Here is a 144179-nt window from a genome sequence, read left to right as displayed (position 1 = left end):
AGAGAGAGAGGGAGAGAGAGACAGACAGTAAGAGAGCGAGAGAGAGTAGCAAACAGCAGCATTGTGTGATTATGCCTAGTGCCCTCATCCGGGACAGTCAGATCCTCCTCGAGGGAGGACTCTGCCTGGGGTCTAACCTGGGCCCAGCGCAGGTTGAGCAGGGTCTAGCTTCACAGTGACGAGGGTCTGTGAGGAGAACGCTGGCCTTGACAAGCACTTACCCCGGACAGCCACAGTCTCTTCCACACCCCGGCCCAGTCCCAGCCTCACACTTTGCCCTCCCCTGCTCAGGATCAGGGAGATAAAAGTCATAAAAGATGGAGTTAACAAAAGGCCAAAGTGCAACGACTGCGGAGCAGATACGGCCGAAAGTTAAACTTTTACACGGCCTGAACATTTTAACATCCCCGGAGAGTGCGGAGTTTCCACTGAGGCACTGTGCACTGCAGAGAGATGGGCCATTCAGCCCCTCTACTCGGTGCTAGGGTTACTGTTCCACACCAAACTCCTGTGACCCCCCCCCCTCTTCATCTCACCCCCCATCTCATATCCATCTGAACCACTCTCCTTTGTGTGTTTATCAACCTTCCGCCTTGAGTGTGTTGACACTGTTCACCTCGACCTCTCCCTGTGGGAGCGAATCCCACATTCTCCCACTCCCCGTGGGAGCGAATCCCACATTCTCCCCACTCCCCTGTGGGAGCGAGTCCCACATTCTCCCCACTCCCTGTGGGAGCGAGTCCCACATTCTCCCCACTCCCCGTGGCAGCGAGTCCCACATTCTCCCCACTCCCCGTGGGAGCGAGTCCCACATTCTCCCCACTCCCCGTGGGAGCGAGACCCACATTCTCCCCACTCCCTGTGGAGCGAGACCCACATTCCTCCCCACTCCCCTGTGGGAGCGAGTCCCACATTCTCCCCACACCCCGTGGGAGCGAGTCCCACATTCTCCCCACTCCCCTGTGGGAGCGAGACCCACATTCTCCCCACTCCCCTGTGGGAGCGAGACCCACATTCTCCCCCACTCCCCTGTGGGAGCGAGTCCCACATTCTCCCCACTCCCTGTGGGACCGAGTCCCACATTCTCCCCACTCCCCGTGGGAGCGAGACCCACATTCTCCCCACTCCCCTGTGGGAGCGAGTCCCACATTCTCCCCACTCCCTGTGGGAGCGAGTCCCACATTCTCCCCACTCCCCGTGGCAGCGAGTCCCACATTCTCCCCACTCCCCGTGGGAGCGAGTCCCCACATTCTCCCCACTCCCCGTGGGAGCGAGACCCACATTCTCCCCACTCCCTGTGGGAGCGAGACCCACATTCTCCCCACTCCCCTGTGGGAGCGAGTCCCACATTCTCCCCACACCCCGTGGGAGCGAGTCCCACATTCTCCCCCACTCCCCTGTGGGAGCGAGACCCACATTCTCCCCACTCCCCTGTGGGAGCGAGACCACATTCTCCCCACTCCCCTGTGGGAGCGAGTCCCACATTCTCCCCACTCCCTGTGGGACCGAGTCCCACATTCTCCCCACTCCCTGTGGGAGCGAGTCCCACATTCTCCCCACTCCCCGTGGGAGCGAGACCCACATTCTCCCCCACTCCCTGTGGGAGCGAGACCCACATTCTCCCCACTCCCCGTGGGAGCGAGACCCACATTCTCCCCACTCCTGTGGGAGCGAGTCCCACATTTCTCCCCACTCCCTGTGGGAGCGAGTCCCACATTCTCCCCACTCCCTGTGGGAGCGAGTCCCACATTCTCCCCACTCTCCGTGGGAGCGAGTCCCACATTCTCCCCACTCCCTGTGGGAGCGAGTCCCACATTCTCCCCCACTCCCCTGTGGGAGTGAGTCCCACATTCTCCCCACTCTCCGTGGGAGCGAGTCCCACATTCTCCCCCACTCCCTGTGGGAGCGAGTCCCACATTCTCCCCACTCCCTGTGGGAGCGAGTCCCACATTGTCTCCACGCCCCGGGTGCAGGAGTCGGGAATCAGGGTCAATGGCGGTTGGTTGACCTTGACTCCATGACAAATGGAATTGAAAGCCTGACGATGACCACAAATCGATTGTTGTAAAAACCCATCTGGTTCACTAACGTCCCCTATAGGGAGGGAAATCTGCCGTCCTTACCCCGGTCTGGCCTACACATGCATCCAGACCCCACAGCAATGTGGTTGACACATATCTGCCCCTCTGGAATGATGGCCGAGCGAAACCACGCGGTTCAAGGACAATTAGGGGTTCAATGCTGTTCAAATTCCACAAATGAATGTTTTTTTGAAGTAGCTGTTGTGTAATGCCGCTTCAGACAACAGAGGCTGCTACTTGATGCAGTTTTAACTAAAGGATGCTCCAGACACTGAAATGAGTTCAACGTGTTTATTGAACTATTAACTCAGTTCTCAAATGAGTTCGACTCTCTGATAATCTAACTGTAGTAACCTCAGTCTAACTGTAGCAGCTTGCTCTAAGCCACGTGCTGGGGTGCGATGCTGCTGATCAACCCTGCCTGAGTCTCTAGATGTCTGTCTGTGGAAGGGGGCAGGGTGTGAGTGCATCATCCCTTTTATAGTGTTTGTCACGCCCCCTTGTGGTGATGCCACCTCTGAGTGTCCTGACTGCCCATTGGTTGTGTCCTATTCTGAGTGTTCATTAGTTGCATGTTTGCATATCATGACAGTGGTGAGTTCCTGGTATATTCGTGGATTGCGCGAGGTTGCTGCCCACGCCCCCCCACCCCCATCCCGCCCCCTCCCCCGCCCCGCCCCCCGCACCAGGCAGACGGAACTTGTAACGGTCCCAACGCAACTCACCCTAAAGCTTGTGCCTCTCCACGGCACATTCAACACTTTTAGTCGAGGCCACAGGGATGCTGACCGAAATGCAGGACGACCAGTGGCCGCACAGCAGGATCCCACGGACCGGCGGTGGAGGAAAGCAGATTGGGCAACAGAAACAGGAGACGCATTTCAGTGAGGTGGTGGTGGTGGGGGGGAGGGGGGGGGGGGGGCACGATTGTGTAGCGGGGGAACCGGATCCGGGGGGGGGGGGGTGCGGTGGTGGAATAAGGTCCATCACTGCAACCCCCCTCTCCGACACCAAAACCCAATCTCTGCCCTGAGAGGGGGCAGACACCAGCAGTGCACCCCTCCCCAACACGGGGTCAACCTTAACGCCTCATGGGAGCTTGGCAGAGCTAAGGGGGAGCTTGCTGCGAAGGGAATGCACGGGCTTTGAAAAGGGATTTGGACGCTCATTTCGTCCACAAAGGTTCAAAGGAATTTGTGGATGTCAGCAACGAATCAGAGGAGTGAAGTTAAAAAGGGTTTTAGTGGCTGTGAAATGGCTTCCCACCAGTAGGTGGCAGGATCACTCCACCTGTGGGAGCTTTACTCTGTATCTAACCCCGTGCTGTACCTGTCCTGGGAGTGTTTGATGGGGACAGTGTAGAGGGAGCTTTACTCTGTATCTAACCCCGTGCTGTACCTGTCCTGGGAGTGTTTGATGGGGACAGTGTAGAGGGAGCTTTACTGTGTATCTAACCCCGTGCTGTACCTGTCCTGGGAGTGTTTGATGGGGACAGTGTAGAGGGAGCTTTAATCTGTATCTAACCCCGTGCGGTACCTGTCCTGGGAGTGTTTGATGGGGACAGTGTAGAGGGAGCTTTACTCTGTATCTAACCCCGTGCTGTACCTGTCCTGGGAATGTTTGATAGGGACAGTGTAGAGGGAGCTTTACTCTGTATCTAACCCCATGCTGTACCTGTCCTGGGAATGTTTGATAGGGACAGTGTAGAGGGAGCTTTACTCTGTATCTAACCCCGTGCTGTACCTGTCCTGGGAGTGTTTGATAGGGACAGTGTAGAGGGAGCTTTACTCTGTATCTAACCCCGTGCTGTACCTGTCCTGGGAGTGTTTGATGGGGACAGTGTAGAGGGAGCTTTACTCTGTATCTAACCCCGTGCTGTACCTGTCCTGGGAGTGTTTGATGAGGACAGTGTAGAGGGAGCTTTACTGTGTATCTAACCCCGTGCTGTACCTGTCCTGGGAGTGTTTGATGGGGACAGTGTAGAGGGAGCTTTACTCTGTATCTAACCCTGTGCTGTACCTGTCCTGGGAGTGTTTGATGGGGACAGTGTAGAGGGAGCTTTACTCTGTATCTAACACGGTGCTGTACCTGTCGTGGGAGTGTTTGATGGGGACAGTGTAGAGGGAGCTTTACTCTGTATCTAACCCTGTGCTGTACCTGTCCTGGGAGTGTTTGATGGGGACAGTGTAGAGGGAGCTTTACTCTGTATCTAACCCCGTGCTGTACCTGTCCTGGGAGTGTTTGATGGGGAAAGTGTCGAGGGAGCTTTACTCTGTATCTAACCCCGTGCTGTACCTGTCCTGGGAGTGTTTGATGGGGACAGTGTAGAGGGAGCTTTACTCTGTATCTAACCCCGTGCTGTACCTGCCCTGGGAGTGTTTGATGGGGACAGTGTAGAGGGAGCTTTACTCTGTATCTAACCCCGTGCTGTACCTGTCCTGGGAGTGTTTGATGGGGACAGTGTAGAGGGAGCTTTACTCTGTATCTAACCCCGTGCTGTACCTGTCCTGGGAGTGTTTGATGGGGACAGTGTAGAGGGAGCTTTACTCTGTATCTAACCCCGTGCTGTACCTGTCCTGGGAGTGTTTGATGGGGACAGTGTAGAGGGAGCTTTACTCTGTATCTCACCCCGTGCTGTACCTGTCCTGGGAGTGTTTGATGGGGAAAGTGTAGAGGGAGCTTTACTCTGTATCTAACCCCGTGCTGTACCTGTCCTGGGAGTGTTTGATGGGGACAGTGTAGAGGGAGCTTTACTCTGTATCTAACCCCGTGCTGTACCTGTCCTGGGAGTGTTTGATGGGGACAGTGCAGAGGGAGCTTTACTCTGTATCTAACCCCGTGCTGTACCTGTCCTGGGAGTGTTTGATGGGGATAGTGTAGAGGGAGCTTTACTCTGTATCTAACCCCGTGCTGTACCTGTCCGGTGAGTGTTTGATGGGGACAGTGTAGAGGGAGCTTTACTCTGTATCTAACCCCGTGCTGTACCTATCCTGGGAGTGTTTGATGGGGAAAGTGTAGAGGAAGTTGTAGTCTGTTGTGAAATGTGGGTATGTGTGGAATGTGCTGGGCCATTAGGGACCACAGCAGTTTGCTGCAGTGAGCTGAATGGTGATTGAATGTCTTTGGTGAGGGGGGAGTGTCACACACATTGGTGCACCCCAGGGAAACTGTTAAATATTAAACAGGTTTGATAGAATTCGCTGCACAGAGAGAGGCCATTCGATCCATCATTTTGGTGCATGTATTTCGGCAGTAGAACATCCCCCCCCCCCCCCCCCCCACTTCATCTCACTCCATCCCCAGCTCCTCCTCTTCTCTCTGTGTCCCGTGTGTTTACCCAGCTTTCTGTCTTAGATTTATCGACACGATGCATCTCAACGGCTCCCTGTGGGAGCTAGTTCCACATTCTCTCTACTCTCCGGGTAAATATTTTTCTTCTGAAGTCCCCAGTGGGCTCATTTGCTCCCGTCTTATTTTCAGTATTTGTCTAACAAAACTGAAAGTGCTCTTTTTCTGCCTTCACCCTTTCGAATCTCCTTCATAATGATAGAAATCTGCATCAGGTCCCCCCAGTCCCCCAGTCCCTCATTGGGACAACCTTTCTGTAAATACTGGCCTCCTCAGGGACATCTCCCCCCCCCCCCCCCCCCCCACCCGACCACATATAGACAGCCATGCTCTCGGGGTCCTCCCTGTAAACCACTCTCGGGGACCCCTTCCATCAACACCGACGCACTCGCATGGATCACCAGCAAAACGGGCAGACTACTTGGACAGCCCACCCACACACCCACCAACGCTAATACTGACCGGCTGTCAGAGACCCCCCCCCCCCTTTAAAGATACCCGCCTTTAAGGATCAAGGAAGCCAGTGGTAAGGAGGAAGAGATTTATTTTACCTTTACCGATAATCTGACCACGCCAAAAATGGTCTATAATCACCGTCCCCGTTGGGACATTACACATGGGGGTCCCCTCTCGGCCTGCTTTTATGCTCGGTTCTAAAGAATCCCAGCTGGGTGGTCCTCCACCCCCTTTCTGGGAATCCCGTACTCTATGTGCTTCACGGGGAGGTCGCTAATATTTTTCCCTGTGGTCCTCGTGGGGGTTTCAACGCCCTCCCCCATATGACTTACGTCTGGGGTCCCTCTGGGCGCCCTCCATGGGCCTCCCCATAAACACTGCCCCATAAATACTGACCCGCCCCCAGAGATTCCTGAAAATACTGCCGCACTCTCTCAGGGACCCTCTGTGAATATTGACACTATCCCGGGGACCCCCCTGTGAATGTTTAAGGTCGTGAGTGGGGTGCCAATCGAGTGGGGCTGGATGGTGTCGAGCTTCTTGAGTGTTGTCGGAGCTGCGCTCATCCAGGCAAGTGGAGAATATTCCTTCACACTCCTGACTTGTGCCTTGTAGATGGTGGACAGGTTTTAGGGGGGGTCAGGAGGTGAGTTACTCTCCGCAGGATTCCCAGCCTCTGACCTGCTCTGGTAGCCACAGTATTAATGTGGCTGGGTCCAGTTCAGTTTCTGGTCAATGGTAACCCCCAGGATGTTGATAGTGGGCGATTCAGCGATGGTGATGCCATCGAATGTCAGGGGGCGATGGTTAGATCCTCTCTTGTAGGATTGGTCATTGCCTGGAACTTGTGTGGCGCGAATGTAACTTGCCACTTGTCAGCCCGAGCCTGGATATGGTCCAGGTCTTGCTGCATTTGGACATGGGCTGCCTCAGTGTCAGAGGAGTCGCGAATGGTGCTGAACATTGTGCCGTAATCAACGAACATCCGCACGTCTGACCTTATGATGGAAGAGAGGTGATTGATGAAGCGGTTAAAGATGGTTGAGTTACGATTAGGATAGGAAGCATGCGATGTCTAAATCGAGCCAAAGTACTCCAAACTGCCACCAATTTAAAAGATTATTTTTCCCACAAAAAGTGACAATTTTTTAACTTCTCTCTTGATACACTTCTTTGAACAAGTTCCAAATGCACACTGGGCTAAATCGCTGGCTTTGAAAGCAGACCAAGGCAGGCCAGCAGCACGGTTCGATTCCCGTACCAGCCTCCCCGAACAGGCGCCGGAACGTGGCGACTGGGGGCTTTTGTGACGATAAGCGATTTTCATTTCATTTTCATTTCATTTCAAATATTGGTCAATGCACAATTGTTCCTGGGAAGTACAACTGTCCACTTCTTCCCAAAGTATTTTCAGGCACACACACACAGACACACACAACGGCCCAACAGAGTCTCCCTGCAGAAACGGGCGTTGGAGAATGGGTGTTCTCAATCGAAGGATAAAGTTCGAAGGGTCTTGACACTGTCGACCTGGAGTTCGCTCATGTGAAGCCGGGTCGCTGGTCTCGGTGGATGCCTGGGAGTTTTCACCACCTGCTCTCAGCTTTGCAGGCCCAAATGCAGATCAGTGACACTCAGATGAGATTTTCTCTGGCTACAGGTTGATGGGCACACATAATTTCAGGCAGGAGAGAGAGAGAGAGAAAGAGTCAGTTAAGGAAGCCTTTCATCCTTAGTTTGTTCCCCAACAAAACTGTCTTCAAAACCGTCAGGTTCACAAGCCTGTTATCAACCGTCCTTTTCTTGTTAACCTCCCCCCTCCACACTACCACCAATTAAAGTGATTGCATTGTGGTCAGACCTTCCTCAAGCACCAAACAGGTCTGGGAACTTCTTGGAAGAGGTTTGTTGACTGTTCCAAGGTGAACTGAAACCTGCTTCAAATAAAATACCATGATCAGCATCCAAACGGATCATGCTGTGACATTCCATATTGCAAAATAAAGATTCAGTCTTGGGAGATACAGGGCGGGATTTCCCATCCCGCCGACATCAGGATTCTCCGCCCCACCAGCCGGAGTTTCCCACTGTGGGCAGCCCCCCCGCCGTCGGGAGATACGCGGGCGTGAGTGCCGGCGAAGCGGAGGTTCCCGCCGATGGAGCCCATGCTGTGGGATTCCATGTTGGCTGACGCTGAAATCGGGAAACGCAATTGGGCGGAGAATCAGTTCCGCCGCCGGCCGCCAATTTGACGGCAAATGGCAATTCTCCGTCGTCACGACAGTGGCGTCAATGCATTTCAGGATGCATGTACACAAAACGCGGCCGGCATATCATTGGCAGGCCTCAGCGAGTCCCCGCCTCCGATGGGCCGAGTTCACTTGTGCTTTTAGACATCGTGAAACCGGCGCGGCTGCTGAGGGAGAGAGAGGGGGGACGGAAAGTGTCCAACATCGCCATAGTGTACTGACAGTTGTCCAACGTCGCCATAGTGTACTGACAGTTGTCCAACGTCGCCATAGTGTACTGACAGTTGTCCAACGTCGCCATAGTGTACTGACAGTTGTCCAACGTCGCCATAGTGTACTGACAGTTGTCCAACGTCGCCATAGTGTACTGACAGTTGTCCGACGTCGCCATGGTGTACTGACAGTTGTCCGACGTCGCCATAGTGTACTGACAGTTGTCCAACGTCGCCATAGTGTACTGACAGTTGTCCAACATCGCCATAGTGTACTGACAGTTGTCCAACGTCGCCATGGTGTACTGACAGTTGTCCAACTTCGCCATAGTGTACTGACAGCTGTCCAACGTCGCCATAGTGTACTGACAGTTGTCCAACGTCGCCACAGTGTACTGACAGTTGTCCAACATCGCCATAGTGTACTGACAGTTGTCCAACGTCGCCACAGTGTACTGACAGTTGTCCAACGTCGCCATAGTGTACTGACAGTTGTCCAACGTCGCCATAGTGTACTGACAGTTGTCCAACGTCGCCATAGTGTACTGACAGTTGCCAACGTCCCCATAGTGTACTGACAGTTGTCCAACGTCGCCATGGTGTACTGACAGTTGTCCAACATCGCCATAGTGTACTGACAGTTGTCCAACGTCGCCATAGTGTACTGACAGTTGTCCAACGTCGCCATAGTGTACTGACAGTTGTCCAACGTCGCCATAGTGTACTGACAGTTGTCCAACGTCGCCATAGTGTACTGACAGTTGTCCAACGGCGCCATAGTGTACTGACAGTTGTGCCGCTGGTCGGGGGGCATCTGCCAAGGCCGGGGGGGGGGGGAGTAGCTGGGGGGTGGGTGGCCAGGAGGTGGGCCGTGGGGTCGGGGTGGACGGGCACGGAACACCATTGCCGCAGCCGGCAAGGCAGCCATGCAGCTGCACCGCTAACAGCCCACTGTGAACTTAGTGTCACAGGCCGTGTGGGTGTCCCCCCTCTCCCCCCCCCAGGCCACCCCCCTGGGTGCCCTCTGACCCCAGCCGACCCGTCAGCTGTACGGGCACGCTCCAGCACAACCAGCGCCATCTTGTTGTCTGGGATGGTGCGTGTGGGGAGTGTAATGTGTGTGTGCGGCTGGGATGAGTGTGTGTGGGGAGTGTAATGGTGTGTGTGCGGCTGGGATGAGTGTGTGTGGGGAGTGTAATGTGTGTGTGCGGCTGGAATGAGTGCGTGTGGGGAGTGTAATGTGTGTGTGCGGCTGGGATGAGTGTGTGTGGGGAGTGTAATGTGTGCGTGCGGCTGGGATGGTGTGTGTGGGGAGTGTAATGTGTGTGTGCGGCTGGGATGAGTGTGTGTGGGGAGTGTAATGTGTGTGTGCGGCTGGGATGAGTGTGTGTGGGGAGTGTAATGTGTGCGTGTGGCTGGGGTGGTGTGTGTGGGGAGTGTAATGTGTGTGTACGGCTGGGATGAGTGTGTGTGGGGAGTGTAATGTGTGTGCGCGGCTGGGATGAGTGTGTGTGGGGAGTGTAATGTGTGTGTGCGGCTGGGATGAGTGTGTGTGGGGAGTGTAATGTGTGCGTGCGGCTGGGATGGTGTGTGTGGGGAGTGTAATGTGTGTGTGCGGCTGGGATGAGTGTGTGTGGGGAGTGTAATGTGTGTGTGCGGCTGGGATGAGTGTGTGTGGGGAGTGTAATGTGTGCGTGTGGCTGGGATGGTGTGTGTGGGGAGTGTAATGTGTGTGTACGGCTGGGATGAGTGTGTGTGGGGAGTGTAATGTGTGTGCGCGGCTGGGATGAGTGTGTGTGGGGACTGTAATGTGTGTGTGCGGCTGGGATGGTGTGTGTGGGGAGTGTAATGTGTGTGTGTGGCTACGATGAGTGTGTGTGGGGACTGTAATGTGTGTGTGCGGCTGGGATGGTGTGTGTGGGGAGTGTAATGAGTGTGCGGCTGGGATGAGTGTGTGTGGGGAGTGTAATGTGTGTGTGCGGCTGGGATGAGTGTGTGTGGGGAGTGTAATGTGTGTGTGCGGCTGGGATGAGTGTGTGTGGGGAGTGTAATGTGTGCGTGCGGCTGGGATGGTGTGTGTGGGGAGTGTAATGTGTGTGTGCGGCTGGGATGAGTGTGTGTGGGGAGTGTAATGTGTGTGCGCGGCTGGGATGAGTGTGTGTGGGGAGTGTAATGTGTGTGTGCGGCTGGGATGAGTGTGTGTGGGGAGTGGAATGTGTGTGTGCGGCTGGGATGGGTGTGTGTGGGGACTGTAATGTGTGTGTGCGGCTGGGATGGTGTGTGTGGGGAGTGTAATGTGTGTGTGTGGCTGGGATGAGTGTGTGTGGGGTGTGTAATGTGTGTGTGTGGCTGGGATGAGTGTGTGTGGGGAGTGTAATGTGTGTGTGTGGCTGGGATGAGTGTGTGTGGGGAGTGTAATGTTTGTGTGTGGCTGGGATGGGTGTGTGTGGGGAGTGTAATGTGTGTGTGCGGCTGGGATGGTGTGTGTGGGGAGTGTAATGTGTGTGCGGATGGGATGAGTGTGTGTGGCGAGTGTAATGTGTGTGTGCGGCTGGGATGGTGTGTGTGGGGAGTATAATGTGTGTGTGCAGCTGGGATGAGTGTGTGTGGGGAGTGTAATGTGTGTGTGTGGCTGGGATGGTGTGTGTGGGGAGTGTAATGTGTGTGTGCGGCTGGGATGAGTGTGTGTGGGGAGTGTAATGTGTGTGTGTGGCTGGGATGGTGTGTGTGGGGAATGTAATGTGTGTGTGCGGCTGGGATGTGTGTGTGCGGCGTGTGTAATGTGTGTGTGGGCTGGGATGGTGTGTGTGGGGAGTGTAATGTGTGTGCGGCTGGGATGAGTGTGTGTGGGGAGTGTAATGTGTGTGCGGCTGGGATGGTGTGTGTGGGGAGTGTAATGTGTGTGCGGCTGGAATGAGTGTGTGTGGGGAGTGTAATGTGTGTGTGCGGCTGGGATGAGTGTGTGTGGGGAGTGTAATGTGTGTGTGCGGCTGGGATGGTGTGTGTGGGGAGTGTAATGTGTGTGCGGCTGGGATGAGTGTGTGTGGGGAGTGTAATGTGTGTGTGCGGCTGGGATGAGTGTGTGTGGGGAGTGTAATGTGTGTGCAGCTGGGATGAGTATGTGTGGGGAGTGTAATGTCTGTGTGTGGCTGGGATGAGTGTGTATGGGGAGTGTAATGTGTGTGTGTGGCTGGGATGGTGTGTGTGGGGAGTGTAATGTGTGTGTGCGGCTGGGATGAGTGTGTGTGGGGAGTGTAATGTGTGTGTGCGGCTGGGATGAGTGTGTGTGGGGAGTGTAATGTGTGTGTGCGGCTGGGATGAGTGTGTGTGGGGAGTGTAATGTGTGTGTGCGGCTGGGATGAGTGTGTGTGGGAAGTGTAATGTGTGTGTGCGGCTGGGATGAGTGTGTGTGGGGAGTGTAATGTGTGTGTGCGGCTGGGATGAGTGTGTGTGGGGAGTGTCGTGTGTGTGTGCGGCTGGGATGAGTGTGTGTGGGGAGTGTAATGTGTGTGTGCGGCTGGGATGAGTGTGTGTGGGGAGTGTAATGTGTGTGTGCGGCTGGGATGAGTGTGTGTGGGGAGTGTAATGTGTGTGCGGCTGGGATGAGTGTGTGTGTGGAGTGTAATGTGTGTGTGCGGCTGGGACGAGTGTGTGTGGGGAGTGTAATGTGTGTGTGCGGCTGGGATGAGTGTGTGTGGGGAGTGTAATGTGTGTGTGCGGCTGGGATGAGTGTGTGTGGGGAGTGTAATGTGTGTGTGCGGCTGGGATGAGTGTGTGTGGGGAGTGTAATGTGTGTGTGCGGCTGGGATGAGTGTGTGTGGGGAGTGTAATGTGTGTGTGCGACTGGGATGAGTGTGTGCGGGGAGTGTAATGTGTGTGTGGCTGGGATGAGTGTGTGTTGGGTGTGTAATGTGTGTGTGAGGCTGGGATGAGTGTGTGTGGGGAGTGTAATGTGTGTGTGCGGCTGGGATGAGTGTGTGTGGGGAGTGTAATGTGTGTGTGCGGCTGGGATGAGTGTGTGTGGGGAGTGTAATGTGTGTGTGCGGCTGGGATGAGTGTGTGTGGGGAGTGTAATGTGTGTGTGCGGCTGGGATGAGTGTGTGTGGGGAGTGTAATGTGTGTGTGCGGCTGGGATGAGTGTGTGTGGGGAGTGTAATGTGTGTGTGCGGCTGGGATGAGTGTGTGTGGGGAGTGTAATTTGTGTGTGTGGCTGGGGTGAGTGTGTGTGGGGAGTGTAATGTGTGTGCGGATGGGATGAGTGTGTGTGGCGAGTGTAATGTGTGTGTGCGGCTGGGATGGTGTGTGTGGGGAGTGTAATGTGTGTGTGCAGCTGGGATGAGTGTGTGTGGGGAGTGTAATGTGTGTGTGTGGCTGGGATGGTGTGTGTGGGGAGTGTAATGTGTGTGTGCGGCTGGGATGAGTGTGTGTGGGGAGTGTAATGTGTGTGTGTGGCTGGGATGGTGTGTGTGGGGAATGTAATGTGTGTGTGCGGCTGGGATGTGTGTGTGCGGCGTGTGTAATGTGTGTGTGGGCTGGGATGGTGTGTGTGGGGAGTGTAATGTGTGTGCGGCTGGGATGAGTGTGTGTGGGGAGTGTAATGTGTGTGCGGCTGGGATGGTGTGTGTGGGGAGTGTAATGTGTGTGCGGCTGGAATGAGTGTGTGTGGGGAGTGTAATGTGTGTGTGCGGCTGGGATGAGTGTGTGTGGGGAGTGTAATGTGTGTGTGCGGCTGGGATGGTGTGTGTGGGGAGTGTAATGTGTGTGCGGCTGGGATGAGTGTGTGTGGGGAGTGTAATGTGTGTGTGCGGCTGGGATGAGTGTGTGTGGGGAGTGTAATGTGTGTGCAGCTGGGATGAGTATGTGTGGGGAGTGTAATGTCTGTGTGTGGCTGGGATGAGTGTGTATGGGGAGTGTAATGTGTGTGTGTGGCTGGGATGGTGTGTGTGGGGAGTGTAATGTGTGTGTGCGGCTGGGATGAGTGTGTGTGGGGAGTGTAATGTGTGTGTGCGGCTGGGATGAGTGTGTGTGGGGAGTGTAATGTGTGTGTGCGGCTGGGATGAGTGTGTGTGGGGAGTGTAATGTGTGTGTGCGGCTGGGATGAGTGTGTGTGGGAAGTGTAATGTGTGTGTGCGGCTGGGATGAGTGTGTGTGGGGAGTGTAATGTGTGTGTGCGGCTGGGATGAGTGTGTGTGGGGAGTGTCGTGTGTGTGTGCGGCTGGGATGAGTGTGTGTGGGGAGTGTAATGTGTGTGTGCGGCTGGGATGAGTGTGTGTGGGGAGTGTAATGTGTGTGTGCGGCTGGGATGAGTGTGTGTGGGGAGTGTAATGTGTGTGCGGCTGGGATGAGTGTGTGTGTGGAGTGTAATGTGTGTGTGCGGCTGGGACGAGTGTGTGTGGGGAGTGTAATGCGTGTGTGCGGCTGGGATGAGTGTGTGTGGGGAGTGTAATGTGTGTGTGTGGCTGGGATGAGTGTGTGTGGGGAGTGTAGTGTGTGTGTGCGGCTGGGATGAGTGTGTGTGGGGACTGTAATGTGTGTGTGCGGCTGGGATGAGTGTGTGTGGGGAGTGTAATGTGTGTGTGCGGCTGGGATGAGTGTGTGTGGGGAGTGTAATGTGTGTGTGCGGCTGGGATGAGTGTGTGTGGGGAGTGTAATGTGTGTGTGCGGCTGGGATGAATGTGTGTGGGGAGTGTAGTGTGTGTGTGCGGCTGGGATGAGTGTGTGTGGGGAGTGTAATGTGTGTGTGCGGCTGGGCTGAGTGTGTGTGGGGAGTGTAATGTGTGTGTGCGGCTGGGATGAGTGTGTGTGGGGAGTGTAATGTGTGTGTGCGGCTGGGATGAGTGTGTGTGGGGAGTGTAATGTGTGTGTGCGGCTGGGATGAGTGTGTGTGGGGAGTGTAATGTGTGTGTGCGGCTGGGATGAGTGTGTGTGGGGAGTGTAATGTGTGTGTGCGGCTGGGATGAGTGTGTGTGGGGAGTGTAATGTGTGTGTGCGGCTGGGATGAGTGTGTGTGGGGAGTGTAATGTGTGTGTGCGGCTGGGATGAGTGTGTGTGGGAAGTGTAATGTGTGTGTGCGGCTGGGATGATTATGTGTGGGGAGTGTAATGTGTGTGTGCGGCTGGGATGAGTGTGTATGGGGAGTGTAATGTGTGTGTGCGGCTGGGATGGTGTGTGTGGGGAGTGTAATGTGTGTGTGCGGCTGGGATGGTGTGTGTGGGGAGTGAAATGTGTGTGTGCGGTTGGGATGAGTGTGTGTGGGGAGTGTAATGTGTGTGTGCGGCTGGGATGAGTGTGTGTGGGGAGTGTAATGTGTGTGTGCGGCTGGGATGAGTGTGTGTGGGGAGTGTAATGTGTGTGTGCGGCTGGGATGAGTGTGTGTGGGGAGTGTAATGTGTGTGTGCGGCTGGGATGAGTGTGTGTGGGGAGTGTAATGTGTGTGTGCGGCTGGGATGAGTGTGTGTGGGGAGTGTAATGTGTGTGTGCGGCTGGGATGAGTGTGTGTGGGGAGTGTAATGTGTGTGTGCGGCTGGGATGAGTGTGTGTGGGGAGTGTAATGTGTGTGTGCGGCTGGGATGAGTGTGTGTGGGGAGTGTAATGTGTGTGTGCGGCTGGGATGAGTGTGTGCGGGGAGTGTAATGTGTGTGTGCGGCTGGGATGAGTGTGTGTGGGGCGTGTAATGTGTGTGTGCGGCTGGGATGAGTGTGTGTGGGGAGTGTAATGTGTGTGTGCGGCTGGGATGAGTGTGTGTGGGGAGTGTAATGTGTGTGTGCGGCTGGGATGGTGTGTGTGGGGAGTGGATGTGCGGCTGGGATGAGTGTGTGTGGGGAATGTAATGTGTGTGTGCGGCTGGGATGGTGTGTGTGGGGAGTGGATGTGCGGCTGGGATGAGTGTGTGTGGGGAGTGTAATGTGTGTGCGACTGGGATGAGTGTGCGTGGGGAGTGTAATGTGTGTGTGTGTCTGGGATGAGTGTGTGTGGGGAGTGTAATGTGTGTGTGCGGCTGGGATGAGTGTGTGTGGGGTGTGTAATGTGTGTGTGCGGCTGGGATGAGTGTGTGTGGGGAGTGTAATGTGTGTGTGGGGCTGGGATGAGTGTGTGTGGGGAGTGTAATGTGTGTGTGCGGCTGGGATGAGTGTGTGTGGGGAGTGTAATGTTTGTGTGCGGCTGGGATGGTGTGTGTGGGGAGCGGATGTGCGACTGCAGCTTGTCAGCCTCCCGAGTGTCGATCACGGACCCGGCCAATCCCGCGCCGTTTCTCATTGGGATCGATTGTGTTCCCCGCGGCCCCGGTGCGAGCCCCTCACCGGGAGCGGAATCGATCTACCTGCAACGCCAGTTTTGCCATCATGAAAGTCCACCAATCCTCCCCTGGAGTCAACACTGAATGGAAAATCCAGAGCATTATTCACCCAGGACACAGTCCTGAGGAGCTCCAGCAGTGATGCCCGGGATATTAGGCCTCCAACAACCAATAATAATAATGATCTTTATTGCCACAAGTAGGGTTACTTTAACACTGCAATTGAATTACTGGGAAAAGCCACAACAATTTTTATATTTGTACCCCATATGACTCAAACCAGCCGAGGTTCCCCCCCCTCACCCCTCGCCCGATACCCATCGACTGCCTCGCTGTCGAGGGCAGTCACTCGCACCTCACCAGGCAAGCCACGCATCCCCCCCCGCCCCACCCTCACCTCACCCCCTCCAGCCTGTTCCTCCCTCAGCCCCCGCATCTGTTCACCCTCATGCATCCATCTCGACTGCTCCCTCTGACATTCCGAGTTCCACGTTCACCTCAGTCCCGGGGTAAATATTTTTCTCCTCAATTCCCTTTTGGGTTAATCAGCGTTTGTTTAATTTTCATTGGCCATTGTTTGGGCTCCACTGCGAGGGAAAATATTTTCTCCATGTCAACCCTTCCGTGATTGTGAAGGCCCCGACCAAGGCCTCCCCTCAGCTCCCTCTTTCCCCGAGCAAAGCCCATTCCTCGTAGGCCTCACCTCCCAGTTCAGAGGTCACGCTGGTGTTATGGCCAAGGTCAGAGGAACAAACAGTCAGCCTCCTGCCCCCATGACCCCATGGGCCGCGACAAGATCTCACGAAGGCCAGAACTCATCAAAAAACAGCAAAATTAAAACCAATTGAAAATGAACCCCGTCAGAATGAGTGTCAGGCGAACTCGAACCGGGAACTCTGTCTCTCCACAGACACTGCCGGATCTGTTTCTGTTTTTACTTCAGGTGTTCCGTATGAGGAGAATTTTCTTTTTATAACAAAATTATTCGCCGATAATGAACCTAGACTTGTCAAGTGGAATTGCAAAATTCGCGGCGGGATGCGATTTGACGCCAATTCAACGCCAATTCTCCGTCACCTCGAGAGCGGCGTCAATGCGTTCCAGAACACACGTACAGTAAACACCGTTTGCCTATCACTATCGGGCCCGAACCGGTCTTCTCCGGGGCCTCCGCGATTCTCCGTCTCCGATGGACCGAGTTCACTTGTGCTTTCAAGACTCGTGAAACCGGCATCAAGGCTGATGAGGGAGAGGAGGTAGGATGGAGAGAGGATCTTCAGCGGGCTGCTGGGATCGACACTGGGGGGTGGGGAATGGGAACAGGCCGAGTGGCTGGGGTGACCCCCCACGGGACTGGGATGGTGTCCAGGCACGGACCGCCATTACATCTCTGTAAATACTGACCTACTCCAGACACTCTCTGTAAATACTGACCTACTCCAGGCACTCTCTGTAAATACTGACCTACTCCAGACACTCTCTGTAAATACTGACCTACTCCAGACACTCTCTGTAAATACTGACCTACTCCAGACACTCTCTGTAAATACTGACCTACTCCAGACACTCTCTGTAAATACTGACCTACTCCAGACACTCTCTGTAAATACTGACCTACTCCAGACACTCTCTGTAAATACTGACCTACTCCAGACACTCTCTGTAAATACTGACCTACTGCAGACACTCTCTGTAAATACTGACCTACTCCAGACATTCTATGTAAATACTGACCTACTCCAGACACTCACTGTAAATACTGACCGACTCCAGGCACTCACTGTAAATACTGACCTACTCCAGACACTCTCTGTAAATACTGACCTACTCCAGACACTCTCTGTAAATACTGACCTACTCCAGACATTCTATGTAAATACTGACCTACTCCAGACACTCTCTGTAAATACTGACCTACTCCAGACATTCTATGTAAATACTGACCTACTCCAGGCACTCTCTGTAAATACTGACCTACTCCAGACACTCTCTGTAAATACTGACCTTCTCCAGACACTCTCTGTAAATACTGACCTACTCCAGACACTCTCTGTAAATACTGACCTACTCCAGACACTCTCTGTAAATACTGACCTACTCCAGACACTCTCTGTAAATACTGACCTACTCCAGGCACTCTCTGTAAATACTGACCTACTCCAGACACTCTCTGTAAATACTGACCTACTCCAGACACTCTCTGTAAATACTGACCTACTCCAGGCACTCTCTGTAAATACTGACCTACTCCAGACACTCTCTGTAAATACTGACCTACTCCAGACACTCTCTGTAAATACTGACCTACTCCAGACACTCTCTGTAAATACTGACCTACTCCAGACACTCTCTGTAAATACTGACCTACTCCAGACACTCTCTGTAAATACTGACCTACTCCAGACACTCTCTGTAAATACTGACCTACTCCAGACACTCTCTGTAAATACTGACCTACTCCAGACATTCTATGTAAATACTGACCTACTCCAGACACTCTCTGTAAATACTGACCTACTCCAGACACTCTCTGTAAATACTGACCTACTCCAGACATTCTATGTAAATACTGACCCACTCCAGACACTCTCTGTAAATACTGACCTACTCCAGACACTCTCTGTAAATACTGACCCACTCCAGACACTCTATGTAAATACTGACCTACTCCAGACACTCTCTGTAAATACTGACCCACTCCAGACACTCTATGTAAATACTGACCCACTCCAGACACTCTCTGTAAATACTGACCTACTCCAGACACTCTCTGTAAATACTGACCCACTCCAGACACTCTCTGTAAATACTGACCTACTCCAGACACTCTCTGTAAATACTGACCTACTCCAGACACTCTCTGTAAATACTGACCTACTCCAGACACTCTCTGTAAATACTGACCTACTCCAGACACTCTCTGTGAATACTGACCTACTCCAGACACTCTCTGTAAATACTGACCTACTCCAGACACTCTCTGTGAATACTGACCTACTCCAGACACTCTCTGTAAATACTGACCTACTCCAGACACTCTCTGTAAATACTGACCTACTCCAGACACTCTCTGTAAATACTGACCCACTCCAGACACTCTCTGTAAATACTGACCTACTCCAGGCACTCTCTGTAAATACTGACCCACTCCAGACACTCTCTGTAAATACTGACCCACTCCAGACACTCTCTGTAAATACTGACCCACTCCAGACACTCTCTGTGAATACTGACCTACTCCAGACACTCTCTGTGAATACTGACCTACTCCAGAGACTCTCTCTAAATACTGACCTACTCCAGACACTCTCTGTAAATACTGACCTACTCCAGACACTCTCTGTAAATACTGACCTACTCCAGACACTCTCTGTAAATACTGACAGTGAAAGTGCTGCCCTTTTGAGAGACACTGTCATCGCGGTACTCAAACCCATCTGCCTGCACTGTGCTAGGCCCAATCCGTGAGGCCAGGGTCACTCTCCCCTTCCTTTTCGTCGAAATAGGCCATGGCCTCACTCCCCTCAAAGGTGCCAGCACACCCTAACAAGGTTAGCATGCTGGCCCGGTCACTACTGAGGATGGTCAACAGGGATTTTAGTCTTCGATGCAACGGGGGAGGAATATTAAAGTAGTCAGAGACTTTTACAGCACAGAAAGAGTGGCCCATTGTGTCTCTGACATTCATCCAGCCCCTCTCTATTCCAATCCCATTTCCCAGCACTTGGTACATCGCCTTGTTTGCTGCGGAGTTTCAATCGCTCATCTGTAAATACTGACACACTCCCTGGGGACCCCCTGTAAATACTGACACACTCCCCCGGGATCCCCTGTAAATACTGACACACTCCCCGGGGACCCCCTGTAAATACTGACACACTCCCCGGGGACCCCCCTGTAAATACTGACACACTCCCCGGGGACCCCCTGTACATACTGACACACTCCCCCGGGATCCCCTGTAAATACTGACACACTCCCCGGGGACCCCCTGTAAATACTGACACACTCCCCGGGGACCCCCTGTAAATACTGACACACTCCCCGGGACCCCCTGTAAATACTGACACACTCCCCGGGGACCCCCTGTAAATACTGACACACTCCCCGGGACCCCCTGTAAATACTGACACACTCCCCGTGGACCCCCTGTAAATACTGACACACTCCCCGGGAACCCCCTGTAAATACTGACACACTCCCCGGGGACACCCTGTAAATACTGACACACACCCCGGGGACCCCCCTGTAAATACTGACACACTCCCCGGGACCCCTGTAAATACTGACACACTCCCTGGGGACCCCCTGTAAATACTGACACACTCCCCGGGGACCCCCTGTAAATACTGACACACTCCCCGGGAACCCCCTGTAAATACTGACACACTCCCCGGGGACTCCCTGTAAACACTGGCACACTCCCCGGGGACCCCCTGTAAATACTGACACACTCCCCGGGGAACCCCTGTAAATACTGACACACTCCCCGGGGACCCCCTGTAAATACTGAGACACTCCCCCGGGGACCCCCTGTAAATACTGACACACTCCCCAGGAACCCCCTGTTAATACTGACACACTCCCCGGGGACACCCTGTAAATACTGACATTCTCCCCGGGGACCCCCTGTAAATACTGACACACTCCCCGGGAACCCCCTGTAAATACTGACACACTCCCCGGGGACTCCCTGTAAATACTGACACACTCCCCGGGAACCCCCTGTAAATACTGACACACACCCCGGGAACCCCCTGTAAATACTGACACTCTCCCCGGGGACTCCCTGTAAATACTGACACACTCCCCGTGGACCCCCTGTAAATACTGACACACTCCCCGGGGACCCCCCTGTAAATACTGACACACTCCCCGGGGACCCCCTGTAAATACTGACACACTCCCCGGGGACCCCCTGTAAATACTGACACACTCCCCGGGGACCCCCCTGTAAATACTGACACACTCCCCGGGGGACCCACCTGTAAATACTGACACACTCCCCGGGAACCCCCTGTAAATACTGACACACACCCCGGGAACCCCCTGTAAATACTGACACTCTCCCCGGGGACTCCCTGTAAATACTGACACACTCCCCGTGGACCCCCTGTAAATACTGACACACTCCCCGGGGACCCCCTGTAAATACTGACACACTCCCCGGGAACCCCCTGTTAATACTGACACACTCCCCGGGGACACCCTGTAAATACTGACATTCTCCCCGGGGACCCCCTGTAAATACTGACACACTCCCCGGGGACCCCCCTGTAAATACTGACACACTCCCCGGGGACCCCCTGTAAATACTGACACACTCCCCGGGAACCCCCTGTAAATACTGACACACTCCCCGGGGACCCCCCTGTAAATACTGACACACTCCCCGGGGACCCCCTGTAAATACTGACACTCTCCCCGGGGACCCCCTGTAAATACTGACACACTCCCCGGGGCCCCCTGTAAATACTGACACACACCCCGGGGACCCCCTGTAAATACTGACACAGTCCCCGGAGACCCCCTGTAAATACTGACACACTCCCCGGGGACCCCCTGTAAATACTGACACACTCCCCGTGGACCCCCTGTAAATACTGACATTCTCCCGGGGACCCCCTGTAAATACTGACACACTCCCCGGGGCCCCCCTGTAAATACTGACACACTCCCCGGGGAGCCCCTGTAAATACTGACACACTCCCCGGGACCCCCTGTAAATACTGACACACTCCCTGGGGACCCCCCTGTAAATACTGACACACTCCCCGGGGACCCCCTGTAAATACTGACACACTCCCCGGGGACACCCTGTAAATACTGACACACTCCCTGGGGACCCCCCTGTAAATACTGACACACTCCCCGGGGACCCCCTGTAAATACAGACACACTCCCCGGGGACAGCCTGTAAATACTGACATTCTCCCCGGGGACCCCCTGTAAATACTGACACACTCCCCGGGGACCCCCTGTAAATACTGACACACTCCCTGGGGACCCCCCTGTAAATACTGACACACTCCCCGGGGCCCCCCTGTAAATACTGACACACTCCCCGGGGACCCCCTGTAAATACTGACAGACTCTCCCCGGGGACCCCCTGTAAATACTGACACACTCCCCGGGATCCCCTGTAAATACTGACACACTCCCCGGGGACCTCCTGTAAATACTGACACACTCCTCGGGGAGCCCCCTGTAGATACTGACACACTCCCCCGGGATCCCCTGTAAATACTGACACACTCCCCGTGGACCCCCTGTAAATACTGACACACTCCCCGTGGAGCTCCTGTAAATACTGACACACTCCCCCGGGACCCCCTGTAAATACTGACACACTCCCCCGGGATCCCCTGTAAATACTGACACACTCCCCGGGTACACCCTGTAAATACTGACACACTCCCCCGGGATCCCCTGTAAATACTGACACACTCCCCGGGGACCCCCCTGTAAATACTGACACACTCCCCGGGGACCCCCTGTAAATACTGACACACTCCCCGGGGACCCCCTGTAAATACTGACACACTCCCCGGGGACCCCCCTGTAAATACTGACACACTCCCCGGGGACCCCCTGTAAACACTGACACACTCCCCGGGGACCCCCCTGTAAATACTGACACACTCCCCGGGGACCCCCCTGTAAATACTGACACACTCCCCGGGGACCCCCTGTAAATACTGACACACTCCTCGGGACCCCCTGTAAATACTGACACACTCCCCCGGGGTCTCCCTGTAAATACTGACACACTCCCCGGGACCCCCTGTAAATACTGACACACTCCCCGGGGACCCCCTGTAAATACAGACACACTCCCCGGGGACAGCCTGTAAATACTGACATTCTCCCCGGGGACCCCCTGTAAATACTGACACACTCCCCGGGGACCCCCTGTAAATACTGACACACTCCCTGGGGACCCCCCTGTAAATACTGACACACTCCCCGGGGCCCCCCTGTAAATACTGACACACTCCCCGGGGACCCCCTGTAAATACTGACAGACTCTCCCCGGGGACCCCCTGTAAATACTGACACACTCCCCGGGATCCCCTGTAAATACTGACACACTCCCCGGGGACCTCCTGTAAATACTGACACACTCCCCGGGGAGCCCCCTGTAGATACTGACACACTCCCCCGGGATCCCCTGTAAATACTGACACACTCCCCGTGGACCCCCTGTAAATACTGACACACTCCCCGTGGAGCTCCTGTAAATACTGACACACTCCCCCGGGACCCCCTGTAAATACTGACACACTCCCCCGGGATCCCCTGTAAATACTGACACACTCCCCGGGTACACCCTGTAAATACTGACACACTCCCCCGGGATCCCCTGTAAATACTGACACACTCCCCGGGGACCCCCCTGTAAATACTGACACACTCCCCGGGGACCCCCTGTAAATACTGACACACTCCCCGGGGACCCCCTGTAAATACTGACACACTCCCCGGGGACCCCCCTGTAAATACTGACACACTCCCCGGGGACCCCCTGTAAATACTGACACACTCCCCGGGGACCCCCTGTAAACACTGACACACTCCCCGGGGACCCCCCTGTAAATACTGACACACTCCCCGGGGACCCCCCTGTAAATACTGACACACTCCCCGGGGACCCCCTGTAAATACTGACACACTCCTCGGGACCCCCTGTAAATACTGACACACTCCCCCGGGGTCTCCCTGTAAATACTGACACACTCCCCGGGACCCCCTGTAAATACTGACACACTCCCCGGGGACCCCCTGTAAATACTGACACACTCCCCGGGGACCCCCTGTAAATACTGACACACTCCCCGGGGACCCCCTGTAAATACTGACACACTCCCCGGGACCCCCTGTAAATACTCCTACACTCCTGGTGACTCCCTGCGTGAGTCGATATTCTCCACAGGGATAATCCGGAAGCTGAATCTCTCCCACACCCTGAACATCTGAATCTCCCTGTGTGCCCCCTTAAAGAGCTCTCCGGTCAGCAGCAGGCAGTCCTATCCGCTGTGACGCTGTGGCCCCTGGCACATTCCGCTAAATGCTTCGACTCTTGCCGGCTCCCCTTTTACTGACGTCTCTCCTTCCCTTGACGTTGCTGCTGCTCCTGTTGCTACGGCAACCATTTTTATTTCTCAGTCAAGCGGCTGGGTTGGTGGAACGTCTCGAGGCTAGACTCAAGGTTTCTGGCCTGCTCCCTCCTGCCGAGATGAATCATAACCTATTCATAGATTATCATAGCATTTACAGTGCAGAAGGAGGCCATTCGGCCCATCGAGTCTGCACCGGCTCTTGGAAAGAGCACCCTACCCAAGGTCAACACCTCCACCCTATCCCCATAACCCAGTAACCCCACCCAACACTAAGGGCAATTTTGGACACTAAGGGCAATTTATCACGGCCAATCCACCTAACCCGCACATCTTTGGACTGTGGGAGGAAACCGGAGCAACCGGAGGAAACCCACGCAGACGCGGGGAGGATGTGCAGACTCCGCCCAGACAGTGACCCAAGTCGGGAATCGAACCTGGACCCTGGAGCTGTGAAGCAATTGTGCTAACCACTGTGCTACCGTGGTGCCCTTTTGAGAGACACTGTCATCGCGGTACTCAAACCCATCTGCCTGCACTGTGCTAGGCCCAATCCGTGAGGCCAGGGTCACTCTCCCCTTCCTTTTCGTCGAAATAGGCCATGGCCTCACTCCCCTCAAAGGTGCCAGCACACCCTAACAAGGTTAGCATGCTGGCCCGGTCACTACTGAGGATGGTCAACAGGGATTTTAGTCTTCGATGCAACGGGGGAGGAATATTAAAGTAGTCAGAGGCTTTTACAGCACAGAAAGAGTGGCCCATTGTGTCTCTGACATTCATCCAGCCCCTCTCTATTCCAATCCCATTTCCCAGCACTTGGTACATCGCCTTGTTTGCTGCGGAGTTTCAATCGCTCATCTAAATGCTTCTTAAATGTTGGGAGGGTTCCCGCCTCTCCCACCCTTTCAGGCAGCGAGTTCCAGACTCCCAGCATCCTCTGGGGGAGAAGGTTTTTCCTCACATCCTCTCCCAACCTCCTGCCCCTGACCTTAAACCTCTGCCCCCTGGTTATTGACCCCTCTATTAAAGGAAAAAGTTCCTTCCTATCTACCTAGTATGTCCTTCATAATTTTGTACACGGCAGTCACATATAGGCCAGACCAGGTAAGGACAGCAGGTTTCCTCTTCCCTAAAGGACATTAATGGACCAGATGTGTTTTTACGTCGATCGACAAAGGGTTTCATGGTCATCTTCAAATTTTAATTCGAGATTTTTTATTGAAGTGGAGTTTCATTGAGTTTCGCCATTCCCCATGGCAGGATTCGAACCCGGGTCCTCAGAATATTACCGCGGGTGTCTAGATTACTAGCCCAGTGATAATATCACAGCGCCACCGCCTCCCCGCCAATGTCCTTCAGGGGAGGAGATCTACCATCCTCACCGGTCCTGGCCCGCAGACCCGCAGTAATGTGGTTGCCGTCTGGAGCTGAAGGGCAATTAGGGATGGGCAATAAATACAGGCCCAGCCACTGGTGCCAAGAAAGAAAAAGGAGATGGAGCAGAGTGGGCCTTTTTGCCGGAGAAAATAGGTGACCTCACTGAAGCCTGTCAAATTCTGAATGTGTTTGGCAGGGCGAATGCTGAGAGGGCGTCTCTTTCTCGCTCTCTCTCCTGGCTGGGGAGTCCAGAGCCTCTGCCATCTCAAGGCGCAGAGTCGGCTTGAGAGGAGGAGAATGTTCTTCCGTCTGGGGGTTCGGAATCTTTGGATTTGGGCCGTGAGACTGAGAGCGGGAAGAGATTCCAAAGGAATTGGGGGATGGGATCATTCTGACAGAAGACTGTTGACCGAGGTGCCCGCTCCAGTCAAATTGATCGATTCAGCGGCCCCGTCGCCCCCCAAGACTCAGATTTAACAAAACCTCGCGCGACGTCACAATCTGGAGAGAAAGATTTTGGAGGGGCGAGGTTTAGGAAGTGTTGAAAAATGAAAAATCGCTTATTGTCACGAGTAGGCTTCGCATGAAGTTACTGTGAAGAGCCCCTAGTATCCACATTCCGGCGCCTGTTCGGGGAGGCTGGTACGGGAATTGAACCGTGCTGCCGGCCAGCCTTGGTCTGCTTTCAAAGCCAGCGATTTAGCCCTGTGCTAAACCACCCCTAGCACCCCATGGTCAATCCCAACCCCACTTCACCTGGAGTCGCAACATGATTGAAATTAACAATTCATTATTAGAAAATACCCAAAATCTTTGGCCAATTTCCAAGGGCTGGTGCAGACTCGATGGGCCGAATGGCACTGCAAATTCTATATTCTATAAGGTTTGTGAATTTAAACACAATTAATTTTTTTAAATAGCAATAACTATAGTTAAATAGGCAGCAAATACAACTGGTTAACTATCATCTGATTCCTAACCTCTCGTCTCTTTAACTTGCACACACCCTTTACACACACAAGACAGACAAACACAGAAGGGAATGAGAGATGGAAGAAACATACAAAGGGGAGAAGGATAAAGGTCTCTGTTTCTGATGGACCTCGGCCAGTTTGATTATTTTGTGTCGAGGCCGTCAGTTGAGGGAGGTCTTTGCTTTCAATCTGTAATGGTTTTCACTGTAGATTCATTAGGATCTCAAGACTTCTCTGAAGATTCATAAACCCCAAGGCAGGCGACCTTTTTGGAAAGAGAGAGAAAGAGAAAGAACAGCTGACAGCTCCTTACCTCAGCGTCCAGACATGTTCTATTTCCTGGAACCTCTGAAAGCCAATCACTGTCTGTTGTCGGGCAGAATATGGTCTTTGGGCCAATCCGTTGGCCACCAGCCAACCAATCAAACCAAATCCCTCTGATCTCTCGGGTGCCAGAAAGTCTGAGTTCTTCTGTTCAAAATCTAAAGCTCCAATACCACAGCGCGCTAGTCTGTAACTTTTGAGTTCCTCACTTCCTCATGCTCGATTGACAGGTATAAGGGATGGCAGGGTGGCCCAGTGGTTAGCATCCTGCCTCACAGCACCAGGGTCCCGGGTTCGATTCCCGGCTTGGGTCACTGTCTGTGCGGAGTCTGCACGTCCTCCCCGTGTGTGCGCGGGTTTCCTCCAGGTGCTCCGGTTTCCTCCCACAGTCAAATGTGTGCAGGTTAGGTGGATTGGCCATGCTAAATTGCCCCTTAGTGTCCAGGGATTTGCAGGTTAGGTGGGGTTATGGGGATCGGCCCGGGGGGGGGGGGCGTGGTGCGGGTTGCGAGGGGATGAAGTCACAGAGCCCTTTGACCCTTTGAACATGGCAACAAGAAGTTGACACTCAAGGTCATCGATAGACCGAGAGCCAATGGTAGTCAGCGAGCAGAGCGCAACTGAGCGGGAACCTCTGGCAGTAGAGATCTGGGGCACACCAATTTCGAGAAGGCGGTAATTTATTCAGATGGCGAAGAGAGCAGGGCCCATGGATGGTGGGTGGGGGGGCAGTAGGGTAGTTTAGCCTGAGCCTCAAGCTTAAAGTGGGCCTCAAATGTAGACATGACAATTCTTTGGCATTTGATAAGTTTCACAACTTGCTTTTCCGAGCATCAGGAGATAATATCGGAAAAGAATGTGGGCGGGATTCTCCGTCCTTCCAGCCCCGTTTTCCGGAGCGGGATTTGGCAGCAACTCTTTATAATGGATCAGTTTTCCACATGTGAGCCCAAAAGGAATTGCTTGAAGAAATACTCGAACTTGGACTCTTGTGAATGAGGTGCCGGAGGACTGGGGGATAGTCAGTGTGGTTCCATTACTCAAGAAGGGAGGAAGGGCTAAACCAGGGAACTACAGGCCAGTCAGTCTAACCTCAGCGGCGGCGAAACTACCGGAAGCAATTCTGAGAGACAGAATTAATCTGCATTTGGAGAGGCAGGGGTTAATCACGAACAGTCAGCGTGGTTTTGTTAAGGGGAGGTCATGTCTGAGCAACTCGATTGAGTTTTTTGAAGAGGTGACCAGGAGTGTAGATGAGGGCAATGCATTTGACGTAGTCTACCTGGACTTCAGCAAGGCTTTGGATAAGGTGCCACATGGGAGACTGACGGCGAAGGTCAGAGCCCACAGGATCCAAGGAAATTTGGCAAATCCAGGGGTGTTTTTCTGACTGGAGCCCGTGTCCAGTGGGGTCTCGCAGGGATCAGTGTTGGGGCCTGTAATGATATGTATATAGTCAGGTTAGTGAAGGGTTAATTATTACATCTCTGTGTAATTCAAACACTAGAGGGCACCACCACTTCTCTTTATATAAATCAGACCTCAGGGAATGCTGGGTAGTTAGCAAAGGAATAAGCCTGAGAACAACACGAGGAGTAGATTAGATTGGAGAGAGTTAATACAAGGATATTATTAGTGACTACGTGATTATTGATTACTGCTAGACAGCTTCAATATTACTTTATTATTAACTATAGCTCTGTAGCATGTGCAAACTTCATTTAATTAATCATTATCCAATAAATTAGTTTTGTTTCAGTCTAATGATTGGTGGTTTCTTTGTCATCAACTCAACGGACCATTATGGATCAAAAGGCAAAGAACACGACATATTACCACCAAGAGTAATGTAACATGGTACCAGGAGTTGAAACATAACATGGTACCGCGTGAACAGCTTTAAATCTTAATGTACCATGTTCCAACTTGGTGCCAGGGTGTCTACTGAAGCTAGTTCGATAGTTTAGTCAGGAATTAGTCAGAAATACTAATACACAACTCTAATTTCGAAGCACCGCCCTGTTACTGCGGGACATCGAAGAATCCAGGATGGATCGAGCAAGCTCACGTTCCACGACGACTTCGGATCAATGGTAAACTTAATGTTAACTGGCGGGTGTTTAAACAAAAGTTTCAACTCTATCTCTCATCCTCTAACCTAGAAACTAACAGAGATGAGCAAAAAACTGCTCTATATTTACGAATGACTGGGCAACATAGAAATATATAACACATTCTATTTTGACAATGATGCTGAAAAAAATAACTTTGAACTGGTTGAACAATTTGACTATTATTTTGAAAATAATGGAAATCTCCGCAAAAGACTGCAAAAGAAACAAAAAGCGCTTTCTCAAGGTTCGATCTAAATGTGCAATGCGAGGCAACAATCTAAAAATAGATGTGCCGAACTGTTTCATCATCAAAGTGAATTTTTTTCCCCCTCCGTTGAAGCTGTGGCGCAGTTGAAAATTAATCGCGCTCGAAAAGACGAATGTGCGCAAGCGCACCTGAAAAAAACGTGCGATTCTGATTCTGAACGGCCTGCGCCTGTGCGGGACCAGTTTGCACAAGCGCGCTTACAAAGAAGACGCGAACTGGAATAATACCGTTCTGCGCATGCGCGAGAAGCTGCGCGTGCGCAGCTGGAAAAGGAGCGCACTCAGGAAGAAAATCGATTTGCGCATGCGCAAGAACGGCAGGATGTCAGAACATTTTGGACATGTCCACTTAAAAGGAAACTTACCGAAAATTGAAAACAAAACAATTTTAAAGGCACAAAATACAAGTTGTTTTTTTACCTCGCAGGGCAGGACATTGCCTGGATTTGGACAAAAAGCTGAAGAAGACTTTTGCGGCAGCATGGAACAAAATGTTTGCAGATCGTTGTTACGTCGGATGTCAAACGTACAAGAAGAAAAAGACTCCACACAGAGGGCACTGAAATACTCCACAGAGAGAGCACTGAAAGACTCCAGAGAGAGAGCAATGAAAGACTCCAGAGAGAGAGCACTGAAAGACTCCAGAGAGAGAGCAATGAAAGACTCCACACAGAGGGCACTGAAATACTCCACAGAGAGAGCACTGAAAGACTCCAGAGAGAGAGCAATGACAGAAGAAAACTACAAAGGTCTCTCCAGCTTATGTGGTCAACAAGAAGATGATGATGAATGTCTACCCACTGTCTTTACGAATAGTGACAAAGTGATCACAATTAGCATACAAGATGTGCAGGACAACAGTGAGACTGACAGATCTCAGCTCGACTGTACTAAAGAACATGACAATCCAAGTAAAACAAGAAATGAATCAATTCGGACCACATCTATTCTAAACAACCTACAAGAAAATTACATCTTGGAGAGGAGCACCAAGCGATCAAAGATGAATCAAATCGTCCAGAAAGGACTGACGTCACAGAGATCAAAGTTAAATCAGATCAAAAAGAAAGGACTGATGTAAAAAAGTTCAACGAAACATCAGATCATTCACGGGAACTTCAGATCATAAAGCTCAGCGAAACATCAAATAACACAAAGGACACTGGTACTAAAAAGTTTGAAAATGACTCCAACAATCCAGATAGATCAGTTATTGAACACAAAAAGAGAAACTACGGAACAACAGATTGTACACAATGGGACAACCGTGCAACTGAAGGACAAAACACTGCCAGGAAGAACAGGACATTGTTCAGACACAACAAATGTCATGCCAACGAATTTCATGTACTTGCTCAAAGACAAAAAGGCAAACCAGTTTATAAGGAAATGATGTACAAAATCGATACCACAAGCGCACAACAAAAGTGGTTCAACCAGTCGAACACCTGGGGCGAAATGCTCCGGAAACGGCGCGATGTCCGCCGACTGGCGCCCAAAACGGCGCAAATCAGACGGGCATCGCGCCGCCCCAAAGGTGCGGAATGCTCCGAATCTTTGGGGGCCGAGCCCCAACCTTAAGGGGCTAGGTCGGCGCCGGACGAATTTCCACCCCGAGAAATCAGAAAGCACTGAGGATCAGAGGGACCTGGGTGTGCATGTACACCCGTCCCGAAAGGTAGCAGGGTGGGTGGATACAGTGGTTAAGAAGGCGTGTGGTATACTTGCCTTTATTGGCTGAGGCACAGAGTTTAAGAGCAGGGCGGTTATGCTGGAATTGTAGCAAACGTTGGTTAGGCCACAGCGAGAGTATTGTGAGCAGTTCTGGAATCTACATTACAGGAGGGACGTGATCGCACTGGAAAGGGTGCAGAGGAGATTTACCAGGATGTTGCCTGGGCTGGAGAGTGTTAGCTACGAAGAGAGATTGGATAGACTGGGGTTGTTTTCCTTGGAGCAGAGGAGACTGAGGGGGGGCGGGATTGAGATGTATAAAATTATGAGGGGCACAGAGAGAGGAGACAGGAAGGAACCTTTCCCCTTGGTGAAGGGTGAAGGGGGCAGAGATTTAAGGTGAGGGGCAGGCGGGGATGTGAGGAAAAACCTTTACACCCAGACTGGGGGTGGGGGGGGGGGGGTCTGGAACTCGCTGCCTGAAGGGGGGGGGGTGGAGGCAGAGACCCTCAGGACATTGAAGAAGTATTTAGATGTGCGCTTGCGATGCCAGGGCAGACAAGGCTATGGGTCAAATACTGGAAAACGGGATTGGAATAGTGAGGTGGATGTTTCTGACTGGCGCAGACTCGATGGGCCGAAGGGCCTTTTCTGTGCAGCAGACCTCGGTGACTCTGACCCTCTGGGATGTTTCCTAATATCATTTAGATGGTGTATTTTTGGTCAGTTTACCTGCATCAGTGACTTCAGGGGAATGCTTTGAAGTAGGTGAAGAACTATCATTGTCCAACAAAGGGACAAGAGGCATTGAATGGTCTCGCCATGGTCAACAACAGCTGGGACATTACATGAAAGCTCGATCGTCCATTGCATACTGCAATGCCACACACTGTCCATGTATCCCAGCCTGGGGAGAAGGTGACACCATGCTGACATCGTAACTCAGAGGCCCAGGCTAATTGGTAATAGAAACTGACAGTGCAGAAGAAGGCCATTCGGCCCATCGAGTCTGCACCTACCCTCTGAAAGAGCACCCTGCCTTGTCCCGCTCCCCCCCCCGCCCCCCCAGCCCTATCCCTATGACCCCACTGATGCACGATCAATTAAACTCAAAGACGAGGTTGTAACATAACTGAAGGCTTTAGAGTAGATGTATGAGGCAAGTTTTTTACACAGAGGGTAGTGGGTGCCTGGAACTTGCTGCCGGAGGAGGTGGTGGAAGCAGGGACGATAGTGACATTTAAGGGACATCTTGACAAATACATGAATAGGATGGGAATAGAGGGATACGGACCCAGGAAGTGTAGAAGATTGTAGTTTAGTCGGGCAGCATCGTCGGTACGGGCTTGGAGGGCCGAAGGGCCTGTTCCTGTGCTGTACATTTCTTTGTTCTTTGTTTTTTGTTCTTTAATCGACTAAAACTGTTCCCCAGCAGCTTCGGAACAGAGTGGGGGCTGCTGGGACGGCACCGGTTCTTATACCCCGCCTGTCAGGGCGGAGCTACGTACCAACAGCCAATGGTAAACTCCTAGGTTGAACCAATGGCCTTCAGCCTCTTGTGTACTGTAATACCTGATAATACCACACCTACCTAACCTGCAAATCTGTGGACTGTGGGAGGAAACCGGAGCACCCGGAGGAAACCCACGCACACACGGGGAGGACATGCAAACTCCACACAGTGACCCGAGACGGGAATCGAACCTGGGACCCTGGAGCTGTGAGGCAGCCGCGCTGGCCTTCGGGCCACTGCTCCGTCCCGTGGGTTCAACGCCCATCACGGCAGCCGGTGGAATCTAAATTCAATTCATAACAATCCGTCCAAGCCAGGGGACCGCGACATGGTAAATCGAGTGTCATGAAGGCCCCAACTCCTGTTAGGGCCGGAAACCTGCCTGCCTCACCCCGGTCCGGCCGACATTTGACCCACAGTGAGGTGGTCGGGCCGTTAGCCAAAACGGCCACGCCGCTCAAGGGTAATTCAGGGTGCAGTGACAACCCCCTCACGCCACCCCCCCTCCCCCTCCCCGCTCCACCTCATGTCATGCCTCCAGGCGACCCCCAATGTGCGACTCGCTCGGGGACTGAGGTGCAGGACACGTGAGGGAGTGGCCGCTCTGGTTCTGCCACATTCCACACACACAGACACAGTCCCATTGAATACCAGCTGAATCAAGAAACAAAAAGCTTTTGTTTCCTGTGAAAAAGAAACCACAAAAGCCAGCCTGCGCGACAAACACCGGCTTCCCCATGGCAACCGGACTGGATTTCATTTCTGCAACGCTTCACAACTGTGCCAATGTGCTGGGGCCCCTACGTCACAGAGGAGGGGACCCCGCCCCGCCAACGTCGGTCGGGCATTCTTGTCCCCGCCCCGCCCTGCCCGCGGTGTCGGCTAATCAGCTCGGGACCCGGTTCCCGACGGCTGGCTCCAAGGTCGAGAGCGGGTGGTGGTGCACGCCGCGTCCGAGTGGCCCCGCATTCTGAGGCTGGCTTTGAAAGCAGACCGAGGCAGGCCAGCAGCACGGTTCGATTCCCGTACCGGCCTCCCCGAACAGGCGCCGGAATGTGGCGACGAGGGTTTTTTCACAGTAACTTCATTGAAGCCGACTCGTGACAATAAGCGATTTTCATTTCATTTCATTTTTCATTTCATTTCATTTTCATTTCTCCTACAAGAGAGGATCTAACCATCGCCTCTCGACATTCAATGGCATTACCATCGCTGAATCCCCCACTATCAACATCCTGGGGGTGACCATTGATCAGAAACTGAACTGGACCCAGACACATTAATACTGTGGCTCCCAGGGCAGGTCAGAGGCTGGGAATCCTGCGGAGAGTAACTCACCTCCTGACCCCCCACCCCGCCAAAGCCTGTCCACCATCTACAAGGCACAAGTCAGGAGTGTGAGGGAATACTCTCCACTTGCCTGGATGAGCGCAGCTCCAACAACACTCAAGAAGCTCGACACCATCCAGGACAAAGCAGCCCCGCTTGATTGCTCCCCCTTCCACAAACATTCACTCCCTCCCCCACCGCCGCACAGCGACAGCCGTGTGTACTGTCTACAAGATGCACTGCAGCAACTCACCAAGGCTCCTCAGGCAGCACCTTCCAAACACACCCCCTCTACCATCTAGAAGGACAAGAGCAGCAGATACCTGGGAACCCCACCACCTGGAGGGTCCCCTCCGAGTCACTCACCGTCCCGACTGGGAAATATATCGGCCGTTCCTTCACTGTCGCTGGGTCAAAATCCTGGAACTCCCTCCCTAACAGCACAGTGGGTAGACCTCCACCTCAGTATTGTGTTATTCACCCTGGGAGAACACGGGCTGCAACAGGAGCGCAAGGTTAAAGTCAGAAGCTGAGTCCGCAGCCTTGCAGAGTAGTTGCTTCACGATATGGACCCCCTTTCTCGACCTTCCCGTTAGATTGCGGGTAATGCGGGCTCGAGGTGATGTGCTTGAGCTGGTATAGCTTCGCGAAGTTGGACCACTCTTGGCTGTAGAAGCAGGACCGTTGGCGCTCATGACCGTGAGCGGAATGCCATGCCTGGCAAATGTCTCCTTGCAGGCCTTGATGACAGATCTCGATGTGAGGTCGGACAGTTTCACCACGTCGGGGTAACTCGAGAAGTAGTCAATTCTAAGCACGTAGTCACGCCCATTGGCGTGAACAAGGTTGATTCCCACCTTAGACCACGGAGAGGTCACGATCCTGTGTTGCTGGAGTGTTTCTTTGGGCTGAGCAGGCTGGAAACACTGGCAAGTTGCACAATTGAGGACCATGTTGGATATGTCCCCGTTGATGCCAGGACAATAGACAGCCTGCCGGGCCCTGCGCCTGCATTTCTCGATTCCGAGGTGTCCCTCGTGGATCTGTTTGAGCACTAAGCTCTGGAGGCTGCGAGGAATAACGATACGATCCCGCTTGAGGAGGATCCCCTCGACAACTGTTAGGTCATCCTTGACATTAAAGAACTGGGGGCACTGCCCTTTCTGCCAACCGCTGCAGAAGAGGGTCCTTGGTAGTCTCTTCTCGAACGTTGACGACTCGTTCGTCTGAGGCCGGGAGGGTGCTGGCACACAGTTGCACCTGTGCCTCAATTTGGCGGATGAAGTCGACCTGTTCACAGGGTGAGGTGATGGCGCGAGACAGGGCATCCGCAATGATTAACACCTTGCCCGGTGTGTAAACCAATCCAAAATCATACCTGCGGAGTCGAAGGAGAATGCGCTCGAGCCTGGGCGTCATGTCATTCAAGTCCTTGTGAATGATATGGACCAGGGGCCTGTGGTCAGTCTGAGAGCCGTGGTGTGTGATGAGAGGTTGGGAATGAACTTTCCCAAGAAGTTAACCATACCCAGGAAGCTTAGTACCGCCTTTTTGTCTTCCGGGGTCTTTGGCATTTGGCCTTGTTCAACTTGAGGCCGTTGGCATGTATGCGTCTAAAGTCTTGTTGGAGACGAGATATGTGTTCCTCTGGGGTCGTGGACCATATAATGACATCATCTACGTAGACCCGCACACCCTCAATGCCCTCCAGCATCTGTTCCATGATCCTGTGAAAGATTTCAGAGGCTGAAACAATACCGATCGGCATGCGGTTGTGACCGTACCTTCCGAAAGGCGTATTAAACATGCAGAGCTTCCTGCTGGACTCGTCCAGTTGTATCTGCCAGAAACCACGCGATGCATCGAGCTTCGTGAAGAATTTGGCATGTGCCATCTCACTGGTTAGCTCCTCCCGCTTCGGGTCGGGTAGTGTTCCCGCATTATGGTTAAGATCCTTGGGATCTATACATATGCGCGGTTCTCCAGAGGGTTTCTTCACACAGACCATCGAGCTGACCCAGTCAGTCGGTTCCGTCACTTTAGAGATTATACCCTGGTCTTGGAGCTCCCGCAGCTGCGCCTTTAAACGGCCCTTCAGAGGAGCCGACACCCGGCCTGGTGCTTGGATCACAGGCATCAGGCCTGAGTAAGATTTTGTAGCGGTACGGCAGCGTGCCCATCCCACTGAACACATCCGGGTGTTGTGACAGGATTTCGGCAATGTCAGCTTGGAGATTCACATTGGCAGAGGACATGGAATGGACGCGCTGGGCGAGATTGAGTAGCTTGCATGCATGGGCACCGAGCAGGAAAGCCTTGTCAGGCTTGACGATTTCGAATCGCAGTGTGGCTTTGATGGCCTTGTTGGTGACAAGACCCTAACGCAGTGATGGCATTGCCATTATAATCAAGCAGCTGACAGGCCGGCGGAAGAATTTTTGGCTGCCTTTGGATGCGAACAAGATCTGCTTGAGATATGAGTGTCCAGTTGAACCGGACGCTGCGTTGGTTAACGTGTACGTCAGCACGCCATTCGTCCGCAGAAGCCACGTTGAGGATGGGTAGGCGTGTTGCTGAATTCGACGAGGCCTTGTCATACGTGGTAATGATGCCCACACGATATGGGGACTCCAGGCAGTCGTCCTCTGGATCCGTGGTGTCACCAGGTTCCGAATCCAGCAGCCCGTGCTGCACACTTCGAACGCGTTTGCGTTGGAACTGGGATCGCTGGCCCCACGATCGGAGGTGCTGACCCGCACAAGGCTGCATAATGGCCAGGCTTCCCACAACTTAAACATCGCCCGCCTCTTGCAGGGCATTGCCGCTTTAAGTGGGCGGTGCCGCAGTTCGGGCGCGTCATGACGGTGACGCGGTAACGCTCCGTGCGTCGTCGCACATGCGCAGTGCGGTCAGCCGCCGCTTCGTTCTCCCGTCCGTGGTGCGCATGCGTGGGCCCCTGGGAAAAGCATGAAAAATGGCCGCCTTCATCGATGCTAAGGCGCCGTATCTGGGCGATGGCCTGTACACTCGCAGCCTCGTGGGAGGCAAGTTGGTCCTGTTCTGCCGGTTTAAGGCGGGAGTAGCGACTTTTCACCTGTTCATGCACTTTACACGTTTCGACATGTGTAAAGTGGTCATCCACGCATGTGCAGTGGAGGGAGTCTCTTCCGCCTCCGCCATGGTGGAGACCGTGGCGGAGGCGGATGGGAAAGAGTGCCCCCACGGCACAGGCCCGCCCGCGGATCGGTGGGCCCCGATCGCGGGCCAGGCCACCGTGGGGGCACCCCCCGGGGCCAGATCGCCCCGCGCCCCCCCCCCCCAGGACCCCGGAGCCCGCCCGCGCCGCCTTGTCCCGCCGGTAAGGTAGGTGGTTTAATTTACGCCGGCGGGACAGGCATTTTAGCGGCGGGACTTCGGCCCATCCGGGGCGGAGAATCGAGCGGGGGGGGGGGGGGCCGCCAACCGGCGCGGCGCAATTCCCGCCCCCGCCGAATATCCGGTGCCGGAGACTTCGGCAACCGGCGGGGGCGGGGTGCACGCCAGCCCCCGACGATTCTCCGACCCGGGGGGGGGGGGGGGTCGGAGAATTTCGCCCCTGATCCCTGATGAGGGAATCAGCGATGTCACCGTAGTTGCAGGATTGCGCTAATATACGGCGATGAGTGAGAAAGGATTGGAAAGGCTCATCCTTACCCTGAAGGCGTTGCTGGAAGACATAGCGCTCAAAGCTCTCGTTCGTTTCGACTTCACAGTGACTGTCGAATTTGGCTAACACGGTCTAGAACTTGGTCTTCTCCTCGCCGTCGGCAAAAGTGAGCGAATTGAAGATTTGGATGGCCTGGCTCCCCCGCAGTCGATAGGAGCAGCGCGATTTTTCTGGCATCGGACACATCCTCGAGGCCCGAGGCCTCAATGTAGAGACTGAACTTCTGCTTGAAGACCCGCCAGTTGGCGCCGAGATTTCCGGTGATCCGGAGCTGTGGAGGGGCCTGGATCGTCTCCAGGCCGCTGGAAGGCGGTTGCTGGTCGTCACAGAATTATTCAAGGTAAATTACTTCGATGAAGTAGACTCCTGGGGCGTCACTCTCCGACCCCCCAGCGGGTCGGAGAATGGCCGTTGGCCGCCGTGAATCCCGCCCCCCGCCGGTTGCCGAAGTCTCCGGTACCGGATATTCGGCGGTGGCGGGAATCGGGCCGCGCCGGTTGGCGGGGCCCCCCCCCCCCGCGCTCGATTCTCAGGCCCGGATGGGCCGAAGTCCCGCCGATAAATTGCCTGTCCCGCCGGCGTAAATTAAAGTACCTATTTACTGGCGGGACAAGGCGGCGTGGGCGGGCTCCGGGGTCCTGTGGGGGGGGGGGTGCGGGGCGATCTGGCCCCGGGGGGTGCCCCCACGGTGGCCTGGCCCGCGATCGGGGCCCACCGATCCGCGGGCGGGCCAGTGCCGTGGGAGCACTCTTTCCCTTCCGCCTCCGCCACGGCCTCCACCATGGCGGAGGCGGAAGAGACTCTCCCCACTGCGCATGCGCGGGAAACTGTCAGCGGCCGCTGACGCTCCCGCGCATGCGCCGCCCGGACATGTTATTTCCGCGCCAGCTGGCGGGGCAACAAAGGCCGTTTCCACCAGCCGGCGGGGCGGAAATTCCTCCGGCGCCGGCCTAGCCCCTCAATGTTGGGGCTCGGCCCCCAAAGATGCGGAGCATTCCGCACCTTTGGGGCGGCGCGATGCCCGTCTGATTGGCGCCGTTTTGGGCGCCAGTCGGCGGACATCGCGCCGTTTGGGGACAATTTCGCCCCTGGTATCATGTTGTGTTATTCACCCTGGGGTAACACGGACTGCAACAGGATGCAGATGAACGGTAAAGCAGACACCAAACGTAGGCGTTGGTTCAATACGATTTATTGAACTTCTGTAACAATGCACACACCTGGCTGTGGGTTGACACGACTACTCTCTGTGTACTACCTCTAACTTACTAGACCAGGCTAGCTCTGATCCACGTGTAGAAGGTGCTGACTGATATATACACCCTGACTGTCACTACAGTTATCACCAGTGGCAAGAGGCGGTGTGCTGATGCCTCGTGTGTTTTATAGTTGGAAGCCCCCTCTGGTGTTCTGTCTGGTGATTGGTTGTGTTCTTTCCTGTATGTTGATTGGCTACCCTGGGTGTCCGTCACTGCCTGTTTTTACCTCATGATGTGCATGGGTGCATATTATGACACTCAGGTCCTGCAGCGGCACAAGCTCACCCACCACCTTATGAAGGGCAAGTAGGGATGGGCAACAAATGCTGGTCTATACCAGCGACGCCCACATCCCGCGTATTAATTTTTAAAAACATGACTCGAAGGCAGCCCCCCCCCCCCCCCCCCCCCCCCCCCGCCTCCCCCCCCCCCCCCCACCCCCTTCCATGTGCCCCAACCACTTGGAGCCGGTGTAGCACAGTGGGTGGGGACCACTCGGCCATTGGACCCATTCGCGGCCCCTGTTGCATGCCACGTGACCGAGCGGGGGTTGCCGCCCTCTGGGGCAAAGGGGAAAATGGGGGTCCCATGAGCATCCCAACTCCCGCGTTCACCCCCATTTGGAAATTCTGCTCTCATTGAGAGCCAGCCTGTTGCAGTAATGTTGCAGACAGCGCAGGCGATTAATCCAGGCGAGCAAGGGTTAAAGTAGAATGAAATAAATGTTGTCGGTAATCCAAACCACAAACACTCCTCCCTATAAAAATGATTTAAGGTGCCTCCCATGGAGCACACTTGTTCGTGCACCTGAGCGAGTGAGAGTTGAATCATTAAACGCTGTTAACGGTGAGGACCCTGCAGACGAGGATTGGACACTGACAAGGTACCGAGGAGAGGAGGGCGCACAGTGCGATCCCATTAGTGCGAGGTGGCGGGGACGGGGCACAATAGCATCTTGTATCTATGCAGCAATGTGGTACAATGGCTCACGTTGATTCATGGGAGCGACACCAAGCGGAGCGTGACGCTGAGCCGTACGTAGTGCTCAGGATGGCTGGCCAGCCAATGCCCCGTCCCCCGTCCCCCCCCCCCCCCCCCCCCCCGTCCCCGCAGTGAGGTCGGTTACAGACAGCGTCTACCAGCGGACAAGGAAGGCGAGGCGGAGAGGTCCAGGGAAGGGATTCCAGAGCTTAGGGGAACCGGGCAGCTGAAGGGCACGGGCGTGACCTGCAGGAGACTGGCGTTCCAGGAGCTCAGAGATCTCTAGGGGGTCTTGGGGGGGGGGGGGGGGGGAGCAGGGGCATGCGGGGAGGGGGTTGCGGGCTTGTGGGAGGTTACAGAGATAGGGGAAGTGGCGGGGGGGGGGGGGGGCGCAAAGTCACAGGGGAACTTGAAAAGTTAGGATGAGGATTGTAAAATGGTTTAAACGTGAGCCAGTGTCGGGCAGTGAGCGACGGGCGGGGGAGGCTGGGTCAACGGCTGGCAGCGATGTAAGATAGTCCCCGAGAGAGAATTCCGTGGGAACCCCTTCAGCCAGAAGGGGTGGAGAGAATGCGCAACCCGCTCCCGCAGGGGGAGGCGGAGGCGGGCGGCGGACGGACTCATTTCAGAGAAAGCTGGATGAACAGGCGATGGAGAAAGGAATCGGAGGTTGCGTTGATGGCCGGGGTTGACGTGAGGTGTGGCAGGAAGCTTGCGTGGGACAGCAGCAGCAGCGCGGAAACGATGCGGCGAGTGGGGTTCCTGGACTGTAAATTCGCTGCCACCCTGCGGCGCGCTGGGGGGGGGTGGGGGGGGGGGGGGGGGGGGGAAGATAAGAAGGATTGCATTCATATAGCGCCTGTCACAACCACTGGATGCCCCCGAGATGCCTTTGTAACCTTTCTTCGAGCAGTCATTGGGGTAAGAAGGTTGTTGAGCCAGTGGCCAATGTTGGAAAGTGGTGATAACCCCACTTATTATCGACGCATCGCCATCGTATTGGCACTGCGAAGGTTAATCCTTCCACAGCCCGGCTGTTGTCAGGTGAACTTGGTCATGGGAGGATTAATGTTGTTTGCATTGTCTCCCTTGACATTTAGCTGTTCATTGGCAGTTCCTCGTTTTGGCCGCTGCGAAGAGGCAGGTTCCCGGTTCTAGGAATTCATACTCAGGTGCTGGGAGTTTTCCTGGAGTGTGGCAGTGTCAAATCAGAGCCTTCCCAGTGAGAATTCTGGACTGGTTTTAGCTCCTATTCCGACTAATCCCACTCCCCCCCTCACTTCCTCTATCCCACCCAGTCTAATCCCACTCTCCCCTCACTCCCCACACCGTTTAATATCCCACCCAGTCTAATCCCACTCTCTCCCTCACTCCCCGCACCCTTTAATATCCCACCCAGTCTAATCCCACTCTCTCCCTCACTCCCCGCACCCTTTAATATCCCACCCAGTCTAATCCCACTCTCCCCTCACTCCCCACACCCTTTAATATCCCACCCAGTCTAATCCCACTCTCCCCTCACTCCCCGCACCCTTTAATATCCCACCCAGTCTAATCCCACTCTCCCCCTCACTCCCCGCACCCTTTAATATCCCACCCAGTCTAATCCCACTCTCTCCCTCACTCCCCACACCGTTTAATATCCCACCCAGTCTAATCCCACTCTCCTCTTCACTCCCCACACCCTTTAATATCCCACCCAGTCTAATCCCACTCTCCCCTCACTCCCCACACCCTTTAATATCTCACCCAGTCTAATCCCACTCTCTCCCTCACTCCCCGCACCCTTTAATACCCCACCCAGTCTAATCCCACTCTCCCCCTCACTCCCCGCACCCTTTAATATCCCACCCAGTCTAATCCCACTCTCCCCTCACTCCCCGCACCCTTTAATATCCCACCCAGTCTAATCCCACTCTCCCCTTCACTCCACGCACCCTTTAATATCCCACCCAGTCTAATCCCACTCTCCCCCTCACTCCCCACACCCTTTAATATCCCACCCAGTCTAATCCCACCCCGCACCCTTAAATATCCCACCCAGTCTAATCCGACTCTCTCCCTCACTCCCCACACCCTTTAATATCCCACCCAGTCTAATCCCAATCTCTCCCTCACTCCCCGCACCCTTTAATATCCCACCCAGTCCAATCCCACTCTCTCCCTCACTCCCCGCACCCTTTAATATCCCACCCAGTCTAATCCCACTCCCCGCACCCTTAAATATCTCACCCAGTCTAATCCCACTCTCCCCTCACTCCCCGCACCCTTTAATATCCCACCCAGTCTAATCCCACTCTCCCCTCACTCCCCACACCCTTTAATATCCCACCCAGTCTAATCCCACTCTCCCCTCACTCCCCGCACCCTTTAATATCCCACCCAGTCTAATCCCACTCTGCCCTCACTCCCCACACCCTTTAATATCCCACCCAGTCTAATCCCACTCTCCCCACACTCCCCGCACCCTTTAATATCCCACCCAGTCTAATCCCACTCTCCCCTCACTCCCCACACCCTTTAATATCCCACCCAGTCTAATCCCACTCTCCCCCTCACTTCCCACACCCTTTAATATCCCACCCAGTCTAATCCCACTCTCCCCTTCACTCCACGCACCCTTTAATATCCTACCCTGTCTAATCCCACTCTCTCCCTCACTTCCCAACCCAACCCCACTCTCCCCATCACACCTTTAATATGCCACTGAGATAATCCCCCTCCCTCGTTTTGATCCCAGACCAGCCCCAACAGTGGCTAGGGGATCGGATCGTACCCGCCATATTTTATTTCGTTTTTAATACTTTGCGGAAGGAATGTTTCACTCCAGCAGTGAGTGCATGAAGAAATAGGGATTTGCGATTTCTAACCCAAAACCTTATTTTGAATACAATATTAAACTCTTTAACTTCACATCCAAAAAGAACACCTTACAATTACCCCTTAACAGCACAAATTAATTCCCCATTAAATAACAAGAAATAAAACATACAGCTCTCAATCTAACTTGAATGCAGCATGCCATAGAGTGCTTGCTTCACAGAACAGATTTGGTTTCTGTTAGAACCCCTTCAGACTCTGGCTGAGGGTCTTCAAAAACCTAATTCACCCCTGGCCTGTTTTGGCTTCTTACTTGTCCTCAGACAAGACTGCTCTGCTTTAAATATGATTACTCTTTTATAACTATCCTACTGTGTGAGAATTGTGGGCTCTGCGTCAGACAGATCAGACTTCAACTCCTCTCCACAGGTTTTCCAAAAAGTATTTGCATTCCTTAGCTCCACCCAGCGAAGATATCATCTCCGCTAGCAGCAAAACAAGTTAGCTCTCCAGGCTGAAAGCACATTACCTCCTCAGGGACTTTCCCTTGTCAAACCACAGTGCATTCATTCAGATGGAAAACCAAATTTCTCTGGTCAATTTCACCCTTTGGCTCCTAAAAGCTCCCTGCAAAACCAAATCCTTGTTAAAAACATGACCACTGCACTCAAACACACTGTCACCCCAAGCTTTTAATCCTTAAATTGCCCCAATCTTTGGAAGCTAATATTCCTACAATCCTCCATTCATCACACCCCAAACCCTTTAATATCCCTCTTTACTGTAACCACCCGACTCCATTTTAAGGAGACAAATTCATTTCTATAGCGCCTTTCACAATTGCAGGCTCAAAACGATCAGGAACCAATGATGTTACATTCTCGGAGTATAATCCCTGCTGCAAACACAGGATCCCACTGCGCACAGCAGGATCCCGACAACAGCAATGTGATAAAACTAGATAATTTGTTGAGACAATATTGGTTCAGGGACTGAACATTGCCCTCGGGACACTGGGAAGAGTTTCCCGCTTCTCCAAAGCGGTAGCCCCCGGGAGTGTTGACGTTTACGCGAGGGGCAGGGAGGCAGCCACTGTTTAATGGCTGAGGCAACTGAATTTGTACTTGTTGCAAGGGAAGTAAAGGAGGATCTGTTGGCCTTCATCGCGAGAGGATTCGAGTACAGGAGCGGGGATGTGTTGCTGCGATTATACAGGGTCTTGGTGAGGCCACACCTGGAATACTGTGTGCAGTTTTGGTCTCCTTCTCTGAGGAAGGATGTTCTTGCTCTCGAGGGAGTGCAGCGAACGTTTACCAGACTGATTCCTGGGATGGCGGAACGGACGTATGAGGAGAGATTGAGTCAATTAGGATTGTATTCGCTGGAACTTCGAAGGAGCGTTTCTTGGAGAAATGTATAAAATTCTAACAGGACTGGACAGGGTCGATGCAGGAAGGATGTTCCCGTTGGTGGGGGGGGTGTCCAGAACCAGGGGGCACAGTCTGAGGATACGGGGGAGACCATTGAGGACAGAGATGGGGAGACATTTCTTCACCCAGAGAGCGGTCGGCCTGTGGAATTCGCTACCACGGGAAGTAGTTGAGGCCAAAACATTGATTTCAAGAAGGAGCTCTTGGGGCGAAGGGTGGAAAGGATTTGGGGGAGTGATGGGGGTGGGGGGGGGTGGCGGGAACTGGTTACGGAGTTGGATGATCCGCCATGTTGAATGGTGGAGCAGGCTCAAAGGGCCGAATGTCCGTCTCCAGATCCTATTTTCTCTGTTTCGATACTGCCTCCACCAGGGATTCTCACAGTGACTGGGGTGGTTTCTGAAGATCTCATGTCTTGCTCGAGGCTGGTTGGAGTGGATTAACTTTCCCTGTTGTTTGCCAGCATATGAGCAATGATAGATAATTACCCACGATCACATCGGATTGTACAGCCCGGGATAGAATGACACGTAATTTCCAGGACAGACGCAAGCTGTCCGGTCTATCTGCCGCACCCTGATGTCCCTACCCCACACGAGTCTCCCTCCCACCCATCACCATATCCCTCCACCCTGTTCTCCCCCTTTTGTTCATCCAGCTTCACATGCGGGGGGGGGGGGGGTTTAGCTCGGTCGGCTGGACGGCCGGTTCGTGATGCGGAGGGACGCCAACAGCGCGGGCCCCGTCCCGGCTGAGGTTATCCATGAAGCCCCCCCCACCCCCACCCTCCCAAACTGCCTTCCCCACCTTGCCCCTCGCCTGCGATGTGGCGTGGTGCGACTGTGGTTAGCGCTGGTGCCACACGGTGCCAGGGAGCCGGGTTCGATTCCGGCCTTGGGTGGCTCTCTGCGTGGAGTTCGTCATGCTCTCCCCGTGCCTGTGTGGGCTTCCTCCGGGTGCTCCGGTTTCCTCCCACAGTCCGGGTTTGGTGGATTGGCCATGATAAATTGCCCAGCGGTGTGCAGGTCATGGGGCTATGGCGGAGTGGACTGGTGAGTGGACATGGGAAGACTGCCCTTCGTCAAGGGTCAGTGGTGACTCGATGGGCCGAATGGTCCCCTTCTGCACTGCAGGGGTTCTATGCCCCTTCGGCTCGAGGGGAAATAAGTCTTTCATGCCCACGCTGACTAGATCCCTCATAACTTTGTTAGGCCTCACGTCAGCCTCCTCTGTTCCGAAGGAAAACACCAGTCCATCCAATCTCTCCTCATAGCTGCAATGTCCTGGCAACAATCTCCTCTGCACTCTCTTCCTCTCGCTCCCCCCCTCTCCCAACAGCAGCCATGTCCTCCCTGTAATGTGGTGACCAGAACTGTGCACAAAACGGCCTAACCAGCATTTTACACCCTTCCTGTCATCACATCCCTGCTTTTGTATTCAAAATATCGCCCAGTAAAGGGAAACATTCCAGTTCTCCCTTTCCCACCTCACCCGCCTGCTCCCGTTTATTGAGCATTCCTTGGCATTATTTGCCATCCATTACCTCGCAATTCTGCGGACTGAATTCCGTGCGCCCTGATGTGTTAGGCAGGTCGGTTTGGTGTGGACTGCACTTGATGCAGCGATGCGAGTAACAGACCTCTAACACTGTAAAAGATCCAACACGGATTTATTGAACGATAGAACTAACATACATATTTATCTGTGGGTCGATACTATACTGAACTGACTGGAGACCTTGTAGTAGCCTGACCAGACTTATTAGCTACCGCATGGTGTTTGCACTTGCTAGCTCGTGGACTCTGACTGTCTTAGTGACTGGGTCCCGAGAGAGCGGGAAACCTAGTGCCCTCTGGCTTTATAGTGGTGGTGTCCTGTCTGGTGATTGGCTGCACTGTGCTGTGTGCTTACTGGTCATCCTGTGTGTCAATCACTGCCTGTCTGCATCTCATTATACACGAGTGGATATTATGACATCCCCCCCTTTTTAAAAATAAATAAATACTAAGGTCTGGATGCTTATATATATATATATATATATGCCTGACTATATACAGAAAGATGTCTAAATGAACATATATACATAGGAAGGTTGCGATAGTGCAGATACATGGCAAATGAAACAATATTTACAGAGGTCCAATTGGTGAAATCACAAAAATGTACAAAAGCTCAGTCTATAGATTTAGTCTTTGTGGTGGGTCCGAATTCTAGTTGATCACCGCAGAGGCGGATTAGGAGCCGCCTGCGCTTGGAGAGGCGGGATCACTGGCATCGCGGTGGGCACGTGGACCGGCAGGATTGCTGGTAGATGGGTGGAAGAATGGTTGGTTTGGCGCGGATGTGTCGAGGTCGGATTTCGAGGTGAGGTTTGCAGACGCGCCGGTGTCCGGTTTGAACCGGATGCGAGCCTTGTTCACTGTGAGGACAGCACACCACTCGTCGTCGGGATCCACGCTGAGGATCGAGAGGCGTTTCGCCGTTGTGGTGGAAGGCAGCGCAGGTGTAGTTATGATGCCCACCCGGTGTGGGGACTTGAGGCACTCAGCATCAGGGTCTGTTGGGCTGTCGGGATCGGAGTCCGGCATGCCTTGTTGTATTGAGCGGACACTTCTGCGCCGCGGCTGGGATCGCTGGCTGCTGAGCGGTGGAGCAGATCTGCAAAGGGCTGCGTAGTGGCCAAGCTTGCCACACTTGGGAAGACGGAAGGACTGAAAAGATTCATCCTCACCCTGAAGCCTCTGCTGGAAACCGTACCGTTCAAAGCTCTCATTCACCTCAATGCCGCAGTGGCTGTCAAACTTCAGCAGGACTGTTTTGAATTTTGTTTTGTCTTCGCCGTCAGCGAACGTGAGGGAGTTGTAGACGAGGATGGCGTGGCCCCCCGCGGTGGAGAGAAATAGCGCGCTCTTCCTGGTATCCGCTGCTGCTTCGAGGTCGGAGGTCTCGATGTACCAGAGGAACTTTTGCTGGAAGAGCTTCCAATTTGCGCCAAGGTTGCCGGAGGTGCGGAGCTGCGGAGGAGGCTGGATGTTTTCTATGTCACCAGATGGCTGCTTGCTGGTCAATGCTGATTCACTTGAGGTAGGTCCGTCAAGATCCGTATCACTCTGGTACCATGATGTGTTAGGCAGGTCGGTTCGCTGTGGACTGCACTTGACGCAGCGATGCGAGTAACAGACGTCTAACACTGTAGAAGATCCAACACGGTTTTATTGAACGAAAGAACTAACATACATATTTAACTGTGCGTCGACACATGGTGTTTGCGCTTGCTAGATCATGAGCTCTGACTGTCTCAGTGGCTGGGTCCCGAGAGAGCGGGAAACCTAGTGCCCTCTGGCTTTATAGTGGTGGTGTCCTGTCTGGTGATTGGCTGCACTGTGCTGTGTGCTTACTGCTCATCCTGTGTGTCAATCACTGCCTGCCTGCACTTCATTATATACATGCGTGGATATTATGACACGTCCCTTCCCTGCCCACGCGACCAAACTATGTTAACATCCTGGAGAGGGGAGCTATCCTCTTCGCTATTAACCACACGGCTAATTTTGTGTGTCATCTGCACATTTCCCAATCACGCCTCCCACATTTAGGCAAGGCCGGCGTTCGCTGCCCGTCCCGAACTGCCCCGGAGGTGGCAAGACGCCATCTTGAGCTCCCGCCGTCCACGTGGTGCGTGTCCATTCACGGGTTCCTCCGGGAGTTATCCCATTCCAGGATTTTGACCCAGCGGCAGTGAAGGAATGGCCAGTGAATTTTACACTCCGTTCCGCTTCCCCCCCCCCCCTACAGACCCCGGCCCCCCCACCCTCACAGGTGGGTTGTAGGCTGTCGGAAGGTGGCGGGGGGGATAGTGAGTATGAAATATCGTGGATGGGATTCCCGCTGCGTTTATGCTGGGTTCCCGTAACCTCTCAGTGATTTGACTCCCCCCCCCCCCCACCCCCCCGCCCGACCCTTGCCCCGATTGAGGCCCCTAAATGGCCAATTATTGACCACATAGAAGCCTTTTCTTGTCCAGCCTCAATTTTGAGTCTGACGGGAGAAATGTCCATCCGAAGCCCTGTTCTCATTTCGGACGCCCCCTCCTCCTCCCCCTCCAAGGTCCAGTAACCGCTGGGCCTCACTCCCTCCCCACCTGGCCCTGGCCCCCGACACCCTCATCCCCCACTGTCCACCCCCTGCCAGCCCGCCCAACCCTCCCGTCCCCGAGACCCCCAAAAGTCTCCTGGAATCCCGGGACTTTGGGTCGGGGGCTGCCTGCAGTTCCAGTCCTGTCCACTGGAGCCTCTGGCGCCGCAGGGACCAGGGAGCTGTTTGATTGGCCGGCAACTGTCTCTGGCGGGACTTTCTCCCAGACGTCCCGGCTGCGACCGATTCAATCATCGAAAGCCCCACCATCCTAAAAATTCTGGCCATAGTTCCCGGTGAGTGACTCGGAGGGGGACCTCCAGGTGGTGGGGTTCCCAGGTATCTGCTGCTCTTGTCCTTCTAGATGGTAGAGGCTGTGGGTTTGGAAGGTGCTGCCTGAGGAGCCTCGGTGAGTTGCTGCAGTGCATCTTGTAGACGGTACACACGGCTGCCGCTGTGCGTCGGTGGTGGGGGGAGTGTGAGTTTAAGTTGGCGAATGAAATGAAATGAAAATCACTTATTGTCACGAGTAGGCTTCAAATGAAGTTACTGTGAAAAGCCCCTAGTCGCCACATTCCGGCGCCTGTTCGGGGAGGCTGGTCCGGGAATTGAATCGCCCTGCTGGCCTGAATGGGGTGCCAAACAATCAGGGGGTGCTTTGTCCTAGATGGTGTCGAGGCTCTGGGCAACCGCCACCCCTCCACCACTCGACCTGTTACCCAAACCGTTGATGTTGAAGGTGGGAGTCTTTGCTGAGCGCCTGCCAAGGGGAGGTGGTTAGATTCTCTGCTGTTGGCGATGAACATTGCAAAACACCTGCGTGAAGTCCATGCTCCTAAAAATGTTATCTAGTTCTGGTGTCAGGCAGGTCTGAATTGCTTCAGTATCGGCGAGGGTGTGAATTGGCATTGAACACTGTTTAACGTCAAAGTGAAGAACAGGTTTTCCAAATGCCCCGAATGCCATTGCTTTGACGTCAATGTTGTCCGCAATCACCCCGCTCAACTGGTTTCCAGATTTAATTGTGTCGATGGATTTCAATGAGTCAAAATATTCAATCAGGACAAAACCCGCCCTCTTCCCCCTGGAAGAGGAAGACGAGGGTAATCTAAAAACCCAGCTTTAATGTCGTAAAGAGCGTAAAAGGGGAGAGACAACTATGATCATAGAATCCCTGCAGTGCAGAAGGAGGCCATTCGAGCCACTGACCCTTTGAATGTGTACCTCGCCTTATCCCGCACCCCCCTGCACATTTTTGGGCAATTTATCACGGCCAATCCACCTAATTCTATGAACTATCTTTGGACTGTGGGAGGAAACGGGAGCACCCGGAGGAAACCCACGCAGACACGGGGGAGTACATGCAAACCCCACACAGACGGTCACTACTTGCCTTCAAACAACCGCGCAACCTCAAACAAACCATTGTTTGCCGCAAACTTCAGAACAGCGACCACGACACCACACAACCCTGCCATGGCAATCTCTGCAAGACATGCCAGATCATTGACATGGGCACCACCATTACACGTGAGAACACCACCCACCAGGTACGCGGTACACACTTGTGCGACTCCGCCAACGTTGTCTACCTCATACGCTGCAGGAAAGGATGTCCCGAAGCGTGGTACATTGGCGAGACCATGCAGACGCTGCGACAACGAATGAACGGACATCGCGCAACAATCGCCAGGCAGGAATGTTCCCTTCCAGTCGGGGAACACTTCAGCAGTCAAGGGCATTCAGCCTCTGATCTCCGGGTAAGCGTTCTCCAAGGCGGCCTTCAGGATGCGCGACAACGCAGAATCGCCGAGCAGAAACTTATAGCCAAGTTCCGCACACATGAGTGCGGCCTCAACCGGGACCTGGGATTCATGTCGCATTACATTCATCCCCCACCATCTGGCCTGCGAAATCCTACCAACTGTCCTGGCTTGGTACAATTCACGCCTCTTTAACCTGGGGTTACCCCATCTCTGGATCTGTAAAGATTTAATCACCTGCTAATGCTCGCGTTCCAAGCATTGTCTGGCATCTTTGAATCTGTCTATATATGTGTTTCTGGAACAGACCTCTTCGTTCACCTGAGGAAGGAGCAGCGCTCCGAAAGCTAGTGATTTGAAACAAACCTGTTGGACTTGAACCTGGTGTTGTCAGACTTCTTACTGAGGCTAGTTAGGTGTACAGTGTGAGCACAGCCCTGACTTACCAACTCTCTCTCTCTCTCTCTCTGTCTCTCTCCCAGGATCAGTCATGGCTGCCCCTGTTGTCGTGATGGCCCAGCCAACACAGACTACCACCACCACCATTATCAGCACACAGCCCAAAGGCTGGAACAGCGGGATCTTCGAATGCTGCGAAGACTGCGGGATCTGTATGTATCAACTCTCTCCGCCACCCCCACTCCCCGCCTGCTCTCCCCTCTGCTGTCTCCCAGCTCCCTCAATCCCCCCTCCCCCGTCCCCGCCTCCTCTCCCCCCTGCTGTCTCCCAGCTCCCTCAAACCCCCTCCCCCCTCCCCGCCTCCTCTCCCCTCTCTGTATCCCAGCTCCCTCAATCCACCCTCCCCCCTCCCCGCCACCTCCCCCCTCTCTGTCTCCCAGCTCCCTCAATCCCCTTCCCCCCTCCCCGCCCTCCTCTCCCCCCTGCTGTCTCCCAGCTCCCTCAATCCCCCTCCCCCTCCCCGCCTCCTCTCCCCTCTGCTGTATCCCAGCTCCCTCAATCCCCCCTCCCCCCTCCCCGCCTCCTCTCCCCTCTCTGTCTCCCAGCTCCCTCAATCCCCCCTCCCCCGTCCCCGCCTCCTCTCCCCTCTGCTGTCTCCCAGCTCCCTCAATCCCCCCTCCCCCCTCCCCGCCTCCTCTCCCCTCTCTGTCTCCCAGCTCCCTCAATCCCCCCTCCCCGTCCCCGCCTCCTCTCCCCTCTCTGTCTTCCAGCTCCCTCAATCCCCCCTCCACCCTCCCCGCATCCTCTCCCCTGTCTGTCTCCCAGCTCCCTCAATCCCCCCTCCCCCCTCCCCGCCTCCTCTCCCCTCTCTGTCTCCCAGCTCCCTCAATCCCCCCTCCCCCCTCCCCGCCTCCTCTCCCCTCTCTGTCTCCCAGCTCCCTCAATCCCCCCCCCCCCGCTGCACAGCTCTGACCCTCAGCGCAGCCCAGCACAAAGTGGCAGCCCGGACGCAGTGAGGATCAGGGGGTATCGGCCTGCGGAGGAATTGCAGCCGGGTCTCTGACTGTCCTTAACACATGCACACACACAAATGCCCATTCACACTCGTACACACACACTCACTCACATATACATCACATTCACATATACACTCACATTCACATGTACACTCACATATGGGCAGCACGGTTGCATTGTGGTTAGCACAATTGCTTCACAGCTCCAGGGTGCCAGGTTCGATTCCCGGCTTGGGTCACTGTCTGTGCGGAGTCTGCACGTCCTCCCCGTGTGTGCGTGGGTTTCCTCCGGGTGCTCCGGTTTCCTCCCACAGTCCAAAGACGTGCAGGTTAGGGTGAATTGGACATTCTGAATTCTCCCTCAGTGTAACCGAACAGGTGCCGGAGTGTGGCGACTAGGGGCTTTTCACAGTAACTTCATTGCAGTGTTAATGTAAGCCTACTTGTGACAATAAAGATTATTATTATTCACATATACATTCACATTCACGCACACACACATTCACACACACATTCACACACACATTCACACACACATTCACACACCCATTCACACACACATTCACACACACATTCACACACACATTCACACACACATTCACACACACATTCACACACATATATACTCACACACACTCGCATTCACACTGATATATACATTCACATTCACACACACACACATTCACACACACATTCACACACACATTCACACACCCATTCACACACACATTCACACACCCATTCACACACCCATTCACACACACATTCACACTCACATATTTATTCACACACACTCGCATTCACACTGATATATACACTCACATTCACACACTCACATTCACACACTCATTCACACACTCACATTCACACTTACATATACACTCACATTCACACTCACATATACACTCACATTCACACACACTCACATTCACACACACTCACATTCACACTCACATATACACTCACATTCACACAAACTCACATTCACACTCACATATACACTCACATTCACACACACTCACATTCACACATACTCACATTCACACTCACATATACACTCACATTCACACACACTCACACTCACAGAGACACACATTCGCACACTCACATTCACACTCACATTCACACTCACATTCTCACACTCACATTCTCACACTCACATTCACACACTCACATTCACACACACTCACATTCACACTCACATTCACACATACTCACATTCACACTCACATATACACTCACATTCACACACACTCACAGAGACACACATTCGCACACTCACATTCACACTCACATTCACACTCACATTCTCACACTCACTCACATTCTCACACTCACATTCTCACACTCACACTCACATATACACTCACATTCACACAAACTCACATTCACACTCACATATACACTCACATTCACACACACTCACATTCACACATACTCACATTCACACTCACATATACACTCACATTCACACACACTCACACTCACAGAGACACACATTCGCACACTCACATTCACACTCACATTCACACTCACATTCTCACACTCACATTCTCACACTCACATTCACACACTCACATTCACACTCACATTCTCACACTCACATTCACACCCACTCACATTTACACATACACTTAAATACATGCTTGTGTGCACATGAAACAAAACTGTCACACACACGCACAATAACACTCACATACACACTTGCACACTCACATACATAAACACCTCTGCACATTCACACACACACACATGTGCATAATCTCACACCCAAAGACACAGCCACATTCACACTTACTCATACAATCACATTATATACATAGATAAACACACACACAAACAGTAATGCTCACAGACACTAACACACACTAACACACTCTCTCACATGCACTCACACACTAACACAATCTCACACACGCTAACACACTCTCTCACATGCACTCACACACTAACACAATCTCACACACACTAACACACTCTCTCACATGCACTCACACACTAACACAATCTCACACACACTAACACAATCTCACACACACTAACACACTCTCTCACATGCACTCACACACTAACACAATCTCACACACACTAACACACTCTCTCACATGCACTCACACACTAACACAATCTCACACACACTAACACAATCTCACACACGCTAACACACTCTCTCACATGCACTCACACACTAACACAATCTCACACACACTAACACACTCTCTCACATGCACTCACACACTAACACAATCTCACACACACTAACACAATCTCACACACACTAACACACTCTCTCACATGCACTCACACACTAACACAATCTCACACACACTAACACACTCTCTCACATGCACTCACACACTAACACAATCTCACACACACTAACACAATCTCACACACACTAACACACTCTCTCACATGCACTCACACACTCTCACACATATATTTACACGCTCTCACACGCACTCACACACTAACGCTCTCACAGACACTCTCACACACGTACTACAATGCTCTCTCACACACTGACAGATTCTCTCACACATACTAACATACTCTCACATGCACTCACACTCTAGCACCCTCTCTCACACTCTAAAACACCCTCTCACACACACTTATACACTAAAACACTCTCTCACTCACTAACACACTCTCACACGTGCACTAACACACTCTCGGACACTCTAACATACTTTCTCACACACATATGCACACTCCCACACGCACTCACACACTAACACTTTCTCACACACTTTCACACATATACATACTACCACACACTCACACACATTACCACACACTCACACACACACTAACACACACACATGCATACTAATACACTCTCTCATACACGGGGCGGGATTCTTCGGGAATCGGCGGGTGGGCCACTCTGGGGTCGGGCCGCCCCAAGGTGCTGAATCCTCCGCACCTTCAGGGGCTAGGCCGGGCCGGAGTGGTTTGCGCCGCGCCAGCTGGTGTGGAAGGGGCTTGGCGCCACGGCAACCGGCGCCGAAGGGGCTCCTCCGAGTTGGCGCATGCGCGGGTGCACCAGTGTGTGTTGGCGTCATCCCAGCGCATATGCAGGGGGGGGGTTCAACTCCACGTCGGCCATGGCGGAGGAACCGAGTGTCCCCATGGCACAGGCCCGCCCACGGATCAGTGGGCCCCGGCCGCGGGCCAGGTCACTGTGGGAGCACCTGCCGGGGCCAGATTCAGGCCCCCCCCCCCCCCGGCGGGCCAGAGAATCGCCGCAACCGCGCCACAACGCCCCGACGCGCGCTTCCCCGAGGTGCGGACAATCGGCCCGGCGCGTTTGGCGGGCACCGTCCGCGGGCCGCTGGAGTCGGCGGGGCCGCCGATTCTCCGGCCTGGATGGGCCGAGCGGCCGCGCGGATCCGACAGAGTCCCGGCGGCGCCGTTCACCCCTGGTTGCTGCCGGCGGGAACTCTGTGGGAACGCTCGGGGGCGCCGATCGGCGGGCCGACCTCTCCCCCCCCCCCCCCCCCCCGGGCCTACTTCCCTCTGCGGACGGCCCCTGAACATCGACGCCATGTTGAGTCGGGGCCGGCGCGCTAAAGACGTCCCCCACGCATGCGCAGGCTGGCACGGCGAGCATTTGGCGCCGGGAAGGGAAGCTGGAGCGGCGTGAACCACTCCCCCACCGTGCTGGACCCTGTGGGGAACTGAATAGGTCGTACCCAGGCCCGGTTCGCGCTGGCGTGAAACACGACGGCGTGAACACTTGGGCACAATTTGGGAGAATCGCCCACATTAACACTCTCACACACACACTAACACACTCCCACTCACACTAACACACACACACTAACACACTCCCACTCACACTAACACACACACACTAACACACTCCCACTCACACTAACACACACACACTAACACACTCCCACTCACACTAACACACACACACTAACACACTCCCACTCACACTAACACACACACACTAACACACTCCCACTCACACTAACACACACACACTAACACACTCCCACTCACACTAACACACACACACAAACACACTCCCACTCACACTAACACACACACACTAACACACTCCCACTCACACTAACACACACACACTAACACACTCCCACTCACACTAACACACACACACTAACACACTCCCACTCACACTAACACACACACACTAACACACTCCCACTCACACTAACACACACACACTAACACACTCCCACTCACACTAACACACACACACAAACACACTAACACACACACTAACACACACACACTAACACACTCCCACTCACACTAACACACTCCCACTCACACTAACACACACACACTAACACACTCCCACTCACACTAACACACACACACTAACACACTCCCACTCACACTAACACACACACACTAACACACTCCCACTCACACTAACACACACACACTAACACACTCCCACTCACACTAACACACACACACTAACACACTCCCACTCACACTAACACACACACACTAACACACTCCCACACACACTAACACGCTCCCACACACACTAACACACTCCCACACACACTAACACACACACACACACTAACACACTCTCTCTCACTCACACACTAACACACTCTCTCTCACACACACACTAACACACACACACACACTAACACACTCTCTCTCACACACACACTAACACACTCTCTCTCACACACACACTAACACACTCTCTCTCACACACACACAAACACACTCTCTCACACACACTAACACACTCTCTCACACACACACTAACACACTCTCTCTCACACACACACGAGCACACTCTCTCACACACACTAACACTCTCTCTCACACACACTAACACACTGTCTGACACACACACACTAACACACTCTCTCACACACACACTAACACACTCTCTCTCACACACACTAACACACTGTCAGACACACACACACTAACACACTCTCTCTCACACACCCACTAACACACTCTCTCTCACACACACACGAACACACTCTCTCACACACACACAAACACACTCTCTCTCACACACACTAATACACTCTCTCTCACACATACACTAACACACTCTCTCTCACACACCCACTAACACACTCTCTCTCACACACACTAACACACTCTCTCTCACACACACACTAACACACTCTCTCTCTCATACACACACTATCACACTGTCTGACACACACACACTAACACACTGTCTGACACACACACACTAACACACTCTCTCTCACACACACACTAACACATACACTAAAAAACTCCTTCATACACACATACATTAACACACACTCTCTCACACAACACATTCTCTCACACACTCAAACACTGATACATAAACACACTAACACACACACTAATATACACACACTGACACTCAAACACATTAACACACACACACTAACACACACAGACTAACACACACACTAACACACACACACTAACACACACACACACTGGCACTCAAACACAATTAACACACACACACTGACACTCAAACACACTAACACACACACATTAACACACACTAACACACACACATTAACACACACTAACACACACATTAACATACACACACTAACACACACACATTAACACACACTAACACACACACATTAACACACACTAACACACACATTAACACACACTAATTAACACACACTAACACACACATTAACATACACACACTAACACACAAAAACACATTAACACACACACACTGACACATGAACACACCAACACACACTCACACACACTAACACTCACTTGGCATTACCAGTTCAGGAAATAGCTGACATGGGTGTGCCCGATCCTTGGCATTGAATGTACAGTTTCAGTCAGAATGAATGAGAAAATAGATATGCTTTAACTTCCTGCATATCTTTATCATTTCATGGAAATTTTTTAATATTATTCTCGGGGCAAGATGAGGCACCAAGGCTGTGACTTAATGGAAGATAATGTTTCCGGACTTCATTTGGGAATATTTGTGGAGATAGACCATGTTGTGTTGGATACTGGATGGATCAATTCCAACTCTGAAGGAGAGTCACACGGTATCTCTCCACAGATAGTGACACACGTGCCAGCTTTTTCCAACTTCCTGTTATTTTTATCAGATTTTCTACAGTCACATTATTTACTCCCTCATTGCACCCGCTCATTATCTCATTAGCCAGGGCAGGTACAGCACGGGGTTAGATACAGAGTAAAGCTCCCTCTACACTGTCCCCACCAAACACTCCCAGGACAGGTACAGCACGGGGTTAGATACAGAGTAAAGCTCCCTCTAAACTGTCCCCATCAAACACTCCCAGGACAGGTACAGCACGGGGTTAGGGACAGAGTAAAGCTCCCTCTACACTGTCCCCATCAAACACTCCCAGGACAGGTACAGCACGGGGTTAGATACAGAGTAAAGCTCCCTCTACACTGTCCCCATCAAACACTCCCAGGACAGGTACAGCACGGGGTTAGATACAGAGTAAAGCTCGCTCTACACTGTCCCCGTCAAACACTCCCAGGACAGGTACAGCACGGGGTTAGATACAGAGTAAAGCTCCCTCTACACTGTCCCCGTCAAACACTCCCAGGACAGGTACAGCATGGGGTTAGATACAGAGTAAAGCTCCCTCTAAACTGTCCCCATCAAACACTCCCAGGACAGGTACAGCACGGGGTTAGGGACAGAGTAAAGCTCCCTCTACACTGTCCCCATCAAACACTCCCAGGACAGGTACAGCACGGGGTTAGATACAGAGTAAAGCTCCCTCTACACTGTCCCCATCAAACACTCCCAGGACAGGTACAGCACGGGGTTAGATACAGAGTAAAGCTCGCTCTACACTGTCCCCGTCAAACACTCCCAGGACAGGTACAGCACGGGGTTAGATACAGAGTAAAGCTCCCTCTACACTGTCCCCATCAAACACTCCCAGGACAGGTACAGCACGGGGTTAGATACAGAGTAAAGCTCCCTCTACACTGTCCCCATCAAACACTCCCAGGACAGGTACAGCACGGGGTTAGATACAGAGTAAAGCTCCCTCTACACTGTCCCCATCAAACACTCCCAGGACAGGTACAGCACGGGGTTAGATACAGAGTAAAGCTCCCTCTACACTGTCCCCATCAAACACTCCCAGGACAGGTACAGCACGGGGTTAGATACAGAGTAAAGCTCCCTCTACACTGTCCCCATCAAACACTCCCAGGACAGGTACAGCACGGGGTTACATACAGAGTAAAGCTCCCTCTACACTGTCCCCATCAAACACTCCCAGGACAGGTACAGCACGGGGTTACATACAGAGTAAAGCTCCCACTACACTGTCCCCATCAAACACTCCCAGGACAGGTACAGCACGGGGTTAGATACAGAGTAAAGCTCCCTCTACACTGTCCCCATCAAACACTCCCAGGACAGGTACAGCACGGGGTTAGATACAGAGTAAAGCTCCCTCTACACTGTCCCCATCAAACACTCCCAGGACAGGTACTGCACGGGGTTAGATACAGAGTAAAGCTCCCTCTACACTGTCCACATCAAACACTCCCAGGACAGGTACAGCACGGGGTTACATACAGAGTAAAGCTCCCTCTACACTGTCCCCATCAAACACTCCCAGGACAGGTACAGCACGGGGTTACATACAGAGTAAAGCTCCCACTACACTGTCCCCATCAAACACTCCCAGGACAGGTACAGCACGGGGTTAGATACAGAGTAAAGCTCCCTCTACACTGTCCCCATCAAACACTCCCAGGACAGGTACAGCACGGGGTTAGATACAGAGTAAAGCTCCCTCTACACTGTCCCCATCAAACACTCCCAGGACAGGTACTGCACGGGGTTAGATACAGAGTAAAGCTCCCTCTACACTGTCCACATCAAACACTCCCAGGACAGGTACAGCACGGGGTTAGATACAGAGTAAAGCTCCCTCTACACTGTCCCCATCAAACACTCCCAGGACAGGTACAGCACGGGGTTAGATACAGAGTAAAGCTCCCTCTACACTGACCCATCAAACACTCCCAGGACAGGTACAGCACGGGGTTAGATACAGAGTAAAGCTCCCTCTACACTGTCCCCATCAAACACTCCCAGGACAGGTACAGCACTGGCTTAGATACAGAGTAAAGCTCCCTCTACACTGTCCCCATCAAACACTCCCAGGACAGGTACAGCACTGGCTTAGATACAGAGTAAAGCTCCATCTGCACTGTCCCCATTAAATGCTTCAGACTGGGCGATTCAATCACCGTGTTCAAATTAATGAAGTGTTTTTGTGAAAGTAAATGGAGAAAAATTGTTTTCAGTGACGGGTGTGTCAATAACAAGCGGAGGTCGACTCAGGATAATTATCAAAACAGGTGCAAAAAGCATAATGTTATGTCGATGCAGAAAGTTGTTATGATGGGTTGTGCCAAGGCTCGAAGTGCTTCCTAAGGAAGTTCACCATTGAAAGAGTATTGGACAAATCCCCGGGTGTGTACCGACCTGCAGCAGGGTGGAATGGGATAAATGGGATTCTTTCAAAGGGCCAGCATCGGTACGATGGTCCAAATGACCTCTGCCCGTGTTTTGAGTGGCTCGGATGAGGCTGTCAAAAGCTACACCATTCTTCACACCCGCCCCAGGGACCTAAGTGGGAAGGTAATTCCTGCTGCCTTCCAGCCCTGGAGCTGCCTTGCGTGTTTTTGTTTTTCAACCTGAGGCACAGGCAGGCTGAGGGGGCCCTTTGCACGCAGGCCTGAAATGCCAAAGGGACCAGGCCCCACAGCCTCCACTCTGAGGCTGCGACGGCCAAACGGGTTCCCAGCCCCTCCGCCCCCGCCGGCCGTGGAATGGATCGAAAACATGGGAAAGGGGGGTGGAGGCAGGCAGGGAAGCTGGGCCCAGGGCCTTTTACTCAAGGCCCTGAAGTCGGGATATCACCTCGCAGCCCACCCTAGGCCTCTTTGTCACCTGTGTTCGGGTCACGGCGAGCCTTTAGGGGGAGGTTACAGCAACCGGGAGAAGGAAAGGAAGGCTTGGGTTTCTGTAACCATGTTCCTACAAGTCGACAGCGAGTGAGGTACGAAGGTTTGCAGAGTGCAACAAGTGGGCCTCACAAGGATCAGTGTCAAGGCCTCAGCTTTTCGCAACCTGTGTTAATAATGGATGAAGGGGCTGACTGCACTCTGACCAAATAGAACCACTGAATTCCTACAGCGCAGCAGGAGGCCATTCGGCCCATCGAGCCTGCACCAAAACCTCTGAAAGAGCACCCTACCACGGCCCACTCGCCCGCCCTATCCCCGATGACCCCACTCAACATACTCACCTTTGACACACTAAGGGACAATTTAGCACGGCCAGTCCACCTAACCTGCGCATCTTTGGACCGTGGGAGGAAACCGGAGCACCCGGAGGAAACCCACGCAGACGCGGGGGAGAGCCGTGCAGACTCCGCACAGACAGTGACCCGAGCCGGGAATCGAACCGGGGGACTCTGTGCTAACCACTGTGCCACCCCAAATCTGCCGCCGCTATGGGAATAGGTTAGAAAGCAAGTTGCGGGAGGATACAAAGAGTTGGCAAAGGGTCAAAGGTGAGTGGGCAGAACTCTGTCCGGTAGCAGGGATATGTGAGGCTGTCCTCTCTATGGCAGGGTCCCAGGTTCGATTCCCCGCTGGGTGACTGTCTGTGCGGAGTCTGCACGTCCTCCCCGTGTGTGCGTGGGTTTCCTCCGGGTGCTCCGGTTTCCTCCCACGGTCCAAAGATCTGCAGGTTAGGGTGGATTGGCTAAATTGCCCCTGAAGTGTCCAAAAGGTTAGGTTGGGTGACGGGGATAGGGCATAGGTCGGGTGTTCTTTCAGAGGGTCGGTGCATGCTCCATGGGCCGAATGGCCTCCTTGTGGGGATTGTGGGAAATGTTGGCCTTTCTTGCAAGGTGAATGGAGCAGGAAAGCAGGGAAGTCCAGTTACAACTGTACCGCACATCGGTCAGATCACGGAGCACCCACCCTGTGCTGATTTGGCCCCCGTACATCAGGAGGCTGTTTAGCACACTGGGCTAAATCGCTGGCTTTGAAAGCAGACCAAGGCAGGCCAGCAGCACGGTTCGATTCCCGTACCAGCCACCCCGAACAGGCGCCGGAATGTGGCGACTAGGGGCCTTTCACAGTAACTTCATTTGAAGCCTACTTGTGACAATAAGCGATTTTCATTTCATTTCATTTTCAGGAGGGATATTCTGGAGGCAGTTCAGGGAGGGGCTGATTCCTGGGTTGAAGGGGGTTTTGCCTTCCGAGGAAAGGTTGGCCAGGTTGGGTTCGTGCTCATTGGACGTTGGAAGGATGGGAGGTGACCTCATTGAAACATCTATGATTCTGAGTGGGGGCCGTTTGACAGAGTGGGAGCTGAGGATAATTCTCCCGCGTTGGGGGGGGGGGGGGGTTTCTCGCAGTCCTCTCTGGTGTTTCTCCATTTCAAGAACGTTCCTCCTTTTTCTGATGTGGGGGGATCGAGAACCAGGGGATCTTAAAGGTTTCGATCGAGTTGCTTCTCACTCTTCTAAACTCCAGCGGATATAAGCCCCGCCCTATCCAGTCTTCCCTCGTCAGACATTCCCGATGTTAGTCGTCTGGTAGGCTGGGAATGTCAGCTGGATGTGAAGCTCTGGAATGGGTCTCGGTGCCGCAGCCCTGCGACCCAGGGCCCGAAGCCAACAGCTCCGCACGGATTTCAAACGGCGGGGGGGTTACAAATTCCGGAAGGTTCTGAAGCCGCGTGGCACCCGGTCACCCCCATTCTCCCGAAGGGCGGGCGAGGTTTAAAAACTCCGGCCGAGGGACATTCTGCCTCCTCAGGAAGTCAGCACTCACCGTCGAAATTAGAATCGCGAGGCAGGCATTAGCATACCCAACGGAGACTTCCGGAAGAATGTGCAGCAGGAATTTGCCTCGGGGGGGCACCTGGCTGGAACAATAAACTCTCAGAGACGTGTGGCATTCGAAAACAGAGTTTAAAAATATCTCGCTCCGAGATCACAAACAGCCCCCCCCCCCCCCGTGTACAGGTGTGTGGGCGATTCGTAAGGTGTGGGGGGGGGGGGTTAAGCTCAACGTTGAGTGATTCAGCAGGACCAGTCAGCCCTTCATTCCTCTACTAGCTCTCTGAAAAGGCTTTCCGATGCGTCACCCGACAACAACCCCCCCCCCCCTCCCCCCCCCCCCGCTTCCCCAGAAGCCCTGGCACTTGTTTTGGCTTCCTGGCATCTCTCCACATCCCAACAGCTCGGCACAAACATATCTCTCCTCATCGGCCTGTTTTTCCAGCGATGTGAAATTTGTGTTTTTCTGCCTAACCACACCGTTTGTTTAGCCTGTCGAAAGAAATGTCCCCCCTCCTCACATTTCCTGAGCGATGATGCCGGAGCCGGACAAATAGAGGGGCGGGATTCCCCCGCATCGCCCCCCCCCCCCCCCCCCCGCCGGTGGGGGTCTCATTCACATTCGGGGCCACGGTTTCGGTCTTCGGGGTCGCCCTTCGAGGGCGGAGAACATCTTCTCTACGAGGGGCTTTGGTATTCTCCGCCCCCCCCCCCACCCCTGCTCACGCACCCCCCTCCCCCCCTCCCCACCCCTGCTCACGCACCCCCCCCCTCCCCCCTCCCCCCAGGAGGGCCATTGAATATATCAAAGGCCAAGTTGGACAAATGTTTGACCTACAGTGGAGTGGAGAGGTTTGCGGGGGTGAGGAGGGGGATATTCGAGGGGGGTGGGGGGGGGGGGGGGGAGGTGTTGGGGACAGACAGGAAAACGGAGCTGAGGCTACAGTCAGGGTCAGCCGTGATCGTACTGTACGGCGGAGCGGGCTCGAAGGGCCGAATGGCCTGTCAATACTCCTAATTCCTATGTTCTGATTCTTGCGAACACCACGCCCATGTCTGAGGGCCCAGGGAGAAATGAAACTTACCATTACTTATTGGCCCAACGCCCAATTGGACCTTTGCCCAACAAGCCTTAAGTGAGATCCGAGGCATGTTCTCACTTTAAGTTTGAGTAAACTTAGATTATTTGAAGATACGAACGACGTTAAATTGGTTGCACTCCACCTTTCTCAAGCCAACAGCTGTTATAGAATGAAGGATTCATAGAATCCTCCAGTGCAGAAGGAGGCCATTCGGCCCATCGAGTCTGCATCAACCCTCTTAAAGAGCACCGTACCTAGACCCACTCCCTCGCTCTATCCCCGTAACCCTGTAACCCCACCTCACCTTTGGACACTAAGGGACAATTTAGCACGGCCAATCCACCTAACCTGCACATCTTTGGACACTAAGGGACAAATTAGCACGGCCAATCCACCTAACCTGCACATCTTTGGACACTAAGGGGCAATTTAGCACGGCCAATCCACCTAACCTGCACATCTTTGGACACTATGGGACAATTTAGCACGGCCAATCCACCTAACCTGCACATCTTTGGACACTAAGGGGCAATTTAGCACGGCCAATCCACCTAACCTGCACATCTTTGGACACTATGGGGCAATTTAGCACGGCCAATCCACCTAACCTGCACGTCTTTGGACACTAAGGGACAATTTAGCATGACAAATCCACCAAACCTGCACATCTTTGGACACTAAGGGGCAATTTAGCATGGCCAATCCACCTAACCTGCACGTCTTTGGACACTAAGGGACAATTTAGCATGACAAATCCACCAAACCTGCACATCTTTGGACACTATGGGGCAATTTAGCACGGCCAATCCACCTAACCTGCACGTCTTTGGGCACTAAGGGACAATTTAGCATGACAAATCCACCAAACCTGCACATCTTTGGACACTATGGGGCAATTTAGCACGGCCAATCCACCTAACCTGCACGTCTTTGGACACTAAGGGACAATTTAGCATGACAAATCCACCAAACCTGCACATCTTTGGACACTAAGGGACAATTTAGCACGGCCAATCCACCTAACCTGCACATCTTTGGACACTAAGGGGCAATTTAGCACGGCCAATCCACCTAACCTGCACATCTTTGGACACTATGGGGCAATTTAGCACGGCCAATCCACCTAACCTGCACGTCTTTGGACACTAAGGGACAATTTAGCATGACAAATCCACCAAACCTGCACATCTTTGGACACTAAGGGGCAATTTAGCATGGCCAATCCACCTAACCTGCACATCTTTGGACACTAAGGGGCAATTTAGCACGGCCAATCCATCTAACCTGCACATCTTTGGACACTAAGGGGCAATTTAGTATGACCAATCCACCTAACCTGCACATCTTTGGACACTAAGGGGCAATTAAGCATGGCGAATCCACCTAACCTGCACATCTGTGGACACTAAGGGTTAATTTATCTCGGACAATCCACCTAACCTGCACATCTTTGGACTGAGGGAGAATTTCCTGTTCCCAATTTCATTCCAGGGAGTATTGGCTCTAAGGTTCAGATGCTGTCCCCCTAGTTCTAGACACCCCCCAACTAGCAGATATGTGATCATCTCTATTGTCACGGCCCCCTGGGCCAGCGTGCGGTCAACTCCAGCCGCACTTGCACGTTCTCCCCGTGTGTGCGTGGGTTTCCTCCGGGTGCTCCGGTTTCCTCCCACAGTCAAAAGATGTGCAGGTTAGAGTGGATTGACCACCATAACCTAACTGGACATCCCCGGACACTAGGGGACAATATTTAGCACAGCCAATCCACCTAACCTGCACATCTTTGGACTGTGGGAGGAAACCGGAGCACCCGGAGGAAACCCACGCACACATGGGGAGAACGTGCAGACTCCACACAGCCAGTCGCCCGAGGCCGGAATCGAACCCGGATCCCTGGCGCCATGAGGCAGCAGTGCTAACCACTGTGCCACCGCGACTCTATTGACCTAACCTTTAACCAGGTGTGTCAGTTCATTTTAACTAGGGCAGCACGGTAGCATGGTGGTTAGTACAATTGCTTCACAGCTCCAGGGTCCCAGGTTCGATTCCCGGCTTGGGTCACTGTCTGTGCGGAGTCTGCATGCTCTCCCTGTGTCTGCGAGGGTTTCCTCTGGGTGCTCCGGTTTACTCCCACAGTCCAAAGATGCGCAGGTTAGGTGGATTGGCCATGTTAAATTGCCCTTAGTTTTCAAAATTGCCCTTAGTGTTGGGTGGGGTTACTGGGTTATGGGGATAGGGTGGAGATGTGGGCTTGGGTAGGGTGCTCTTTCCAAGAGCCGGTGCAGACTCGATGGGCCGAATGGCCTCTTTCTGCACTGTAAATTCTGTAAACCAGCTGTGTTCGTGCCCTCATAATTGCCCTTATTTAAGTTTAAAATACTAATCTCGAGCCACTCTTCTCACCCTCAATGTTAAATTCAATTATATTATGATCGCGACTACCGAGGGGTTCCCTCACTATGAGGTTTCCAATTATCTCTTCCTTTATACTCTGTCCCACCAATGTGGGTCCAGTCAGAGGGGTCTGTACCCCACTCCCATAAGTGAATTCTTCCTTTTATCATTTCACATCTCTCTTCAAACCACTTCTCCACCCTGGTTTCCTGAACTTAAGTCATTCCTTCCTAATGTGCTAGCACCGCTATTAAGTAACAGAGCCACCCCTCCACCATTTCCTCGCTTCCTGTCCTTCCTCAATGTCCTGGACCCTTCGATATTCATGTCCCAATCCATGTCCTCCTGCAGCCGTGTCTCTGTAACACCGATCAGATTATACTTATTTAATTCTACTTGGGTTATTGATTTCCTTATGAACGCTACATACATTTAGATACACAACCTCTCGTTTTATACTTTTATTGTTTCTGTAACATCCAGCCTTACCTGCTGATTAACTTCCAGATTTGCCCTTTCACTAACACAGGAAATGATACATAGACCATGCCGTAAACCATGGGTCCCAATGGTACAACCCCCACTTTTCCCAATGCCCCATGTTCTGGCCCCCACTTTTCCCACACCAGTCTCTCAGTCACACATTCATCTCTCTAATCTTATTGGCCCGAATCCAATTCACAGGTGGCTCTTGGTAATAATCCAGAGGTTCCGATGAGGGAAGAAAATGGAATGTCTCCAGATTTGCAGAGGACACAAAGTTGGTTGGGAGGGTGAGCTGTGAGGAGGATGCAGAGATCCTTCAGCAGGATTTGGGAAAGTTGAGTGAGTGGGCGAATGCATGGCAATATGGTATAATTTGGATCAATGTGAAGTTATCCAATTTGGTAGCAAAAATGGGAAGGAAGATTATTATCTCAATCGTCATAAACTAGGAGAGGTGAATGTGCAACGAGACCTGGTTGTCCTCGTACACCAGTCGCTGAAGGCAAGCAGGCAGGTGGAGCAGGCGGTAAAGAAGGCAAATGGTTTGTTAGCGTTCCTAGCGAGAGGATTCGAGTGCAGGAGCAGGGATGTGTTGCTGCAATTGTACAGGGTCTTGGTGAGGCCACACCTGGAATATTGTGTGCATTTTTGGTCTCCTTCTCTGAGGAAGGATGTTCTTGTTCTCGAGGGAGCGCAGCAAAGGTTTACCAGACTGATTCTTGGGATGGCGGGACTGACGTATGAGGAGAGATTGAGTCGGTCAGGATTATATTCGTTGGAGTTCAGAGGAATAAGGGGGGGATCTCATAGAGAAACCTCTAAAATTCCAACCGGACTGGACAGGGTCGATGCAGGAAGGATGTTCCCGATGGTGGGGGGGGGACTGGACAGGGTAGATGCAGGAAGGATGTTCCCAATGGTGGGAGGGGGACTGGACAGGGTAGATGCAGGAAGGATGTTCCCGATGGTGGGGGGGACTGGACAGGAGAGATGCAGGAAGGATGTTCCCGATGGTGGGGGGGGGACTGGACAGGGTCGATGCAGGAAGGATGTTCCCGATGGTGGGGGGGGACTGGACAGGGTCGATGCAGGAAGGATGTTCCCGATGGTGGGGGGGACTGGACAGGAGAGATGCAGGAAGGATGTTCCCGATGGTGGGGGGGGGACTGGACAGGGTCGATGCAGGAAGGATGTTCCCGATGGTGGGGGGGGGACTGGACAGGGTCGATGCAGGAAGGATGTTCCCAATGGTGGGGGGGACTGGACAGGGTCGATGCAGGAAGGATGTTCCCGATGGTGGGGGGGGACTGGACAGGAGAGATGCAGGAAGGATGTTCCCGATGGTGGGGGGGACTGGACAGGAGAGATGCAGGAAGGATGTTCCCGATAGTGGTGGGTGTCCAGAACCAGGGGCGAAATTCTCCCCCAACGGCGCGATGTCCGCCGACTGGCGCCAAAAACGGCGCCAATCAGACGGGCATCGCGCCGGCCCAAAGGTGCGGAATGCTCTGCATCTTTGGCGGCCTAGCCCCAACATTGAGGGGCTAGGCTGACGCCGGAGGGATTTCCGCCCTGCCAGCTGGCGGAAATGGCGTTTGTTGCCCCGCCAGCTGGCGCGGAAATGCGGCGCATGCGCGGGAGCGTCAGCGGCCGCTGTCAGTTTCCCGCGCATGCTCAGTGGGGAGAGTCTCTTCCGCCTCCGCCATGGTGGAGGCCGTGGCAAAGGCGGAAGGGAAAGAGTGCCCCCACGGCACAGGCCCGCCCGCGGATCGGTGGGCCCCGATCGCGGGCCAGGCCACCGTGGGGGCACCCCCCGGGGTCAGATCGCCCGCGCCCCCCCCCCAGGACCCCGGAGCCCGCCCACGCCGCCTGGTCCCGCCGGTAAATACCAGGTTTGATTTACGCTGGCGGGACAGGCAATTTCTGGGCGGGACTTTGGCCCATCCGGGCCGGAGAATCCAGCGGGGGGTCCCGCCAACCGGCGCGGCCGGATTCCTGCCCCCGCCCAATCGCCGGGAGCGGAAACTTCGGCGGGGGCGGGATTCACGGCGGCCTACGGCCATTCTCCGACCCGGCGGGGGGGGGGCGGAGAATGACGCCCCAGGGGTCACAGTCTGAGGATACGGGGAGACCATTGAGGACAGAGAAGGGGAGACATTTCTTCACCCAGAGAGCGGTCGGCCTGTGGAATTCACTACCACGGGAAGTAGTTGAGGTCAAAACATTTGTTTTTGAGGAGCATTTAGATAGAGCACTTGGGGGAGAAAGGATCAAAGGATATGGGGGAAGGTGAGACCAGGCTATTGAGTTGGATGATCGGCCATGATAGTACTGAATGACAGGGCAGGCTCGAAGGGCCGAATGGCTTCCTCCTCCTGTTTTCTATGTTTCTATTTGTCACCGTTGAGGTTCTCGTTCCTAGTTTGTTGCCTAGCTCTTCATACTGAACCCTCCTCTTCCACTCTGCTGTATGATTGCAGATTGCAGATTGGAAGAGCACCCATGTCATCTAATATTGACCTTGTTGACTTTGTTCTTGAACTCCGCAGGTTGCTGTGCCTTCTGGTGTATGCCGTGCTTCATGTGCAAGACGGTGGACCAGTTTGGTGAATGCCTCTGCCTTCCGCTGCTGGATACGACCTGTAATGGCTGCGGTTACGTTGGCTCAGGAGCCATCCCACCGGTCTCCCTCGCGATGCGCGTCGCCATACGCGAGCGGAACGGAATTCCGGTACGTGCAAAGTGGGGTGACCTGGATCGAGCCTCGTTCCGGCGGCCCACCCAGCCCATCGGCCCCGTGCTCGCCCTCCGCCCCCTTCCCGCACCCCACCTCCTGCTCCGGCTTCTCCCTATCCCGTTGAGCCGCTCCTTAGGCAGCCGCTGAAGTATGAACCAAGGCGCTAATGGCTTCCTTGGTGCTAGGTTTATTCGCCGAATGCACCTCACCGACAAGCCTAGTGTCCCAGCAGTCTCCCTTTCTACACTTTTGAGCAAAAGCTGATCAAACGAAATGAAGCAAACTAAGGAACGAATTCAAAGAGCAGCGTATTAAAGGGAGAACGTGTCAAATAAAAAACAAATCACAAGGAAAACTGAAAACGTTGAACCAAAACTTGATGAAAGAGATCAATAAAGCACCCCAGGGGACAGCACGGTGGTGCAGTGGGTTAGCACTGCTGCCTCACGGCGCCGAGGTCCCAGGTTCGATCCCGGCCCCGTGTGGAGTTTGCACATTCTCCCCGTATTTGCGAGGGTTTCGCCCCCCCACAACTCAAAGATGTGCAGGCTAGGTGGATCGGCCATGCTAAATTGCCCCTTGATTGGAAAAAAATAATTGGGTACTCTAAATTTATTTTAAAAATGAATAGAGCATCCCAACCCCAGAGGTGCCCACTGGACATGGCAGGTCTTGAACGGGCCGGCAGACATCACGTGGTCCCTCCCCAGGTCCATCCAGCCCAGCTGGGAATATATCTGCGGTTGGGGGGCAGTCTCTCTTTATAAGTGCTCTAAGAGTGTAATTTTTAAAAAAAATTCTCTTCGCACGTGTATCTTTAATTATCACAATATTCTTTTGTATAATTAACATAGCATTAAAATCTCTGACCCTTTCTCCTTCAGCACAACCCTCTTGTGTCAGTCTCCTGAATGTGTTCTGTTCTCAAAGGAAGCAGACCAATCGGCCCATCAAATCCATGCTGGTGTTAATGCTCCACTCGAGCATCGTCCTGCCTTTCCTCATCTAAATATACCATCGTAACCTTCGACTCCCTCCTCCCTTCTCCAGCTTCTCTCCTATTCGCTACTCTTCCCGTTGGTAGTCCCAGCAGTCTCGGTACTTCCCGATTGGCATTCCTGGTGACTATCCTGCCGCGGCCTCTCGTCCTGCTGCTCCCGCGTGAGAGGGAGAAAGCGGGCCCGAGATGTTGGCCGGCATGAGTCATGTCGGAACTTTCCTGGCTCACCCCGGTAACAAGTGCCCCAAATCGGGAGATTTCCTTTTACTCCAGCGGTGTGGTTGGTATCTCTGTCCATCTGGGCCCGGGAGTCTGGGTCCTGAGGGATTGCAAATAAGTAACACCCCTGACCTCGCCAGGGAAAGATTTCCATCCTCTGATCTCCCATGGCACTGGCTATATACCGGTGCCACAGAACATAGAACATACAGTGCAGAAGGAGGCCATTCGGCCCATCGAGTCTGCACCGACCCACTTGAGCCCTCACTTTCACCCTATCCCCGTAACCGAATAACCCCATCTAACCTTTTTGGTCACTAAGGGCAATTTATCATGACCAGTCCACCTCACCTGCACGTCTTTGGACTGTGGGAGGGAACCCACGCAGACACGGGGAGAATACAGTGACCCAGCGGGGAATCGAACCTGGGACCCTGCCGCTGTGAAGCCACAGTGCTAGCCACGGGAACGTCCCCTTGAGCGAAAGAAATTTGCCGTCCTTACCCGGTCGGGGCCTACTTTTGACTCCAGGCCCCACGGCAATGTGGTCGACCCCCTAAATGTCCTCAGGGATGGGCAATTAATGCTGACAGCCAGTGGCGCCCTCATCCCATGAACGAATAAAGAAAAATACCATTGCCGATTGTCGTAAAAATCTACCTGGTTCACTAATGTCCCCTTTAAGAAGGAAATCTGTCGATCGAGCGAATGGGTTCAAGCGGGTATATGAACAGCGATGGAGTCCCCGTGGTAACAATTTTACAATTCCTTTGTGTCTGACCTTGTCTTTTGTCTTCAACACCCAGGGCTCCATCTTTAACGATTGCTGCATCATGTATTGGTGCAACTGCTGTGGATGGTGCCAGATGGCGCGCGAGATGAAGGCGCGCAAGACGACCGTGACGGTGGTGAACGCCAGCACAACGGTGCTGCCGCACCCAACCTACATCCCCCAAGCCACCTACGCCCCCCAGCCCGGCTACGGCCCCCAGCCCGGCTACGCCCCCCCGCAGCAGTACGCACCTCCTGCTAACCAAATTGCCCCCTATCCCCCAAAATGATGACCCGCTGTGGCAGGCTGGGCGTAGGAGCAACGTTGCGAAGCTGAGATGAAATATTAATAATAACTCAGAACAAAGATTTATTCCTCAACACCGATCAAATAGAGATTACATTCGCGTGCAATAATAATAAAGGTTACAACTAGAGCCCTCTGACTATATTTAACACGGATCTACCTGCAGTATATTAGCAGTTCCAAAAGGGCCTCCTCTGCTTTATTTAATTACCCCTATAACCACCCCAAAACTCATTGCTCCACCTTACGTGGACTTCTCCTCGTGCTGCCTGGTGTGTGTCAGGGGGATATCTGTACACTGACTGGTGGCTCCCAGTCCCTCTCTCTCTCAGGGAGATATCTGTACACTGACTGGTGTCTCAGTCCCTCTCTCTCTCAGGGAGATATCTGTACACTGACTGGTGTCTCAGTCCCTCTCTCTCTCAGGGAGATATCTGTACACTGACTGGTGTATCTCAGTCCCCCATCTCTCTCAGGGAGATATCTGTACACTGACTGGTGTCTCAGTCCCTCTCTCTCTCAGGGAGATATCTGTACACTGACTGGTGTCTCAGTCCCCCCTCTCTCAGGGAGATATCTGTACACTGACTGGTGTCTCTCAGTCCCCCCTCTCTCAGGGAGATATCTGTACACTGACTGGTGTCTCTCAGTCCCCTCTCTCTCAGGGAGATATCTGTACACTGACTGGTGTCTCAGTCCCCCCTCTCTCAGGGAGATATCTGTACACTGACTGGTGTATCTCAGTCCCCTCTCGCTCTCAGGGAGATATCTGTACACTGACTGGTGTCTCCCAGTCCCTCTCTCTCTCAGGGAGATATCTGTACACTGACTGGTGTCTCAGTCCCTCTCTCTCTCAGGGAGATATCTGTACACTGACTGGTGTCTCTCAGTCCCCTCTCGCTCTCAGGGAGATATCTGTACACTGACTGGTGTCTCTGAGTCCCCTCTCTCTCAGGGAGATATCTGTACACTGACTGGTGTATCTCAGTCCCCTCTCGCTCTCAGGGAGATATCTGTATACTGACTGGTGTCTCCCAGTCCCTCTCTCTCTAAGGGAGATATCTGTACACTGACTGGTGTATCTCAGTCCCCTCTCGCTCTCAGGGAGATATCTGTATACTGACTGGTGTCTCTCAGTCCCCTCTCTCTCAGGGAGATATCTGTACACTGACTGGTGTCTCTCAGTCCCCTCTCTCAGGGAGATATCTGTACACTGACTGGTGTCTCAGTCCCCCCTCTCTCAGGGAGATATCTGTACACTGACTGGTGTCTCTCAGTCCCTCTCTCTCTCAGGGAGATATCTGTACACTGACTGGTGTCTCTGAGTCCCCTCTCTCTCAGGGAGATATCTGTACACTGACTGGTGTCTCAGTCCCCCCTCTCTCAGGGGGATATCTGTACACCGACTGGTGTCTCTCAGTCCCCCCTCTCTCAGGGAGATATCTGTACACTGACTGGTGTCTCAGTCCCCCCCTCTCTCAGGGAGATATCTGTCCACTGACTGGTGTCTCTCAGTCCCCTCTCTCTCAGGGAGATATCTGTACACTGACTGGTGTCTCTCCGTCCCCTCTCTCTCAGGGAGATATCTGTACACTGACTGGTGTCTCTCAGTCCCCTCTCTCTCAGGGAGATATCTGTACACTGACTGGTGTCTCAGTCCCCTCTCTCTCTCAGGGAGATATCTATACACTGACTGGTGTCTCTCAGTCCCCTCTCTCTCTCAGGGAGATATCTGTACACTGACTGGTGTCTCTCAGTCCCCTCTCTCTCAGGGAGATAATCATACACTAGGGTCTATCGGGTCTTTATCTATTTGTTGAATGTGTAATCCAAGGTTGTAATCGCTGTATTCAGGAACAAGCTGAGCCTCATATTTGTGTCTTTTGTGTTTCTTTCATCGCTGTCCGACTGAAAAAATCACCTGGTGAGTTGAAACCAGGTATAAGTTTCACAACTGCTTTATTATGCTTCCGTAGTATGTTGGTATATGATCAGATCACTTTGTTTATTCAGTGTAACCTCATGCAATAAATCAATATAATGGACACGATCCCCTTCCTCAGGTTGTCTTATTGAATTTAAACATTTGAATGTCTCTCCGAATCTCTTGCTGTCCCGTTCCTTCATTGATGGTGTCTTCGATTCACCTCTCGCCGCTCAGAGACTTCCTCCGCATAACGAGTGCGAGATGCTCGACAACTGATAAAGTGTGTTGCTCATTATTGGGAGTTTCTGGTGGAACAGCATCAAATCTGGCCTCAAAGCACCTTTTTTTTTTGCAATCGTGCAATAAAAAATTGTCTTCACTTTGTTGCTCATCTCGAATTGCCCCAGGACTGAGCGGGCTCCCCCGGCCGTTTCAGAGGCACAGTTAAGAGTCAAACCCCTTGCTGTGCAGCATGGAGTCACATGTCGATCAGACCGGGTAAGGACGGCAGATTTCTCTCCCTCAAGGACATTAGTGAGCCAGATGGGTTTTTATGGCAGTCATTTTATAGTCATCGCCAGGGCTGGGCGTTCACTAATGGAGATCATGAAAGTACCATCATAAAATCCCTCCAGTGCAGAGGGAGGCCATTCGGCCCATCAAGTCTGAAAGAGCCCCCTACCCAGGCCCACTCCCCCCGCCCTAACCTGCACATCTTTGGACACTAAGGGGCAATTTATCACGGCCAACCCACCTAACCCGCACAGCTTTGGACTGTGGGAGGAAACCGGAGCACCCGGAGGAAACCCACGCACACACGGGGAGGACGTGCAGACTCCGCACAGACAGTGACCCAAGCCGGGAATCGAACCTGGGACCCTGGAGCTGTGAAGCAACCGTGCTAACCACTGTGCTGCCGTGCTGCCCACTTGTGCTTTAAGAGAGTCCAATGACAATACCACAATGCAATTGCTTCCCCTTTCTCGATTGCTGTAGAAACCCATCTGGTCCCCTAATGTCCCCTTTAGGGAGGGAAATCTGCCGACCTCACCCCGGTCTGGCTTACACGTGACTCCAGACCCCACACAGCCAATGCGGTTGACTCTTTAACTGCCCCTCTGAAGTGGCCGAGCGACCCAATCTATTGAAGGGCAATTAGCGATGGGCAGCAAATGTGGGGCTTTGTCCGGCGACACCCACACCCCCGTGAAAGAATAAAGACAAATAAGTAGCCATGGGTGAAGTTGCTGTGGTGGAATAGTGATGAATGAACACTTCGGTGGTCGGTGAGCTAAGCCAGAGTCGGTGGCCAGGAAGTCAGGTTCTTGGTGGGGACCAAAAATAATTGGGGTACCCCGGCCACTTCTGCCAGTGGGGTGTCCCAATCCCGCAGGTGGTGAACCCCCGGCGCTGATTCAATGGGCAACCCACTGACAACAGCGAGACCAGAAGATCCCCTCACCGGCCAAGGGGGGGTGCTGTTTCCCGCCACCCATCAACTAGGCCTTGGGGCCGGGTGATGAATCCCCCCCCTACCCCCCATAGGGCTTTGGTTTTCAGCATGTGGTGGTATGTATTAGGGGTATTACGGTACCCTGTGATGCCGAGAGGCTATTGGTGGATAGACGCTGGGTCCCGATTGGATCAGCCGCCTACTGGCTCCACCCAGTAAGGCGGAGTATAAGAGCCCGGGTTCTCCCAGCAGCCGCATTCTGTCACCGAGCTGCTGGGGAACAAGTCTGCGTAATAAAGCCATCGTTCGACTCCTTCTCATCTCGCCTCATGAGTGATTGATTGTGCCACACAGCACACCAAGCCGGACGGGCTCTCTGCTCATCCAACACTGGAGGTCGGAGGAGGCGAGGGGCAAATCCTACCCAGCGGAGGGGGCCGAGGGCAGCGGCGACCAGGTCGAGCTGGGTTGCCGTCCGGGCGCACCTTCAGGCTGACGTGTTCTGGGTTGGCGTCTCCAAGGGCCAACGCGGGGGCGGGAAATGGGAGCGAAGAACAGTCAATCCGCGGGCGGTCACCAGAGGTAATGGAGCAGGCACCGGAAGAAAAGCTACGGCAAGAGATTCTCCGGCTACAAAGGGAGGTTTACTCTCTCCGAGTCTCTGGAACCCCTTTCCACAGAGAGAGCTGTGGGAGGAGGTGCAGAGCACTTCTGTATGTTTAAGGCTGAGATAGATTCTTGATCAGTGAGGCAATCAAGACGACAGGGAAATGGCAGGAAAGTGGACACAGAGTGGACGGTGGCACAGTGGGTTAGCACTGCTGCCTCACAGCGCCAGGGACCCGGGTTTGATTCCGGCTTGGGTCACTGTCTGTGCGGAGTCTGCACATTGTCCCCCGTGTCTGCGTGGGTTTCCCCCGGGTGCTCCGGTTTCCTCCCACTAGTCCAAAGATGTGCAAGTTGGGTGGGGTTACGGAGATGGGCGGGGGACCGGGTCTAGGTAGGACGCTCTTTCAGAGGGTCGGTGCTAACTCGATGGGCCGAATGGCCTCCTTCTGCTCTGTTGGGTTTCTGTGGTTCTATGGCCGGTGGAACAGCCATGATCCAATTGAATGGCGGAGCAGGCTCGAGGGGCCGAATGGCCTCCTCCTGTTCCTGATTCTTTTGGTCTTATCGGAGAGACGTGAATGGGAGCCGGCGGGAGCAGACCCACCCCTAGCTGGACGCCAGTGGAGGGGGTGTTGGAGGAGGATGGTGCGGCCGACCGCGACAGAGTCTGCAGACAGGTGGAGAAGGAGGCGGAGGAGGGGAAAGTTTCCCTCCGTCACCAACACACAGGATGTTCACCTGCGACTTCGATAAGACAGCGGCAGGGGCCAAAACCTGATTGGAGGGATTGAAGATGGGCAATGCTCTGGGTACCCAGGTTTAAACCCCACCACATCAGATGGCGAAACCTGAATTCAAGATGTAAAGAAATCTGGAATTAAAAGTCCAACGATGACCACAAAACCACTGTCGATTATTGTAAAAACCCGCCTGGTTCACTGATGTCCACTTTTGGGAAGGAAATCTGCCGTCCTTACCCGGTCTGGCCTACATGTGACCCCAAAGGTTAGGTGCGGTTATAGGGGTGGGGCGAGTCGGTGCGCCGAGGTAGGATGCTCTTTCGGAAGATCATTGCCGACTCAATGGGCTGAATGGCCTCCTTCTGCACTGTAGCGATTTTTTGATTCTGTGACTCTTAGTTGCCCCTCTGGAATGCCCGAGCGAGGCACTCATTTGAAGGCCAATTCGGGAGGGGCAACAAATGCTGGCCTTACCCGACGATGTCCGCACCCTGGGAAAGAATAAAAATCAATGCGGGAAGTGCTCAGTAACTTTGGAGACGGGGCGAAAAAATTGGAACAGCAGAGGGGCCAAGGGTCGACGCTACGAGGAGTGGGTGATAAAGGAGGATTCGAAGAGGATAGGTACGGTACCGAGGTGAGGGAACCCACTTATAATATCAGACAGAATATGGCGGGCAGGATGAAGTTCACTGGGAAAAGGACGGAGGGAGGAGGGTTAAGTCTCACGGACAAGATACGCTCGGAGAGGGCGCGAGGGAGTGTTGGCAGTGGGGTGCTTTGGGAGGAAGAAAAAGGGGATGGTGCGGGTTCTCGGGTAAGGCAGAGATCACGAGAGTTCACTTGGCCCGGTGGGGAAGGGAGGACATGGCAGAAGGGGCTGATTGGATGATCTTGACCCGAGCGAGAAAAAGGCGGGGATTGCATGGGCAGGTGGCGGGGGGGGGGGGGTGGGGCGAATCAGTGTGAGGGAGAGCACAGTGGCTTTAATGGGGGATCCAAGTCTAAGTCATGAAGATACACAGGTTAGAGCATAGAACATAGAATTTACAGAGCAGAAGGAGGCCATTCGGCCCATCGAGTGCACCGGCCCTTGTAAAGAGCACCCCACTTAAGCCCCACACCTCCACCCTATCCCCGTAACTCAGTAACCCTACCTAACCTTATTTTGGACACTAAGGGCAATTTAGCGCAGCCAATCCACCTGACCTGCACATCTTTGGACTGTGGGAGGAAACCGGAGCACCCGGAGGAAACCCACGCACACACGGGGGAGACTCCGCACAGACAGTGACCCAAGCCGGGAATGGAGAGGGATAGGTGCGTGCAACAGGGCAAGGTTTACAATTGGGGGAAGGGTAAATACGATGTTGTCAGACAAGAACTGAAGTGCATAAGTTGGGAACATAGGCTGTCAGGGAAGGACACAAGTGAAATGTGGAACTTGTTCAAGGAACAGGTGCTACGTGTCCTTGATATGTATGTCCCTGTCAGGCAGGGAAGAGATGGTCGAACGAGGGACCCATGGTTGACAAGAGAGGTTGAATGTCTTGTTAAGAGGAAAACGGAGACTTATGTAAGGCTGAGGAAACAAGGTTCAGACAGGGCATTGGAGGGATACAAGATAGCCAGGAGGGAACTGAAGAAAGGGATTAGGAGAGCTAAGAGAGGGCATGAACAATCTTTGGCGGGTAGGATCAAGGAAAACCCCAAGGCCTTTTACACATATGTGAGAAATATGAGAATGACTAGAGCGAGGGTAGGTCCGATCAAGGACAGAGTTTGTGTATTGAGTCTGAAGAGATAGGAGACGTCTTGAACGAGTACTTTTCTTCAGTATTTACGAATGAGAGGGGCCATATTGTTGGAGAGGACAGTGTGAAACAGACTGGTAAGCTCGAGGAGATACTTGTTAGGAAGGAAGATGTGTTGGGCATTTTGAAAAACTTGAGGATAGACAAGTCCCCCGGGCCTGACGGGATATATCCAAGGATTCTGTGGGAAGCAAGAGATGAAATTGCAGAGCCGTTGGCAATGATCTTTTCGTCCTCAGGGGTGGTACCAGGGGATTGGAGAGCGGCGAATGTTGTGCCCCTGTTCAAAAAAGGGACTAGGGATAACCCTGGGAATTACAGGACAGTTAGTCTTACTTCGGTGGTTCAACGGGGGTGGGGGGGGGGGGGGGGGGGGGGGGCGGAATTCAGGACAGTTTCCTCAGCGCAAAGTGAGACAATTGACGGAAGCAGTGGCCAGGCGAGGACAATGGATCTGGTCAGCGGTCCCAGGGGCCCCAGGTGGAAATGACTCATGTTCCTCACGCCTGGGCATTCTGCTGTGGGGCAGAGGGAAGGGTTGGGAGGGGGGGGGGAAGGGGGCGATTTCACCATCTCCGAAGTTAAGGGGGTGGTGGGCTGGAGCCTCCTCGTTGCAGACGTACTGTACAAGAATTCCCCCACTCCGGTTAGTTCACGTACGGGCCCCGTCTCAAAACAGCGAGCCGCTGGCCGCTGGCCACTTCCCGGACTGTCAACCTGGGCGGTGAATTCAACTGCATCATCGATGCAACTGGACCATCCGGCAGTCCCAACAACAAATCGCCTCATCCAGACTCGTGTTGGAAACAGGAAAAGGCGTCAAGCGTAGATACACGTGCTCGCGGCGGACGGGTCCGCACGCTCCAGGATAGGCTTCCTGTCTGTGTCCCGAGCCTTCACGATCAGGTTCACCGAGGTGACACCGGCGTTCTTCGCTGACCACTGCCTCCTGCTGGCTGACTGTCACCGACAGGAGGACCAGAGGTCTGACCGGGGGGGGGGGGGGACATGGAATGTGAAACTGTTGACCGCAGAGGACGCTGGAGTACTCAAGATGGACGACACAGGTCGGAGATCCACGAAACACACTGTGACACAACGCAGGAGAACATCAAAGAGGTTTTTCATCCTCAAAGGTATTCAGAAGGCGAGAGAGAGAGAGGGGGAGGGGAGAGTGAGGGGGGGGGGAGGGTTTGGGGGAGGGGGGCATGTCAGAAAGGCAAGGTCACAGTGATCATGGGGGACTTCAATATGCAGGTGGACTGGGTAAATAATGCTGCCAGTGGGCCCAAGGAAAGGGAATTCATTGAATGTTTACAGGAGGGCTTTTTGGAACAGCTTGTGATGGAGCCCACGAGGGAACAGGCCATTCTGGGCTTAGTGTTATGTAATGAGCCAGACTTGATAAAAGATCTTAAAGTAAGGGAGCACTTAGGAGGCAGTGATCATAATATGGTAGAATTCAGTCTGCAATTTGAAAGAAAGAAGGTAGAATCAGATGTAAAGGTGTTACAGTTAAATAAAGGTAACTACAGGGGCATGAGGGAGGAACTGACGAAAATCGACTGGGAGCAGAGCCTAGTGGGAAAGACAGTAGAACAGCAATGGCAGGAGTTTCTGGGAGTAATTGAGGACACAGTACAGAGGTTCATCCCAAAGAAAAGAAAGGTTATCAGAGGGGGGATTAGGCAGCCATGGCTGACAAAGGAAGTCAGGGAATGCATCAAAAGAGAAAGTCTATAATGTGGCAAAGAGTAGTGGGAAGTCAGAAGATTGGGAAGGCTACAAAAACAAACAGAGGATAACAAAGAGAGAAATAAGGAAGGAGAGGATCAAATATGAAGGTAGGCTAGCCAGTAACATTAGGAATGATAGTAAAAGTTTCTTTAAATACATTAAAAACAAACGGGAGGCAAAAGTAGACATTGGGCCGCTCCAAAATGACGCTGGTAATCTAGTGATGGGAGACAAGGAAATAGCTGAGGAATTAAATAAGTACTTTGCGTCAGTCTTCACAGTAGAAGACATGAGTAATATCCCACCAATTCCGGAGAGTCAGGGGGCAGAGTTGAATATGGTAGCCATCACAAAGGAGGAAGTGCTAGAGAAACGAAGAGGTCTAAAAATTGATAAATCTCCGGGCCCAGATGGACTACATCCTAGAGTTCTAAAGGAGATAGCTGAAGAAATAGTGGAGGCGTTAGTTATGATCTTTCAAAAGTCACTGGAGTCAGGGAAAGTCCCAGAGGATTGGAAAATCGCTGTTGTAACCCCCCTGTTCAAGAAGGGAACAAGAAAAAAGATGGAAAATTAAAGGCCAATTAGCCTAACCTCGGTTGTTAGCAAGATTCTAGAACCATCGTTAAGATTTCTAAATTCTTGGAAGTGCAGGGTCGGATTAGGACAAGTCAGCATGGATTTAGTAAGGGGAGGTCGTGCCTGACAAACCTGTTAGAGTTCTTTGAAGAGATAACAAATAGGTTAGACCAAGGAGAGCCAATGGATATTATCTATCTTGACTTCCAAAAGGCCTTTGATAAGGTGCCTCACGGGAGACTGCTGAGTAAAATAAGGGCCCATGGTATTCGAGGCAAGGTACTAACATGGATTGACGATTGGCTGTCAGGCAGAAGGCAGAGAGTTGGGATAAAAGGTTCTTTTTCGGATGGCAACCGGTGACGAGTGGTGTCCCGCAGGGTTCAGTGTTGGGCCACAGCTGTTCTCTTTATATATTAACGATCTAGATGACGGGACTGGGGGCATTCTGGCTAAGTTTGCCGATGATACAAAGATAGGTGGAGGGGCAGGTAGTATGGAGGAGGTGGGGAGGCTGCAGAAAGATTTAGACAGTTTAGGAGAGTGGTCAAGAATTGGCTGATGAAATTCAACGTGGGCAAGTGTGAGGTCTTGCACTTTGGAAAAAAGAATAGAGGCATGGACTATTTTCTAAACGGTGACAAAATTCATAATGCTGAAGTGCAAAGGGACTTGGGAGTCCTAGTCCAGGATTCTCTAAAGGTAAACTTACAGGTTGAGTCCGTAATTAAGAAAGCAAATGCAATGTTGTCATTTATCTCAAGAGGCTTGGAATATAAAAGCAGGGATGTACTTCTGAAGCTTTATAAAGCACTAGTTAGGACCCATTTAGAATACTGTGAGCAATTTTTGGGCCCCACACCTCAGGAAGGACATACTGGCACTGGAGCGGGTCCAGCGGAGATTCACACGGATGATCCCAGGAATGGTAGGCCTAACATACGATGAACGTCTGAGGATCCTGGGATTATATTCATTGGAGTTTAGGAGGTGAGGGGAGATCTAATAGAAACTTACACGATAATGAATGGCTTCGATAGGGTGGACGTAGGGAAGTTGTTTCCATTAGCAGGGGAGACTAGGACCCGGGGGCACAGCCTTAGAATAAAAGGGAGTCACTTTAGAACAGAGATGAGGAGAAATTTCTTCAGCCAGAGAGCGGTGGGTCTGTGGAATTCATTGCCACAGAGGGCGGTGGAGGCCGGGACGTTGAGTGTCTTTAAGACAGAAGTTGATGAATTCTTGATTTCTCGAGGAATTAAGGGCCATGGAGAGAGAGCGGGTAAATGGAGTTGAAATCAGACATGATTGAATGGTGGAGTGGACTCGATGGGTCGAATGGCCTTCCGTCCGCTCCTATGTCTTACGGCCTTATCAGCTGCGTCTACAATCGCTAGGGGGGGGGAAAGGGAAGAAATTAGAAATGGGCGACCCATTTTTTTTGTTGAACGTGATTATAAAATTCTGTCCAAGGTCAGCGTCGGTCAGGTCCAGTCCGCCCTGGAGTCAGTGATCCACCCTGACCAGACCTGTTCTGTAACCGGCAGGAAGATCTCTGATTGCCTCGTGCTACCCAGGGATAAGATCGCCTGTGTGCGGGACAGGAGGGTGGACACCTGCCTCATCAGCCTGGACCAGGAGAAGACCTTTGACAGAATATTGCACACTTACATGACATGGATGTGCTGTCCAAAATGGGGACGGAACCCGTAATGGGACCCAACTCCTCCACATGGACGTAAGTAGCGCAGTTTTAATCAATAGGTGGGGATCGGAAAGCTTTCCAATTCAGTCTGGAGTTAGGCAGGGTTGCCCTCTCTCTCTCTCCGATCTTGTTCGTGTGTTGCACAGAACCATTTTCTGCGTCCATCAGGAAGGATTCAGGCGCAAGAGGAGTGACGATCCCAGGAAGTGGAGACACTCAAGTCAAAGCTTCTCTGTACCTGGATGAGGTCACCGTCTTCGTCTTCTGCTCAGACCCACTGTCGATGCACAGTCGGATCAACATCTGCGATCAGTTTCAACTGGCTTTGGTTGCCAAGGTAAATCGAGGGCAAGTGTGAGGCCGTGTTCTTTGGTGAGGTGGGAGTGACTGTCCCTGACATCAAGGCATCCTTTGACCGAGTGTGGCATCAAGGAGCCCGAGCTAAACGGGAGCCAATGGGAATCAGGGGGAAAACTCCCCGCTGGTTGGAGTCATACCCGGCACAAAGGGAGATGGTTGTGGTGGTCGGAGGCCCATCATCTCAGCTCCAGGACATCACTGCAGGAGTTCCTCAGGGTCGTGTCCTCGGCCCAACCATCTACAGCTACTTCATCAATGTCCTCCCTTCCATCAGAAGGTCAGAAGTGGGGATGTTTGCGGATGACTGCACAATGTTCAGCACCATTCGCGGCTCCTCAGATACTGAAGCAGTCCCTGTCCAAATGCAACAAGACCCGGACAATATCCAGGCTCGTGCTGACAAGTGGCAACTAAAATTTGCGGCACACAATGACCATCTCTTACAAGAGAGGATCTAACCACCGCCCCTTGACATTCGATGGCATCACCATCGCTGAATCGCCCACTATCAACACCCTGGGGGTTACCATTGATCAGAAACTGAACTGGACCCAGCCACATTAATACTGTGGCTACCAGAGCAGGTCAGAGGCTGGGAATCCTGCGGAGAGTAACTCCCCTCCTGACCCCCCCCCCCCCCCCCCCCCCCCCCCCCCCCAAGCTGTCCACCATCTACAAGGCACAAGTCAGGAGTGTGATGGAATATTCTCCACTTGCCTGGATGAGCGCAGCTCCAACAACACTCAAGAAGCTCAACACCATCCAGGACAAAGCAGCCCCACTTGATTGCTCCCCCTTCCACAAACATTCACTCCCTCCCCCACCGCCGCACAGTGGCAGCCGTGTGTACCGTCTACAAGATGCACTGCAGCAACTAACCAAGGTTCCTCAGGCAGCACCTTCCAAACCCACCACCTCTACCATCTAGAAGGACGAGAGCAGCAGATACCTGGGAACCCCACCACCTGGAGGTCCCCCTCCGAGTCACTCCCCGCCCCCGACTGGGAAATATATCGGCCGTTCCTTCACTGTCGCTGGGCCAAAATCCTGGAACACCCTCCCTAACAGCACGGTGGGTGTACCTACACCGCGGGGAACGGTTCAAGAAGGCGGCTCACCCACCACCTTCTGAAGGGCAACTTGGGATGGGCAATAAATGCTGGGCCTAGCCAGCGACGCCCACATCCCGGGAATGAATTTGAACAAAGAACAGTAATGAGCCATTTCTTGTCCCGTTCACCATCAGGTCAGATGTCCCGGAGGAGCTGGGAATCTGGTTTGGAGGGGGCAGGACCTGCGTTAAAAACTGGAAGAAGGAAGTAGGTATAATGAACCAAAAACTGGGTACATAGGAGCGACTCTCCCTCTGCATTATGGGTAAGAACCTGGTCATCAGGTACGAGGCCCTCTCGATGATGCTGTACGTGGCGCAGGCCAGGCCCCTTCCTCACTCCCGCGCGATTACCCAAACCATTTTCTGCTCCACCTGGGGTCAAATCTGGACCGGGTTTGAAGGGACATGATGTACAAACCTCTAGATCAGGGGGGAGCAATGTGCCCAACATCGCCCTAATCCTGGTGTCCATCTTTGTGTGTGGCTGCATCAAACTGGGCGTAGACCCTCGGTACGCAAACACCTTGGCGCCGACTTCTCCGCACCTCGGAAAACCGACCCTTCTTTACCTCCTCGTGGAATGTGCCTTCGCAAAGAAGGTCTGGAGAGGGATGCGATGGTGTTGGCCCGGGCTCATCCCGAGCAGCTCCGTCACGGGCTGAACTCTGAGGGCTCGGGGCTCGACGGCTGAAATGGAGGATGGCCAGCTTGATGACAGACGCTCTTTGGTCTGCCCGAAACGCGTTGGGTCTTCCAGCGCAAAGAGTCGTCCCTGAAGGAGTGTTGCAGATGGGCACATTCCAAAGCCCACGGCTCGGTGCTGAGGGAGGCACTAAAGCTGGGGGCAGCTGCCACAGGGGCGCAATGGGGGAAATGTCTGTAATGTTTCGTTGACTGTACTGAAGCATCTCAGGAGGCATCATAAAGATTATTATTATCATGATGTACGTCGAGAACCTGAATATTATTGCACTTTGTACGATGGCCACTTTGAAATGTTTGTAATGTTCTCTCAGATGTTTTATGAATAAAGTACATTTTTGCAAAAAAATAAAGTTCAAATGGAACATAATGTGTGAAGGAACTTCGGCAAGGGTAGCATTTTTCATTTCATTTCATTGCCGAGAGTAGCTTTCAATTCCAGATTTATTAAATTAATATAAATTCCTTTGTGGGGTTTGAACCGCGGTCTCCAGGTGTGGGCCTCGAGATTGCTTGTCTAGTGACATTTAAAAAAATATATTCATTCAGAGGATGCGGGCTATTGCCCCTTGAGAAGGGGGTGGGTGAGCCACCATCTTGAACCCGCTGCAGTCCCCGTGTGGTGTAGGTACACCCACTGTGCTCTCAGGGAGGGAGTTCCGGGATTTTACCCCAGCGACAGTGAAGGAACGGCCGATAAATTTCCCAGTCAGGATGGTGAGTGACTCGGAGGAGAACCTCCAAGTGGTGGGGTTCCCAGGTATCTGCTGCCCCCTGCCCTTCCAGATAGTAATTACAAGCAAACCACCGTCTCCCCTTTATTAGTTTGTAGATCCTTTTAGATATTGTCAACCATCCCTCTTATGTTATCTGCAAAAGTGGCTCAAACCCCGAAGGGATCACTTGAAACACTGGCTGTTATTGGTGTATATTTTGTTCGAATAATGTAAGGAACACTGTACAACCCAGTGAGGAACCAGTTCAGTTGCCTGTGTAAACAATTAATCAAGAATATTTATTAAAATAAAGGAAAAAAAAACACAACAAATAATAATATACACGAGGAGACTTAAGTAGATGAATAACTAAACGCACCGATTTATCTGAATTAACCTCTTGCTCCCAAAATATACCCACATTCTCTCAATTCATTGAGACACTGCTTTCCTCGAGTAACATTCAAAATCAGTAATTCTCTGGGTCAAATCCAGTTAATAGTTACCACACAATGCCTCTTAGGTGACTGAGTCTGGGATAAGGTCCCCTCCTGGTTCAGTGAAGGCACAAAACTACAGTTGGAATTCTCTTGCCATTGGGATTCACTTTTCCCGCCGGCAGTGCACCCGCGCTTATGGATTTCCCGGCGGCGTGGGGGGATTCAATGGGAAAATGGCGGGAGTATAGAATCCCGCCACCAGCAAACGGCATATCGCTGAGGACACACACGACTGGGGGACCGGAGATCCCACCTTACATTTTTGGGGAGAATATCTGCCATGGCTCTAAATGTTAGCCGGAACAGGGGCAAAAATTCTCCGGTATCGGCGCGATGTCCGCCGACTGGCGCCCAAAACGGCGCAAATCAGTCGGGCATCGCACCGCCCATAGGTGCGGAATGCTCCGCATCTTTGGGGGCCGAGCCCCAACCTTGAGGGGGCTAGGCCCACGCCGGACGGATTTCCGCCCGCCAGCTGGCGGAAAAGGCCTTTGTTGCCCCGCCAGCTGGCGAGGAAATGACACCTCCGGGCAGCGCATGCGCGGGAGCGTCAGCGGCCCGCTGACAGTTTCCCACGCATGCGCAGTGGAGGAGTCTCTTCCGCCTCCCGCCATGGTGGAGGCCCGTGGCGAAGGCGGAAGGAAAGAGTGCCCCCACGGCACAGGCCCGCCCCGCGGATCGGTGGGCCCCGATCGCGGGCCAGGCCACCGTGGGGGCACCCCCCGGGGCCAGATCGCCCGCGCCCCCCCCCAGGACCCCGGAGCCCGCCCGCGCCGCCTGGTCCCGCCAGTAAGGTAGGTGGTTTAATCTACGCTTGCGGGACAGGCATTTTAGCGGCGGGACTTCGGCCCATGGATTACGGTAAAATGATATAGTGTAGATTTATTTGTTCTTAAGGGCAGCACGGTAGCATTGTGGATAGCACAATTGCTTCACAGCTCCAGGGTCCCAGGTTCGATTCCGGCTTGGATCACTGTCTGTGCGGACTCTGCACATCCTCCCCGTGTCTGCGTGGGTTTCCTCCGGGTGCTCCGGTTTCCTCCCACAGTCCAAAGATGTGCAGGTCAGGTGGATTGGCCATGATAAATTGCCCTTAGTGTCCAAAATTGCCCTTGGTGTTGGGTGGAGGTGTTGAGTTTGGGTAGGGTGCTCTTTCCAAGAGCCGGTGCAGACTCAAAGGGCCGAATGGCCTCCTTCTGCACTGTAAATTCAATGATAATCTATGATTAATCTAGGACAAAGGTTCGGCACAACATCGTGGGCCGAAGGGCCTGTTCTGTGCTGTATTGTCTATGTTATATGTTCTAGTCTTGTTACTGGGTAAATCGTATCTCATTATTCCTCTAAATGCCTGCTAGTCTTGTTACTGGGTAAATCGTATCTCATTATTCCTCTAAATGCCTGCTAGTCTTGTTACTGGGTAAATCGTATCTCATTCTTCCTCTAAATGCCTGCTAGTCTTGTTACTGGGTAAATCGTATCTCATTCTTCCTCTAAATGCCTGCTAGTCTTGTTACAAATCGTATCTCATTATTCCTCTAAATGCCTGCTAGTCTTGTTACTGGGTAAATCGTATCTCATTCTTCCTCTAGATGCCTGCTAGTCTTGTTATTGGGCAAATAGTATCTCATTCTTCCTCTAAATGCCTGCTAGTCTTGTTACTGGGCAAATCGTATCTCATTATTCCTCTAAATGACTGCTAGTCTTGTTACTGGGTAAATCGTATCTCATTCTTCCTCTTGATGCCTGCTAGTCTTGTTACTGGGCAAATCGTATCTCATTATTCCTCTAAATGTCTGCTAGTCTTGTTACTGGGTAAACTGTATCTCATTCTTCCTCCAAATGCCTGCTAGTCTTGTTACTGGGTAAATTGTATCTCATTCTTCCTCTAAATGCCTGCTAGTCTTGTTACAAATCGTATCTCATTATTCCTCTAAATGCCTGCTAGTCTTGTTACTGGGTAAATCGTATCCCATTCTTCCTCTAGATGCCTGCTAGTCTTGTTATTGGGCAAATAGTATCTATTTCTTCCTCTAGATGCCTGCCAGTCTTGTTATTGGGCAAATAGTATCTCTTTCTTCCTCTAGATGCCTGCTAATCTTGTTACTGGGTAAATCGTATCTCATTCTTCCTCAAGATGCCTGTTAGCCTTGTTAATGGGCAAATCGTATCTCATTCTTCCTCTAAATGCCTTCTAATCTTGTCACTGGGTAAATCGTATCTCATTCCTCCTCTAGATGCCTGCTAGTCTTGCTACTGGGTAAATCGTATCTCATTCTTCCTCTAAATGCCTGCTAGTCTTGTTACTGGGTAAATCGTAACTCATTATTCCTATAAATGCCTGCTAGTCTTGTTACTGGGTAAATCGTATCTCATTCTTCCTCTAAATGCCTGCTAGTCTTGTTACTGGGTAAATCGTATCTAATTCTTCCTCTAAATGCCTGCTAGTCTTGTTACTGGGCAAATCGTAACTCATTATTCCTATAAATGCCTGCTAGTCTTGTTACTGGGTAAATCGTATCTCATTCTTCCTCTAAATGCCTGCTAGTCTTGTTACTGGGTAAATCGTATCTCATTCTTCCTCTAAATGCCTGCTAGTCTTGTTACTGGGCAAATCGTAACTCATTATTCCTATAAATGCCTGCTAGTCTTGTTACTGGGTAAATCGTATCTCATTCTTCCTCTAAATGCCTGCTAGTCTTGTTACTGGGTAAATCGTATCTCATTCTTCCTCTAAATGCCTGCTAGTCTTGTTACTGGGTAAATCGTAACTCATTATTCCTATAAATGCCTGCTAGTCTTGTTACTGGGTAAATCGTATCTCATTCTTCCTCTAAATGCCTGCTAGTCTTGTTACTGGGTAAATCGTATCTCATTCTTCCTCTAAATGCCTGCTAGTCTTGTTACTGGGCGAATCATATCTCATTATTCCTCTAAATGCCTGCTAGTCTTGTTACTGGGTAAATCGAATCTCATTCTTCCTCTAGATGCCTGCTAGTCTTGTTATTGGGCAAATCATATCTCATTATTCCTCTAAATGCCTGCTAATCTTGTTACTGGGTAAATCGTATCTCATTCCTCCTCTAGATGCCTGCTAGTCTTGTTACTGGGCAAATCATATCTCATTCTTCCTCTAGATGCCGGCTAATCTTGTTACTTGCCTGTTATTCCATTTTCATTTCAAGCTCACTGTTAATCTCGTTAAGTTCTCACTTTCCAATCAATACCCAGTTTTGAGTTAACCGCACTGCTGTGGGGTCTGGAGTCACATGTAGGCCAGACCAGGGTAGCAGTGAACCAAAATTGTTTTTTTCTTGGAAAACCTACAATGATAGTTTTCTGGTCACCATTACCGAGACGAGATTCAACTCCAGATTTTAGTAATTGAATTTAAATTCCTCCGGGGTTGGGGTTATAACTGGCAGTGCCCCCACCCCCGAGAGTGAGCCGAGGCCACTGAGAGGCCTGTTCCGTTACAATCCCACCCCGCCACCATCTCTGCCTTAAATGGGCATTGGATGAAAAGCTTTGGCAACAAGTGTCCCTTCTCGCAATATATGTTTGAGAATTTATAACACCAGCAAGTTATTTCGCCTTAGCCACCTGAAGCTATCTGATTGGCTCAGCAATGAAGCAAGCGAGGCAGGACAAGCCAGGCCAACGTGTGAGAGGGTCGCCATCTGCTGGCTAGCTATCAAAATGGCAGCCGGTTCCCACTGCAGATCACGCGTGCCGGCCACGGTTTGCGTTGGAGCAGTGGCTCACGCCGGCCAGGCGGGGGCCTCCGCCCGGCCGATTGAAAGGCAGCCGCTCAGTCGTTCCGGCTCCGGGGACCCGTTCTTGAACGAGGGTGGCGGGGTAGGCCGTAGGTAGGGCGGGTGGGGAGGTGGCAGGGTGCTGTGGGTGAGGGACAGAGGGAAAAGGCAGCATCCAGTCCTTATGCGAAGCTACCGCCAGTTTAGCCTTGTATTTTCTGGTCGGGCGGTGGTGGGTGGGGGGGGGGGGGGGGGGGGGGGGTTGCAGCGGTCAAACGGTCAAGATGCAGAATTCTGTGTACGTGGGTGAGGAAATATCTAGGCTTCTTCCATCTCCATTCGTGTAGGCCTCGACGGCACCATGGAGTCACCTGGGAGGAGGAAGGCTAGTCAGCTTCAGGACGAAACTTCACGGCCGCGTACAGAACACTGTTGTCAGCTGGCTCGGCCTTGTACTTCGCCGTTGGACCTCCGTTGACCTTTAAGGTCGCGTAGACAATTTCTTCCGATCCATTGCCCTGCCAGGGAAATTCGGAACGGGGTCAGGCAGGTTAAGGGACGATCTGACCGAGGTGTGCGAGACGACAGAAAGTTTGGTAAAGTCTGCCAAATTAGGAGCAGGCCATCGGCCCCCACCCCACAAACCGACCCCCCCCCCGTACCCCTCCCCTCACCCCCTCCCACCACGGGTCACCACTACCCCCGGGCCTGCTTTACAATTCAATAATGTCACGGCCGACCTGGAAGTGACATCAAATCTACATCCTGCCTCTGCCCCGCCCCCCCCCGATTACCTTTCACCCCCAGATAAAACCTTTCACCCCTGATAAGCTTTCACCCCCAGATAAAACCTTTCACCCTGATGACCTTTCAACCCCTCGTTAATCGAGAATCTATCCAGCTCGGCCTTAAAAATATTCCGAGATTCTACTTCCGCCGCCATTTTGAGGAAGAAAGTTCCGGAGACTCTGCCCTCTGAGAAAATATTTCTCCTCATCTCCGTCTTAAAGGGGCCACCCCCTTATTTTTAAACAGTGACCCCCGCACCGCCTCCCCCCCCCCCCGGTTCTAGACTCTCCCACAAGAGGAAACATCCTCTCCACATCCCCCCCCCTGTCGACACCCCCTCAGAATCTTAAAAGTTCAATCCACCCTAACCTGCACGTCTTTGGACTGTGGGAGGAAACCGGAGCACCCGGAGGAAACCCACGCGCACACGGGGAGGATGTGCAGACTCCGCACGGACAGTGACCCAAACCGGGAATCGTACCCGGGACCCTGGAGCTGTGATGCGACAGCGCTAACCACTGTGCTACCGTGCTGCCCACAGCATCATGGGATGTGCGGAGAGCGCGGGATTATGGCATTGAGGTAGAGGATCGGCCTTGGTCACATTGAATGGGTGCAGCAGACTCGAAGGGCCGAATGGCCCACTCCTGCTCTTCTTTAGATGTCTTCAAGACTGAGATGGATAGACATCAGGGAACTGAGGGTTAGCGGTAAGCGACAAGGCCACCAAGCATGTCTGCACCAAACGTATCATGATGCTCCGTCGTATCACCTCCCGAGGGAAAGGTTTGGCCGACAACTCCACAAAATTCCCCACAGACAAATTAAACTAAACTGCCCCCGCCCCATCCCCAGTATTTCCCAATGCCCATCTCCCCATTTACTCGTCTCCAGAGCCACTCTGGCCTTACCTCTCCAGCAGCCTGGGGTAGATCGGGAGAGCCTGAAATAGAAGCAGACAGCACTTTAAACAGCGTCTCAATTCAAAACTCCCCGCCCGAGCTCGCAAATCCCTCCATGATCCCGTCCGCTCCCAATTTCTGCAATCTCCCACTGCCCCTCGATTCCTCCCACTATCCCTCAAACCCTCCCAATGCCCCTCGAACCTCCCACTGCCCCTCGAATCCTCCCACTGCCCCTCGATTCCTCCCACTATCCCTCGAACCCTCCCAATGCCCCTCGAACCTCCCACTGCCCCTCGAATCCTCCCACTGCCCCTCGAACCCCCCACTGCCCCTCGAATCCTCCCACTGCCCCTCGAATCCTCCCACTGCCCCTCGAATCTTCCCACTGCCCCTCAAACCCTCCCATTGCCCCTCAAACCCTCCCAATGCCCCTCAAACCCTCCCACTGCCCCTCAAATCCTCCCAATGCCCCTCAAATCCTCCCACTGCCCCTCAAATCCTCCCACTGCCCCTCAAATCCTCCCACTGCCCCTCAAATCCTCCCACTGCCCCTCGAACACCCACTGCCCCTCAAATCCTCCCACTGCCCCTCAAACCTCCCACTGCCCCACAAATCCTCCCACTGCCCCTCAAATCCTTCCACTGCCCCTCGAATCCTCCCACTGCCCCTCGAACCTCCCACTGCCCCTCGAACCTCCCACTGCCCCTCGAACCCTCCCAATGCCCCTCGAACCCTCCCCATGCCCCTCGAAACCTCCCAATGTGCCTCAAAGCCTCCCAATGCCCCTCGAACCTCCCACTGCCCCTCGAACCCTCCCAATGCCCCTCAAACCCTCCCAATGCCCCTCAAACACTCCCAATGCCCCTCGAAACGTCCCAATGCCCCTCAAATCCTCCCACTGCCCCTCAAATCCTCGCACTGCCCCTCGGACACTTCCACTGCCCCTCGAATCCTCCCACTGCCCCTCGGACCCTCCCACTGCCCCTCGGACCCTCCCACTGCCCCTCGAATTTCCCACTTCCCACAAATTCCCTGAGGACTCTGTGCTTCTCCAAGTGCGACCTGTTGAACATTCCCGATATTAAACTTTCTGTTACTTGGCGGCCGCACCGACAGCCGTCCGGGGCCCTGAGCTCTGGAATCCTCTCCCTGAACCTTGGCTCTTGTCCTGATTGGCCCCCAATAGGACGCCCCTCCAAACCTTGGTCAGCTGACCCAATATCTCCCTGTGTAGCTCGATGTTATACAATCACGCCTTGGGGTAGTTCATTGTGTTAAAGATGTTGGGTGGGATTTTCCATGCCCACTGTCCCCCGCCCCCCCCTTGTTTCGTACAGCTGGAACGGATGCCCCTGCAGTGCATTGTTCAAAAGGTTCAAAAGGCCATTCAGCCCCTGACTGATGAGTGGCCATTGCCATCGAGGAGAGCAGAAATAATCCGCAGTCTCGCCAGCGAGATCGCCACCTCCGAACACCCCCCTCCAACCTAAACGCCCATCCTCGACTGACGTTCCTCCACCATGCTGGGACATCATCCACTTCGGATGCCATGGCCTCAGGGTGAACGAGTAGGTGGGCCACCCATTCTCCAGGGCAATTGCCCCTCAAGAAAGGGCGGGTGAGCCGCCTTCTTCAACCTGCAGGTTTCCAACGGATTGTGCGCACCTGGTTATTCCGGTGCCATTGTCAGCTGGTGCCCACACCCCTTGGAGACCTCCGGGGAGACGCACACAATGCCATTGTAAACACCCGGGGCAGCTAGCTACGCCCCGAGAAACATTTTGTCCGGACACTATGTACCTGTCTGCCGCGGATCCCTGTTCTGGGGCGGATTGTCACTCAAGCCTGGAACGCTGTGGGAGAGAGGCAGCTTAGACAGTACAGGCATAGACACAAAGGCACAGTCACACATCGCGTGAGTTCAGTCATAAAGACAGAAATCTGATAGCAGCAAATTACAACGGGATGTTGTATGATACACACAGTGTAATTCGCAGTTGTACCCAGTGAGATTTTGTATAATACACAGCATCATTCCAGTTACACCCAGTGTGTTATTGTACAATATACGCAGTGTAATTCCCAGTTATTTCCAGTGTGTTATTATATAATATCCGCAGTGTTATTTCCAGTGCCTCCGGATGAGGATGTGTTTTATTTAATGGTAGAGCCAGCGACATACTCTCACTTTATTGATTGGTACTTACCCCGTTTGGCCGTCTTGCTTGATTTTCCCTGTGGAGGCAGGACACAGACTGGGTAAGTACGGAGACACTCGTAGGACTGCCGATTGCTCCCCGGGTCTAAGGCTATCCTGGCCAAGCTGTGGCTGTAATCCATTCAGCGCGGGGTTGAAGGAGATCATGCTAGTACCTTGGCCTGGGGCAGACTTTCTGCCAGCCAGGCTAATTGAACCCACCAGTGGTTGCCGTCTGACAGCCTCGGTGTCGCACCGTCAATATGACGCGAGGCAGGTTGAGGTAATGCCAATTGAAGGCTTTATTAAGCCGAACTTTATCCCCAGCAGCGTGGTTACAGAAAGCAGCTGCTGAGGGAAATGGAGGGAAAAACTGGGTTCTTATACCGGCATTTCTGGGTGGAGCCCAGTAGGTGGCAGATCCTATCAGGACCTGGCATCCCTCCACCAATAGCCTGTCGACACATGGTGTACCGTATTACCCCGAATACATACCACCACACTTGGTATGGCAGCAATTCTTGCCTTTGAACCTAGATCGGAACATTGTGACTCCTGGAGGAGAGTGATCATTCACTGAGTCACACTAAATTGGGCAGTTGGCCAAAATGTGCCCTCGTCCGTTCCTCTCCATGAATGTTTCAATTCTTATCTCTCAGTTCCTTTTCTTCACTGATATTGTGGGTGAGACTCCCGCCTTGCATTTCCACTGGCACAGGGATTGGGTCTGTCCCTCTTGTCTGTGTGCGTGTCTCTCTCTCTCTCCCCCACCTCTCTCTCACTCTCTCCCTCTCTCTCTTGTCTGTCTGTCTCTTTGTCTCACTCTCTCTCGTCTATCTGTCGCTGTGTCTCATTCTCTCTCTCTCACTCTCTCTCTGTCGGTGTCTGTGTCTCACCCCCTCTCTCTCATTCTCTCTCTCTCTGTCTCTGTGTCTCACTCTCTCTGTCATCTGTCTGAATCCAATGTCTCGCTCCCTCTTTCTCTCTCTCACGTCTGTCTGTCTCTGTCTCGCTCCCTTTTTCCCTCTCTCTCTATGTCTCGCTCCCTTTCTCTCTCTCACATCTGTTTCTCTCTATGTCTCGCTCCCTCTTTCTGTCTCTCACATCTGTCTGTCTCTGTGTCTCGCTCCCTCTTTCTCTCTCTCACATCTGTCTGTCTCTGTGTCTCGCTCCCTCTTTCTCTCTCTGTCATCTGCCTGTCTCTGTGTCTCGCTCCCTCTTTCTCTCTCTGTCATCTGTCTGTCTCTGTGTCTCGCTCCCTCTTTCTCTCTCACATCTGCCCGTCTCTGTGTCTCGCTCCCTCTTTCTCTCTCTCACATCTGCCTGTCTCTGTGTCTCGCTCCCTCTTTCTCTCTCTCACATCTGCCTGTCTCTGTGTCTCGCTCCCTCTTTCTCTCTCTCACATCTGCCTGTCTCTGTGTCTCGCTCCCTCTTTCTCTCTCTGTCATCTGCCTGTCTCTGTGTCTCGCTCCCTCTTTCTCTCTCTGTCATCTGTCTGTCTCTGTGTCTCGCTCCCTCTTTCTCTCTCTCACATCTGCCTGTCTCTGTGTCTCGCTCCCTCTTTCTCTCTCTCACATCTGTCTGTCTCTGTGTCTCGCTCCCTCTTTCTCTCTCTCACATCTGCCTGTCTCTGTGTCTCGCTCCCTCTTTCTCTCTCTGTCATCTGCCTGTCTCTGTGTCTCGCTCCCTCTTTCTCTCATTCTCTCTTTCTCATGAAAGAGCTCCATGCAAGATGATATTTGGCACTGTACATTGTCTAAGCTGGCCAATAAAAGTGTTTATAGATAAACACCAAAGCCTCAAGATCTCATCAATGGGTCATTACCATCGCAACAATAAAAAAACAACACATGAAATGCAAAGATGTGGGACATGATTCAGCGACGCATCGCTCCCGACTTGGGGTCGGGACGAGACCGTGAATGCTGCAAGACAACTGACGGCCGATTGGCGATGCTCAAAATGTCTCGTGAGATTCGACGGAATCTCGCAAGATGTCGCGATCTGGATCCCGCCCTCGTTGGGTGAGATCCAGAAATGCGTATTTAAATGTATTCGCCGGATTCCTACGGTATCTGGCATTCACCAGCCTCGCCAGGGTGCCGTTTAGTACCTGGCCCAGTCGTAATGGCACCTGGTCGCCCAGGCCACTGGGGAGCCCCGGGCGGTCGGTGGGCAGGGTGGCTCCCTCTGGCACCTGGGCACTGCCACCTGGTTGCCCTGACCACACCACCCAGGGCATCCCAGGGCTGTCAATGGCACTGCCCCGATGTGGGGTTGGCATTGCCAAGCTGCCCAAGTGGTAGGTTGCCACTGCCAAGGGGCGGGGCCTGAGGTGCGCATTACCCATGAACAGGGCTCGAGGGCCGGTACGAAGGGGGGGGGGGTGAAAGGAGGGTATGAAGGGGCATCACGAAGGGTGAGGGGGTGAAGGGCACATCTTCAAAAGGGGGGGACGTAAAGGGAAATGGGGGGGGGGGGGTTGAAAAGGGGGGGGCCCTCAGCTACCCCACAGTTGGGTTTCTTCACGAAGATGGGGGAGGTGGCACAGCCCGTGGGTAGGGGGCTGGTGGTGCGAGGGGGCCCTCAAGCGCACTCAAAGCTGGGGCACCCTTTCAAAATGGCGGCCCGATCCGTGAGGAGCCTGTCTCGCTGGCAAGTTCAGCTCCCCAGTGCTGAATAAAATTTCCAAGTGCGGCTAGACTGGGTGAGGGGACCCCCCCCCCCCCAAGGCCCCCAAAAAGTGACCCAAATGTGAACAAATACCTGCGAAACCCCCCAAAACCTTTTGCTTGAATACCTGTCGCAATCTCCAAAGGAATGATTCACCACCATTTGCATCCAGTCACCCCCCCCCCCCCGCTGCCTCTCACAGTCTTTGTCACCTCTTCCGCATTAGAGTCATTGCCCAAGATACCAGCTATGACACAACCGCATCATACGCTGTTGCTCAATATTAGACTCAGCAAAGCCACTGCCCTGCGTTTGACCTGCCGAGGACCAGGTTATAGCAACGGCAAGAGGCCCCTCGTGCGTGCTTTACCAGGCTTTGATGCACAGCAGCCTCGGATCCCATCTCCCTTTCCGATTAAATGTACCAATCTCCGCCGTGAAAGTTTCAATTCCCGCCCCTGTCTCCGGTCCCCCTCACGTCTTGGGGAATTTCTAAAAATACGATTCAAAGTTCGTCACGGTGCCCGGGAAACGGTCATCAACGTGTCGCAAGAAACCGGCCGGGTTCACTACCGTCCCCTTCAGGGAGGGGGCTCTGCCCTCCTTACCCCCGCCCGGCCTACACGTGACTCCCGACCCCACACAGCTGATGTGGTTGACTCTTAACTGGCCCCCTCCGAAATGGCCGAGCGAGGCCCACTCCGTTCCGGGGCATTGAGGGGGGCGGGCAGTCAAGGCTGGCTGCGAAAAGGTGAGGACGGGAAAACCAATGGCCAGAATGTGGGGGAGCGCCACTTGAGGGAGGAGCTTGGCTGGCGTTAGCAGGAATAAGGCCGGGACTTGGCAGCTCCGTCTGGATCTCTGGGGGGCGGGGGGGGGGTTTCAGGTGGAGTTGGCAGCGACTTGCGTTTGTTCTGAGGGTGAGGAGGGTCTGGGAATGGGAGTGGGGGCACGGTTCTAAATGGGCTCCACGCCCTCACGCTAACTCTTATTTTGTGCCTTTGATCGAGCTGTCCACCCCTCCCCCAACCCTGAGGTGACATGTTGGCCACATGGTTTACTCCACATGGACAGGCTGGTCGGCAGCTGGGCTAAGAGACGGCAGGGTGATGCCCTCAAAGGCCTCAACATAAAAAAGAAATCTGGAATTACAAGTCTTAACGATAACCACAAAACCATTGTGAATCGGTATAAAAAAAAACATCTGGTTTATTTAAGGAGGGAAATCTGCTGTCCTTATCCGGTCTGGCCTACAAGTGACTGCAGACCAAAATGGCTGACTCTTAACGAGCCCCTCTGAAATGGCCAAGCGAGACCATTCGGTTCGAGTGCAATTAGGGATGGGCAACAAACGCTGTCCTCGCCCAACGACGGCCACTCCGTGGAATTATCCAATTGGCCAAAGCCGAGGTTAATGCTCCGGGGACAGTGGTTCAAATCCCATCATGGGAGTTGGGAAGGGGGCGGGGGGTGGGGAATCTAAACTTGATGAATGAATCTGGCACATGAGACCAGTCGAAACAATGGTGACCATTTTTAAGATTCATTTTCGGGGCGGGGGCACCGCTGGCTCAGGCCCAGCATTTGTTGACCATCCCTAACGGGGCAGCGCGGTAGCACAGCGGTTAGCACAATTGCTTCACAGCTCCAGGGTCCCAGGTTCGATTCCGGCTTGGGTCACCGTCTGTGCGGAGTTTGCACGCTCTCCCCCGGGTCTGCGTGGGTCTCCTCCGGGTGCTCCGGTTTCCTCCCCCAGTCCAAAGACGCGCAGGTTAGGGTGGATTGGCCGTGATAAATTGCCCTTAGTGTCCAAAAAGGCTAAGTGGGGGTTGCTGGGTTGCGGGGAGAGGGTAGATACGTGGGCGTGAGTGGGTTGCTCTTTCCAAGGGCCGGTGCAGTCTCGAAGGGCCGAATGGCCTCCTTCTGCACTGTAAATTCTATGATCCAAACTGCCCCCCCCCCCCCCCCCCCCCCGGGAAGGGTGGTGGGTGAATCGCCTTCTTGAACCCGCTGCCGCCCGAGTGGTGGTCTCCCACCGTGGGATACAGGCCCAGCGACAGTGAAGGAAGCGGGGGTAGTGGGGGGGGAGGAGGCCGGGGAGGAGGGGTGGCGAGGGGGAGGAGAAACCCACCTCTCTGCTGCTCTTCTTTCTTCCTTTTCTTACACCAGAAGCATATAGCCAGTCCCACGGAACTGAGCAACAGCCCCACTACGATGCATCCAATCCAAAGTCCTGGCTTGCTGAGGCTTCCATTTCGATTTTTTCCGGCTGTGTCTCTGGCGCTGGACCCGGTGGTTGGGGTTGGGGTTGTGGTTGTCGTTGCGGAAGGCGGACGCCGGGCTAAAACAGGGAAACAAAAGGCAGTTTCAGAGCGGAGGCCGGCAGGGATAACCCCCTCAGAGGGGCAACCAGGGGTCGGCCGTGTGGGAAGCGGACTGGAGCCACCGACAGGGCCCAAGCCAGGCAAGGCCAGAGGCCTGGCGGGATTTGGAAGGCGGTCGGGCTTCCTTTCCCCATCCCTGGTGCGTGCTCCCGGGGATTTGACAGCCGGAATCACAATTTTAAACATCTTGCGGTGGGGTGCGGCCTCATTGTTGGCCCGGTAACCAATCGTGCAAGCAGGTTAGCCTATCCTGAGCTCCCTCGAATGTCGGAGATTGAGGAGTGACCAGCATGAGGTGTGCAAGAGGATTGAACAATTTGACAGGGTATTTCTTTTTCTGCTGGGGGGAGAGGGTGGGAGGGGTCCAGGCCAAGGGGGGCAGAACTTACAAAAATGAGCCAGGGGCTGTTCAACGGCGATGTCAGTAAGCACTTCCTCTTACAAAGGGAAGTGGAAATCTACAACTCTCGGCCCAGCAAACCACTGTCCAGGCCAGGGAGTCAACTGAATGTTTTGAGGCTGGGGTTAGAACATCGAACATACAGTGCAGAAGGAGGCCATTCGGCCCACCTTCCTTCCACCCTGTCCCCTTTACCCAATAACCCCTCCCAACCCTATTGGACACTAAGGGCAATTTAGCACGGCTCATCCACCTAACCTGCACGACTTTGGACTGTGGGAGGAAACCGGAGCACCCGGAGGAAACCCACGCAGACACGGGGGGGAGAACGTGCAGACTCCGCACAGACAGCGACCCAGCGGGGAATCGAACCTGGGACCCTGGAGCTGTGAAGCCACAGTGCTATCCACTTGTGCTACCGCGCTGCCCTGCAGGTTTTGGTTAGGCAAGGGGGTTAAGGGCTACGGAACCAAGGCGGGCAGATGGGGTTAAGATTCACGGTGGCACAGTGGGTTAGCACTGCTGCCTCAGAGCGCTGGGGGCCCAGGTTCGATTCCGGCCTCAGGTGACTGTCTGTGTGGAGTTTGCAAGTTCTCCCCGTGTCTGCGTAGGTTTCCTCCCATAGTGCAAAGACCTACAGGTTTGGTGGATTGGTCATGTTAAAATTGCCTCTTAGTTTCCAGGGATGTGCAGGTTAGGTGGATTATGGGGATAGAGCCTAAGTGGGGGACTCTTTCGGAGGATTGCCCAATAATTTTATGGAATTTCATTCATGAATTGATAATAAAGGAATGTCCTGGGGTCAGGGTCAAAGATTATGCTTTGGACAGAGGTTTGTTTTGTGATGCACTTGTCGTGGTATAAGCTACTTCCTTGATGTGCACTCTGACAAAGGAAGGTTCAGACTTGGAGATAGCTTTAACACGTTTATTAAACTATTAACAATTCTCCTACTTGAATTCGACGCTACTGTTAATCCTGCTTTAGCCACTCAGACTGACTAACCAGTCTGCTACAATCCACGTGGTGGGTGTGATGTTCAATCAACCCTGTGTCTGTACTCACTGAGTGTCTCCACTGGAAAGAGACTGAGCATGTGTGCTGTGTCCTTTTATATGGGTTGGTGTAATGCCCCCCTGTGGTAGTGTCACCTCTGTGTGTATCGTGACTGCCCATTGGTCGTGCCCTATCTTACTGACCTATTGGTTGACTGTCTGTGTGTCATGTCTCTGGCGTTCCCTCGAGTATCTAGCCAGGTGTAGCGTGTGTACATTAACCCTTTGTGTACTTACAGTGATGTATATCACCACAAAGTTCACTGCCCCCCCTTGCAACAATGTTCTGCATTCCGGTCCTATGTGCTCTCTCTTTCATCTGCCATTCCAGAACATTTTAGGACATTTCCCTTATTTCATATGTGGCGGCCATTTTGGATCTTGGCCCCAAATCTCTTCTCAACGTTGTCACCCTGTTTGAAGGTTCATTTTGTGCAGCTGTCGGCAAATCGCAGGCCAGAACATTATGGCCGCATATTCTCTGGCTGCACCGGAGAGTCCGGGATTCACCCAAGTTCCGCGAGGCCTCGGAATCGGAACTTCGCCCAAAAGGGGCGGGACCAAATGACGCTTGCGGAAGTAGGCCTTGAACTTACTGAAGACCCGATTCTCTGACCTCCCCAAGGAGGCAGTCAGTCGCTGATTAGTGCTGTTTGTAAGGAATGCGGACCAGGTGGAACAGCACCCGGGGCGGGGGGGGGGGGGGGGGGGGGGGGGGGGCTCCCAGGCCTTTGAAGACCGCCGGGTGGTCAGGGTCCATGTAGGGTGCCTCCTGGCCCTCCCCCTGGAATGTGGGCACCTTGGCACTCCTCAGCCAAGGTGACCCTGCCAAGTAGGCTGGAGCACTGTCTGGGTGCCAGTGCAAGGGTTCCCAGAGTAAGGGTTCCCAGGTTAGAGGGTGGCACTGCCAATGGTCAGGGCCCGAGGGGGGACATGCCCATGAAGGGAGCATGGAGGGGGGGAGTTTGAATGGTGGGGGTGCGCAGGGCAGGTACGGGGGAGCCTCCAGGAGGTTAGGGAGTTGGCGGGTGGGGATCCCGGAAGGGAGGGTGTGCTGTAAGGGAGCTTGGGGGGGGGGGCCTGAAGAGGGGGGGACCCCCAGGGACCCCATAGCGGGGTGTCCTCACTTGAGGGGTGTGCAGTAGTGCTCATGCGTGTGTGGGGGGGGGCGTGACATTGCCCATGGGTGGAGGGGACAAACAAGCTCACCGAGAGATCAGGGCAACCTTTCAAAATGGCGGCCCGATCTCTGAGTTCAGCTCCCCAGTGCTAAAGATTCTCCAGCCGCGTGTGCCCGGCGATCGGAGAATCCCTCCCGAGGTCAATGGACTTTCCATTGTCCGCGTCTCGCCCGTGGCAATCATGCGGCGGGCAGGGCGGAAGGTTCCAGCCCTAAGTGACTAAGTGTCATTGAATAGCGGTGGGAAACTCGCTGGCAGAGTTGGCGGGAACCTCCCTGAAAAGCCACAAACGGATGTAGAAATGTTTTGGGAGAATCGCACCCTGTGGTTCAGCCTGGTGGCGGCGTCATCAACTGGATTCACAAGGTGGCCTTGAATTTAATCAAACATTCCAGAGATTCACGGGAGGGGTATTGGACATAATGTGCTCGTTGAAGAGGTAGGTTTTAAAGATGTGATGGTGGCCACGAAGGAGCATAGAACATAGAAAAATACAGCACAGAACAGGCCCTTCGGCCCACGATGTTGTGCCGAACCTTTGTTCTAGATTAATCATAGATTAACATTGAATTTACAGTGCAGAAGGAGGCCATTCGGCCCTTTGAGTCTGCACCGGCTCTTGGAAAGAGCACCATACCCAAACTCAACACTTCCACCCAACACCAAGGGCAATTTGGACATTAAGGGCAATTTATCATTGGCCAATTCACCTAACCCGCACATCTTTGGACTGTGGGAGGAAACCGGAGCACCCGGAGGAAACCCACGCAGACACGGGGAGGACGTGCAGACTCCGCACAGACAGTGACCCAAGCCGGAATCGAACCTGGGACCCTGGAGCTGTGAAGCAATTGTGCTATCCACAATGCTACCGTGCTGCCCTTGAGAACAAATAAATCTACACTATATCATTTTACCGTAATCCATATACCTATCCAATAGCTGCTTGAAGGTCCCTAATGTTTCCGACTCAACTACTTCCACAGGCAGTGCATTCCATGCCCCCACTACTCTCTGGGTAAAGAACCTACCTCTGATATCCCTCCTATATCTTCCACCTTTCACCTTAAATTTATGTCCCCTTGTAATGGTTTGTTCCACCCGGGGAAAAAGTCTCTGACTGTCTACTCTATCTATTCCCCTGATCATCTTATAAACCTCTATCAAGTCGCCCCTCATCCTTCTCCGTTCTAATGAGAAAAGGCCTAGCACCCTCAATCTTTCCTCGTAAGACCTACTCTCCATTCCAGGCAACATCCTGGTAAATCTTCTTTGCACCTTTTCCAAAGCTTCCACATCCTTCCTAAAATGAGGCGACCAGAACTGTACACAGTACTCCAAATGTGGCCTTACCAAAGTTTTGTACAGCTGCATCATCACCTCACGGCTCTTAAATTCAATCCCTCTGTTAATGAACGCGAGCACACCATAGGCCTTCTTCACAGCTCTATCCACTTGAGTGGCAACTTTCAAAGATGTATGAACATAGACCCCAAGATCTCTCTGCTCCTCCACATTGCCAAGAACTCTACCGTTAACCCTGTATTCCGCATTCATGTTTGTCCTTCCAAAATGGACAGCCTCACACTTTTCAGGGTTAAACTCCATCTGCCACTTCTCAGCCCAGCTCTGCATCCTATCTATGTCTCTTTGCAGCCGACAACAGCTCTGGGGGGGGGGGGGGGGGGGGATAGAGCAGGTGGGGGGGGGGGATTATCCATGGATCTCCCCATGGGATTCGTGGAGAATGAACTTCCCAATGGAGCGGAGGGGTGATCGCCCAATTGGGAACGAGCAGCGGGAGGTTGAAATCCGCGATTTCAACCCGCGACAGTATTCTGTCGGTCCCCGGGTTCGGGCTCGTGCGCTGGAAGCCACGACGGTGGCCTTTTCCGGCACGTAAAAAGAAGGGTATGGTTATCATGGGCTGGCCTTGCCGATATTACCTCAAGGAGCATCCTCAAGGAGGAGAGAGGGCTGGGCATGTTTAGGGACAGACTTCCAGAGTTTCGGCCTGGGCAGCTGAGGGCACATCAGCCAATGGTGAAGCGATTGAAAGCCGGAATGTTGAAGGGGCCAGAAACAGAGAGTAAAGATCTTGGAGGGTTGAGTACCAGAGATGAGGGATAGTGAGGCTCTTTGAAAACTAGGAGGAGAATTTTTTTTAAATGAGGCATTGCTGAATCATAATCAAGGAATAAAATAAAAGGGGGTTGGGGGGTTCACCGAAATGTTAGAGAGGGAAATGCCGAGATCGAAAGGGGTGTTTACCTAGTTGGTGGAATGTGAGGCCATTTGAAATAAATAGTTTTAACAATGAGGCATTGCTGAACTTGAATGTGTGAACTGGAAAAAGGGAGAGTCAAATAGTTCGAGAGAGAAATGCAGAGATTGAGAGGAATGTTTACCTCCTACAATGAGCTCTGTCCCAACGAGGCTTTGCCACTTCTCGGAATAATCTCCTGTTGTCTCCACACGACAGAAATACCGATTCTGATCACTTTGTTCCAGATGATTTATCCGGATGGTTCCGGTTCTATCTCGATATGGAAATCCCAGGAATTCAATCCGGCCTCGGTAATCAGGGTGAGTGTAAGGCTTTGAGACGTTGAAGATAAATCTTCCGTGAAATCCATGTCTTCTCCAGCAAATGTCAATCTTTGTTGGGTTAAAACTTTCTGGGTAAGTGAATGAACAGGGAATATCGACCGAACTCCCGACAAAACCCTCCAGGGAGCGAGGCTGAGTCACTCTGAAATCATTCCCATTTATCATCCCTGAGGGAGAGGGAAACACAAAATGGTCAATTAGCAAAAAGAGTCAAATTTATCCAATAGGAAACCAGCCCCAGAATACTCCCAGTGACAGAGAAATACAGAACTACAGCCCGAACCCTCGATTAGATTCCAGTCTGTAACTCACTCCCGGGTATCTGTTATTCTATATATAAACCACCCCGAACCCCTCGATTAGATTCCAGTCTGTAACTCACTCCCGGGTATCTGTTATTCTATATATAAACCACCCTGAACCCCTCGATTAGATTCCAGTCTGTAACTCACTCCCGGGTATCTGTTATTCTATATATAAACCATCCCGAACCCCTCGATTAGATTCCAGTCTGTAACTCACTCTCGGGTATCTGTTATTCTATATATAAACCATCCCGAACCCCTCGATTAGATTCCAGACTGTATCTCACTCCAGGGTATCTGTTATTCTATATATGAACCACCCCAAACCCCTCGATTAGATTCCAGTCTGTAACTCACTCCCGGGTATCTGTTATTCTATATATAAACCACCCCGAACCCCTCGATTCGATTCCAGTCTGTAACTCACTCTCGGGTATCTGTTATTCTGTATATAAACCACACGAACCCCTCGATTAGATTCCAGTCTGTAACTCACACCCAGGTATCTGTTATCCTGTATATTAACCACCCCGAACCCCTCGATTAGATTCCAGTCTGTAACTCACTCCCGGGTATCTGTTATTCTATATATAAACCACCCCGAACCCATCGATTAGGTTCCAGTCTGTAACTCACTCCCAGGTATCTGTTATTCTGTATATAAACCTCCCCGAGCCCCTCGATTAGATTCCAGTCTATAACTCACTCCCGGGTATTTGTTATTCTATATATAAACCACCCCGAACCCCTCGATTAGATTCCAGTCTGTAACTCACTCCCGGGTATCTGTTATTCTATATATAAACCACCCCGAACCCCTCGATTAGATTCCAGTCTGTAACTCACTCCCGGGTATCTGTTATTCTATATATAAACCACCCCGAACCCCTCGATTAGATTCCAGTCTGTAACTCACTCCCGGGTATCTGTTATTCTATATATAAACAACCCTGAACCCCTCGATTAGATTCCAGTCTGTAACTCACACCCAGGTATCTGTTATCCTGTATATTAACCACCCCGAACCCCTCGATTAGATTCCAGTCTGTAACTCACTCCCGGGTATCTGTTATTCTGTATATAAACCACCCCGAACCCCTCGATTAGATTCCAGTCTGTAACTCACTCCCGGGTATCTGTTTTTCTGTATATAAACCTCCCCGAACCCCTCGATTAGATTCCAGTCTGTAACTCACTCCCGGGTACCTGTTATTCTATATATAAACCACCCCGAACCCCTCGATTAGATTCCAGTCTGTAACTCACTCCCGGGTATCTGTTATTCTGTATATAAACCACCCCAAACCCCTCGATTAGATTCCAGTCTGTAACTCACTCCTGGGTATCTGTTATTCTATATATAAACCATCCCTAACCCCTCGATTAGATTCCAGTCAGTAACTCAGTCCCGGGTATCTGTTATTCTATATATAAACCACCAGAACCCCTCGATTCGATTCCAGTCTGTAACTCACTCCCGGGTATCTGTTATTCTATATATAAACCACCCCGAACCTCTCGATTAGATTCCAGTCTGGAACTCACTCCCGGGTATCTGTTATTCTATATATAAACCACCCTGAACCCCTCGATTCGATTCCAGTCTGTAACTCACTCCCGGGTATCTGTTATTTTGTATATAAACCACCCCGAACCCCTCGATTAGATTCCAGTCTGTAACTCACTCCCGGGTATCTGTTATTCTATATATAAACCACCCTGAACCCCTCGATTCGATTCCAGTCTGTAACTCACTCTCGGGGATCTGTTATTCTGTATATAAACCACACGAACCCCTCGATTAGATTCCAGTCTGTAACTCACACCCAGGTATCTGTTATCCTGTATATTAACCACCCCGAACCCCTCGATTAGATTCCAGTCTGTAACTCACTCCCGGGTATCTGTTATTCTATATATAAACCACCCCGAACCCATCGATTAGGTTCCAGTCTGTAACTCACTCCCAGGTATCTGTTATTCTGTATATAAACCTCCCCGAGCCCCTCGATTAGATTCCAGTCTATAACTCACTCCCGGGTATCTGTTATTCTATATATAAACCACCCCGAACCCCTCGATTAGATTCCAGTCTGTAACTCACTCCCGGGTATCTGTTATTCTATATATAAACCACCCCGAACCCCTCGATTAGATTCCAGTCTGTAACTCACTCCCGGGTATCTGTTATTCTATATATAAACCACCCCGAACCCCTCGATTAGATTCCAGTCTGTAACTCACTCCCGGGTATCTGTTATTCTATATATAAACAACCCTGAACCCCTCGATTAGATTCCAGTCTGTAACTCACACCCAGGTATCTGTTATCCTGTATATTAACCACCCCGAACCCCTCGATTAGATTCCAGTCTGTAACTCACTCCCGGGTATCTGTTATTCTGTATATAAACCACCCCGAACCCCTCGATTAGATTCCAGTCTGTAACTCACTCCCGGGTATCTGTTTTTCTGTATATAAACCTCCCCGAACCCCTCGATTAGATTCCAGTCTGTAACTCACTCCCGGGTACCTGTTATTCTATATATAAACCACCCCGAACCCCTCGATTAGATTCCAGTCTGTAACTCACTCCCGGGTATCTGTTATTCTGTATATAAACCACCCCAAACCCCTCGATTAGATTCCAGTCTGTAACTCACTCCTGGGTATCTGTTATTCTATATATAAACCATCCCTAACCCCTCGATTAGATTCCAGTCAGTAACTCAGTCCCGGGTATCTGTTATTCTATATATAAACCACCAGAACCCCTCGATTCGATTCCAGTCTGTAACTCACTCCCGGGTATCTGTTATTCTATATATAAACCACCCCGAACCCCTCGATTAGATTCCAGTCTGGAACTCACTCCCGGGTATCTGTTATTCTATATATAAACCACCCTGAACCCCTCGATTCGATTCCAGTCTGTAACTCACTCCCGGGTATCTGTTATTTTGTATATAAACCACCCCGAACCCCTCGATTAGATTCCAGTCTGTAACTCACTCCCGGGTATCTGTTATTCTATATATAAACCACCCTGAACCCCTCGATTCGATTCCAGTCTGTAACTCACTCTCGGGTATCTGTTATTCTGTATATAAACCACACGAACCCCTCGATTAGATTCCAGTCTGTAACTCACACCCAGGTATCTGTTATCCTGTATATTAACCACCCCGAACCCCTCGATTAGATTCCAGTCTGTAACTCACTCCCGGGTATCTGTTATTCTATATATAAACCACCCCGAACCCCTCGATTAGGTTCCAGTCTGTAACTCACTCCCAGGTATCTGTTATTCTGTATATAAACCTCCCCGAGCCCCTCGATTAGATTCCAGTCTATAACTCACTCCCGGGTATCTGTTATTCTATATATAAACCACCCCGAACCCCTCGATTAGATTCCAGTCTGTAACTCACTCCCGGGTATCTGTTATTCTATATATAAACCACCCCGAACCCCTCGATTAGATTCCAGTCTGTAACTCACTCCCGGGTATCTGTTATTCTATATATAAACAACCCTGAACCCCTCGATTAGATTCCAGTCTGTAACTCACTCCCGGGTATCTGTTATTCTATATATAAACAACCCTGAACCCCTCGATTAGATTCCAGTCTGTAACTCACACCCAGGTATCTGTTATCCTGTATATTAACCACCCCGAACCCCTCGATTAGATTCCAGTCTGTAACTCACTCCCGGGTATCTGTTATTCTGTATATAAACCACCCCGAACCCCTCGATTAGATTCCAGTCTGTAACTCACTCCCGGGTATCTGTTTTTCTGTATATAAACCTCCCCGAACCCCTCGATTAGATTCCAGTCTGTAACTCACTCCCGGGTACCTGTTATTCTATATATAAACCACCCCGAACCCCTCGATTAGATTCCAGTCTGTAACTCACTCCCGGGTATCTGTTATTCTGTATATAAACCACCCCGAACCCCTCGATTAGATTCCAGTCTGTAACTCACTCCTGGATATCTGTTATTCTATATATAAACCATCCCTAACCCCTCGATTAGATTCCAGTCAGTAACTCAGTCCCGGGTATCTGTTATTCTATATATAAACCACCAGAACCCCTCGATTCGATTCCAGTCTGTAACTCACTCCCGGGTATCTGTTATTCTATATATAAACTATCCCTAACCCGTCGATTAGATTCCAGTCTGTAACCCACTCCCGGGTATCTGTTATTCTGTTTATAAATCACCCTGAACCCCTCGATTAGATTCCAGTCTGTAACTCACTCCCGGGTATCTGTTATTCTGTATATAAACCACCCCGAACCCCTCGATTAGGTTCCATTCTGTAACTCACTCCCGGGTATCTGTTATATTCAAGGATTCTATGGGAAGCAAGAGATGAAATTGCAGAGCCGTTGGCAATGATCTTTTCGTCCTCACTGTCAACAAGGGTGGTACCAGGGGATTGGAGAGTGGCGAATGTCGTGCCCCTGTTCAAAAAAGGGACTAGGGATAACCCTGGGAATTACAGGCCAGTTAGTCTTACTTCGGTGGTAGGCAAAGTAATGGAAAGGGTACTGAAGGATGAGATTTCTGAGCATCTGGAATGACACTGCTTGATTAGGGATAGTCAGCACGGATTTGTGAGGGGTAGGTCTTGCCTTACAAATCTTATTGAATTCTTTGAGGAGGTGACCAAGCATGTGGATGAAGGTAAAGCAGTGGATGTAGTGTACATGGATTTTAGTAAGGCATTTGATAAAGTTCTCCATGGTAGGCTTATGCAGAAAGTAAGGAGGCATGGGATAGTGGGAAATTTGGCCAGTTGGATAACGAACTGGCTAACCGATAGAAGTCAGAGAGTGGTGGTGGATGGCAAATATTCAGACTGGATCCCAGTTACCAGTGGTGTACCGCAGGGATCAGTTCTGGGTCCTCTGCTCTTTGTGATTTTCATTAATGACTTGGATGAGGAAGTTGAAGGGTGGGTCAGTAAATTTGCAGACGATACGAAGATTGGTGGAGTTGTGGATAGTAAGGAGGGCTGTTGTCGGCTGCAAAGAGACATAGATAGGATGCAGAGCTGGGCTGAGAAGTGGCAGATGGAGTTTAACCCTGAAAAGTGTGAGGTTGTCCATTTTGGAAGGACAAATGTGAATGCGGAATACAGGGTTAACGGTAGAGTTCTTGGCAATGTGGAGGAGCAGAGAGATCTTGGGGTCTATGTTCATACATCTTTGAAAGTTGCCACTCAAGTGGATAGAGCTGTGAAGAAGGCCTATGGTGTGCTCGCGTTCATTAACAGAGGGATTGAATTTAAGAGCCGTGAGGTGATGATGCAGCTGTACAAAACTTTGGTACGGCCACATTTGGAGTACTGTGTACAGTTCTGGTCGCCTCATTTTAGGAAGGATGTGGAAGCTTTGGAAAAGGTGCAAAGAAGATTTACCAGGATGTTGCCTGGAATGGAGAGTAGGTCTTACGAGGAAAGGTTGAGGGTGCTAGGCCTTTTCTCATTAGAACGGAGAAGGATGAGGGGCGACTTGATAGAGGTTTATAAGATGATCAGGGGAATAGATAGAGTAGACAGTCAGAGACATTTTCCCCGGGTGCAACAAACCATTACAAAGTGACATAAATTTAAGGTGAAAGGTGGAAGATATAGGAGGGATATCAGAGGTAGGTTCTTTACCCAGAGAGTAGTGGGGGCATGGAATGCACTGCCTGTGGAAGTAGTTGAGTCAGAAACATTAGGGACCTTCAAGCAGCTATTGGATAGGTTCATGGATTACGGTAAAATGATATAGTGTAGATTTATTTGTTCTCAACGGCAGCACGGTAGCATTGTGGATAGCACAACTGCTTCACAGCTCCAGGGTCCCAGGTTCGATTCCGGCTTGGGTCACTGTCTGTGCGGAGTCTGCACGTCCTCCCCGTGTCTGCGTGGGTTTCCTCCGGGTGCTCCGGTTTCCTCCCACAGTCCAAAGATGTGCGGGTTAGGTGAATTGGCCAATGATAAATTGCGCTTAGTGTCCAAAATGCCCTTGGTGCTGGGTGGAGGTGTTGAATTTGGGTAGGGTGCTCTTTCCAAGAGCCGGTGCAGACTCAAAGGGCCGAATGGCCTCCTTCTGCACTGTAAATTCAATGATAATCTATGATTAATCTAGGACAAGGGTTCGATACAACGTCGTGGGCCGAGGGGCCTGTTCTGTGCTGTATTTTCTATGTTCTATGTATGTATAAACCACCCCAAACACCTCGATTAGATTCCAGTCTGTAACTCACTCCCGGGTATCTGTTATTCTATATATAAACCACGCCGAACCCCTCGATTCGATTCCAGTCTGTAACTCACTCTCGGGTATCTGTTATTCTATATATAAACCATCCTCAACCACTCGATTAGATTCCAGTCTGTAACTCACTCCCGGGTATCTGTTATTCTATATATAAACCACCCCTAACCCCTCGGTTAGATTCCAGTCTGTAAATCACTCCCCGGTATCTGTTATTCTATATATAAACCACCCCGAACCCCTCGATTAGATTCTAGTCTGTAACCCACTCCCAGGATCTGTTATTCTGCTTATAAATCACCCTGAACCCCTCGATTAGATTCCAGTCTGTAACTCACTCCCGGGTATCTGTTATTCTGTATATAAACCACCCCGAACCGCTCGATTAGATTCCAGTCTGTAACTCACATCCGGGTATCTGTTATTCTATATATAAACCACCCCTAACCCCTCGGTTAGATTCCAGTCTGGAACTCACTCCCGGGTATCTGTTATTCTATATATAAACCACCCCAAACACCTCGATTAGATTCCAGTCTGTAACTCACTCCCGGGTATCTGTTATTCTATATATAAACCACGCCGAACCCCTCGATTCGATTCCAGTCTGTAACTCACTCTCGGGTATCTGTTATTCTATATATAAACCATCCTCAACCACTCGATTAGATTCCAGTCTGTAACTCACTCCCGGGTATCTGTTATTCTATATATAAACCACCCCTAACCCCTCGGTTAGATTCCAGTCTGTAACTCACTCCCGGGTATCTGTTATTCTATATATAAACCACTCCGAACTCCTCGATTAGATTCCAGTCTGTAAATCACTCCCCGGTATCTGTTATTCTATATATAAACCACCCCGAACCCCTCGATTAGATTCTAGTCTGTAACCCACTCCCAGGATCTGTTATTCTGCTTATCAATCACCCTGAACCCCTCGATTAGATTCCAGTCTGTAACTCACTCCCGGGTATCTGTTATTCTGTATATAAACCACCCCGAACCGCTCGATTAGATTCCAGTCTGTAACTCACATCCGGGTATCTGTTATTCTATATATAAACCACCCCTAACCCCTCGGTTAGATTCCAGTCTGGAACTCACTCCCGGGTATCTGTTATTCTATATATAAACCACTCCGAACTCCTCGATTAGATTCCAGTCTGTAAATCACTCCCGGGTATCTGTTATTCTATATATAAACCACCCCGAACCCCTCGATTAGATTCCAATCTGTATCCCACTCCCGGGTATTATTTATTCTGTTTATAAATCACCCTGAACCCCTCAATTAGATTCCAGTCTGTAACTCACTCTCGGGAATTTGTTATTCTGTATATAAACCAACCCGAACGCCTCGATTAGATTCCAGTCTGTAACTCACTCCCGGGTATCTGTTATTCTATATATAAACCACCCCGAAACCCTCGATTCGATTCCAGTCTGTAACTCACTCTCGGGTATCTGTTATTCTATATATAAACCACCCCGAACCCCTCGATTAGATTCCAGTCTGTAACTCACTCCCGGGTATCTGTTATTCTATATATAAACCACCCCGAAACCCTCGATTCGATTCCAGTCTGTAACTCACTCTCGGGTATCTGTTATTCTATATATAAACCACCCCAAACCCCTTGATTAGATTCCAGTCTGTAACTCACTCCCGGGTGTCTGTTATTCTATATATAAACCATCCCGAACCCCTTGATTAGATTCCAGTCTGTAACTCACTCCCGGGTATCTGTTATTCTATATATAAACCACCCGAACACCTCGATTAGATTCCAGTCTGTAACTCACTCCCGGTATCTGTTATTCTATATATAAACCACCCTGAACCCCTCGATTAGATTCCAGTCTGTAACTCACTCCCGGGTATCTGTTATTCTATATATAAACCATCATCAACCCCTCGATTAGATTCCAGTCTGTAACTCACTCCCGGGTATCTGTTATTCTATATATAAACCACCCCGAACCCCTCGATTAGATTCCAGTCTGTAACTCACTCTCGGGTATCTGTTATTCTATATATAAACCACCCCGAACCCCTCGATTAGATTCCAGTCTGTAACTCACTCCCGGGTATCTGTTATTCTATATATAAACCACCCCGAACCCCTCGATTAGATTCCAGTCTGTAACTCACTCCCGGGTATCTGTTATTCTATATATAAACCACCCCGAACCCCTCGATTAGATTCCAGTCTGTAACTCACTCCCGGGTATCTGTTATTCTATATATAAACCATCATCAACCCCTCGATTAGATTCCAGTCTGTAACTCACTCCCGGGTATCTGTTATTCTATATATAAACCACCCCGAACCCCTCGATTAGATTCCAGTCTGTAACTCACTCCCGGGTATCTGTTATTCTATATATAAACCACCCCGAACCCCTCGATTAGATTCCAGTCTGTAACTCACTCCCGGGTATCTGTTATTCTATATATAAACCACCCCGAACCCCTCGATTAGATTCCAGTCTGTAACTCACTCTCGGGTATCTGTTATTCTATATATAAACCATCCCGAACCCCTCGATTAGATTCCAGTCTGTAACTCACTCCCGGGTATCTGTTATTCTATATATAATCCAACCCGAACGCCTCGATTAGATTCCAGTCCGTAACTCACTCCCGGGTATCTGTTATTCTATATATAAACCACCCCGAACCCCTAAATTAGATTCCAGTCTGTAACCCACTCCCGGGATCTGTTATTCTGTTTATCAATCACCCTGAACCCCTCGATTAGATTCCAGTCTGTAACTCACTCCCGGGTATCTGTTATTCTGTATATAAACAACCCCGAACCGCTCGATTAGATTCCAGTCTGTAACTCACTCCCGGGTATCTGTTATTCAATATATAAACCATCCCAAACCCCTCGATTAGATTCCAGTCTGTAACTCACTCCCGAGTATCTGTTATTCTATATATAAACCATCCCAAACCCCGCGATTAGATTCCAGCCTGTAACTCACTCCCGGGTATCTGTTATTCTGTATATATATCAGTCCGAACCCCTCGATTAGATTCCAGTCTCTAACTCACTCCCGGGGATCTGTTATTCTATTTCTAAACCACCCCGGACCCCTCGATTAGATTCCAGTCTGTAACTCACTCCCGGGTATCTGTTATTCTATATATAAACCACCCCGAAACCCTCGATTCGATTCCAGTCTGTAACTCACTCTCGGGTATCTGTTATTCTATATATAAACCACCCCAAAACCCTCGATTAGATTCCAGCCTGTAACTCACTCCCGGGTATCTGTTATTCTGTATATTAACCAGCCCGAACCCCACGATTAGATTCCAGTCTCTAACTCACTCCCGGGGATCTGTTATTCTATATATAAACGACCCCGAACCCCTCGATTATATTCCAGTCTGTAACTCAATCCCGGGTGTCTGTTATTCTATGCATAAACCATCCCGAACCCCTCGATTAGATTCCAGTCTGTAACTCACTCCCGGGTATCTGTTATTCTATATATAAACCATCATCAACCCCTCGATTAGATTCCAGTCTGTAACTCACTCCCGGGTATCTGTTATTCTATATATAAACCACCCCGAACCCCTCGATTAGATTCCAGTCTGTAACTCACTCCCGGGTATCTGTTATTCTATATATAAACCACCCCGAACTCCTCGATTAGATTCCAGTCTGTAACCCACTCCCGGGTATCTGTTATTCTGTTTATAAATCACCCTGAACCCCTCGATTAGATTCCAGTCTGTAACTCACTCCCGGGTATCTGTTATTCTATATATAAATCACCCCTAACCCCTCGGTTAGATTCCAGTCTGTAACTCACTCCCGGGTATCTGTTATTCTATATATAAACCACCCCTAACCCCTCGGTTAGATTCCAGTCTGTAACTCACTCCCGGTTATCTGTTATTCTATATATAAACCACCCCAAACCCCTCGATTAGATTCCAGTCTGTAACTCACTACCGAGTATCTGTTATTCTATATATAAACCACCCCAAACCCCGCGAGTAGATTCCAGACTGTAACTCACTCCCGGGTATCTGTTATTCTATATATAAACCACTCCGAACTCCTCGATGAGATTCCAGTCTGTAAATGACTCCCGGGTATCTGTTATTCTATATTTAAACAACCCCGAACCCCTCGATTAGATTGCAGTCTGTAACCCACTCCCGGGTATCTGTTATATTGTTTATAATTCACCCTGAACCCTCGATTAGATTCCAGTCTGTAACTCACTCCCGGGTATCTGTTATTCTGTATATAAACCACCCCAAAACCCTCGATTAGATTCCAGTCTGTAACTCACTCCCAGGTATCTGTTATTCTGGATATAAACCACCCCGAACCCCTCGATTAGATTCCAGTCTCGAACTCACTCCCGGGTATCTGTTATTCTATATATAAACCACCCCGAACCTCTCGATTAGATTCCAGTCTGTAACCCACTCTCGGGTATCTGTTATTCTGTTTATAAATCACCCTGAACCCCTCGATTAGATTCCAGTCTGTAACTCACTCCCGGGTATCTGTTATTCTGCATATAAACCACCCCGAACCGCTCGATTAGATTCCAGTCTGTAACTCACTCCCGGGTATCTGTTATTCTATATATAAACCACCCCTAACCCCTCGGTTAGATTCCAGTCTGGAACTCACTCCCGGGTATCTGTTATTCCAGATATAAACCACTCCGAACTCCTCGATTAGATTCCAGTCTGTAAATCACTCCCGGGTATCTGTTATTCTATATATAAACCACCCCGAACCCCTCGATTAGATTCCAGTCTGTAACCCACTCCCGGGTATCTGTTATTCTGTTTATAAATCACCCTGAACCCCTCGATTAGATTCCAGTCTGTAACTCACTCCCGGGTATCTGTTATTCTGTATATAAACCACCCCGAACCGCTCGATTAGATTCCAGTCTGGAACTCACTCCCGGGTATCTGTTGTTCTATATATAAACCACCCCAAACTCCTCGATTAGATTCCAGTCTGTAACTCACTCCCGGGTATCTGTTATTCTAAATATAAACCACCCCGAACCCCTCGATTAGATTCCAGTCTGTAACCCACTCCCGGGTATCTGTTATTCTGTTTATAAATCACCCTGAACCCCTCGATTAGATTCCAGTCTGTAACTCACTCCCGGGTATCTGTTATTCTATATATAAACCACGCCGAACCCCTCGATTCGATTCCAGTCTGTAACTCACTCTCGGGTATCTGTTATTCTATATATAAACCATCCTCAACCACTCGATTAGATTCCAGTCTGTAACTCACTCCCGGGTATCTGTTATTCTATATATAAACCACCCCTAACCCCTCGGTTAGATTCCAGTCTGTAACTCACTCCCGGGTATCTGTTATTCTATATATAAACCACTCCGAACTCCTCGATTAGATTCCAGTCTGTAAATCACTCCCCGGTATCTGTTATTCTATATATAAACCACCCCGAACCCCTCGATTAGATTCTAGTCTGTAACCCACTCCCAGGATCTGTTATTCTGCTTATAAATCACCCTGAAACCCTCGATTAGATTCCAGTCTGTAACTCACTCCCGGGTATCTGTTATTCTGTATATAAACCACCCCGAACCGCTCGATTAGATTCCAGTCTGTAACTCACATCCAGGTATCTGTTATTCTATATATAAACCACCCCTAACCCCTCGGTTAGATTCCAGTCTGGAACTCACTCCCGGGTATCTGTTATTCTATATATAAACCACTCCGAACTCCTCGATTAGATTCCAGTCTGTAAATCACTCCCGGGTATCTGTTATTCTATATATAAACCACCCCGAACCCCTCGATTAGATTCCAATCTGTATCCCACTCCCGGGTATTATTTATTCTGTTTATAAATCACCCTGAACCCCTCAATTAGATTCCAGTCTGTAACTCACTCTCGGGAATCTGTTATTCTGTATATAAACCAACCCGAACGCCTCGATTAGATTCCAGTCTGTAACTCACTCCCGGGTATCTGTTATTCTATATATAAACCACCCCGAAACCCTCGATTCGATTCCAGTCTGTAACTCACTCTCGGGTATCTGTTATTCTATATATAAACCACCCCGAACCCCTCGATTAGATTCCAGTCTGTAACTCACTCCCGGGTATCTGTTATTCTATATATAAACCACCCCGAAACCCTCGATTCGATTCCAGTCTGTAACTCACTCTCGGGTATCTGTTATTCTATATATAAACCACCCCAAACCCCTTGATTAGATTCCAGTCTGTAACTCACTCCCGGGTGTCTGTTATTCTATATATAAACCATCCCGAACCCCTTGATTAGATTCCAGTCTGTAACTCACTCCCGGGTATCTGTTATTCTATATATAAACCATCATCAACCCCTCGATTAGATTCCAGTCTGTAACTCACTCCCGGGTATCTGTTATTCTATATATAAACCACCCCGAACCCCTCGATTAGATTCCAGTCTGTAACTCACTCTCGGGTATCTGTTATTCTATATATAAACCATCCCGAACCCCTCGATTCGATTCCAGTCTGTAACTCACTCTCGGGTATCTGTTATTCTGTATATAATCCAACCCGAACGCCTCGATTAGATTCCAGTCTGTAACTCACTCTCGGGTATCTGTTATTCTATATATAAACCACCCCGAACCCCTCGATTAGATTCCAGTCTGTAACTCACTCCCGGGTATCTGTTATTCTATATATAAACCACCCCGAAACCCTCGATTCGATTCCAGTCTGTAACTCACTCTCGGGTATCTGTTATTCTATATATAAACCACCCCGAACCCCTCGATTAGATTCCAGTCTGTAACTCACTCCCGGGTGTCTGTTATTCTATATATAAACCACCCCGAACCCCTCGATTAGATTCCAGTCTGTAACTCACTCCCGGGTGTCTGTTATTCTATATATAAACCATCCCGAACCCCTCGATTAGCTTCCAGTCTGTAACTCACTCCCGGGTATCTGTTATTCTATATATAAACCATCCTCAACCCCTCGATTAGATTCCAGTCTGTAACTCACTCCCGGGTATCTGTTATTCTATATATAAACCACCCCGAACCCCTAAATTAGATTCCAGTCTGTAACCCACTCCCGGGATCTGTTATTCTGTTTATCAATCACCCTGAACCCCTCGATTAGATTCCAGTCTGTAACTCACTCCCGGGTATCTGTTATTCTGTATATAAACAACCCCGAACCGCTCGATTAGATTCCAGTCTGTAACTCACTCCCGAGTATCTGTTATTCTATATATAAACCATCCCAAACCCCTCGATTAGATTCCAGCCTGTAACTCACTCCCGGGTATCTGTTATTCTGTATATATATCAGTCCGAACCCCTCGATTAGATTCCAGTCTCTAACTCACTCCCGGGGATCTGTTATTCTATTTCTAAACCACCCCGGACCCCTCGATTAGATTCCAGTCTGTAACTCACTCCCGGGTATCTGTTATTCTATATATAAACCACCCCGAAACCCTCGATTCGATTCCAGTCTGTAACTCACTCTCGGGTATCTGTTATTCTATATATAAACCACCCCAAAACCCTCGATTAGATTCCAGCCTGTAACTCACTCCCGGGTATCTGTTATTCTGTATATTAACCAGCCCGAACCCCACGATTAGATTCCAGTCTCTAACTCACTCCCGGGGATCTGTTATTCTATATATAAACGACCCCGAACCCCTCGATTAGATTCCAGTCTGTAACTCAATCCCGGGTGTCTGTTATTCTATGCATAAACCATCCCGAACCCCTCGATTAGATTCCAGTCTGTAACTCACTCCCGGGTATCTGTTATTCTGTATATAAACCATCATCAACCCCTCGATTAGATTCCAGTCTGTAACTCACTCCCGGGTATCTGTTATTCTATATATAAACCACCCCGAACCCCTCGATTAGATTCCAGTCTGTAACTCACTCCCGGGTATCTGTTATTCTATATATAAACCACCCCGAACTCCTCGATTAGATTCCAGTCTGTAACCCACTCCCGGGTATCTGTTATTCTGTTTATAAATCACCCTGAACCCCTCGATTAGATTCCAGTCTGTAACTCACTCCCGGGTATCTGTTATTCTATATATAAACCACCCCTAACCCCTCGGTTAGATTCCAGTCTGTAACTCACTCCCGGGTATCTGTTATTCTATATATAAACCACCCCTAACCCCTCGGTTAGATTCCAGTCTGTAACTCACTCCCGGTTATCTGTTATTCTATATATAAACCACCCCAAACCCCTCGATTAGATTCCAGTCTGTAACTCACTACCGATTATCTGTTATTCTATATATAAACCACCCCAAACCCCGCGAGTAGATTCCAGACTGTAACTCACTCCCGGGTATCTGTTATTCTATATATAAACCACTCCGAACTCCTCGATGAGATTCCAGTCTGTAAATGACTCCCGGGTATCTGTTATTCTATATTTAAACAACCCCGAACACCTCGATTAGATTCCAGTCTGTAACCCACTCCCGGGTATCTGTTATTCTGTTTATAATTCACCCTGAACCCTCGATTAGATTCCAGTCTGTAACTCACTCCCGGGTATCTGTTATTCTGTATATAAACCACCCCAAAACCCTCGATTAGATTCCAGTCTGTAACTCACTCCCAGGTATCTGTTATTCTGTATATAAACCACCCCGAACCCCTCGATTAGATTCCAGTCTCGAACTCACTCCCGGGTATCTGTTATTCTATATATAAACCACCCCGAACCTCTCGATTAGATTCCAGTCTGTAACCCACTCTCGGGTATCTGTTATTCTGTTTATAAATCACCCTGAACCCCTCGATTAGATTCCAGTCTGTAACTCACTCCCGGGTATCTGTTATTCTGCATATAAACCACCCCGAACCGCTCGATTAGATTCCAGTCTGTAACTCACTCCCGGGTATCTGTTATTCTATATATAAACCACCCCTAACCCCTCGGTTAGATTCCAGTCTGGAACTCACTCCCGGGTATCTGTTATTCCAGATATAAACCACTCCGAACTCCTCGATTAGATTCCAGTCTGTAAATCACTCCCGGGTATCTGTTATTCTATATATAAACCACCCCGAACCCCTCGATTAGATTCCAGTCTGTAACCCACTCCCGGGTATCTGTTATTCTGTTTATAAATCACCCTGAACCCCTCGATTAGATTCCAGTCTGTAACTCACTCCCGGGTATCTGTTATTCTGTATATAAACCACCCCGAACCGCTCGATTAGATTCCAGTCTGGAACTCACTCCCGGGTATCTGTTGTTCTATATATAAACCACCCCAAACTCCTCGATTAGATTCCAGTCTGTAACTCACTCCCGGGTATCTGTTATTCGATACATAAACCAGCCCTAACCCCTCGGTTAGATTCCAGTCTGTAACTCACTCCCGGGTATCTGTTATTCTATATATAAACCACTCCGAACTCCTCGATGAGATTCCAGTCTGTAAATCACTCCCGGGTATCTGTTATTCTATATATAAACCACCCCGAACCCCTCGATTAGATTCCAGTCTGTAACTCACTCCCGGGTATCTGTTATTCTGTATAGAAACCACCCCAAACCCCTCGATTAGATTCCAGTCTGTAACTCACTCCCAGGTATCTGTTATTCTGTATATAAACCACCTCGAACCACTCGATTAGATTCCAGTCTCTAACACACTCCCGGGTATCTGTTATTCTATATATAAACCACCCCGAACCTCTCGATTAGATTCCAGTCTGGAACTCACTCCCGGGTATCTGTTATTCTATATATAAACCACTCCGAACTCCTCGATTAGATTCCAGTCTGTAAATCACTCCCGGGTATCTGTTATTCTATATATAAACCACCCCGAACCCCTCGATTAGATTCCAGTCTGTAACCCACTCCCGGGTACCTGTTATTCTGTTTATAAATCACCCTGAACCCCTCGATTAGATTCTATCTGTAACTCACTCCTGGGTATCTGTTATTCTGTATATAAACCACCCCGAACCGCTCGATTAGATTCCAGTCTGTAACTCACTCCCGGGTATCTGTTATTCTGTACATAAACCAGCCCGAACCCCTCGATTAGATTCCAGTCTCTAACTCACTCCCGGGGATCTGTTATTCTATATATAAACCACCCCGAACCCCTCGATTAGATTCCAGTCTGTAACTCACTCCCGGGTATCTGTTATTCTATATATAAACCACCCCGAAACCCTCGATTCGATTCCAGTCTGTAACTCACTCTCGGGTATCTGTTATTCTATATATAAACCACCCCGAACCCCTCGATTAGATTCCAGTCTGTAACTCACTCCCGGGTATCTGTTATTCTATATATAAACCATCCTCAACCCCTTGATTAGATTCCAGTCTGTAACTCACTCCCGGGTATCTGTTATTCTATATATAAACCACCCCGAACTGCTCGATTTGATTCCAGTCTGTAACTCACTCTCGGGTATCTGTTATTCTATATATAAACCATCCTCAACCCCTCGATTAGATTCCAGTCTGTAACTCACTCCCGGGTATCTGTTATTCTATATATAAACCACCCCGAACCCCTCGATTAGATTCCAGTCTGTAACTCATTCCCGAGTATCTGTTATTCTATATATAAACCACCCCGAACCCCTCGATTAGATTCCAGTCTGTAACTCACTCCCGAGTATCTGTTATTCTATATATAAACCACCCCAAACCCCTCGATTAGATTCCAGCCTGTAACTCACTCCCGGGTATCTGTTATTCTGTATATAAACCAGCCCGAACCCCTCGATTAGATTCCAGTCTCTAACTCACTCCCGGGGATCTATTATTCTATATATAAACCACCCCAAACCCCTCGATTAGATTCCAGTCTGTAACTCACTCCCGGGTATCTGTTATTCTATATATAAACCACCCCGAAACCCTCGATTCGATTCCAGTCTGTAACTCACTCCCGGGTATCTGTTACTCTATTTATAAACCACCCCGAAACCCTCGATTCGATTCCAGTCTGTAACTCACTCTCGGGTATCTGTTATTCTATATATAAACCACCCCGAACCCCTCGATTAGATTCCAGTCTGTAACTCACTCCCGGGTATCTGTTATTCTATATATAAACCATCATCAACCCCTCGATTAGATTCCAGTCTGTAACTCACTCCCGGGTATCTGTTATTCTATATATAAACCACCCCGAACCTCTCGATTAGATTCCAGTCTGTAACTCACTCTCGGGTATCTGTTATTCTATATATAAACCATCCCGAACCCCTCGATTCGATTCCAGTCTGTAACTCACTCTCGGTTATCTGTTATTCTGTATATAAACCACCCCGAACCCCTCGATTAGATTCCAGTCCGTAACTCACTCCCGGGTGTCTGTTATTCTATATATAAACCATCCCGAACCCCTCGATTAGATTCCAGTCTGTAACTCACTCCCGGGTGTCTGTTATTCTATATATCAACCATCCCGAACCCCTCGATTAGATTCCAGTCTGTAACTCACTCCCAGGTATCTGTTATTCTATATATAAACCATCCTCAACCCCTCGATTAGATTCCAGTCTGTAACTCACACCCGGGTATCTGTTATTCTATATATAAACCACCCCGAACCCCTCAATTAGATTCCAGTCTGTAACCCACTCCCGGGATCTGTTATTCTGTTTATAAATCACCCTGAACTCCTCGATTAGATTCCAGTCTGTAAATCACTCCCGGGTATCTGTTATTCTGTATATAAACAACCCCGAACCGCTCGATTAGATTCCAGTCTGTAACACACTCCCGGGTATCTGTTATTCTATATATAAACCACACCTATCCCCTCGATTAGATTCCAGTCTCTAACTCACTCCCGGGCATCTGTTATTCTATATATACCACTCCGAACTCCTCGATTAGATTCCAGTCTGTAAATCACTCCCGGATATGTTATTCTATATATAAACCACCCCGAACCCCTCGATTAGATTCCAGTCTGTAACCCACACCCGGGTATCTGTTATTCTGTTTATAAATCACCCTGAAACCCTCGATTAGATTCCAGTCTGTAACTCACTCCCGGGTATCTGTTATTCTGTATATGAACCACCCCGAACCGCTCGATTAGATTCCAGTCTGTAACTCACTCCCGGGTATCTGTTATTCTATATATAAACCACCCCTAACCCCTCGGTTAGATTCCAGTCTGTAACTCACTCACGAGTATCTGTTATTCTATATATAAACCACCCCGAACCCCTCGGTTAGATTCCAGTCTGTAACTCACTCCCGGGTATCTGTTATTCTATATATAAACCACCCCGAAACCCTCGATTAGATTCCAGTCTGTAACTCCCGGGTGTCTGTTATTCTATATATAAACCATCCCGAACCCCTCGATTAGATTCCAGTCTGTAACTCACTCCCGGGTATCTGTTATTCTATATTTAAACCACCCCGAACCCCTCGATTATATTCCAGTCTGTAACCCACTCCCGGGTATCTGTTATTCTGTATATAAACCACCCCGAACCGCTCGATTAGATTCCAGTCTGTAACTCACTCCCGGGTATCTGTTATTCTATATATAAACCACCCCAAACCCCTCGATTAGATTCCAGTCTGTAACTCACTCCCAGGTATCTGTTATTCTATATATATACCACTCCGAACTCCTCGATTAGATTCCAGTCTGTAAATCACTCCCGGATATGTTATTCTATATATAAACCACCCCGAACCCCTCGATTAGATTCCAGTCTGTAACCCACACCCGGGTATCTGTTAATCTGTTTATAAATCACCCTGAACCCCTCGATTAGATTCCAGTCTGTAACTCACTCCCGGGTATCTGTTATTCTGTATATAAACCAACCCGAACCGCTCGATTATATTCCAGTCTGTAACTCACTCCCGGGTATCTGTTATTCTATATATAAACCACCCCAAACCCCTCGATTAGATTCCAGTCTGTAACTCACTCCCGGGTATCTGTTATTCTATATATAAACCACCCCTAACCCCTCGGTTAGATTCCAGTCTGTAACTCACTCCCGATTATCTGTTATTCTATATATAAACCACCCCGAACCCCTCGATTAGATTCCAGTCTGTAACTCACTCCCGGGTATCTGTTATTCTATATATAAACCACCCCAAAACCCTCGATTCGATTCCAGTCTGTAACTCACTCTCGGGTATCTGTTATTCTATATATAAACCACCCCGAACCCCTCGATTAGATTCCAGTCTGTAACTCACTCCCGGGTGTCTGTTATTCTATATATAAACCATCCCGAACCCCTCGATTAGATTCCAGTCTGTAACTCACTCCCGTGTATCTGTTATTCTGTATATAAACCATCATCAACCCCTCGATTAGATTCCAGTCTGTAACTCACTCCCGGGTATCTGTTATTCTATATATAAACCACCCCGAACCCCTCGATTAGATATCAGTCTGTAACTCACTCTCGGGTATCTGTTATTCGATATATAAACCTTCCCAAACCCCTCGATTCGATTCCAGTCTGTAACTCACTCTCGGGTATCTATTATTCTATATATAAACCACCCCGAACCCCTCGATTAGATTCCAGTCTGTAACTCACTCCCGGGTGTCTATTATTCTATATATAAACCATCCCGAACCGCTCGATTAGATTCCAGTCTGTAACTCACTCCCGGGTATCTGTTATTCTATATATAAACCATCCTCTACCCCTCGATTAGATTCCAGTCTGTAACTCACTCCCGGGTATCTGTTATTCTATATATAAACCACCCCGAACCCCTCAATTAGATTCCAGTCTGTAACCCACTCCCGGGATCTGTTATTCTGTTTATAAATCACCCTGAACCCCTCGATTAGATTCCAGTCTGTAACTCACTCCCGGGTATCTGTTATTCTGCATAAAAACCACCCCGAACCGCTCGATTAGATTCCAGTCTGTAACTCACTCCCGAGTATCTGTTATTCTATATATAAACCAGCCCGAACCCCTCGATTAGATTCCAGTCTCTAACTCACTCCCGGGGATCTGTTATTCTATATATAAACCACCCCGGACACCTCGATTCGATTCCAGTCTGTAACTCACTCTCGGGTATCTGTTATTCTATATATAAACCACCCCGAACCCCTCGATTAGATTCCAGTCTGTAACTCACTCCCTGGTGTCTGTTATTCTATATATAAACCATCCCGAACCCCTCGATTAGATTCCGGTCTGTAACTCACTCCCGGGTATCTGTTATTCTATATATAAACCATCCTCAACCCCTTGATTAGATTCCAGTCTGTAACTCACTCCCGGGTATCTGTTATTCTATATATAAACCACCCCGAACTGCTCGATTTGATTCCAGTCTGTAACTCACTCTCGGGTATCTGTTATTCTATATATAAACCATCCTCAACCCCTCGATTAGATTCCAGTCTGTAACTCACTCCCGGGTATCTGTTATTCTATATATAAACCACCCCGAACCCCTCGATTAGATTCCAGTCTGTAACTCATTCCCGAGTATCTGTTATTCTATATATAAACCACCCCGAACCCCTCGATTAGATTCCAGTCTGTAACTCACTCCCGAGTATCTGTTATTCTATATATAAACCACCCCAAACCCCTCGATTAGATTCCAGTCTGTAACTCACTCCCGGGTATCTGTTATTCTGTATATAAACCAGCCCGAACCCCTCGATTAGATTCCAGTCTCTAACTCACTCCCGGGGATCTATTATTCTATATATAAACCACCCCAAACCCCTCGATTAGATTCCAGTCTGTAACTCACTCCCGGGTATCTGTTATTCTATATATAAACCACCCCGAAACCCTCGATTCGATTCCAGTCTGTAACTCACTCCCGGGTATCTGTTACTCTATTTATAAACCACCCCGAAACCCTCGATTCGATTCCAGTCTGTAACTCACTCTCGGGTATCTGTTATTCTATATATAAACCACCCCGAACCCCTCGATTAGATTCCAGTCTGTAACTCACTCCCGGGTATCTGTTATTCTATATATAAACCATCATCAACCCCTCGATTAGATTCCAGTCTGTAACTCACTCCCGGGTATCTGTTATTCTATATATAAACCACCCCGAACCCCTCGATTAGATTCCAGTCTGTAACTCACTCTCGGGTATCTGTTATTCTATATATAAACCATCCCGAACCCCTCGATTCGATTCCAGTCTGTAACTCACTCTCGGTTATCTGTTATTCTGTATATAATCCACCCCGAACCCCTCGATTAGATTCCAGTCCGCAACTCACTCCCGGGTGTCTGTTATTCTATATATAAACCATCCCGAACCCCTCGATTAGATTCCAGTCTGTAACTCACTCCCGGGTGTCTGTTATTCTATATATCAACCATCCCGAACCCCTCGATTAGATTCCAGTCTGTAACTCACTCCCAGGTATCTGTTATTCTATATATAAACCATCCTCAACCCCTCGATTAGATTCCAGTCTGTAACTCACACCCGGGTATCTGTTATTCTATATATAAACCACCCCGAACCCCTCAATTAGATTCCAGTCTGTAACCCACTCCCGGGATCTGTTATTCTGTTTATAAATCACCCTGAACTCCTCGATTAGATTCCAGTCTGTAAATCACTCCCGGGTATCTGTTATTCTGTATATAAACAACCCCGAACCGCTCGATTAGATTCCAGTCTGTAACACACTCCCGGGTATCTGTTATTCTATATATAAACCACACCTATCCCCTCGATGAGATTCCAGTCTCTAACTCACTCCCGGGCATCTGTTATTCTATATATACCACTCCGAACTCCTCGATTAGATTCCAGTCTGTAAATCACTCCCGGATATGTTATTCTATATATAAACCACCCCGAACCCCTCGATTAGATTCCAGTCTGTAACCCACACCCGGGTATCTGTTATTCTGTTAATAAATCACCCTGAAACCCTCGATTAGATTCCAGTCTGTAACTCACTCCCGGGTATCTGTTATTCTGTATATAAACCACCCCGAACCGCTCGATTAGATTCCAGTCTGTAACTCACTCCCGGGTATCTGTTATTCTATATATAAACCACCCCTAACCCCTCGGTTAGATTCCAGTCTGTAACTCACTCACGAGTATCTGTTATTCTATATATAAACCACCCCGAACCCCTCGGTTAGATTCCAGTCTGTAACTCACTCCCGGGTATCTGTTATTCTATATATAAACCACCCCGAAACCCTCGATTAGATTCCAGTCTGTAACTCCCGGGTGTCTGTTATTCTATATATAAACCATCCCGAACCCCTCGATTAGATTCCAGTCTGTAACTCACTCCCGGGTATCTGTTATTCTATATTTAAAACACCCCGAACCCCTCGATTATATTCCAGTCTGTAACCCACTCCCGGGTATCTGTTATTCTGTATATAAACCACCCCGAACCGCTCGATTAGATTCCAGTCTGTAACTCACTCCCGGGTATCTGTTATTCTATATCTAAACCACCCCAAACCCCTCGATTAGATTCCAGTCTGTAACTCACTCCCAGGTATCTGTTATTCTATATATATACCACTCCGAACTCCTCGATTAGATTCCAGTCTGTAAATCACTCCCGGATATGTTATTCTATATATAAACCACCCCGAATCCCTCGATTAGATTCCAGTCTGTAACCCACACCCGGGTATCTGTTAATCTGTTTATAAATCACCCTGAACCCCTCGATTAGATTCCAGTCTGTAACTCACTCCCGGGTATCTGTTATTCTGTATATAAACCAACCCGAACCGCTCGATTATATTCCAGTCTGTAACTCACTCCCGGGTATCTGTTATTCTATATATAAACCACCCCAAACCCCTCGATTAGATTCCAGTCTGTAACTCACTCCCGGGTATCTGTTATTCTATATATAAACCACCCCTAACCCCTCGGTTAGATTCCAGTCTGTAACTCACTCCCGATTATCTGTTATTGTATATATAAACCACCCCGAACCCCTCGATTAGATTCCAGTCTGTAACTCACTCCCGGGTATCTGTTATTCTATATATAAACCACCCCAAAACCCTCGATTCGATTCCAGTCTGTAACTCACTCTCGGGTATCTGTTATTCTATATATAAACCACCCCGAACCCCTCGATTAGATTCCAGTCTGTAACTCACTCCCGGGTGTCTGTTATTCTATATATAAACCATCCCGAACCCCTCGATTAGATTCCAGTCTGTAACTCACTCCCGTGTATCTGTTATTCTGTATATAAACCATCATCAACCCCTCGATTAGATTCCAGTCTGTAACTCACTCCCGGGTATCTGTTATTCTATATATAAACCACCCCGAACCCCTCGATTAGATATCAGTCTGTAACTCACTCTCGGGTATCTGTTATTCGATATATAAACCTTCCCAAACCCCTCGATTCGATTCCAGTCTGTAACTCACTCTCGGGTATCTATTATTCTATATATAAACCACCCCGAACCCCTCGATTAGATTCCAGTCTGTAACTCACTCCCGAGTGTCTATTATTCTATATATAAACCATCCCGAACCGCTCGATTAGATTCCAGTCTGTAACTCACTCCCGGGTATCTGTTATTCTATATATAAACCATCCTCTACCCCTCGATTAGATTCCAGTCTGTAACTCACTCCCGGGTATCTGTTATTCTATATATAAACCACCCCGAACCCCTCAATTAGATTCCAGTCTGTAACCCACTCCCGGGATCTGTTATTCTGTTTATAAATCACCCTGAACCCCTCGATTAGATTCCAGTCTGTAACTCACTCCCGGGTATCTGTTATTCTGCATATAAACCACCCCGAACCGCTCGATTAGATTCCAGTCTGTAACTCACTCCCGAGTATCTGTTATTCTATATATAAACCAGCCCGAACCCCTCGATTAGATTCCAGTCTCTAACTCACTCCCGGGTATCTGTTATTCTATATATAAACCATCCCGAAATCCTCGATTCGATTCCAGTCTGTAACTCACTCTCGGGTATCTGTTATTCTATATATAAACCACCCCAAACCCCTCGATTAGATTCCATCCTGTAACTCACTCACGGGTATGTGTTATTCTGTATATAAACCAGCCCGAACCCCTCGATTAGATTCCAGTCTCTAACTCACTCCCGGGGATCTGTTATTCTATATATAAACCACCCCGAACCCCTCGATTAGATTCCAGTCTGTAACTCACTCCCGGGTATCTGTTATTCTATATATAAACCACCCCGAACGCCTCGATTAGATTCCAGTCTGTAACTCACTCCCGGGTATCTGTTATTCGATATATAAACCACCCCGAACCCCTCGATTAGATTCCAGCCTGTAACCCACTCCCGGGTATCGGTTATTCTGTTTATAAATCACCCTGAACCCCTCGATTAGATTCCAGTCTGTAACCCACTCCCGGGTATCTGTTATTCTGTTTATAATTCACCCTGAACCCTCGATTAGATTCCAGTCTGTAACTCACTCCCGGGTATCTGTTATTCTGTATATAAACCACCCCGAACCGCTCGATTGGATTCCAGTCTGTAACTCACTCCCGGGTATCTGTTATTCTATATATAAACCACCCCGAACCCCTCGATTAGATTCCAGTCTCTAACTCACTCCCTGGTATCTGTTATTCTATGTATAAACCACCCCGAACCTCTCGATTAGATTCCAGTCTGTAACCCACTCCCGGGTATCTGTTATTCTGTTTATAAATCACCCTGAACCCCTCGATTAGATTCCAGTCTGTAACTCACTCCCGGGTATCTGTTATTCTGCAAATAAACCACCCCGAACCGCTCGATTAGATTCCAGTCTGTAACTCACATCCGGGTATCTGTTATTCTATATATAAACCACCCCTAACCCCTCGGTTAGATTCCAGTCTGGAACTCACTCCCGGGTATCTGTTATTCTATATATAAACCACTCCAAACTCCTCGATTAGATTCCAGTCTGTAAATCACTCCCGGGTATCTGTTATTCTATATCTAAACCACCCCGAACCCCTCGATTAGATTCCAATCTGTATCCCACTCCCGGGTATCTTTTATTCTGTTTATAAATCACCCTGAACCCCTCAATTAGATTCCAGTCTGTAACTCACTCTCGCGAATCTGTTATTCTGTATATAAACCAACCCGAACGCCTCGATTAGATTCCAGTCTGTAACTCACTCCCGGGTATCTGTTATTCTATATATAAACCACCCCGAAACCCTCGATTCGATTCCAGTCTGTAACTCACTCTCGGGTATCTGTTATTCTATATATAAACCACCCCGAACCCCTCGATTAGATTCCAGTCTGTAACTCACTCCCGGGTATCTGTTATTCTGTATATAAACCACCCCGAAACCCTCGATTCGATTCCAGTCAGTAACTCACTCTCGGGTATCTGTTATTCTATATATAAACCACCCCAAACCCCTTTATTAGATTCCAGTCTGTAACTCACTCCCGGGTGTCTGTTATTCTATATATAAACCATCCCGAACCCCTCGATTAGATTCCAGTCTGTAACTCACTCCCGGGTATCTGTTATTCTATATATAAACCATCATCAACCCCTCGATTAGATTCCAGTCTGTAACTCACTCCCGGGTATCTGTTATTCTATATATAAACCACCCCGAACCCCTCGATTAGATTCCAGTCTGTAACTCACTCTCGGGTATCTGTTATTCTATATATAAACCATCCCGAACCCCTCGATTCGATTCCAGTCTGTAACTCACTCTCGGGTATCTGTTATTCTGTATATAATCCAACCCGAACGCCTCGATTAGATTCCAGTCTGTAACTCACTCCCGGGTATCTGTTATTCTATATATAAACCACCCCGAACCCCTCGATTAGATTCCAGTCTGTAACTCACTCTCGGGTATCTGTTATTCTATATATAAACCATCCCGAACCCCTCGATTCGATTCCAGTCTGTAACTCACTCTCGGGTATCTGTTATTCTGTATATAATCCAACCCGAACGCCTCGATTAGATTCCAGTCTGTAACTCACTCCCGGGTATCTGTTATTCTATATATAAACCATCCCGAACCCCTCGATTCGATTCCAGTCTGTAACTCACTCTCGGGTATCTGTTATTCTGTATATAATCCAACCCGAACGCCTCGATTAGATTCCAGTCTGTAACTCACTCCCGGGTATCTGTTATTCTATATATAAACCACCCCGAACGCCTCGATTTGATTCCAGTCTGTAACTCACTCCCGGGTGTCTGTTATTCTATATATAAACCATCCCGAACCCCTCGATTAGATTCCAGTCTGTAACTCACTCCCGGGTATCTGTTATTCTATATATAAACCACCCCAAACCCCTCGATTAGATTCCAGTCTGTAACACACTCCCGGGTATCTGTTATTCTATATATAAACCACCCCGAACCCCTAAATTAGATTCCAGACTGTAACCCACTCCCGGGATCTGTTATTCTGTTTATCAATCACCCTGAACCCCTCGATTAGATTCCAGTCTGTAACTCACTCCCGGGTATCTGTTATTCTGTATATAAACAACCCCGAACCGCTCGATTAGATTCCAGTCTGTAACTCACTCCCGAGTATCTGTTATTCTATATATAAACCACCCCAAACCCCTCGATTAGATTGCAGCCTGTAACTCACTCCCGGGTATCTGTTATTCTGTATATATACCAGTCCGAACTCCTCGATTAGATTCCAGTCTCTAACTCACTCCCGGGGATCTGTTATTTTATTTCTAAACCACCCCGGACCCCTCGATTAGATTCCAGTCTGTAACTCACTCCCGGGTATCTGTTATTCTATATATAAACCACCCCGAAACCCTCGATTCGATTCCAGTCTGTAACTCACTCTCGGGTATCTGTTATTCTATATATAAACCACCCCAAAACCCTCGATTAGATTCCAGCCTGTAACTCACCCCCGGGTATCTGTTATTCTATATATAAACCACCCCGAACCCCTCGATTAGATTCCAGTCTGTAACTCACTCCCGGGTATCTGTTATTCTGTATATTAACCAGCCCGAACCCCACGATTAGATTCCAGTCTCTAACTCACTCCCGGGGATCTGTTATTCTATATATAAACGACCCCGAACCCCTCGATTAGATTCCAGTCTGTAACTCACTCCCGGGTATCTGTTATTCTATATAAACCACCCCGAACCCGTCGATTAGATTCCAGTCTGTAACTCAATCCCGGGTGTCTGTTATTCTATGTATAAACCATCCCGAACCCCTCGATTAGATTCCAGTCTGTAACTCACTCCCGGGTATCTGTTATTCTATATATAAACCACCCCGAACCCCTCGATTAGATTCCAGTCTGTAACCCACTCCCGGGTATCTGTTATTCTGTTTATAAATCACCCTGAACCCCTCGATTAGATTCCAGTCTGTAACTCACTCCCGGGTATCTGTTATTCTATATATAAACCACCCCTAACCCCTCGGTTAGATTCCAGTCTGTAACTCACTCCCGGGTATCTGTTATTCTATATATAAACCACCCCTAACCCCTCGGTTAGATTCCAGTCTGTAACTCACTCCCGGTTATCTGTTATTCTATATATAAACCACCCCAAACCCCTCGATTAGATTCCAGTCTGTAACTCACTACCGAGTATCTGTTATTCTATATATAAACCACCCCAAACCCCGCGAGTAGATTCCAGACTGTAACTCACTCCCGGGTATCTGTTATTCTATATATAAACCACTCCGAACTCCTCGATGAGATTCCAGTCTGTAAATGACTCCCGGGTATCTGTTATTCTATATTTAAACAACCCCGAACCCCTCGATTAGATTCCATCTGTAACCCACTCCCGGGTATCTGTTATTCTGTTTATAATTCACCCTGAACCCTCGATTAGATTCCAGTCTGTAACTCACTCCCGGGTATCTGTTATTCTGTATATAAACCACCCCAAAACCCTCGATTAGATTCCAGTCTGTAACTCACTCCCAGGTATCTGTTATTCTGTATATAAACCACCCCGAACCCCTCGATTAGATTCCAGTCTCTAACTCTCTCCCGGGTATCTGTTATTCTATTATATAAACCACCCCGAACCCCTCGATTAGATTCCAGTCTGTAACCCACTCCCGGGTATCTGTTATTCTATATATAAACCACCCCGAACCTCTCGATTAGATTCCAGTCTGGAACTCACTCCCGGGTATCTGTTATTCTATATATAAACCACTCCGAACTCCTCGATTAGATTCCAGTCTGTAAATCACTCCCGGGTATCTGTTATTCTATATATAAACCACCCCGAACCCCTCGATTAGATTCCAGTCTGTAACCCACTCCCGGGTACCTGTTATTCTGTTTATAAATCACCCTGAACCCCTCGATTAGATTCCAGTCTGTAACTCACTCCTGGGTATCTGTTATTCTGTATGTAAACCACCCCGAACCGCTCGATTAGATTCCAGTCTGTAACTCACTCCCGGGTATCTGTTATTCTATATATAAACCACCCCAAACCCCTCGATTAGATTCCAGTCTGTAACTCACTCCCGGGTGTCTGTTATTCTATATATAAACCACTCCGAACTCCTCGATTAGATTCCAGATTGTAAATCACTCCCGGGTATCTGTTATTCTATATATAAACCACCCCGAACCCCTCGATTAGATTCCAGTCTGTAACCCACTCCCGGGTATCTGTTATTCTGTTTATAAATCACCCTGAACCCCTCGATTAGATTCCAGTCTGTAACTCCCGGGTATCTGTTATTCTGTATATAAACCACCCCGAACCCCTCGATTAGATTCCAGTCTGTAACTCACTCCCGGGTATCTGTTATTCTGTACATAAACCACCCCGAACCACTCAATTAGATTCCATTCTGTAACTCACTCCCGGGTATCTGTTATTCTATATATAAACCACCCCAAATCCCTCGATTAGATTCCAGTCTGTAACTCACTCCCGGGTATCTGTTATTCTATATTTAAACAACCCCGAACCCCTCGATTAGATTCCAGTCTGTAACCCACTCCCGGGTATCTGTTATTCTGTTTATAATTCACCCTGAACCCTCGATTAGATTCCATTCTGTAACTCACTCCCGGGTATCTGTTATTCTATATATAAACCACCCCAAAACCCTCGATTAGATTCCAGTCTGTAACTCACTCCCAGGTATCTGTTATTCTGTATATAAACAATCCCGAACCCCTCGATTAGATTCCAGTCTCTAACTCACTCCCGGGTATCTGTTATTCTATTATATAAACCACCCCGAACCTCTCGATTAGATTCCAGTCTGTAACCCACTCCCGGGTATCTGTTATTCTATATATAAACCACCCCGAACCTCTCGATTAGATTCCAGTCTGGAACTCACTCCCGGGTATCTGTTATTCTATATATAAACCACTCCGAACTCCTCGATTAGATTCCAGTCTGTAAATCACTCCCGGGTATCTGTTATTCTATATATAAACCACCCCGAACCCCTCGATTAGATTCCAGTCTGTAACCCACTCCCGGGTACCTGTTATTCTGTTTATAAATCACCCTGAACCCCTCGATTAGATTCCAGTCTGTAACTCACTCCTGGGTATCTGTTATTCTGTATATAAACCACCCCGAACCGCTCGATTAGATTCCAGTCTGTAACTCACTCCCGGGTATCTGTTATTCTATATATAAACCACCCCAAACCCCTCGATTAGATTCCAGTCTGTAACTCACTCCCGGGTGTCTGTTATTCTATATATAAACCACTCCGAACTCCTCGATTAGATTCCAGATTGTAAATCACTCCCGGGTATCTGTTATTCTATATATAAACCACCCCGAACCCCTCGATTAGATTCCAGTCTGTAACCCACTCCCGGGTATCTGTTATTCTGTTTATAAATCACCCTGAACCCCTCGATTAGATTCCAGTCTGTAACTCACTCCCGGGTATCTGTTATTCTGTATATAAACCACCCCGAACCCCTCGATTAGATTCCAGTCTGTAACTCACTCCCGGGTATCTGTTATTCTGTACATAAACCACCCCGAACCGCTCAATTAGATTCCATTCTGTAACTCACTCCCGGGTATCTGTTATTCTATATATAAACCACCCCAAATCCCTCGATTAGATTCCAGTCTGTAACTCACTCCCGGGTATCTGTTATTCTATATATAAACCACCCCTAATCCCTCGGTTAGATTCCAGTCTGTAACTCACTCCCGGGTATCTGTTATTCTGCATATAAACCACCCCGAGCCGCTCGATTAGATTCCAGTCTGTAACTCACTCCCGGGTATCTGTTATTCTATATATAAACCACCCCTAACCCCTCGGTTAGATTCCAGTCTGGAACTCACTCCCGGGTATCTGTTATTCTATTTATAAACCACTCCGAACTCCACGATTAGATTCCAGTCTGTAAATCACACCCGGGTATCTGTTATTCTATATATAAACCACCCCGAACCCCTCGATTAGATTCCAGTCTGTAACCCACTCCCGGGTATCTGTTATTCTGTTTATAAATCACCCCAAACCCCTCGGTTAGATGCCAGTCTGTAACTCACTCCCGGGTATCTGTTATTCTGCATATAAACCACCCTGAACCCCTCGATTAGATTCCAGTCTGTAACTCACTCCCGGGTATCTGTTATTCTGTATATAAACAACCCCGAACCGCTCGATTAGATTCCAGTCTGTAACTCACTCCCGAGTATCTGTTATTCTATATATAAACCACCCCAAACCCCTCGATTAGATTGCAGCCTGTAACTCACTCCCGGGTATCTTTTATTCTGTATATATACCAGTCCGAACCCCTCGATTAGATTCCAGTCTCTAACTCACTCCCGGGGATCTGTTATTTTATTTCTAAACCACCCCGGACCCCTCGATTAGATTCCAGTCTGTAACTCACTCCCGGGTATCTGTTATTCTATATATAAACCACCCCGAAACCCTCGATTCGATTCCAGTCTGTAACTCACTCTCGGGTATCTGTTATTCTATATATAAACCACCCCAAAACCCTCGATTAGATTCCAGTCTGTAACTCACTCCCGGGTATCTGTTATTCTGTATATTAACCAGCCCGAACCCCACGATTAGATTCCAGTCTCTAACTCACTCCCGGGGATCTGTTATTCTATATATAAACGACCCCGAACCCCTCGATTAGATTCCAGTCTGTAACTCACTCCCGGGTATCTGTTATTCTATATAAACCACCCCGAACCCGTCGATTAGATTCCAGTCTGTAACTCAATCCCGGGTGTCTGTTATTCTATGTATAAACCATCCCGAACCCCTCGATTAGATTCCAGTCTGTAACTCACTCCCGGGTATCTGTTATTCTATATATAAACCACCCCGAACCCCTCGATTAGATTCCAGTCTGTAACCCACTCCCGGGTATCTGTTATTCTGTTTATAAATCACCCTGAACCCCTCGATTAGATTCCAGTCTGTAACTCACTCCCGGGTATCTGTTATTCTATATATAAACCACCCCTAACCCCTCGGTTAGATTCCAGTCTGTAACTCACTCCCGGGTATCTGTTATTCTATATATAAACCACCCCTAACCCCTCGGTTAGATTCCAGTCTGTAACTCACTCCCGGTTATCTGTTATTCTATATATAAACCACCCCAAACCCCTCGATTAGATTCCAGTCTGTAACTCACTACCGAGTATCTGTTATTCTATATATAAACCACCCCAAACCCCGCGAGTAGATTCCAGACTGTAACTCACTCCCGGGTATCTGTTATTCTATATATAAACCACTCCGAACTCCTCGATGAGATTCCAGTCTGTAAATGACTCCCGGGTATCTGTTATTCTATATTTAAACAACCCCGAACCCCTCGATTAGATTCCATCTGTAACCCACTCCCGGGTATCTGTTATTCTGTTTATAATTCACCCTGAACCCTCGTTTAGATTCCAGTCTGTAACTCACTCCCGTGTATCTGTTATTCTGTATATAAACCACCCCAAAACCCTCGATTAGATTCCAGTCTGTAACTCACTCCCAGGTATCTGTTATTCTGTATATAAACCACCCCGAACCCCTCGATTAGATTCCAGTCTCTAACTCTCTCCCGGGTATCTGTTATTCTATTATATAAACCACCCCGAACCCCTCGATTAGATTCCAGTCTGTAACCCACTCCCGGGTATCTGTTATTCTATATATAAACCACCCCGAACCTCTCGATTAGATTCCAGTCTGGAACTCACTCCCGGGTATCTGTTATTCTATATATAAACCACTCCGAACTCCTCGATTAGATTCCAGTCTGTAAATCACTCCCGGGTATCTGTTATTCTATATATAAACCACCCCGAACCCCTCGATTAGATTCCAGTCTGTAACCCACTCCCGGGTACCTGTTATTCTGTTTATAAATCACCCTGAACCCCTCGATTAGATTCCAGTCTGTAACTCACTCCTGGGTATCTGTTATTCTGTATATAAACCACCCCGAACCGCTCGATTAGATTCCAGTCTGTAACTCACTCCCGGGTATCTGTTATTCTATATATAAACCACCCCAAACCCCTCGATTAGATTCCAGTCTGTAACTCACTCCCGGGTGTCTGTTATTCTATATATAAACCACTCCGAACTCCTCGATTAGATTCCAGATTGTAAATCACTCCCGGGTATCTGTTATTCTATATATAAACCACCCCGAACCCCTCGATTAGATTCCAGTCTGTAACCCACTCCCGGTTTTCTGTTATTCTGTTTATAAATCACCCTGAACCCCTCGATTAGATTCCAGTCAGTAACTCACTCCCGGGTATCTGTTATTCTGTATATAAACCACCCCGAACCCCTCGATTAGATTCCAGTCTGTAACTCACTCCCGGGTATCTGTTATTCTGTACATAAACCACCCCGAACCACTCAATTAGATTCCATTCTGTAACTCACTCCCGGGTATCTGTTATTCTATATATAAACCACCCCAAATCCCTCGATTAGATTCCAGTCTGTAACTCACTCCCGGGTATCTGTTATTCTATATTTAAACAACCCCGAACCCCTCGATTAGATTCCAGTCTGTCACCCACTCCCGGGTATCTGTTATTCTGTTTATAATTCACCCTGAACCCTCGATTAGATTCCAGTCTGTAACTCACTCCCGGGTATCTGTTATTCTGTATATAAACCACCCCAAAACCCTCGATTAGATTCCAGTCTGTAACTCACTCCCAGGTATCTGTTATTCTGTATATAAACCATCCCGAACCCCTCGATTAGATTCCAGTCTCTAACTCACTCCCGGGTATCTGTTATTCTATTATATAAACCACCCCGAACCTCTCGATTAGATTCCAGTCTGTAACCCACTCCCGGGTATCTGTTATTCTATATATAAACCACCCCGAACCTCTCGATTAGATTCCAGTCTGGAACTCACTCCCGGGTATCTGTTATTCTATATATAAACCACTCCGAACTCCTCGATTAGATTCCAGTCTGTAAATCACTCCCGGGTATCTGTTATTCTGTATATAAACCACCCCGAACCCCTCGATTAGATTCCAGTCTGTAACCCACTCCCGGGTACCTGTTATTCTGTTTATAACTCACCCTGAACCCCTCGATTAGATTCCAGTCTGTAACTCACTCCTGGGTATCTGTTATTCTGTATATAAACCACCCCGAACCGCTCGATTAGATTCCAGTCTGTAACTCACTCCCGGGTATCTGTTATTCTATATATAAACCACCCCAAACCCCTCGATTAGATTCCAGTCTGTAACTCACTCCCGGGTGTCTGTTATTCTATATATAAACCACTCCGAACTCCTCGATTAGATTCCAGATTGTAAATCACTCCCGGGTATCTGTTATTCTATATATAAACCACCCCGAACCCCTCGATTAGATTCCAGTCTGTAACCCACTCCCGGGTATCTGTTATTCTGTTTATAAATCACCCTGAACCCCCCGATTAGATTCCAGTCTGTAACTCACTCCCGGGTATCTGTTATTCTGTATATAAACCACCCCGAACCCCTCGATTAGATTCCAGTCTGTAACTCACTCCCGGGTATCTGTTATTCTGTACATAAACCACCCCGAACCGCTCAATTAGATTCCATTCTGTAACTCACTCCCGGGTATCTGTTATTCTATATATAAACCATCCCAAATCCCTCGATTAGATTCCAGTCTGTAACTCACTCCCGGGTATCTGTTATTCTATATATAAACCACCCCTAAACCCTCGGTTAGATTCCAGTCTGTAACTCACTCCCGGGTATCTGTTATTCTGCATATAAACCACCCCGAACCGCTCGATTAGATTCCAGTCTGTAACTCACTCCCGGGTATCTGTTATTCTATATATAAACCACCCCTAACCCCTCGGTTAGATTCCAGTCTGGAACTGACTCCCGGGTATCTGTTATTCTATTTATAAACCACTCCGAACTCCTCGATTAGATTCCAGTCTGTAAATCACTCCCGGGTATCTGTTATTCTATATATAAACCACCCCGAACCCCTCGATTAGATTCCAGTCTGTAACCCACTCCCGGGTATCTGTTATTCTGTTTATAAATCAACCCAAACCCCTCGGTTAGATTCCAGTCTGTAACTCACTCCCGGGTATCTGTTATTCTGCATATAAACCACCCCGAACCGCTCGATTAGATTCCAGTCTGTAACTCACTCCCGGGTATCTGTTATTCTATATATAAACCACCCCTAACCCCTCGGTTAGATTCCAGTCTGGAACTCACTCCCGGGTATCTGTTATTCTATATATAAACCACTCCGACCTCCTCGATTAGATTCCAGTCTGTAAATCACTCCCGGTTATCTGTTATTCTATATATAAACCACCCCGAACCCCTCGATTAGATTCCAGACTGTAACCCACTCCCGGGTATATGTTATTCTGTTTATAAATCACCCTGAACCCCTCGATTACATTCCAGTCTGTAACTCACTCCCGGGTATCTGCTATTCTGTATATAAACCACCCCGAACCACTCGATTAGATTCCAGTCTGTAACTCACTCCCGGGTATCTGTTATTCTATATATAAACTACGCCAAACTCCTCGATTAGATTCCAGTCTGTAACTCACTCCCGGGTATCTGTTATTCTATATATAAACCACTCCGAACTCCTCGATGAGATTCCAGTCTGTAAATGACTCCCGGGTATCTGTTATTCTATATTTAAACAACCCCGAACCCTTCGATTTGATTCCAGTCTGTAACCCACTCCCGGGTATCTGTTATTCTGTTTATAATTCACCCTGAACCCGCGATTAGATTCCAGTCTGTAACTCACTCCCGGGTATCTGTTATTCTGTATATATACCAGTCCGAACCCCTCGATTAGATTCCAGTCTCTAACTCACTCCCGGAGATCTGTTATTTTATTTCTAAACCACCCCGGACCCCTCGATTAGATTCCAGTCTGTAACTCACTCCCGGGTATCTGTTATTCTATATATAAACCACCCCGAAACCCTCGATTCGATTCCAGTCTGTAACTCACTCTCGGGTATCTGTTATTCTATATATAAACCACCCCAAAACCCTCGATTAGATTCCAGCCTGTAACTCACCCCCGGGTATCTGTTATTCTATATATAAACCACCCCGAACCCCTCGATTAGATTCCAGTCTGTAACTCACTCCCGGGTATCTGTTATTCTGTATATTAACCAGCCCGAACCCCACGATTAGATTCCAGTCTCTAACTCACTCCCGGGGATCTGTTATTCTATATATAAACGACCCCGAACCCCTCGATTAGATTCCAGTCTGTAACTCACTCCCGGGTATCTGTTATTCTATATAAACCACCCCGAACCCGTCGATTAGATTCCAGTCTGTAACTCAATCCCGGGTGTCTGTTATTCTATGTATAAACCATCCCGAACCCCTCGATTAGATTCCAGTCTGTAACTCACTCCCGGGTATCTGTTATTCTATATATAAACCACCCCGAACCCCTCGATTAGATTCCAGTCTGTAACCCACTCCCGGGTATCTGTTATTCTGTTTATAAATCACCCTGAACCCCTCGATTAGATTCCAGTCTGTAACTCACTCCCGGGTATCTGTTATTCTATATATAAACCACCCCTAACCCCTCGGTTAGATTCCAGTCTGTAACTCACTCCCGGGTATCTGTTATTCTATATATAAACCACCCCTAACCCCTCGGTTAGATTCCAGTCTGTAACTCACTCCCGGTTATCTGTTATTCTATATATAAACCACCCCAAACCCCTCGATTAGATTCCAGTCTGTAACTCACTACCGAGTATCTGTTATTCTATATATAAACCACCCCAAACCCCGCGAGTAGATTCCAGACTGTAACTCACTCCCGGGTATCTGTTATTCTATATATAAACCACTCCGAACTCCTCGATGAGATTCCAGTCTGTAAATGACTCCCGGGTATCTGTTATTCTATATTTAAACAACCCCGAACCCCTCGATTAGATTCCATCTGTAACCCACTCCCGGGTATCTGTTATTCTGTTTATAATTCACCCTGAACCCTCGATTAGATTCCAGTCTGTAACTCACTCCCGTGTATCTGTTATTCTGTATATAAACCACCCCAAAACCCTCGATTAGATTCCAGTCTGTAACTCACTCCCAGGTATCTGTTATTCTGTATATAAACCACCCCGAACCCCTCGATTAGATTCCAGTCTCTAACTCTCTTCCGGGTATCTGTTATTCTATTATATAAACCACCCCGAACCCCTCGATTAGATTCCAGTCTGTAACCCACTCCCGGGTATCTGTTATTCTATATATAAACCACCCCGAACCTCTCGATTAGATTCCAGTCTGGAACTCACTCCCGGGTATCTGTTATTCTATATATAAACCACTCCGAACTCCTCGATTAGATTCCAGTCTGTAAATCACTCCCGGGTATCTGTTATTCTATATATAAACCACCCCGAACCCCTCGATTAGATTCCAGTCTGTAACCCACTCCCGGGTACCTGTTATTCTGTTTATAAATCACCCTGAACCCCTCGATTAGATTCCAGTCTGTAACTCACTCCTGGGTATCTGTTATTCTGTATATAAACCACCCCGAACCGCTCGATTAGATTCCAGTCTGTAACTCACTCCCGGGTATCTGTTATTCTATATATAAACCACCCCAAACCCCTCGATTAGATTCCAGTCTGTAACTCACTCCCGGGTGTCTGTTATTCTATATATAAACCACTCCGAACTCCTCGATTAGATTCCAGACTGTAAATCACTCCCGGGTATCTGTTATTCTATATATAAACCACCCCGAACCCCTCGATTAGATTCCAGTCTGTAACTCACTCCCGGGTATCAGTTATTCTGTATATAAACCACCCCGAACCCCTCGATTAGATTCCAGTCTGTAACTCACTCCCGGGTATCTGTTATTCTGTACATAAACCACCCCGAACCACTCAATTAGATTCCATTCTGTAACTCACTCCCGGGTATCTGTTATTCTATATATAAACCACCCCAAATCCCTCGATTAGATTCCAGTCTGTAACCCACTCCCGGGTATCTGTTATTCTGTTTATAATTCACCCTGAACCCTCGATTAGATTCCAGTCTGTAACTCACTCCCGGGTATCTGTTATTCTGTATATAAACCACCCCAAAACCCTCGATTAGATTCCAGTCTGTAACTCACTCCCAGGTATCTGTTATTCTGTATATAAACCATCCCGAACCCCTCGATTAGATTCCAGTCTCTAACTCACTTCCGGGTATCTGTTATTCTATTATATAAACCACCCCGAACCTCTCGATTAGATTCCAGTCTGTAACCCACTCCCGGGTATCTGTTATTCTATATATAAACCACCCCGATCCTCTCGATTAGATTCCAGTCTGGAACTCACTCCCGGGTATCTGTTATTCTATATATAAACCACTCCGAACTCCTCGATTAGATTCCAGTCTGTAAATCACTCCCGGGTATCTGTTATTCTATATATAAACCACCCCGAACCCCTCGATTAGATTCCAGTCTGTAACTCACTCCCGGGTGTCTGTTATTCTATATATAAACCACTCCGAACTCCTCGATTAGATTCCAGATTGTAAATCACTCCCGGGTATCTGTTATTCTATATATAAACCACCCCGAACCCCTCGATTAGATTCCAGTCTGTAACCCACTCCCGGGTATCTGTTATTCTGTTTATAAATCACCCTGAACCCCTCGATTAGATTCCAGTCTGTAACTCACTCCCGGGTATCTGTTATTCTGTATATAAACCACCCCGAACCCCTCGATTAGATTCCAGTCTGTAACTCACTCCCGGGTATCTGTTATTCTGTACATAAACCACCCCGAACCGCTCAATTAGATTCCATTCTGTAACTCACTCCCGGGTATCTGTTATTCTATATATAAACCACCCCAAATCCCTCGATTAGATTCCAGTCTGTAACTCACTCCCGGGTATCTGTTATTCTATATATAAACCACCCCTAAACCCTCGGTTAGATTCCAGTCTGTAACTCACTCCCGGGTATCTGTTATTCTGCATATAAACCACCCCGAACCGCTCGATTAGATTCCAGTCTGTAACTCACTCCCGGGTATCTGTTATTCTATATATAAACCACCCCTAACCCCTCGGTTAGATTCCAGTCTGGAACTCACTCCCGGGTATCTGTTATTCTATTTATAAACCACTCCGAACTCCTCGATTAGATTCCAGTCTGTAAATCACTCCCGGGTATCTGTTATTCTATATATAAACCACCCCGAACCCCTCGATTAGATACCAGTCTGTAACCCACTCCCGGGTATCTGTTATTCTGTTTATAAATCAACCCAAACCCCTCGGTTAGATTCCAGTCTGTAACTCACTCCCGGGTATCTGTTATTCTGCATATAAACCACCCCGAACCGCTCGATTAGATTCCAGTCTGTAACTCACTCCCGGGTATCTGTTATTCTATATATAAACCACCCCTAACCCCTCGGTTAGATTCCAGTCTGGAACTCACTCCCGGGTATCTGTTATTCTATATATAAACCACTCCGACCTCCTCGATTAGATTCCAGTCTGTAAATCACTCCCGGTTATCTGTTATTCTATATATAAACCACCCCGAACCCCTCGATTAGATTCCAGTCTGTAACTCACTCCTGGGTATCTGTTATTCTGTATATAAACCACCCCGAACCGCTCGATTAGATTCCAGTCTGTAACTCACTCCCGGGTATCTGTTATTCTATATATAAACCACCCCAAACCCCTCGATTAGATTCCAGTCTGTAACTCACTCCCGGGTGTCTGTTATTCTATATATAAACCACTCCGAACTCCTCGATTAGATTCCAGACTGTAAATCACTCCCGGGTATCTGTTATTCTATATATAAACCACCCCGAACCCCTCGATTAGATTCCAGTCTGTAACTCACTCCCGGGTATCAGTTATTCTGTATATAAACCACCCCGAACCCCTCGATTAGATTCCAGTCTGTAACTCACTCCCGGGTATCTGTTATTCTGTACATAAACCACCCCGAACCACTCAATTAGATTCCATTCTGTAACTCACTCCCGGGTATCTGTTATTCTATATATAAACCACCCCAAATCCCTCGATTAGATTCCAGTCTGTAACCCACTCCCGGGTATCTGTTATTCTGTTTATAATTCACCCTGAACCCTCGATTAGATTCCAGTCTGTAACTCACTCCCGGGTATCTGTTATTCTGTATATAAACCACCCCAAAACCCTCGATTAGATTCCAGTCTGTAACTCACTCCCAGGTATCTGTTATTCTGTATATAAACCATCCCGAACCCCTCGATTAGATTCCAGTCTCTAACTCACTCCCGGGTATCTGTTATTCTATTATATAAACCACCCCGAACCTCTCGATTAGATTCCAGTCTGTAACCCACTCCCGGGTATCTGTTATTCTATATATAAACCACCCCGAACCTCTCGATTAGATTCCAGTCTGGAACTCACTCCCGGGTATCTGTTATTCTATATATAAACCACTCCGAACTCCTCGATTAGATTCCAGTCTGTAAATCACTCCCGGGTATCTGTTATTCTATATATAAACCACCCCGAACCCCTCGATTAGATTCCAGTCTGTAACCCACTCCCGGGTACCTGTTGTTCTGTTTATAAATCACCCTGAACCCCTCGATTAGATTCCAGTCTGTAACTCACTCCCGGGTATCTGTTATTCTGTACATAAACCACCCCGAACCACTCAATTAGATTCCATTCTGTAACTCACTCCCGGGTATCTGTTATTCTATATATAAACCACCCCAAATCCCTCGATTAGATTCCAGTCTGTAACCCACTCCCGGGTATCTGTTATTCTGTTTATAATTCACCCTGAACCCTCGATTAGATTCCAGTCTGTAACTCACTCCCGGGTATCTGTTATTCTGTATATAAACCACCCCAAAACCCTCGATTAGATTCCAGTCTGTAACTCACTCCCAGGTATCTGTTATTCTGTATATAAACCATCCCGAACCCCTCGATTAGATTCCAGTCTCTAACTAACTCCCGGGTATCTGTTATTCTATTATATAAACCACCCCGAACCTCTCGATTAGATTCCAGTCTGTAACCCACTCCCGGGTATCTGTTATTCTATATATAAACCACCCCGAACCTCTCGATTAGATTCCAGTCTGGAACTCACTCCCGGGTATCTGTTATTCTATATATAAACCACTCCGAACTCCTCGATTAGATTCCAGTCTGTAAATCACTCCCGGGTATCTGTTATTCTATATATAAACCACCCCGAACCCCTCGATTAGATTCCAGTCTGTAACCCACTCCCGGGTACCTGTTATTCTGTTTATAAATCACCCTGAACCCCTCGATTAGATTCCAGTCTGTAACTCACTCCTGGGTATCTGTTATTCTGTATATAAAC

At 50.4% G+C, this 144179-nt stretch overlaps 2 protein-coding genes and 1 long non-coding RNA gene across 5 annotated transcripts in view; 1 reads left to right on the top strand and 2 right to left on the bottom strand.

Moving 5' to 3' along the window:
* LOC140404697 (diacylglycerol O-acyltransferase 2-like) overlaps nucleotides 1–255 on the bottom strand; it is a 68999-nt gene extending 68744 nt beyond the window's left edge. Inside the window, exon 1 of the mRNA XM_072493362.1 lies at nucleotides 222–255. The gene's annotated coding sequence lies outside the window, so the exon portion shown is untranslated. The remainder of the gene's footprint in view (nucleotides 1–221) is intronic.
* Nucleotides 256–39059: 38804 nt separating this feature from the next.
* On the top strand, nucleotides 39060–72766 carry LOC140404695 (cornifelin homolog). Of its 3 annotated transcripts, none has more exons than XM_072493359.1 (4): nucleotides 39060–39180; nucleotides 49908–50036; nucleotides 68232–68413; nucleotides 70445–72766. In XM_072493359.1, exons 2-4 carry the CDS (start codon nucleotides 49916–49918, stop codon nucleotides 70697–70699), a joined length of 558 nt encoding a protein of 185 aa, XP_072349460.1. In that variant the 5' UTR covers nucleotides 39060–39180; nucleotides 49908–49915; the 3' UTR covers nucleotides 70700–72766. The 3 variants fall into 3 exon arrangements, with proteins under 3 accessions (XP_072349460.1, XP_072349461.1, XP_072349459.1); XM_072493360.1 differs by lacking the exon at nucleotides 39060–39180 and adding an exon at nucleotides 39955–39976; XM_072493358.1 differs by lacking the exon at nucleotides 39060–39180 and adding an exon at nucleotides 40145–40199.
* Nucleotides 72767–88677: 15911 nt separating this feature from the next.
* LOC140404694 (uncharacterized) lies at nucleotides 88678–97306 on the bottom strand. The gene is made up of 5 exons (XR_011938551.1): nucleotides 97124–97306; nucleotides 92330–92357; nucleotides 91923–91975; nucleotides 90128–90159; nucleotides 88678–88945 (listed from the first exon to the last, which is right to left on the bottom strand). It is a non-coding gene; the product is annotated as an uncharacterized lncRNA (long non-coding RNA).
* Between the last annotated feature and the right edge of the window lie 46873 nt (nucleotides 97307–144179).

Source organism: Scyliorhinus torazame, chromosome 31, assembly GCF_047496885.1.
Source record: "Scyliorhinus torazame isolate Kashiwa2021f chromosome 31, sScyTor2.1, whole genome shotgun sequence".
Lineage (NCBI taxonomy): Eukaryota > Metazoa > Chordata > Chondrichthyes > Carcharhiniformes > Scyliorhinidae > Scyliorhinus > Scyliorhinus torazame.
Note: the sequence above shows the minus strand (reverse complement) of the source record. Positions and strands in the feature narration are given on the sequence as shown.

Coding starts and splice junctions, on each gene's coding strand:
- LOC140404695 (XM_072493358.1), top strand. CDS start 40,154: ATGCCCCCGAGATGCCTTTGTAACCTTTCTTCGAGCAGTCATTGGG. Junction 50,037..68,231: donor CTGCGAAGACTGCGGGATCT/GTATGTATCAAC, acceptor TGAACTCCGCAG/GTTGCTGTGCCTTCTGGTGT. Junction 68,414..70,444: donor GCGAGCGGAACGGAATTCCG/GTACGTGCAAAG, acceptor TTCAACACCCAG/GGCTCCATCTTTAACGATTG.